The sequence below is a fragment of the Crinia signifera genome, chromosome 7, assembly GCF_055691185.1.
Source record: "Crinia signifera chromosome 7, ASM5569118v1, whole genome shotgun sequence".
Lineage (NCBI taxonomy): Eukaryota > Metazoa > Chordata > Amphibia > Anura > Myobatrachidae > Crinia > Crinia signifera.
The window spans coordinates 58,845,924-58,990,102 of record NC_139223.1 but is presented as its reverse complement, the minus strand read 5'-3'; the positions used below and the strand labels follow the sequence as shown (position 1 = coordinate 58,990,102).

General features: G+C 47.9%; 1 protein-coding gene and 1 long non-coding RNA gene across 2 annotated transcripts; one reads left to right on the top strand and one right to left on the bottom strand.

Annotated features, from left to right (window-relative positions):
• Window positions 1-36,747: 36,747 nt before the first annotated feature.
• On the bottom strand, window positions 36,748-83,652 carry TMEM130 (transmembrane protein 130). Its single transcript, XM_083153163.1, has 8 exons — window positions 83,476-83,652; window positions 80,345-80,650; window positions 70,154-70,325; window positions 61,639-61,799; window positions 57,039-57,123; window positions 53,433-53,635; window positions 50,833-50,954; window positions 36,748-39,579 (listed from the first exon to the last, which is right to left on the bottom strand). Exons 1-8 carry the CDS (start codon window positions 83,546-83,548, stop codon window positions 39,394-39,396), a joined length of 1,308 nt encoding a protein of 435 aa, XP_083009289.1. The 5' UTR covers window positions 83,549-83,652; the 3' UTR covers window positions 36,748-39,393.
• Window positions 83,653-96,778: 13,126 nt separating this feature from the next.
• Window positions 96,779-111,022, top strand: LOC146020207 (uncharacterized). Its single transcript, XR_014450734.1, has 6 exons — window positions 96,779-96,918; window positions 98,208-98,294; window positions 98,390-98,443; window positions 99,774-99,823; window positions 102,332-102,381; window positions 110,648-111,022. It is a non-coding gene; the product is annotated as an uncharacterized LOC146020207 (long non-coding RNA).
• Window positions 111,023-144,179: the final 33,157 nt, after the last annotated feature.

The window sequence follows — 144,179 nt, the reverse complement described above, 5'->3', positions numbered from 1 at the left end:
GTAATGCTGGGGCCCGGGACTGACCTTCAGCACGGGCCCCCAGCGGCACACCACCCCCCCTTGCGCGTGCCGGCGCACCCCCCCCCCCCCCCTCGCGTGCGCCGTAACACCCCCCCCCCTCGCATGCCGGCACCCCGCCCCCCATTACTAATACTTACCAGTTGTGGCGGCTTTGCGGCATCTTCTCCCTCCGGGACTCAGAGCACTCACTGCACAGTGCAGCCTGCAGAGCCCCTCTGTAACCTAGGCTCAGCACTGTGCAGGCTGCACTGGGTATTGTGCGCGCCTGGCCGCCGGTGCCGGGTGAGGGATACTGAGCGGGTGCGGGGGGGGGGAAGGGGGGTGCCATGCCACTGTGGGCAGCTGCCCGGGCCCCTGCAGAGGCCGGGTCCAGGGGCAAATGCAGGATTTTCAGAAAGGGGTTTCCAGAGGGGCGGAGCAAAGCACGGAGATGGACACTTAGGTGACCCAGTATATGCCGGGTCAGTTAAAGTATTATAGATAGACCAAATGTATATAAATAATAATAATAATAATAATAAAATAAATATATATATATATATATATACATACATACATACATATAAACATATATACACACACACACATACTGTATATATATATATATATATATATATATACATACAGGGGCATCAACAGCCGTGTAGACCCCTGGGCATAGCAATGTATTAGGACCCCTACCGATCCTCCAGTGGTAGGGGTGGGGGAAAGATTTGATGTCCCGCGGGTGTTAGGGGGTATTATATCAACCGCTCAGCATGTAGGGCCTGGATCAGTAATTTCCACTATTTACCCCTTTACTGCACAGATGGTGGGAGATGGGGTGGGAGAAGGGGGCATTGGGCTAAATGAAGGGGCCCTGATACATAACTTCCAGGGTGGTAGAGGATGTTTAATATGCAGAGGAGGGGTGAATAGTGGAGTGGGCTAATTATTCATAATTGTCTGGTGGGAGGACAGCTTGCTTGACTGCAGATATCTCCAGTTTCCAGAAATAAATTTCTTCGATTTTAATGGAATTAACAACGAGAGAATCCCACCTACCAAATAGTATTGGGGACTAGAGGATCAGAGTTCAGGGGGCAGAGCAATCTGCCAACGAGAATATAAAACTACATACCAGGTGTGTGGAGCTGGAGCAGTAACCAGCTGCTGGAAGGCTGATATCTCTGGTTCTGGGAACATTAGAGACAAGCTACTAGTGTCAAAGGGGAAGAGTCCCAGCTTTTGGAATATACCCTCAGAAAAACTCTAAGTCAGACAGAACCTGGAATATCTGACTGGGAAGAGCAATTAACAGGCTTGGATGGGGACCACTGCTTTGAAGTCAGATATCTCCAGTTTCCAAGGGTCGATTCTTAATCCTTGTACCCATGGAAAGAGGGGACCCTCAGCTTTCAGCCTACTGGGGGCCCGGGACAGCTGTACCCCTGGCACCCCCCTGTCGGCGTGCCTGGGGGCAGAGGTACTAATTACCAAGGCCCGGGCTTGCTGGAGGGGCCCGGTGGGGGCCCTGGTCTGACCACCCCCCCTTCCCTCTCCCTCCCACCCGAGCAGCAGCACACACACCTCTACAGCATGTGCTGTGAGCAGGCCCAGCATGAGCATCTCACTGACAGTGTGAGAGCTCATGCTGAGCCTGCTGTCAGCACAGCACATGCTGTAGGTTTGCTGCTGCTGAGGGGGGGGGGATATAACCCATCCCACCCTCCCACCCCCATTTGCCGTGTTTTTTCACACACCTCTAAACATTTTGGGGGCGTGGCCTAATCACCAGAGGTGGCCACGCCTCCCACGATTAGGCTACACACCCAAAATTTTACCGGGGCCCGGCATACCTCTCAGCTGCCCTGCTCATTGACACATTTTATAATATCCACAGGTGGAACTAATTATTTGACTTGTGATCAGGGGCAGATTGGTCCGCCGGGACACTGGGCCATTTCCCTGTGGGCCGGCCCAAAACTCATTAAAAATGGGCCGGCCGCGCTCCCCCCTGCGCTGCTTGGGACACGGGCAGCAGCCGCGGCACTTTGCCCAAATCCAAAATGGCCACGGGAGGGCTGGTACACATGGGCACAGCACCTCCAATGAGCCTTCAAGCTGGCTTCCAGCTCCCATTCCCCCTCCGCCCGGCTACCCAGCTAGCAGAAAGAAGAAGCTGCAGGTTACATATACATACACCGCCGCTGCCACCCCCACACACACACACTACTTACACCACTGTGTGGGGTCCTGAGGACCAAGTTTAGGAACCTGTGCTTTATACTAAATGTCTGTGATTTTTGAAGTTATTTTTCATATTTTACAAGTATCTTGCTGCATTAGGATAGGGAAGATACTGTGCTGGTATAAACATCCATTATTATTTTCTGATATGTTATTCTTTTATATGGATAAGATGTTGGAACTTTGCCGTAACGCAGGGAGGGATAGGGCACAGGAGAAGAGTTATAAGTGGGAAGTGGATGTAGTTACTAGGAGAAATATATGAGGTATCCTAGGCTGTATATACAAACAAGTGGTAGATGCCCTCATTATTTAATATGTCAAGTGTGTAGATAAATGTGAAGTGCTCTCGTGATGGAGGACTCTACTATACTTCCTAGAGAATGTCATTACTCCCCTCTACAGCTGTCCTGTTGTGAAATCATTACTGAATAAAGAAAGGTAAGACACCACAGCAGGGGTATAGTGTCATTAGGTTGACACATATTAGGTCGACATACATTGGGTCGACCAGCGAAGGTCAACATGGCTTAGGTTGACACCTGAAATAGGTCGACATGCCTAAGGTCGACATGGTTGGAAGTTCAACACAAGCATTGGGTAGACATTGAAAAGATCGACAGTCAAAAGGTTGACATGAGTTTGTTACTTTTTTTGTGCCGACAGGCGTATTTCATGCCCTACCGTCCACTACGGCATGCTGGGAGAATAATATAGTGCGCCGAGTGCAGCGAGGCATCGTGCCTGAAGCATAGAGAGCGCATCGGTAAACTTAGACGCTGACCTTGCCATTGTCGACCTAATGCTTGTGCCAACCCTCCAACCATGTCGACCTGAGGCACGTCAAACTACTTCAGGTGTCGACCTTTCACGGTCGACCCAATGTATGTTGACTTAATATGTGTTGAGCCAATGACCCATACCCGCATCAGGGTTACTAACAAAATTTACCTATATAGGGGGAGATGTATTAAACCTTAAAAAGGGGACAAGTGGAGAAGTTGCCAACCATCCCCAATCAAATCCTAGCTACAAGTTATCCATATCTCTAAACCTTTGGGGGGTGGGGAGGGGAAGTTTGTGTGTGCACCAGAGGCAGAACTCTGGGAGGCAATGGAGTCATCTGCCGCCGGGCTCCTGCTCTCAAGGGGGCACCATAGGCGAATCTAGAATTATGGTAATGGGTGGTCCCAGATCTAGACGTAACAGCAGGGGGATCTTTGTGCGGCGTAGCCGCGTGCCAAAAAGGGGCGTGGCCTCATGAGAAGGAGACGTGGCATCACAAAAAGGGGTGTGGTATTACACTTTAGACCAGGGCTGGGCAACACCGGCCCTCCAGATGTTGATGAACTACACAACCCAGCATGCCTTGCATCAGTTTCAGCATGGCCACATAGCAAAACTAATGCAAAGCATCCTGGGATGTGTAGTTCATTAACATCTGGAGGGCCTGCTTTAGACCATACACAGTAATGCCCATTACACATTTTAGCAAACTCCGTAATACCCATTACACATAAAGCCACATGCCGTAATGCCAATTACACATAAGGCCACACACCATAATGCCCATTACACATTGTGCCACACATCATGATGCCCATTACATACTATATAACAAACCGTAATGCCCATTACATATTTGCCACATAAGTGCTGCTTACCTACGTGCTCATTGCTAGGGGGTTCTTGCTTGATGGCACTATAGTACCCATTACACATGATGCCGCACACCATAGTACCCATTACACATGATGCCGCACACCATAGTACCCATTATACCTGATGACGCACACCATAGTACCCATTACACATGATGCCGCGCACAATAGTACCCATTACACATGATGCTGCACACATAATGTCCCTTACACATGATGCTGCACACCGTAATGCCCCTTACACATTAAGCCACACATTATGCGTAATTCCCCCACATAATGCCACTTGTAGCGTCCCTTAAGCAATGCCCCCAAAAGTGCCACTTACTGTAAATTTTTATATGAGCCTTCACTGCTGCTGCAGGGAGATATGGAGAGCGGTGCAGCTGCTTCTATGGGGAGAGGAGCAGAGCGCAGCGCAGAGCACGCTCCCACTCCCCTCCTGGTGTCCCCTCTAGCCGAGAGGACATTTTAAATATTGTGCGCGCTGTTGTTGTGCGTGAAGCTGCAGGGGTGACAGTCATTGACAGTTGGGCAGAGAGCACTGCAGGTCACGGCTGTTTGAAATAATACCCCTTTCACAACAGAAAATGCAGGGATTTACCTGGGAATATGGTCCCAGGATCATGCAGGGACTTTCCCACGCTGACCCCTTATACACCAGCCTAGTCCCTGCATTTTCTGGTGCGAGGGGAAGAGACAACCACTCCCCTCTCCCTACCCCCCTTTAACCAACCAGCTATATCTTCGGAACCAACTGACCCATTTACATGAGACCAGTATCATATTGAAGAACTTTTGAGTTGGCTTCGAATGATTTTGGTCCCGTGAAACTGGGCTGTTTGGTTCCAGAGAAATCTGCCCTCAAAGAACATAAACAGCCATGAAATTACATTTAAGAAATGAAAAAAAAAAAAACGGTTTAACCTCAATATCCCTGGAACCAATTAACCCATATGAATCCAGCCTGGTATCAGATTGAAGGCCCAGCGATTTGGGTTCGACTGAGATTTATCTCGAGCTTCAGTGATGCCGAAGGGGGAACAGGTAGCCGTTGAACTGGGTGGGGGTCGGAATTAGCGTGTCCCATGTTATCCTATAGGGAAAACGTTCCAGCTTTGCCTGGCCGTATCTCCGATTCCCAGGGGGCTAGATACACGGGGCTGGGCTCGTTGGAAAGCCCCATCACTCAGCTACAACATGGGCTAATGGGTGGTCCTGTGCACCCCCGGACCACCCCCTAGATTCGCCTATGGGGGGCACCTCTCCTCCCCTGCAATTTTAAATCCATTAATTTAAGGCCATTGATATCACTTCTGGAGTTCTGAAATATGTGTTCTATCTCTATCTCTCTCTCTAGATATACTGTATACATACTATATATATGCCTGTTATATTTAATAACAGACATACAGTATAAACTTTATATAAGGTTTTGTGTGTGTATGGGGGGGGGGGCAATACACATCTTGCCTCCGGGCAACTGGGACGAACTTACGCCACTGGTGTGCACAAAAGATGTATATAAAAAGGGGTGTGGCATCACAATGTGGGGCATAGACTTGCAGCATGGGGGCATGGCTGCACATCACACTGTCACAATGTGGGGCATAGACTTGCAGCATGGGGGCATGGCTGCGCATCACACTGTCACAATGTGGGGCATAGACCAGCAGCATAGAGCAAGGCTGCACATCACACTGTCACAATGTGGGGCATAGACTTGCAGCATGGGGGCATGGCTGTCCATCACACTGTCACAATGTGGGGCATAGACTTGCAGCATGGGGATATGGCTGCCCATCACACTATCACAATGTGGGGCATAGACCTGCAGCATAGAGCAAGGCTGCACATCACACTGTCACAATGTGGGGCATAGACTTGCAGCATGGGGGCATGGCTGTCCATCACACTGTCACAATGTGGGGCATAGACTTGCAGCATGGGGCATGGCTGCACATCACACTGTCACAATGTGGGGCATAGACTTGCAGCATGGGGCATGACTGCACATCACACTGTCACAATGTGGGGCACAGACTTGCAGCATGGGGCATGGCTGCACATCACACTGTCACAATGTGGGGCATAGACTTGCAGCATGGGGCATGACTGCACATCCCACTGTCACAATGTGGGGCATAGACTTGCAGCATGGGGCATGGCTGCACATCACACTGTCACAATGTGGGGCATAGACTTGCAGCATGGGGGCACATCATAATATTGTGATAATTAGAAAGGAAGCAATTTATATAGTCCGATCCCAGACAAGAAAAAAACAACAGCAAAATTTCCCCCAGCCTCCTGCACAGAGGCCTGCATCAACAAACATATGGCCTAATTCAGACTAGATTACAGGGCAAATTTGTTCTCAAAATACCATGTGCACTGCAGGTGGGGCAGATGTAACATGTGCAGAGAGAGTTAGATGTGGGTGGGGTGTGTTGGAAATGAAATCTAAATTGCAGTGTAAGAATAAAGCAGCCAGTATTTACCCTGCACAGAAACACTATAACTGCCCAAAATCTAAAGCCCCGTACACACGATGCAATTCCTTTTCTATTCAATTCCGATTCAATAGGGATCGAGTTGACTGCATAGTAAAGTTATGTACGACAGATGGAGCACCTCTCAGCCAGCGCTGGGGCTTGCCAGATTGCCCAAGCTGGCGAAATTGGCGCTCCATCTGACTGGGACACGCGAGCGTCCCACGTGCATCAGCGGACAAGTCGGACCTGATAGTCCCGGCGGCTCCCCCCGGGAGGGATCACATGCTAGTTTTGCATGTGACAAATCCATACATGCCGACTTTTTAATACTCCTCTCCGGAAGAAGCCCAGAGAGGAGTGAAAGAACGGGCGGGATGTGGCTTTGTTTTGGGGGCGGAGCAAGACTGACATACCAAGCCCCGCCCCTAGACAGACAGCTACGGGTGGGGGAGGGGCTAAAATGTGGCAAAATGACGCGATTTGCGGCATTTTAGCCACGCCCCCTCCCCGCAGACCCACGAAAATCTGCGTTTTATAACGTGGGGAATGGGGGACCATGGGGCTGTGTCATAATGCGGGAGACCCACCTTCCCGGGGGTTGGGAGGGGGACCTAAATTGCCATTCCGGGAGGGTAGGCAAGTATGGATAAATCGCATTCAATTTATCACATGCAACTCCCTGTGAGCTGCAGGTGATGGGAGCCGGCGAGGGGAATAGGGAGCGGGGACAGCAGTGGGGGGGGGGAATCCCATGACCAGAGAGCCGGACAGAGGGAGCCGGGGGGGGGGGGGGGGCGCAGGGAGCCAGGCAGGGATGAAAGTGCCAGCATGCCAGCAGGAGCAGGGGGGACGCAGGGAACCAGGGAGCCGGGCAGGGGAAGTCACAGCGCCAGCGGCGGGAGCATTTGAAAAGAAAAAAACCCATACAAATGAATGGGCAGAGAGGTTTTTAGCCAATCAATGGCTTACTATTCATTTGTATGGGCTTTTTTTTTTTTTTTTAGTGCTTAGCTCCGCCCGGCAGCGTCTTTTCCTATAAGCTCCCTGGTTCCCTGCACCACCCCCTGCTCCCTCTGGCTCTCTGGTAGCCACCATACCCCGCCCGTTGCCGTCCCCCGCCCGGTACCGGGCTGCACATAAGATTTAGCAAATCTTATGTGCAGCCCGTCCGACCTTCTGACTCCAATCCGAGCGCGCATCGGGTCGGACATGTGCGATTTGGCCCGAATAGGGTGAAATCGTGCCCAACTCCATACCTCCCAAGATGACCCCCTCAAGGAGGGACACAATGCCCTGTTTCTGGACTTCCCTGTTAATGTCTGATTGCCATCACCTGTTTTAAACAGGTTAATGGATAAGAAAGGCATTTCACCACAGGTGATGGTATTCATAAATTAAGAGGAAAGTCCAGAAACAGTGCAATGTGTCCCTCCTGGAGAGGCTCATGTTGGGAGGTATGCAAATCGCACAGTGTATGGGGGCCTTAACTCTCTAGTTTCCAACCCAGCCTGTAACTTCCCAGTTAAGAGATTGGCTGGTGCATTATCACCAGCCACTTTATCATCATTTTATCACTTCACCAGGCTTAATACATTTGCCACATTTGCCATATTATGTGGCCACTGGTACAAGAAGGGGGGTCAGAAGCAGATCAGGGTATCAGTCTGATTTTGCAGTGTAAATTATTGCGGCTTTAAAAAAACTGGAGATCTCTTACCAAATCTCCCACTTTCTCATTCTCTCATCCTATTAAATTTCACCCCAAATTCCTGATTTTTCTAGCTTAGAATTTTAAGTAGACAAATTACTAAAGTCAATTATTTATCGTTTTACAGATGGCGCCGGGCTTGTCTTTGCTGGGGATGGCGGAGGACTCGCCACCCGCCATCCCCCGCCCCGCGCCATCTGTATGTCGGAAGGGGACGCGCGTGCACGAGGTGCACGCGCGTCCCGTTCCGACGGTGCTTTTGCCTGGGTCCCCGCCGGCTTCCCCGGGTCCCCGCCGGTCCACACCGCCCCCCCGCAGCCCCCCGCAGCCCTGCCCGTCTCCCTGAAGCTGGAGACGGGCAGGACTGCACCTGCCGCGCCGCCTCGCCGCCCGGCTATTGAGACGCTCGTGCGTGGGAGACGCACGAGCGTCTCATTCAGCCAGAGCGCCAGATTGCTGGCGGATCGCCAGGGACACGGTCCTGGCGCTCCGCCAGCAATAATAAGGCCGGCGCTATCTGTATGTCAAATATCATCAGCATTTGAGGTCATGCATAAAAGTGAATCTCTATGTTCCACTGGGTGGTGTCTCCTGGTTCCAGCCAGTCATGTTGAATCAACCTGTGACTTATACATAAAACTCATATGACTGCTGATATTTATTGATATATGTACCACTGAAGGGCACGAGGCAGCCCCTCATTACAGGTCCTTCAATAATTAATAGAGTTTCAGTATTTACTTCTTACAACTTTCTTTGCTGAATCAATTATTCCTTATATTTATGAAGCCACAAAAATCACAGCATTAAACATGTATGAGAGGCAAGATAAACACTCATTAAATGGAGAAGAAAAAACTATTTAGAACACCCAATTAGGATACCAGATGGTGACTGGATTTATTTTATGCTGGTACACGGTGTTATAACATGTGCTATACAGTACAGTACATTTTATGCTTGTTTTTCTTCGTATAAATCTAGTTTACTGTGAAATAGTCCAAACTTTTCTTCGGCCCAAACATTTCCTGTAAGCTAGGACAAGGGAATCCGCACTGTTGTCATATGGAAATGAAGCCCCCTTCCCATTTGGCTATCCAACATTGCCAAATGAAATGTTATAGAGTATATGCCTGCTGTGTAAGGTTGTGAAGTTGTAAATTGTATTAAACTTACCATCGGCAATCTTTATGCCCCACACTTTCATAAACTTATCTAAACCTTATATAACTTAACACTAAAATAACGAGACAGACACAAGTGCTGGCGTTTCAATATGAATGTCAAATGTATTGATTGACAACTATATATATTGATCTATAAAAGGGGTGGCGGCCCTAAAGAACGGTCATAGAGAAAAGAGGGGTGAAATCACATCACACCGTTCACACATCGTTGGTGTTCAACTCTCCCCTCGCAACCCACCCGTGCGGATGGTGCAGCCCATCCCCTGTCCAAGGAGCATGGGCTAGCGACATATCAATGTCGGGAGAGCGCACCCCACTATCCTCATACTACTTCCATTTGAACAAGGACCGTTCTTTACCGCCGCCAAGAAGACAGAAAATAGGGAGGGAGGGTGGGGAAATCTGGACCAGAGAGGCAGATCACCTGACTTCCTGACTATTCCTAACTATAGGAACTCCTCCCCTGCTCCCTAATTGGCTGATACTTCATCATCATAGCCCCTAGCAAAACACACAACCTAAAGTGCAGGCAGCTCAGAATCCTGAATTTTGGGGCCTATTCAGACCCATTTGTTATGGCTGTGGTTTGCGCATGCGGAAAATAATAACATCAGGAGTAAATGGCTTCAGCAAGTTTTACATTCGCCAGGCCGTTCCCAGGGCCGGTGCTAGGGTGTCTGGCGCCTCCCTGCAAACTGAAATTTTGCGCCTTCCCTTCCATAGCCCATAAAAAAAAAAGCAAATTCTGCCGCTGTCCTGACCCCCGACACCCGCTAACTCTACTTCATAGTGCTACGCTACTCTGCCAGCAAACAGGGAAGAGGTACGTTAACAAAACGTTTTTTGTAGCATAAGCTGTCCCAGTGCCGGTGACACATCACGTGTCAGGGAAACCGACGCATGCGCAGAAAACACATCCGGGGAGGAGCGCACATCCATTATGGGAGACAGCGTATCCCCGTCGAGTGGGGATAATGCACTTCCATAACGAAAACCTAAGGTATGATGCATTCGGGCGAACTGGGGGTGCGCTTCACCACGAAAAAGTGGTGAAGCGAGACTAGCAGCATAACGAACGTTAGGGACATGATAATAAATCTACCCCAGAGAGAGAGAGAGAGAGAGCGAGGCAGGAAGGCAGAGATAGATATAGACAGAGAGAAAGAGAGAGAGGGGGAGAGAGAGTCACACAGAGACAGGTATAGACAGAGAGCGAGAGAGAGAGGTATAGACAGAGAGAAAGAGAGAGGGGGAGAGGGAGAGAGAGAGTCATACAGACAGGTATAGACAGAGCGAGAGGCAGGCAGGCAGATAGATAGAGAGAGAGAGAGAGACAGAGTCACACAGAGACAGGCATAGACAGAGATAGAGAGAGAGGGAGGCAGGAAGGCAGAGATAGATATAGGGGGGTATTCAATGCCGTGGGCAAGCGGCAACAGCGAGCAGGCTTCCTGCTCGCTGTCACCACTCACCCTGTCAGTATTCAACGCACCCCCCCTCATACGCCAATTCCCCCTCGCTCCGTTTTTTGAGCGAGGGGGAATATGCGTATGCGGCTGCAGAAGCAGCGAGACTCGCAGCTATATACAGCGGGTTCGCTGCATTAGCCACGGGTCTCGCTGTTTTGGGGAATTCCAACCTTCCTGTGACGGCGAGGATTTCCCCAGAACGTTGAATAGGGCGAGCGGCCGGCGAGGGGGTTAAACAGCGAAGATATGCAATCCTCGCTGTTTAACCCCCTCGCCGGCAGCATTTAATACCTGTCATAGACAGAGAGAAAGAGAGAGGGGGAGAGAGAGAGAGAGTCACACAGAGACAGGTATAGACAGAGAGAGAGAGACAGCAGAGAGGGAGAGAGTCACACAGAGACAGGTATAGACAGAGAGAGAGGGAGAGAGGCAGGCAGGCATAGAGAGAGAGTCACACAGAGACAGACAGAGAGAGAGAGACAGGAAGGCAGAGATAGATATAGACAGAGAGAAAGAGAGAGGGGGAGAGAGATTGATAGATATAGACAGACAGACAGACAGACATAAAAACAAACTCAGTCAGTCAGGCAGGCCAGGCAGGCAGCTCCTCCTCTGTAGGGTCCCGGGCCTTCTCTCTCACCACTGATAAGGCCACAGCTCTACACAGTGGGATCACATGGGGGCATCTAGTGGCTCCTAGCAGTACTACAGTGCCTTCCTTTGCAGATCACATTCCTCTGCTCTGCCTCCCCCGACCCTTGTGCAGGACATCATCGGCGCGGGTGAGAGAATCATGTCACCGGCGCCTCTGTCTGTCATGCCGTGTGACAGGCAGTGGCAGCCGGCAGGAGCAGCAGGGTGCAGAGCAGGAAAAGCGCCTCTACTGGTGGGCGCCTACCTGCTTTGCATCCCTCGCTGAGTGGGTTGCACAGGCCCTGGCCGTTCCCTCCGAGAAGGGAGGAAAGGGGGCGGGCAGTGGGCGGTGGCAGAGGAATGCCCAGCTTTTCCTGAGAACGCAGTCATGTAGATGCCTGCTCTGGGAGGGGGGGGGGGGGGGTTGAGGTGGCCATCACAGAACGGCAGCCTGGGCAGGGACAGTGCACTGAAGCAGCAGATGCAGGTGGCTTACAGACAGTAGGAACCAAATCCGACCCCTGATCTGTCACATGACATCAGTTGCCTGTCCTGCCTTCATCCTGCTGTTCGCAAAAAGCATCTCATGAAATATTTGCGAAGGCAGGAAAAATCATTTGATGGTCGGAGACCATCAAATTATTTCTCCTGCGGTGGCTACATCCGAGGAGATGTGTCTTCATAACACAGCCCCTCGCATGGTTGGTTGTGAGAGGATATGGTGGCAGGGGGGGGGGGGGTATATTTGGCGGGGCGGGCTCTCTGGGACCCAATATGCTGCGAGCTTCGCAGTTTACGAGTCTACCAGAATTAGGGCCAATGGGGCAGATGTATTAAGCTTTAACAAGAGATAAATGCAAGGGAGATAAGGAGAGATAAACGCACAATCGCTTTTTAAAACTCTGGACCATCCTGTGTTTACGCTGGACATTGAAACAGAGGTACTGGGTGTTTACTCACCGACATCTTTAAACTTATCCGGAGAGTTTTTTGGTGTTTATCTAGCGTGAGTCCTATGCAACATCTATCACCCACCTTTGGATTTATCTCCAGTGTACCCATGGTCAGATTCTTTTTTTGAACATGTTTTGGCAATAAAATAATAATTTTTTCAACATAAAGAAACCCAGATGTGTTTTGAAAATTCCTGCCAATTGTGAGTTATCGGTACGCTTGCTTTTAAAAAAGAAACCATTATATGTATTGCAACACCTTGATTTTGTGAGTGAAAACGTACGCCTAACTTAATTCTATTGGACACCAGGGTGGTTCTGGTGAAGGCTATACTATCACCAAAAAAAGATACCTTTACTAATTTGAAAAACACACTCCTTTTGTGAGTGTGGTACGTCCCTCTTCTATTCCCCCTGTATGTTTGAAAACGAAAAATACAGTTCCACACATTGTGTTTTTTCTCCTTATTTTACATATCGACCCATGAGAACGGAGAAGTGAAGAAAATACATACAGACAGCGCTTGAATATATCCTTACCCTTTTTTGTGTGAATCTATCTGTAGTCTATCTGTAGTCTCCTTATAACGGGACGCCGGTTAGATGAAAACGACTTTATTGAACAGTTTTGCCCTCTCCTTTTTGTTCACAGAAACTACCTGGATAAAATCATAAAATTGGGACAACAGCTCCACTAACTGGGATATTGTGTTCTTATATAAGTATATAAAATGCAGTATAAGTAAATAATATGCAGTAATTTATACAGAAAGTGATACTGCAATAGAAAGTATATTACAGTTTTAGGTACTTGTTTCCTAGAACGGCGCCATTCTCAACTCCACGCCGACGATAGTGGGGGAATGAAAAGGTCGGAGGACGCGTACCGCCGCCCCTCGCGGGCTCGCTGTGCTCACCACGCTTCGGGTTGGACTTGATCGTGGGGTGGCGTTAACAATTGGGGGGGCATTTCACACTTCAGGGTGGTTATTTGGGGTCTGGGGGCCATTTAACATTGTTCCCTATGTAAAATCGGGTCAATTGGGCCATTTAACATTGTTCCCTATGTAAAATCGCGGTAATCGCGTCAGTCGCATTGCATGCGATTTTTTTGGACGCATGCGATGCGACCGACACGATTTTTTTCCTTGCGATGCCTAAGATCAAAATCGTGGGCGCTGTTCTAGGAAACAAGTACCCAGTTTTAATTACATTGTTGCTTTAGTGTGTTTAATTGTCTGTGATATTTTGCATTACATATATTATTTTAAATGTAATCCTTATTAAACTACATAGATTATAAACCAGTATAAAGAGAATATCTATTTATTGAAAGAGCACGCCAATTCAAAATAAATATTCTAATTAAATTATTAGAGGATATCGTCTTCTACTCTTCTTTTTTTCCTTTTTATTGAGTATAATCCAGTCGTAGTGGGTTGGGTCGTTGGGTCTACAACAACTAAGTCGACAAGCATTTGGTCAACACCACTATGTCGACATGGGTCAATGTCGACATGGGTCTAGGTCGACAGTCAAAAGGTCGACATGGGTTTTTTCACTGTTTTTTTTTACCCGAATGTCGACACAGTCGACATGGACACAGTTTGAGGTGCACAGCATCTCCTAGCATCTCTCTCTTTGCTCGCAAGGCTTTGGGCACACTATTTTATTCTCCCGCCACGCCCTAGTGGAAGGTAGGGCATGAAATACCGCCTATCGGCACATGTCGGCTCAAAAAAGTGAAAAACCCCATGTCGACCTTTTGACTGTCGACCTAATGCCATGTCGACCTAGATCCATGTCGATCTTGACCAATGTCGACCTTAACCCATGTCGACCTTGCTACATGTCACCTCACCTTGAAAAAGCTGACACAAAATCAGCGAAACGCGTCTGTGTTTCCAGAAGGGACCTCCTGCACTATCCAAAACTGACCATCACCAAGGCGCCCCGACCATACCCGAGTGCACCATTTCAATTGTCTCCAAGGGGTGAGATTGAAGCTGTCTACTAAGATTGAAGGAAACCTCCATCCAGAATTTTCAGGGAAGGCAATCATAAAGGCTCCTACAAGCATCCTCCAGCGGCGAATTAACACCAGTGCACAGCCGCACTATAGTGAGGACTTCATTGGACCCAAAGCCGGAAACCCTACTATACATCTGATGGTGAGAGACTTCCATAACAATTACAGCCAACTATCCCCCCCCATATAAAACACTTTGAAGGGACATATCAAACCGCCCAATATTGGTGAATTGGTCTAAAACAGGAGAGTTCCAACTGCTATCAATTTTTTATTATATTGTCTTTTAAAAATTTATTTTATAATTATATATATATGTCTAATACATTTTATTAGTATACAGGCAATCCTACGTAGTTGTGTATAATTACTAGCGCTGCTTCATTTATTGTATGTTTTGTAACCCTAACTGTGGTTCACTATAGCCACATTTAAAGCAGCTGCTATCTGTAAAATAAATACAGAAACCACTGATATCAGCGCCCGGTTCACCAGTTTTCTGGTAAACAAACAAGCTTGCTGCATGTCAACCTAGTGGTGTTGTCCCAATGCTTGTCTACCTACAGTAGTTGTTGTAGACCTAATGACCATATCCCATCGCATTAACCATAATTCTCTAACACAGGGGCTGTTGGAAGGTCATCTCAACTCCATTCAGCAATCTTGCACAGATCTGAGTGAATGTCGAAAAATAGTAATAAAAAGTAAAAGTAAAAATTAATAAAAATTAATAAAAAAAACACCTTTATTGTGCCATGGTGTGACTGTGTTGCAAGTTTTGTAATGTGTTAAGGATAGCTATTTTGCACGATTCAAGGATAAGTGGGATAAGTGTAATGTGGACACTTTTTCAAAATACAAAACATCTATCTTTTTTACACAGCATCTTTAGAACAAGAAACTTGTTTTATTCAACACTTAACATAAGGGGATACATAACTGCAAAACAGTTGCACAGAAACCAACTCCTCTTGACAAGTGCCTTAATTATGAAAACAATAGCACTGGTATATAATATGATCAATAGAGCTGACACCAGTCAGTCAGTGTAAAGGTGCCCACACACTAGAAAGATCTGCGATCTTAAGATGTGCGCATAAATTAGCCTTGAAATCTTTTGTCCTTCCTGGACAAAAGATTTCAGGCAAGCGCACATCTTTACCAAAGATTTTTCTTAAGATCCCGTGTGCGTTCCTATGGATCTTTTGTTAAATCTTCTGATCTTTAATGCAGCACGTAAGATCAGAAGATTTAGCAAAAGATCCACGTGAGCGCGCATCGGCCTGATATCGGCCAATTTATTGAAAATCGTCCAATCGGCAAAAAAATCGTTCTAGTGTGTGGGCACAAATAAGATTTGTTGTGTGTGTTTGTGTGTGTGGATCTGACCCTCAGACATTGCAATAGACCAGTGGCGGTTTTTACCTATGTGCTGCAGGGCTGCAGCCCCCCAGGTAAAATCCACCACTGTACCTGCCTAAAGTGAAGCCAGATGCAGTCTGTGAGACTGCTCTGGCTTCAATGTGACTGGCAGTGACTTCCTATTGGAAGTCTGACCTGCCAGTCACTCAAGGCATCCCATCAGGAGCTGTTCCCTCCCTCCGAGATGCCTCTCTCTGCGCAAAAGCACGACAGCCCCCAAAATGGGTTCTGTGCATGCGCAGTATCGCGGACCATACTGCGCATGCGCCGGAACCCGGGAACCCAATCAAGCCTCCGGGGGCTGCTGCATAGGCAGCCCCCGGAGGCTTGGGCCAGCACATGCACATTATGTATGAAGTTACTGCGCATGCGCATGCCCCCGTGCAGGGAACCAGTGGCAGTGGAGCGCGACGGACGTGGCGATGGCAGCGGAGGGGGGACACATTGCAACAGCCCCCTCCTCCAAAACAGTAAGAGCAGCTACTGCAATAGACCAGAGAGTAGCTGCCAGGAGGAAGAGACAGGAGCCTTAACATGAGGTGGAGAATGTGAGCTTAGAAAGTGCAGCACTGGTTCTATTATATTTGTGCATTTATGTATTTATTATGGCATGTTTATCTTATTTCAATGTTTGAAACAGCCTGTACTTTAGACCATCTGTACTGTTAAATATTAATACTGTATTCCATACTGTATCCAGTGTATAAAAAGTCTAATTATCAGGGCCGTTGCCTCTCAGACTTCCGTACTTATTCCAATGCGCTGCGGAGTGGGAGAGTTTGGATTACATTTGAAAACCCCCTCTAAAAATCCTGCCTTTGCCACTGAAGGAGTATAATTTACTTTTAATGAGGGATATTTAGACCTGACCATAGGCTGCGAATTAGCAGGCCAGCCTATTATCTATAGACTGCGCATGCGTACGGATCATAGTACTCATGCGCGATGCCCTCCTGTGATGAAATCCTGCTAATTTTTCATTGCTGGCCGCATGCAAGTTGATTGACAGGAAGTTGATTGCGGGTGATGACCGGCTGTTTTCTGGGAGTGACAGGGAAATGCAGGTATGCCCAGGTGTTTGATGGGAAGTCATGTGATGTCAGCTCCACCCCTGACCTGTTCCTATCTCAGCTGCTGAGTAATTCCTGGGCTACACCCAGACTGCACACAGTGGAAAACCCATTTGCTGGGGCGCGCCTTGTGAATGGATTTGCTGCTCATCGCTGACCCAGCTTATTTTCACTGGCCATGTTTAGCAATTCGCCGGTTTGCACAGGGCAGGATTTCACTCTGTCTACATGGCCTACACATGATTGCAGGGCTCTGTAATTTAGCAGCCTTGCGATCAGGTCTGAATAAACCACATGGCTTAGAAGAAGAACACAGATCACAGTGAACCTTGTTTCCACGAAGCACCACCATGGGCCCGAGTGTAAACTCACTGCTGGAACTTTTCTATATCCGTGTTTAAACCAACTTCAATTTTCGTATCTTTGTTTTATTTTCAGATTTCCTGCTGGGAACATGGATTCCCATGGTAACCTCATATCTGTCTTTTTGCTTGGGTCTGCTTTTGTTTGCTGTGCACAAAGCACTTTCATGAGATGTGATAGAAACACATGGAAAGGTCTATGACAATATTTTGGCAGCTGCATTCTATAAAAGCTGTAGCTGTAAACACTCACACACAACCTTTGAAGCTATGTTCAATGCTTCTACAAAGATGGGCTCCGTTACCATGGCAGCAGCTCCTGTGCTAAACCTTGACAGAAGAAAACAGTTATTTGTGTTAATGGAATTCACATATTTACTGGAAGAAATGGGCCATGGAATACTGTGATTGTATGATGTGCTCAACGAAAATATTCAAAGTGAAGTGCATGGTGAGCTTGACCTCTACAGTACCTTGAATAAACTTTTGAATGGAAGAAAAACACTTTTTATACTGATTTATGCAAGTCACCCAGAACTTAATGTAACATGGTCAGAGAGAGATTGGGATCCAACCAATTATTTCCGAACTGTGTCTTTTCTCCAGTGTCATTAATGGGGTAAAGAAAATGCTTTGTAGTTCCAGCATCAACACGTGGGAAAGGTTGTGGGATCATACCCTGAAAAATGAAACATACCCATTCTGCCAGCTACAAAATGCTCTATTTCTAAACTTCCTTGCAAGTGGCATTTCTAGAGGAGGGGCTGCAGCACCAGAGGCATAACTCTGGGAGGAATTAGAGTCGTCTGCTGCTGGGCTACTGCTCCCAAGGGGGCACCTCTCCTCCCTTTCAAGTTTGAATCAGTTAAATGAAAGCCGTAGATATCACTTCTGTGGCTGACTCCCCTTCCTAACATCATATTTGCAAGTGTCACACCCTGTATTAGAACCCATGACCTGTCTGACTGGAGACAAACACCTTACTGACTGAGCTATTTGAGGGGCACCAATATTTTTCAACTGGGACAAACTTACACCACTGTGCAGTACAGTCCAAAATTCAAATAGGGGAGCCACACCAACTACCACACCAAACACCACAGGACTCATTGTCAATAGGTGTCACTGCCCTACTTAAAGTTTTGACTGTCACTGGCCAGAAGTTCAGGAATAAAGCATTTTGTACCTGGAGGAATACCTGTCTACAGTCCAAGTGTGTGTGTGGGGGGAGGGGACATTCTGCAGTCTGAGTACATGTGTACTGGAGTGAAGGGCGCAATTTACATTCCAAGTGTAAGTGTATGTGTGTGTGTGTGGGGGGGGGGGGATTATACGGTCCTAGTGGGTGAGGTTGCAATCTGCTTTTCCGAATCACCAGACATAAAGGTCAGGCTCATTAGACATTAAGTGCATGTTGTTTTCTTTGACTCTTTAAAAGGGTCTGCTTATGCCCTAGCCTGTCACTGTGTTATTAAAGTGACATAGTGCTGTACAACAGTACAGTGTTTAGCCTAGTAGAGACTGATTCTTTATCTAGCTGACTGCTGTTTATCTTCTGTCACCCGTGTTCTGTAATTTTTAATAAAATCTACTCTGGCTTGGAGTCAACACATGGACTAACCTTCTTGCTCACATCCGCTATATACCAACCAACTTGTAATCAGCTGCCAATATGTACAGTCCACCATGGGAAGGGCTGATGCCAGCATTAGCATAAAGTCACAGACGTGCCTACAACAAATCATGGTTCAGTGGTCGCAGCAGTGTTTGACTCATTACCAGGACGACTAAAGCTGGGTACACATATATACAATTGTCGGGCCATTCTTCCGTTCTGGGTCGGACGGCCGTTCAATTGTATATGTGTGTACGCTGTCCCATACGAGCGACAAATGGCAAAAAACTGTCTTGACCGTCCATACTCGGTCGGTCGACGGTTCTTTGCTGTTTAATTTTCATCCGACAGGACGGCCCCATATCGGAACAAAAGTGCAGTGTGTACGCACGTTCGACCGTTATGCTGCCGTCCTTGCGACTATACTGCCAAAGCTGGAACGCCCATGTGGGCGTTCCATAGCTGCATCATCTCTGGCAGGGTGACTAAGAAAAAAAAACGGCGTGGGGTCCCCCCCCCACAGCCGTAACCAGCACCAGGCTGAAGAGCCGGGGCTGGTATTAAAAAATCAGGAAACCCGACAAATAGGGCTTCACTGATTTTTAAAACCAGCCCCAGACTCCAGGTCCGGGGCTGGTTCCCAAAATACGGGAGACAAAATGACGAGGGGTCCCCCGTATTTTAAGAACCAGCCCCAGGCCAAACCAGCCAGCAGGGTAATGCCACAGCCGGGGGACACTTATTATATAAGGTCCCGTGGCCAAAGCATTCAGCCCTCTGACCGGTAAGCCTGGCCAGGGGTCCTGGAGAAGTGGGGAACCCCCCCCCCCCAATAAAGGGGTCCCCCCCCTCCAGGACTTACCTGACCAGGCTGAAGCCTGGTGCTGTCCCCGGTGGCTCTGTGCGGTGGCCACCGGGCTGATTCAGTGTAAAAAAAATAGATTTAAAAACTATTGTTTTAAACTGTGGAACTATGAGTCCCAGCAAGCCTCCCCCACAAGCTGGGACTTGGAGAACCACAAGCCCCAGCCTGCGGGGCATTAAAGGGCCCGCTGGCTCTTGTAGTTCCACAGTAAAAAAGATAGTTAAATAAATACACACTGACACATTAGAAAAATAAGAGTTTAATACATACATTACACAAACACACTGATACTTACCTATCTTGAGCCCGTCGGTAGGTCCCAGGTTCCGGGGCTGGTCCGGGTCCAGGGCTCTAGGGCTGAAGAGTCTGGGGTCCTGGATCCGTAGTAATCCAAAGGGGTACCTGGGGAAGGAAATCCTACTCACCTGCTCCTCTGGTGACCACCCATGCATCTTCTCTTCAAGTCGCGCTGCTCCCGGCTGCTGGGACCCGCTCCGCTGGACACTGGAGAGACGCAGAGATACTTCTTCCTCTACGTCTCTACTCAGAATGATTTCTGGCCAATCAGGAGCCGAGAAAGTCGGCTCCTGATTGGCCAGAAATCATTCTGAGTAGAGACGCAGAGGAAGAAGGACCTCTGCGTCTCTCCAGTGTCCAGCGGAGGTGGAGCGGGTACCAGCAGCCGGGAGCAGCGCAAATTGAACAGAAGATGCCGGGGTGGTCGCCAGAGGAGCAGGTGAGTAGGATTTCCTTCCCCAGGTACCCCTTTGGATTACTACGGATCCTGGACCCCGGACTCTTCAGCCCTGAGCCCCGGACCAGCCCCAGAACCAAGGCCCCGGAACCAACCCACCGGACCGAACCCTGGGACCTACCGACGGGCTCAAGATAGGTAAGTATCAGGGTGTTTGTGTAATGTATGTATTAAACTTTTATTTTTCTAATGTGTCAGTGTGTATTTATTTAACTATTTTTTTTACTGTGGAACTAGAAGACCCAGCGGGCCCTTTAATGCCCCGCAGGCTGGGACTTGTGGTACTCCAAGTCCCAGCTTGCGGGGGAGGCTTGCTGGGACTCATAGGTCCACAGTTTAAAACAATAGTTTTAAAATCTATTTTTTTTTACACTGAATCAGCCCAGTGGCCACCGCACGGGGCCACCGGGGACAGCACCATGCTTCAGCCTGGTCAGGTAAGTCCTGGAGGGGGGGGACCCCTTTATTGGGGGGGTCCCCACTTCCCCAGGACCCCTGGCCAGGTTGACCGGTCAGAGGGCTGAATGCTTTGGCCGCGGGACCTTATATAATAAGTATCCCCCGGCTGTGGCATTACCCTGCTGGCTGGTTTGGCCTGGGGCTGGTTCTTAAAATACGGGAGACCCCTAGTCATTTTGTCCATCGTATTTTGGGAACCAGCCCCGGACCTGGAGCCTGGGGCTGGTTTTAAAAAATCAGCGAAGCCCTATTTGTCGGGTTTCCTGATTTTTTAATACCAGCCCCGGCTCTTTCAGCCTGGTGCTGGTTACGGCTGTGGGGGGGACCCCACGCCTTTTTTTTTTTTTAATAAGTAAAAGGGTGACTAAAATGTTTGCTATAATTATGCCCTAACCCAGCCCATTATGATAATTTTGGTCACATGTGACATGTCAATAGCCCAAATCGAGACAGTGTGTATGGTGGTACAATCTTGTTATTGCGACTGTTTGGACGGGAGTACATCGGACGTCGCAAGTAAAATAGTACAGGTGTGTACGCGCGTGTCGGCTGTTGTTTGTGGACGGTCCGACGGGAGTACGGTCGGCCGAACGGTTGCAAGAAATAGGGATTGTATATATGTGTACCCAGCTTATGTGGTGTATTATTGTTACGGTCTCACTCCTTCAATCCCTCCAATTACAGCCATCACTCCAAACAAATTACTACATGAGTCACTGTATTACATCATTAGTCACCAGAAAGCCTAATTACAGTGACAAATGTAACAATATGGAGTAAAGCTCTACACATACAAGGTGCTCTTAAAAGATTGAATAATCAGAGGCAGACACAGATATGTCGGTTCACAGCTGGTTTATTAACAGAAAAAATGTGTAGAATGCAAAAAACGAGTCCTTGTGAAGTACTTAAAGTTTCGGTAATAGGCTCCATAGCACAAATCTTTCAGCTTCTATTCCCAGGTCCATTGTGAATTTGTCAGATGTGGCGAAGCTGCTGTAAATGTACAGTCCTGGCACAGAAATCCACATTGCCCAAAAAGAAGTTTTAGTGCGTTGGTTTCTGTGACATATTTAATGAATGCAACTTAGCGATATATGTTTGTTACATACTATCACTGGGACTGAGAAGGGGGAGAAGATAGTGGGTCCTTCCTGGGTATACTTACCTAGATCTGGGAAGCAGGTCCCCCCCTCCCACAGTGCAATAGTCTTTGTCCGGCAGTGCACATGCAACATCTTCTAAATACTGTATCATTGGGAAGATGGTGTCGGCCAAGGAGCAAGGACCTGCTTCCCAGATCAAGACCCCCCACCCCTTTTCATTTGTACTGTAGGTAATGTGGACCCATGCAGAATTAGAGACCGGTGCTGCTCTCTACAGCCCTGCATACTGTATTATGGGGCAGTTTGCGCAAATCAAAGCTGCAGTAGCACTGGTAAATCCAAATGTAGGGGTATGGATGTTAGAGCATGTACAGCTGCACCCACTCATTGTATACATTACTATAGTGCATTGTGTTTCTTAATCCTCTTCACTGGTAAGCACCTACAGAGGCCAGGGACCGGGTGATCTCTACTCACCTTCTCCCCTCCATACTCCTATAATCTGATGGATCCAGTGGCATAGCAACAGTCCCTGCAGACCCGGCAGTGGCTTAGAGGTGCTGGGGGTACTGTGGGGACAACTGTTTCGGACAACCATGCAGTACCTTGAGAGAGATGCCTTCCCAAAATGGCCGACTCACAGGATACAGTTATTAAGGATGTGATGAGGAGGCGGTGGCCATTTTGTCAGGGACATTTTTAATAGTATGAAGGGGCAGGTGAAAAGAGTGGCCCCCACCAGGACTGCAGACCTGAGGCTGCAGTGGTGAGTCACAACAAGAAATTGTAGATACATCACTGCATGGATCTCGGTCTAGCCGCAACTCTACATAGTCCTCAATCCCACATACAGGCTGACCAGAGGCCCTCACGCATTTTAACCCAGTTAAGACATAATTACAGATGCAACTGAGCTGTTCACGCCTCTGAGGGTGAGATGCATTAAGCCTTGAAAAGTGATAAAATGGAAAACGATAAACCACCAATCACTCCTAACTGTCACTTTCTAAGTTTATACTGAGAGCCCAGAGACTAGATAGTTGTTGCAGTGGTGGATCAGTCTGAGGCAATGGAGGCATTGCTCTAGGGGGGACGGAGCTTGAAAAACCAAAACACCAGCCATACATGTGCAGTAACAAATCTCGGTAGGCTTTAGATAAGGAGATCTGTTGTGCACACGTGCAGAGCAGATCTCCTCTGGCTCCCTGGAGCCCCCTGCAGTGAAGCAGTGGTTTGTGACAGCTGACATCACTGCCAGAATAGCACCCCAGAATGCAGCATGGACAGCATTCTGCAGCGCATGAATCACAATTTGGCTGAATTAGTAGAGATCAGAATCAGCAGGGAAACCGATCATCATTGCCCCCTGACACACGTTCCTCTGCACTCTGCATTTGGATGAGGGGGTATATGCCTGTGAGTGTGGGGGGATATATATTAATAGTGGAGGAGTAGAAAGTATATCAACATCATTGATATGGGGGGGAAGTAGGGTTAGAATAAAAAGTGAAATTTTGAACAAACCTAAGAAAGAGGGAGGCTTAGGCCTACCGAGCTTCTATAAATACTATCTGGCTGCACAAGCAACTAAGCTCCAAGGGTGGATAAACAGACAGGATAATTATGTAGTGAATAGGTTAATAGCACAAACGTATGGAGAGTTGACCCCAAGACAAAGTCTGGTAATAGGTAATATGAAAAAAGCCCATAACCCAATAATAAAGCAAGCCAAAAAAGTGTGGGAAGGGGTGAATAAAATATGAAGGAATAGATCTGGAAGTGCCAGTATGGGTGAAGGGAAGAACAGAGAAGAAGGGAGGAGTTAATGAGGAAGAAGTAAGAAGGACCTGGGAAAAGGTAGGGATAAGTACTGTAAGATCGGCCAAGTATATCAAGATGGGAAAGTGAGATCATATCAAAGCCTAGATCAGGAATACCAGCTTCCCAGTGGGTATACCTTTAGATACCTGCAATTAAAAGGGCAATTAAACCAAAGATACGGGACGGGATATGTGACGGTGGAAGACTCCCCACTAAAAATATTGTTAAACAAAGCGAAAAAAGTGAGGGTAGCAGAAGTGTATAAAATATTGATAGATAAAGCCCACCACCCGAGAACAGACAAAGTAAAACAGGAGTTGGAGCAAGACCTGGGACATATAAATGACCAAGCATGGAGAAGCGCACTGGCATCGCCTACGAGTGCGACAAAGGCGATAAAAACACAGCAAATACAGCTATATATATTGCATCGGGCCTATGTCACCCCAATAAAAAAGATAAAATATGATAAGAACGCAGACGATCTATGCCCTAAGTGCAAAAAAGAACAAGGCACCTTCTTCCATATGATATGGAAGTGTGAGAAGGTTAAACAGTTCTGGGACCAAATAGGCCATATAATGGTAGAACTAGGGGTAGAGGAGAGGAATTGTAACCCGAGGCAGTGCCTGTTAAGTATATGGGACCTCCAGGGAGTAGAGGAAACGAACAAACAGTTACTAGAAAAAATCACTGCACTGGCAAAAACACTGGTGGCCAAAAATTGGTGGGTAAGCAAAATACCCAGGATAGAGCAGTGGGAAAAACTAGTAAACAATACCCTAGAACACGGGTGTCAAACACAAGGCCCGCGGGCCAAATCCGGCCCGCCAGACCTCATCATGTGGTCCGTGCAGCCGCCGCCACCCACCCCCGCCTGGCGCAGATTACATTACTGCGGGAAGCCATCACAGTGTGAGTGTCACATCACATTCAGTGACACTCACATGACGACTCGAGACTGAGAGACATACCTAACAACGTGAGGAAGCCGGGTGACACAGTCACTCCGCCGCAGCGCTCGCTGGGAGGAGGAGGGAGGCAGGACAGTGGACACAGACTTGTTAGTGTCACTGTGTGACGTGCCCGACTCCTCCCCGGCTCCTCCTGCGGGCAGCGGCTATGGCGCTGCCATGTGTGACACACGCCCGCCTGACAGTGCCAGTGACACCGTGACGTGCATGCTGCTGCGGCTGCCTGTCGGACTTGGACGCTGGCCCGGCGGTGAGCTGCCTCCTGCCTGTGGTGCCGCGCTGCGCAGCAGTGGCATCAGTTGGTTCAGTATATTTACTGTAAGTTCGGCAGTGGGGTGGGCACAGTTGTGTTGTCTCTTGCTGTCCAGACCAGTCTGTCCAGTCCAGAGTCCGTGGCCGGGCAGGCAGAGAGCCAGGCCAGCAGCACACAGCCGCAGCCTGAGCCGACAAATCTGCAGTGCGGCTGCCTGTGTCCAGGGTCATTATCATTATCTGTCCCACTGTCACCACCAGTCCAGAACTCTAGCGAGAGTCCTGCGAACCCAGAGGCCCAGGTCACCTGCTAGGCGATCTGATGTCACGTCACGGTGCCCTGTCCCAGGCCCCCAGCCAATCTCCCTGCTAGTTATTACTTACATTATTACAAAAAACAGTAATAATTGAATGCAGTGACAATAATAAAGAGTGGACACATAGTCCTACAGATACAACCGGCCCTTTGAGGGTGACCAAACTGCTGATGCTGCCCCCGATGAATTTGAGTTTGACACCCCTGCCCTAGAACATGAAAAACATATAAGCATAACAAATGGAGGAAACAATAAAAGACTGGAAAAGGTATGGGATAGGTGGGTGAGATCAAAATATTATAAAGATTAGTATGTATAATATAGGATGGAGACAATGCAATCGGGGGCGGGAGGTACATGGGGAGGGGAGGGAGGGGATTAGGTTAAACAGGGCAATATTAGGCAAATGTATGATGTATGTTGTAATGTATAAAGTATGTTGATGATGCACTGTAAGAATGTAAAATTTTTATATTGAAATTGAAAATAAAGAAACACTGAACTTAAAAACAATTAATAGTGGAGGAGAGGGAAGGGTAAATGAAAGATAAATAGTTCTGGAGGAGGGTTAAAATAATAAGACAAAATACATAGGTCACAGTGTAGGGTAGTGGGTAATGTCTGGTTAGGCTGATTAGGCTGCAGCATAGGGCACCAGGACTGGCTTAATTTTATCCATGCTTGTTAGCTATTACCTATCCAAATGTTGGGGGGGGGGTTAAAGTTCATAAGGTGACTGTGCCAATGTAACTACTGATGGTACCAATACTTTGGGGTCCATCCTATTAGTGCCAAAGGGTGCTAGGTGCCATTTGGGTGTCATTTAAATGCCAACAACAGCACCCGAATTAAGCTGATCTCACACCCTTCGCTGGGCCGAATTCGCTTAAAATTACTGGAAACCCTATGGAGGTGTGGGCACTTTTAAGCAAATTTAGTCCACCATAAAGTGCGCCCCGTGCCATGATGAGTCGCGAGTGCAAATCTTCCGCACCTAATATCAAACCCATTATGCTATGGAGCCAGATCCAATTAGGTACGGATGATTTGCACTCGCGAATCATCACGGCACTGGGTGCATTTTACGGCGGACTGAATTCTCTTAAAAGTGCTCACACCTCCATAGGGTTGCAAGCAATTTTAAGCAAATTCGGCCCAGTGAAGGGTGCAAAATCGGCTTCATTCAGGAGTTGTTGCCAGCATTTGAACAGCACCCGAAACCTCACATCCTTTGGCAGGGCCAGCAACAGACATTTTGGGGCCCTGTACAATGATATTTATGGGGCCCCCCACCTAATCCTAAATCCACACAACCATTTTCTGCATGAGCCTCATTTAACCTTTCGCTGCTCCAAATCCTCCTCTCAGGTGCGGACTTCTCTCATTCTCATTCCTGCTGGCCTGGCTCCTGGTGGCCTGTCACTCTCACAAAAGAACGCCGGGCACTACGAGCAGGCAGGACAGGTCGTTCGCGCATGGGCATTAAAAGTACAGGAGCCAGAGACTGAGGCCACAGCGCGAGCGGTGGGTATGGCTGTGCGCCTGTGGCCCCAGAGTAGACATCTCTGAGTGTCAAGCGGCAGGTTGCACACATAGTAGATGGCAGTGGCACACAGTGAGTCAGTCAGACTCAGCCACACACAGATGGTGCACAGTAAACGGCCAGACCGCAAAGGTCACTGACAGGCCAGCGAGTACAGGTGGTGGCCGTGTCGGGGCATGGAAGCTCTGGGGCCCTTCAGATCGTGAGTGGGGCGTCACACTTGTCCCCTTTGGCCACCCTTGTCGCCGACCCTGCACTTTGGCACCAATAGGATCGATCCCAAAGTCTCCTTCACATGCCACAAGCATTAGATCCTGCATGCCAGTTGTACAGCTTTCATTATATGCACATAGACAATATGAGTGGCAAGTGCCAGAGTGCCCATGCATGTGTGTTTAGCAACAGTACCTGAGACCTACATGTGTATTAACCTAGGGCACCTGGAACCTTTAATCAGGCCCTGGTAGTGGGGTGCACTACCTGGACACCCCACTACTAGGGCAAGCCTATAGGAAGAGGATTGTAACTAAAACAAACATCTTTCACTAGTAAAGGGATGGGAGGAGTACTGTTACTAGGATTTAAGACCGCTGGGGGGGGGATCTTTTGCCAATGGTGGGTAGTTATTTTCTAATCTGGGCACATGCATACCTCCCAACATTGAGGAATGTGGAAGAGGGACGCTTTGAAAATTGTGGGTGTGGCCTATTGCCACAAGGCCACGCCCCCATGTTTGCCGCTGTGGGGTCATGGCTAGCGGCTCTGGGGGCTGCTGGCTATGTCCCCAGCCCGTCAGGCTGCATGAAAAGATGCTTTGCGCATGTGCACAGTGTCTATTCACAGGAGACAGGGGGACTCCCAACTGCCCCCCCCCCAGGACACTGCCGGCCCCCGGAGGGACACGGGAACATCCCAAAAAAACAGGACTTTTTGGAATGATGCCATTTTCTGTATACTATTAAATGTCTTTAAAAAAAGAAATGAGATGAATGCCTCTTTGCTTGTGTATTCCGATAACCTTAAACCGCCTTGGCTTGTTACTGTTTGTGATTCTATTTCTATCAACCAGAAATCAAGTTTATGTCTGTTAAATATTGTTATGTTGTCTAAGACTGTCAGTTACTAATGTGACATCTGCTAATGGCGGATGGTGATTAGGTTCAATTATACTGTGTCTAGACAGCATTGATGCGACAGATCTCACACTGTCACCCTCTCGGCTTAAATAGCAAAAATGAAAAATCAAAATGTAGGATGTGCACTGACAAAGCAAAGTTATATTGAATGTACAGTGTAATGCAGAATAGTAGAAGACATGTGAATGTGGAGCTCAGTGTGGACAGAATCATCAATAAGAGCAAAGAGTTATTAATGCGCATTTGGAAATTTTCCCCCTTCACTTCTTTGTCACTGCTTACACTGCGCCAGATACAAATTGGGAATTAAATACGGTCTCTAGTTATTCAGATCTGATTGCCAGCGGCAAATTTTCACGCTGGGCGATTATCAATAGACTGCTTGTGCATACTCTTAGGCCCTTATTCTGGTTCACTCCTCAAATGGACAAAACCGTGTGCACTGCAGGTGGGGCAGATGTAACTTGTGCAGAGAGAATATGATTTGGGTGGTGTTTTACTTCACAGTGAGATCTATACTGCAGTGTAAAAATAAAGCAGTCAGTATTTACCCTGCACAGAAACAAAATAACTCACCCAAATAGAACTCTCTCTATACATGTTACATCTGCCCCACCTGCGGTGCACATGGTTTGCTTTTGCGAATGAACCAGAATAACCCCTAGCACGCTACTTTTGTGATTGCTGTCCATTCCCAAGTTGTTTGGTATCCAGCTGCAAGCTGGTGCACCTAGGTGGCGCTGCTTAGCCAAAAAAAAACGATTAACCATTCAGATGCCAGAATTGTATTATCACAAATTTATTAAAAATCATATTTCATTAAACGGTGTAAAAAGGTACTTTTAGACATACATAACATACAACATAAAACATATAGCAATTGAGGCGAGGCTGAGTTTAACTTTAAATGTAAATACTGAGGCTTTAGTTATTGGGTGATTGTTCTAAATATCACAGAGGCTTTTGTATTTATAGTTACCAGTCACAGGGCCGTTTTTTTGTAAGATGGTTCTCGCAGGAATAGCTGTGATATTGTACACTGGACTTCCTCCCTTTATCTGAGCCAGGTTGTATTTGTAATCCTTTTGGATGGTCTACCTTTTTCTAAGGGACCGGCTCCAGGTGGTGTCCGTCCAATGGTTTAGATCTCCTGCTGCAAAGTATTGTAGAGGGCTGTGCGCCAGTACAGTAGCGGTGCTGGGCTGTATTTCTGGGCTATCGCGGGGCTCCCAGTGGAAAAAAAATTAATGAGAGGGAGAGAGAGGACAGGATGCTGCTGTTTTTTAAAGTGTGCGTGCCCCCTCGGCGCCGCCACCAGCTGTAGTGCTGCTGATCTTAAGACACAGCAGGGGGAACTGTCCTCGGTGGCTACCACCAACTCTAATGCACGCACCCCCTCCCCTCCCCCCATGAGAGATCCAGCTGAAACAATTTGGTGCCCCCCCTCCAGCAGCAGTGATCTTGACTCCTGGCACCACTGAGCCTGGCGGCACCGCAGCGCCAGCGTAGGATCCAGCCCCACTGGCTGCAGCGCTGATCCTCAGACCCAGCAGGGTGGATGGCTTGCCCCCCCCCCCCTCTCCCACCGTGGATCATGGAGCAGATTCAAGCAGCAGCAGGATGTGAGGAGCTGAATTGTCCCAACAGGGGGATGACTTGCCCCCCCTCCCCCACCGCAGATCATGGAGCAGATTCAACCTGCCCAGTGTCCCCCATCTCACCAACCATCCCCAGCCCAGTGCCCCCCATCTAACCAACAATCCCCCAGCCCAGTGCCCCATCTAACCAACCATACCCTGTCCCCAGCCCAGTGGCCCCCACCATCCATGCAAGAATTGCACTTACAATGCGATCAGAATATTACTACCCGAGATCGCATTGTAAGATGGGATCCCATCGGCGGGATGTATCATCCCCCCCCAGCAGTGCGATCCTTTGCCCATAGGCTACAATGGGCTACTGCCATCTCAGAATGGCGGTAGCCCAGAGATGTGAAGTGCTGCTGCCCGATGTTGATAAATCAGCCAGCTTTGCATCCCCCATAGAAAGAAACTTATGGGGGATGCAGTGGGCAGCGGTGCAGGAGGGATCACAGCAGGGATTGGAGATTACTGCTGCAGTCCCTCCTACATACATTTGAGTTTATATTTGCAGAAAATATTTTGTCATTTTAGCCGCAAATACTGAATGATAAATGGGCCCCATACAGAGGAGTGTGCAGTTTGATGCACACTATTGAGCAAATGTTGTGCAATTTAACCTGCATGAATAGGGGCACAGAGGAAACCCTATTTATTTGCTTGATGCATGGTATAAAGGGCACTATGTAACAAGTGATTAAAACGTCTCCGTAGAACCTGCTGACAGGTTTCACACTCTTGGTACAAAAACAGATATTTGTTGAGGAAGGCTGAAATTGACTAGTTCCAAGAGAGCCATCTGCTGGAAAACACTAGTATTGCATGCAACTAGAAAGATTCAATTGTGTGTTGAGTGTACAGTAGTTTATTACTACGCATCACAATGAATGTAAAAAATAACGATGATGATGATATAAGGGTACTCTTTACCTAGCACGGCGCCCATCGCGGTCATCGCGGGCATTGAATGCACTAAAAAATCGGGTGCGACGCGACCGACGCGATGCCCGCGATTTCCCATAGGGAACAATGTTAAATTTCTCAATTGACCCGATTTTACTGTTCAATGCCTCAATTGACACGATTTTTCCATAGGAAACAATGTTAAATGGCCCACAGAGGCCAAATAGCCACCCTGAAGTGTGAAATGGCCCCCACAATTGTTAACGCCACCCCACGATCAACGTGAACCCGAAGCGTGGCGAGCGCAGCGAGCCCGCGAGGGGCGGCGGTACGCGTCCTACGACCTTTTCATACCCCCACTATCCACGTCGGCGTGGAGTTGAGAATAGAATAGTGTGGCGAGCGCAGCGAGCCACCGAGCCCGAAGCATGGCGAGGGGACGCGGATACCTGTGAAGCCCGCGAAGGGACGCGTTTACCTGTGAAGGTATCCGCGTCCGCTCGCCACGCTTTGGGCTCAGTGGCTCGCCACACTATTCTATTCTCAACTCCACGCCGACGTGGATAGTGGGGGTATGAAAAGGTTGTAGGACGCGGGCTCGCTGCGCTCGCCACGCTTCGGGTTGACGTTGATCGTGGGGTGGCGTTAACAATTGTGGGGGCCATTTCACACTTCAGGGTGGCTATTTGGCCTCTGTGGGCCATTTAACATTGTTTCCTATGGAAAAATCGTGTCAATTGAGGCATTGAACAGTAAAATCGGGTCAATTGAGAAATTTAACATTGTTCCCTATGGGAAATCGCGGGCATTGCGTCGGTCGCGTCGCACCCGATTTTTAGTGCATTCAATGACCGCGATGCCCACGATTTTTTTACCTGCGATGCCCACGATCAAAATCGTGGGCGCCGTGCTAGGTAAAGAGTACCGATATAAGTTTAAGTACTAGTAATACTTTAACTTCTGTTTAACATCCTCATGTCATGTTAGTATGGAACTTGGTGCTGGACTTTTTTATCAGAACAAATACATTTTAAAATGCAAACAAACTAGAAATCAATTAGAAATGAGGATACATTGTAATTGACAGCAAGAATTGTGTCATTTTTCGTCTGCTTGTTTTGCTCGTAAAAGTGGCAACTAGTTATAGTCAGACGTTTAATATATATATATACATATATATTTATTTATTAACTAAATGGATATGGGGCCTAATTTAGATGTGATCACAGGGCAAATTTGTTCTCAAAATGGGCAAAACCATGCTGCACAACAGGTGGGGCAGATGTAACATGTGCAGAGAGAATAGATCTGGGTGAAATACTTTGTTTCTATGCAGAGTTTGCACTGCAATTTAGATTTCAGTTTGAACGGTATGCTGTCCCTGGGTTGACAATGTCTAGGTTGGCACCTAAGGATGGTCAACACACCCCTGGTCGACACTGACAGGTTGACACAAGCTTAAGGTCGACGTGGACATGTTTACTGTCTACAGATATACTTTGGCCAGATGTACTAAGCTTAAAAAGTGATAAAATGGAGAGTGATAAACCACCAGCCAATCAGGTTGTAACTGTGTCACAGGTTGTGTTTGAAAAATGACAGGTAGGAGCTGATTGGTTGGTGGTTTATCACTTTGCAAAGCTTAGTACATCTGGCCCTAACTGTGTAACAGTCTGGTATGGAAGCAGTACTGTCACAGAGCGTATTATGATACAGCGAGTGGTGAAGACTGCTCAGCATATTATAGGGACTTCCCTTCCATCCAATGAGAATGTTCAGAGGGAGCGCTGTTTGCGTCGCGCTCGCAATATTATAAATAATTCCTTTCATCCGGCACAAGAACTTTTTACATTGTTGCCTTCTGGAAGACACTTTAGGGGCCTGATTCTGGTTCAATTGCCAAAGCAAATTCTTTCTCAAATGAACAAAATCATGTGCACTGCAGGAGGGCAGATGTAACATGTGCAGAAAGAGTTGGATTTGGGTGGAGTTTTTACTTCAAACTAATATCTATATTGCAGTGTAAGAATAAAGCAGCCAGTATTTGTACAGAAACAAAATAACGCCCACAAATCTAACTCTCTCTGCACCTGTTACATCTGCCCCACCTGCAGTGCACATGGTTGTGTCCATTAGAGAATTTGCTTTGGCAAGTGAACCAGAATCAGGCCGTAGATGTCTCAGGACTAGAACTAGTAGAATGAGGAATATTTTCTTTCCTAGAGCTGTCTCGATGTTGTATTCTGCATTTTGCTCATTTTATTAGTTTTTATTCAATTTTAATTTTTATTGTATAGTAATACTATATTTATTATTGTCAAATTCTGTGCCTTGATTAGAAGAAAAACTAAATTGTGTTGCCTTGTACTTTTGATTGGGCAATGACAATAAAGTAAATCTAATCTAATGAAAATCTCAGAAACATCCCGTATCTTAATGAACTGATAAACAGGTACTTATGTAGTATCTGGGCGTCCGATTTTGTGATTGTATGCCTTACCTTAAGGCATACAATCAGATGCGATGCGATGCGATTCGATGCGATTTTGCATAGTATTCAATGTTAAGAAGGTCCTGTTCATTTCCCCACTATCCAAGTGGGCATAGAGTTGATTTTATATAGCGCGGCGAGCGCAGCGAGCCACCGAGCCCGAAGCGTGGCGAGCGGACGCATGTTTCTTAAAAAGTATTCTGTGTCCCCTCGCGGGGCTCGCTACGCTCGCCACGCTTCGGGCTCGGTGGCTCGCCACAGGTTTATATCAAACTCCATGCCCACTTGGATAGTGGGGAAAGGAAAAGGACCCCTTTTTCCCATTGAATTCTATGTTAAAATGGACTCAGACCATTTTAACATTGAATCCTATGGAAAAATCTTGACCATCGCATACGATTTGGTCGCATGCGATGCGATGCGATCCGATTTCTAAATCGGAAGCCCAGATACTACATAAGTACCGATAAACATTCTTAAGAAGTTACTGAGGAATGTCAAACCATGCTACTGACTTACAGTATTAGTCCATGGTCTTATGACTACAGGTTCGTCTCACAAAATGGCTGCCACCTCAGTGTGAAAGTGACAGGTGTGCTTTAAGCAGTGAACATTTAATACCATCAACGTACAGTACTTTAAAATCCAAAACATTTCTAAGTATTGTGAGAAATAATAAAAATAGTTTTCTTCGTATAGTATGGTAAACTTAATGTAGAGGAAAATAGAATATACGTTATTAGGAAGATTTTATCTGCATTGTTATGCTGCTCTGCTATGTCAGCGTCCAGTTTACTAAGATACAGGGAACTGTAGGAATGTATCACTTGGGTACAATATGTAAACTGCATACTAATGTAATGTGCCCCCTGTTTACGTGTGTTACGTGAAATCTGAGAAAATACTGCCAGTCTACTGTTCCTAAGACAGTACTTTGTGTCAATTTAACCAATGTTTACCTTCTATCCTAATTACTGTAGTTTCAGTATTACATTGCCAAGTACACAAAAGAGACTGTACAAGGGGTTATGGAGCAGATGTACTAAAGGTCCCTACACAGTGGGGATTTTGCCCAGCGGGTATGGACAATGATGATGGGGGGAAATCGCTGGGCTGAAAATAGCTCACTGCACACACACTGAGCGATTTTCACCCTTCTGAGCGATATTTCCAGGGGTGGACGGCTTTCCAGAGCAGGACGCTATGGAAAGCCACCCACCCCTTCGCTCATCTGCTGGTGATATGAGAGGATGAGTGCCGGCGGTCGACTATGATGTGGGAGCGCACATCAGCGCTCACCGCTGGCCCATACACACTGGGCGGCTTTTGAGCTGAAAGCAGATCAAATTACAAAACTGATCTGCTTTCAGCTCAAAATCACCCAGTGTGTATGGACCTTCAGAATGATCAAGTGATCCTAGCTGCCATATTTGAAAAATATGTGTTTGAAAAATGACAGGAGCTGGTGTGTAGTTTATCTCTCTCCACTTTATCACTCTTCAATCTCCAAGGTGACAGTCAAAAGGTTGCCACTATAATCTTGATGTCATAAGGTCATGGTTTAAATGTCAATATCCAACATGTTAACACCTGCAAAAGGTAGACACTTTCAAAATGTCAACATTTGAAAGGTTTACACACTTAAAACATCGACTTTTCAAAAGTTAGGATGTAGGATTAGGCATAAAATTGGATGTCGACCTTATGTAACTGTCAACATTTTTGGCTGCGACCATTTTGCACATGTCAGTGTGTACATTTTGCAAGTTCACACAGTGGTTGCTGACATTGTGAACCTGCCGACAATGGCCGGTATTCAATTTGCCCCAAAGCAAAATTGGGTGTGAAAAAAGAACTATTTTGCAATTTTTCCCGATGTTTTCCAGACTATCAAATTTAGCAGATTGGCAGATGAAACAAAATCCTTGATAAACTGAAGCACACAACGGCTAATAAGGGCTAACTGAATAGTCCACCGGCGAGACAATTACCCCTGATCAGTGATCAGGGGTAATTGAATACCAGACAATGGGGCAGATGTATGACGCAGTGATAAAGGAGAAGAAGTGAGCCAGAGAAGAAGTGGCCAATGGCATCCAATCATCTGCCTTGTATAATTTTATATTATGCAAATATTAGATGTAACTTCAGTGCTGATTGGTTGCCAGGAGCCACTTCTCCTCTGGTTCACTTCTCCTCCCTTATCACTGCTTCATACAGTACATCTACCCCAATGTCTATTAACATTTTGTTCCTGCCCACACAATGGTGTTTAATAATGACATAATAAAATGTAAATGTATTGTCGACCTGATTTAGGTCGACAGTCATTAGATCGACACTGTTGGGTCAACAGGCAACTAGGTCGACAGGGTTCTAGGTCAACATGGATGAAGGTCGACAGGTGTCTAGGTTGACATGGGACAAGGTCGACATGGGACAAGGTCGACATGGTTTTACTTTGACAAATGCGTTGGGTCGACATGGATTAGGTCGACAGGTCGGGAGGTCCACATGGGTTTTTTCACTGTTTTTTGACCTGACATGTGCCGACAGGCGATATTTCATGCCCTACCATCCACTTGGGCGTGGGTGGAGAATAAAATAGTGTGCCCAAAGCATGGCGAGCGATGCAAGGGGCTGCGGTTGACTTCCAACTGTGCCCATTCGGGTAAAAAAAAAACATGTCGACCTCGCGACATGTCGACCTAACCCATGTCGACCTAACGCATTTGTCGACCTAAACACATGTCGACCTTGTCCCATGTCGACCTAGACACATGTCAAACTTCACCCATGCCGACCTAGAACCCTGTCGACCTAGTTGCCTGTCGACCAAACGGTGTTGACCTAATGACTGTTGACCTAAGTTGGGTTGACAATACGATCCACACCCAGAACCAGGACTACCTATATGATAAGTGTCAGATTATAGTTATGTTAGTTGAGTACTAACAAAGGTCTCCTAACACCAAAAGTAATCCACATTTTGATTAATACAATACTTTTAATTTGGTCAAACTGTAGGCCGCAAAAACCTACCCCATGGAGAACGCCTTCAGCGAGATTTTCACTAGATTCAGTATCATTTAAAAGAAAACATTCAGCCATTACTTCAAAGTTTATAATCTTAGTCATCACATATTTACAACTTCTGTACAATATCAGATGAATGGGCCGTCGCCCAAAGGCATAATTATAATGGTTACAACAGTACAATAATTCCCATGTTAGTAACGTTGTATCACTACATTATATCATTTTGAATATATCCTAGTTTCACATTCTATGACAATGCCCCTTGATGTTGGCTTACAGTGCAAATCTTGTTTGGTTTTAATTGTGGTGGAAATCATATATGTGGCTAGAAATTGTCACCTATATTAGTGCATATTATGTTCATTGACACAAGCCAAGGGCATTATAGAACACTAGAGTGGATCTATAAGGGCCAGTCACAATTCAGCTCATAAAAGGTTCTATGATCTTTAAAAGTGACAAATATGTGCACAGGGGTGTAACTAGAACTTTATGGGCCCCATAGCAACATTCTGAAAGGACCCCCTGCACTCCATAAGGACAGGGTAGCGGAAGGGTAGGGGGATGATGGCAGCAGGGAGGGGGGGGGGGGGTTAGGGCTAGGCACTTAGGGGAGTTAGCGATTAGCAGTAGTCCGATAATCATGCAATTTGCTGATCAGGGATCCATGCTGAATTAGCCCCATAGATTGTAGGCTCCATTGGGGCAGGGGCTGATGTGAATGGCTGCAGAATACAGTATGTGTGCGCTATATAAATAACTGGTCATAATATTTAGTGGTATTAATTCTACAGGAGGTGCACTGGTCGCCGGGTGCACGCACCCAGGGCAGCGGGCGGTGGGGGCGGCCCCATTAGCATATGGGAACGCCCAGCGTTTTATGGGCGTTCCCATGAGAATGATGGGCGTGATCATGCTAATGAGGACAGACGTGGGTGCGGGCAGCTGACATCACCGGATGTGAGCTGCCCGCCCATTTCCTTCCCAGCGTGCACGCTTATGTAGTGACTTGAAAGTCACTTTTATATGCGTGCACGCACCACATCTTTCGATGGTCGGTGACCATCGAAAGATGTGGGCATTTCTCCCTGGACTGCAAATGGATGTGTAACATCCATTCGCATGCCCTGCGTGCAAATTGCGCTTGCGAATGGGTAGAGCCAGGGCAGCCTTGCAAATCAACCAGAATAACCCTCAATGTGTACGTGCGTGCGATGTGTGGTATATGTATATCCCAAATCATTCCTAATTGTTGAAAGCCTCCACCATAATCTTAGAATGTGTTTGCATTCATACTCAGCATACTTCATAGACATCAATGAAATTGGGTGTGGTGTTGTTGCTGTACCATCTGTTTCCCAGATCGTCAATCTTTTTTCCAGATCAATCAATCAAGGCAAAGAGAATTTTGGTGTTTGGTGAAATTTCCCAAAAACGGCTTCAAGGTGCACAGTACCGGGCCCAGAGGTATCTTGTTGCCGAACTTGGCGGCCCTGAGTGCCACAGACATGCACACACACTCTTCATCTTATTATATAGAATATGCTTTGTAATGCCATGTGATATGCTTTTTGAAATATATGTTTGTAACCTACAGTATACAACAGATGCAGCCATGTGAATGTTTCCTGAGACGCGGCATGCTATTCTCGGCTATTACTATTTGCAGCTGGTGATTGCTCCATTAGTTACTAATGAAGCGGTCACCGACTGTGAACAGCTCGTCTCAGGAAACATTGCATCTGTATAGGTTAGAAACATATATATATATATAAAAAAAAATCTGTAGATAAAACATTTTAAACTTATATTAATATCATCATCAGCTGCTCTTATTATACATTAGCCCCATGTTGCCCAGCTCACCAGACAGCAGCTGCAGGACTCCGTCTCTCACACTCACACCACAGTCACACTGCTGAACAATGATTCTGCACTGAGGCCAACACAGCCGTCTTCCTCTCTAGCCAGCAGCCGCCGGGTCTGACATATGCAGCGCCAGGGACGTACAGTCCTGACTCCCAGGATGATGACACCTTCATCTCGCGAGTCTATCTAACTTGCAAGCATCTTCACCACCCCGGCTTACCCATGCGCGACACTTCCCACCTGTCGAGCTACTTACCCCCGCCCAGCGTTCTACTCACCCCCATCCGGTAACTTCTCACCCCCATCCGGTAAGCTACTCACCCCCTGTCCACCGTGCTACTCATCCCCACCTGGCAAACTGCTCCCGGCGCACTAATATAATTAAAAAAAATAATACAAAGCGGTGCAGGGGATTGCCTGCTGACCTTTGGGCACCCCAAGCCAATAGGCCCCATAGCAGCTGCATTCTCTGCACCCTTTGCAACTGTCTGTGTGGTCTGATAGTATGCAGTGGGAAAAGAGACAACAGCCACTGATGTGATCCATTGTGGGTGACCTTTTGCAGGTAACTTATAGTACCCCTTTCACACCGCAAAAATTACCCGGGTTGTTGCCGGGTCGGACCCGGGTTCCTGGGCAGTGTCAATGGTTAACCAGGTCGAGTGATGGAGGAAGCAGCAGCAGCATCACCTTAGTGCTGCCTCCTCTCTGCCCCCGTATGACGTCAGCCACCCGCTCCCCAATATGATGTCAGTTGCCAGGTCGCTTTGAGCAGCATTTACAATGTGAAAGGGGTATAACATATAAGTAATTAAAATAAAAATCATTGCAAGGATCTGTGCTAGATTCTAGTGAGCTTCTTAGGTGACCACACACAGTACGTTTTGTGCTTCATGCACTTTGTACTAGATCGTATGACATCTAGTCCAAATCGCGTGCAATACACTACAGCAGCGTGCAATTTGAACTAGATGTGATGCCATCTACAGTAGTACAAAAAGTACTGTCTGCACTTTTTCAGCTCGCAAGCCCAAAAAACAAGGTGCAATGTGAACAACACGCAAACTAAAAAGTTCAAACCGCATCCGACCATGGCACCGTGTGTGGGGACCTTCACTGCCATTTCCCCTTACTAACCCTAACTGTGAGTTCAAATTTGGCAATTAGCTTCCTGCACACCGACCTGTACTGAAGCCCATGAAATGCTCTGGGTGTCCCTAATCTCATCTTGTTGTCACATTCACAGCTGTACTGAATATTTAATGCATTTACAATGTAAAGTTCCGAGTGTACAATACTGAGCTGCACGTCAATCACTGAGCTCATTAAGGCAACATTAAATAGGCAGCAGCAGCAGCATTAAACCAGTGTCACAGCATGTAACTTCTAATTGGTGTAGACAATGTATGTAAAAGAGGCTGCGTTTCTGTGTGCTGCTCTCCTTCTGGGTTACTGTCAGTAACGCAGTAACAGCACAGGTTCCCTGCAGGAAGTTCCTTGTAGTCTGGAAGTGCCTGATACTTCTCAGTAACTGGAGAGAAATCAAAATCTGCCACCTGCAAAGTAAAGGGAAATGATTATTAGATCATTCATCTGGTTTTCTATCAGCTTGTCAGTCACAGCACACTCATTAGCAATAAACATCTATCCGCAATAAAATCCACAATAAATCAGCAGCAAATCACTTACGCAGTAAGTTCCTCTATCGCTGGCCTGGATGATTAGTCTACGTTGCTCAGCATGTAGGGTGGGCAGAAATCATCCCGTGTGTATGGGGCCTAAGTATAGTACCGTACTTAGCGCCTGATTCAGCATTAGTAATTAGAGATGACACAAATCGAGCTATTATCGAACAACTATGGAATACGCCAACGCATAGCAGTTGCAGTTTGACAGACAGGAAGCCAGCATTCATGGGCAGAAAGATGGCATTTTCTGGGTGTGTTTGAAAAAACATAAGCGTGCCAAGACATTTTTGAGGTGGTTCTCTGGCGTCAGCACTGACAACTTCCAGCCTATCTCTGTTTTGCAGACTAGTTGAAGTCTCAGACTTACACAGATGGAAAACACTCTTCCAGGATTTGTGAATGGATCGGCAAATGCACCAAGATTTGCAATGCATTTGCAATGGCCATTTATTCTTACTTTCTGGGATTTCGCTCCCAGTCAACTATTTATTCTCTAATTAGAATCACCTGCAAGCTGCATCAAATCATCTGCGAAAACATTAATCATCTGAGGTAGCCTTCAGGTTACATAGGCTGGCCGGCATTTTCACGCTGCCGCAGCCAGGAAGTCTGCATAGACCCTGGCCTTGGCACACCAATATAAAATGTATACTTAGATCTAAAATCAAGGAAAACGATTATTTAATGATCATTTCATAGCTCCTGAACAATACAGCTGATAAAAAGACAGCAGTGGTAACTGGACCAAAGCTGCAATCATAAGCAGCACATAAAGGGGGTCTTCACTATTGTAAGGCAGAACTGCATAGTGCACGCCTAACTAGGGTAGCCCCCTGCCTTCGAAGCCTAGCTGTGAAAGCAGACGTAAGGCCGCCATTTTCCGTGTCACAGCGGCTGTGTGTGATGCCACAAAGTCAATGAAACCACTATGACAGCGGTCCGGACACACCTCTGTTGCCTGAACACGCCCACCCAACACTGCGCTGCCAACCACCCAATTCCGTGTTGCTGCCCCTACCATCATGGATGCTGTGGTTGCATTCTCCAGAATGCATCCACAGTTGAAGTCCTTGCGCATGTGCGCTGCAACATGCGTTAATGCGCAGGATTGCTAAAATCACCAAATTGCGATTTTAGCAATTTTATGACTGATGCTGAATAACCCCCAAAGTACTGTACATGCATCTGTATAAATTAGGATATAAAGGAAATATATTACATAAAAATATATACTTTAACTAATGGTATGTATACACGGGCACGATATAGCTTCCGATGTTGCAGATATAGTGCACATCGGAAGCTATATCGCATACCGATTGTGTACTTTACAGGGCTTGTGAGCCCGATGCGCTGCCGATGCGTGCTCCCAAGTGAGCGCAAATCGGCAGCGACATAGTGAGGGCAGGCAAAACTATATAGTGCAGATCTGCACTATATAGTCTTTGTGCCTTTACTCACATTAGCTCCGGTGGCGAGGGGGCTTCTCCTGGGGCTGCAGGGCTGAACGCTGAAGCGCAGTGACCCGGTCCCGGAAGTCCGCCGTATAGAGGAGGGCGGGGGGATGTGGCCTCTGATATACGCATGGGGGGCGGTGGGGGGAAGCTTTTGCTGTGCCAGAGCACCATGCCATCTGTGCCCCTGCACGGCACCCTATGACAGGTATCGTGTCCTCTCCTCTTCTCTCCTTCATGCCGTGCGATGCGAGTCCCGATGCGATCAGATCGCATCGGGACTCGCATCGCACGGCATGTTGACCGTGTGTACACACCTTTACTATTATTTTATTATTATTATGTGTTATTTTATTTAGATATTTAACAACATGTTTAAATTACTGTGGGTTATATTCCATTTCAAAAGAAAAACTTTATTTTATGCTTCATGCTTCTCCTACTGGGATTGAGGCAGAAAATGGAAAGCAATGTGTCAGTTTCTGCAAAAAGCCATATTTATTCCCACCCACGTAAATTGTCACCTCCAACAGTTCCAGGACCAAAAATGGGTAGAAAACAAAATCCCACCTCCCTCCAAGCCTTGATCACTCGGCAAGGCTGGAGTTTGGAACTGATTGTGCTTATTACAGAACAAGAGGTCCAAGAACACAGCTGGGATTTTTTTTATTTAGAAAAATCTGACACATTGCTTATCTCCATTTCACGCCTTCACAAATATTAACAATCCCTCTCCATGCTGCCAGCAGACGTACAGAATATCAGAGACAGAGGGTGACATTTATTAGAGATCGATGTTGGGTTTTTAGCTATTTTTATCGCAAAAACGGCAGTTTTTTCATTTTTTTTCCCAAATCGACTATTTAATGGGTGGCGATTTGCGGCATAAATCGCACTTTCTGAAAGTGCGATTTTTTTTTAACTCCGGAATTCGCATCCAGATGTTTTCCCCATTGAAAAAGATACAATTCGCATTTTTAATGAGATGCGAATTTGGAAATCGCCCAAAAAAATGGTCTAAAGTTCAAAAAAAAAATAGACCTGATCCTGACTGGTGATTTTGTCAGAAACATGGCGATTTTGTCAGAACCATGCACAGATCATTGTGATCTGTGTATGGTTCTTTGGTAAAATATGTGTAAAAGTAATAAAAAAAATTGGCGTGAGGTCCCCCCTCCTGTACATAACCAGCCCCGGGCTCATTGAGCCGGACCTGGTTCCAAAAATACGGGGGACAAAAAGCGTAGGGGTCCCCCGTATTTCTGAAACAAGCCCCGGACTCTTGGACCGGTCCTGGTTCCAAAAATACGGGGCGGGCAAGGTCCCCCGGCCATACCATGAGCACCATGGCTGGTCAGCCTTGGACGGGGTACCTGGAGGAGTGGGGACCCCCCCAATAAAGGAGTTCCCCCCCCCCCAGGCTTCACCAGTTTAGGGCTGAAGCCCGGGGCTGTCACCGGCATCCCTGGCCATTGGACGCCGCCCTGATATGGTTAAATTCACATTCCTAACATTGCTTAATACAGGAGAACTACAAGTGCCAGCAGACCTCCCCCGCATGCCGGGACTTGGAGAACCACAAGTCCCAGCATGCGGGGCATTAATGGGCCTGCTAGGACTTGTAGTCCACCTGTAAAAAGAATGTTAAAATAAAACACACACACAGAAAAGTAAAACTTTATTACATACACACATCCACACACCTCACTTTTACACCGCTATACATACCGATCCAGGATCCAGCGCTGGTCTCTCTGCAGCAGAGCCGGACAGCCCGCACTGACAGCGGGCTGAACCGGCTTCCTCCGATGCAGCTAACAGCTTCTGTCGCGCTGTCCCAGCGCGACACAGGCTGAGAGTGTGATTGGGCGATGCGTCTCCATGGAGACGCATAGCTCAGCCCTGATTGGCTGAGCTATGCGTCTCCATGGAGACACATAAGCCAGAGACGCTCTCAGCGCTGGATCCTGGATCGGTATGTATAGCGGTGTAAAAGTGAGGTGTGTGGATGTGTGTATGTAATAAAGTTTTACTTTTCTGTGTGTGTGTTTTATTGTAACATTCTTTTTACAGGTGGACTACAAGTCCCAGCGGGCCCATTAATGCCCCGCATGCTGGGACTTGTGGTTCTCCAAGTCCCAGCATGTGGGGGATGTCTGCTGGCACTTGTAGTTCTCCTGTATTAAGCAATGTTAGGAATGTGAATTTAACCATAACAGGCCGGCGTCCAATGGCCAGGGACGCCGGTGACAGCACCGGGCTTCAGCCCTGGATGGGTGAAGCCTGGGGGGGGGACCCCTTTATTGGGGGGGTCCCCACTCCTCCAGGTACCCCGTCCAAGGCTGACCATCCACGGTGCTCATGGTACGGCCGGGGGACCTTGTGTAAAAAGTGTCCCCCGGCTGTGGCATAACACTGCGGGCTGTTGGAGCCAGGTGCTGGTTTCAAAATACGGGGGACCCCCAGATTTTTTGGCCCCCCGTATTTTTGGAACCAGGACCGGTCCAAGAGTCCGGGGCTGGTTTCAGAAATACGGGGGACCCCTACGCTTTTTGTCCCCCGTATTTTTGGAACCAGGTCCGGCTCAATGAGCCCGTTGCTGGTTATGTACAGGAGGGGGGACCTCACGCCAATTTTTTTTTTAGCACAAAATCGCACATTTTAAAAAAAATCGCACCTTTTCATGACTAAAAAAATCGCACTTTTCATCCCGAAAATCGCCCTACATCGCACTTTCTCGCACTTTTCATGCCGGAATACACACCTCATTAAATATTCGATTTCTGGAAAAAAAGCGATTTAAAAAAATGGCGATACAGGGCGATTTGAGCAAAAATCGCATTTTCGGAAAAACGGTAAACACAATAAATCTCGCCCAGAATATGAACGGTAAGTTTGGACCTCTCACACACTGACAGGATCCACTTGAAATGTTCTAAGCTTACAGCTTGTGGCAGCATTGTAAGAAAAAAAGTACTTTATATGCTTAAAATTATCCAGTTTGGTGGAGCAGTACTTATGTTACTCTGGTATCTCCCATGGAAGGTCATTTGTAAAGCCTAGCCTTTAAGTAGCCAGAATCACTCTGGCAGAGTCAGAGTGTTTGGCTGCTCTACCCAATGCAATGTACATACTGTACTTACTCTGCCTACGGGAGACAGTGCTATTCCTAATACCACACCTAGGTTTGTGGCCAGGAGGAAAATTACAACTAGGTTCCATTTATAGTATACATTGTATGCAGCTTAGCGATCCTGCATTTTATGCCACTTGGTAATCCTGCACTATATGCCACTTGATGATCCTGCATTGTATGCCATTTGGAGATCCTGCATTGTAGGCCGCTTGGTGATCCCGCATTGTAGGCCACTTGGTGATCCCGCATTGTATGCCATTTGGTGATCCGGCATTGTATGCCATTTGGTGATCCGGCATTGTATGCCACTTGGTGATCCTGCATTGTAGGCCACTTGGTGATCCTGCATTGTAGGCCGCTTGGTGATCCCGCATTGTATGCTGCTTGGTGATCCTGCATTGTATGCCATTTGGTGATCCGGCATTGTATGCCACTTGGTGATCTGGCATTGTATGCCACTTGGTGATCCGGCAAGGTTGACATGCCAATGGCCGACCTTTTTAACATGTCTACCTTTTCCTGTTGACCTGTTGACCTTCAGCACTTAACCTTTCACCTTTTACATGTCAATTTATTGACCATTTTGGGTTGACCTACAGTATCTTCTAGATCAGGGCTGGGCAACACCAGCCCTCCAGATGTTAGTGAACTACACATCCCAGGATGCTTTGCATTAGTTTTGCTATGTGGCCATGCTGAAACTGATGCAAGGCATGCTGGGATGTGTAGTTCATCAACATCTGGAGGGCCGGTGTTGCCCAGCCCTGTTCTAGATACTAGATCACTCACTGTATGCATTACCTGCATTACAAAATAATTGAGCTACAGTAATTGAGCTACAGTATGTTGCAATCCAAATAATAATCCCCATCTGCAACTAATAGATTCTAGCCACCTGAGGTAAGGCCACACCTGCAAAAGTTAGGGGTTGCAGAGTTAAGGCCCGTACACACTGGGCGACTGAGCTGAAAGTCGCTCAAAACAGCAGGTTTTAGCAGCTTTCAGCTCAAAGCTGCCCAGTGTGTATGGCCCGGCGATGAGTGGTGAGCGCTGCTGCGTGCTCCCGCAACATCGCCGGGAAAGCCGTTCATCTGCTGGTTATACCAGCAGAGGAGCAGCTTTCAGCACGGCATTGTTTAGCGCTCCACTATGCAACGCCGTCCTCCTCCCCTCCGTCGGAACCGGCCTAGGGGAAAACCGCTCAGTGTGTATGCACTGAGCGGCTTCCACCCCCAGCGTTGAATGCGATCATCGCTGTCCATACACACTGGGCACAGTCGCCCAGTGTGTATGGACCTTTAAGCCTCAGGGAAAAACACTACCGTTATATTCTTTACCCTTTTTTCTAGATATATTTTTTTCTTTGTACTTTTGTGATTTGCCGAAAACTGACGTCATTACAATTTATTTTGATACCCAGCGCTTCCTCTAGGTACATACAGTACAAAAGCCCATTCTTCTAAGAATGCTAGTGTGTGATCCCAGCTATCATTGGGTCCTGTCTTATTCTGGGCATCACACGGTGAGTGTAAATTAGTTTCAGCTGCTGTGAAATATTTTTCTCATTCATCTCACAGAAACGGAAGTATCATAACTACAAACGTGTCGTGCTGTGTACACTACCAGCGTTCCCCTGCAGACAGAAAGATCAGGGCATTGTCTCATGAAACGTCAGCTGTAATTATCGGCAGAGCCAGAACGTTCTCACTCAACAAAACACATCTTAAAAACCATTAAAGCACTTCTGGGCAGTGGAGAGACAGGGACAAATAGCTGGCATTGAAATTATATATCGCTCCTGTAATTCTCTTCAAATTGTAAGTTCAGCTATTGTGGCCAATTTTGTATTATTTCCTCTGTTCAATGGTCTATTTGTTGAATCATGTTGGTACGCAGAGGAATGACGCTTTTCTGGTAAATGTGACTCACTGCTCCATACTGGAGAGGCCAAGTTAATAGCTTGTGACTATGAAGAGTAAATAAATTATGCATTAATGCAACATCTAATTTTCCAGCCTCATGGAGCTTAATTGTATTGAGTTGTGTTAGCACAAAATAAAATAAATACGCAGGAAGTGAATATTGAACATGAATAAAAAATCATTTAGGCCAGTGTTCACCTTTTAAAATTAAATAAAAAAGACTGTGAAAGGCATAAAAATAAAATGTTCCTGTATATAGTATGGGAGTAAAGATTCTCTCTTTCCAAAACACTTCACATTATTTACAAAAACATACATTATAGTGTTCCCGCTAGGCTGTTTTAGCGGTGTGCTGTGCCCTGCCCCATTTTTAAAGTGCAAAATGCGCCCTGCCCCTCTGGCAGCGCCCCGCTAAAACAGCCTGCATTGTCCCCTCTGTTGTGACCGGGAAGCCCGGTGTCGCTGTACTTAGCGATGCCCGGCACTTCCCTGGCAGTGTACAGCCGTCCGGGTGGCCAGGATGCGCCCCCTGTGCGTGACTTTACGTGGCGCCGCCGGCCGGGCCCACCCCTTTTCGTCACGACGTGGCCCAGGCAAGCCTCTTTTGTGACTTCGGCGGCCCGGGCATACCCAAAACAGTGACGTCGGCCGACCCCCTCCCGCCCTGCCCGCCCTAGTTCCTAGAAGGAACACTACCTTAACTGAACAAGTCTTTTTTTCCAATGGGGGACACTGGGGCACTGGGCTATAATTGGAACTGGAGGGGTCTGGGCACTAGGAATTTCAGTTCTGACATAGGTTCCTCCTCTCCTATACCCCGCCATCTGCAGCAAGTTTACTCTTAAACTGGATTCTTAAACTGAGTACACACTGAGTGATATGTAATCTGAGCTCGTGGATCGGACCGAAATATTGCTCAGAATGACCACCGTTTACTATTCCCTCACTGGACTACCCAGGTATATAGAATAATGGGACACTGTTGGAAAACAGCAGGTGTAAAGGAGATCTATTCCTATTCTTTCCTTTCATTCCATCCCTTGGAGCACTTCCTTACAAAGTCAGTTGTGAGATATCACTGTACTTCATCTCCAACTACTTTTACAATTATTGTATACAATATTGTATACAATATCGCATCTCGGTTTTGCCATGAGATCAGATGAGATGAGATCTAGTACAAAAAGTATGTGCTGCACATACTTTTTGTACTATATCTCATCTAATCGCAAAACCGAGATGCGATGATATGCGATATTGTATACAATAATTGTAAAGTGTATGGGCACCTTTAGAGAGATGGGGTATGTCCTTAAGGTCTTTAGCTTACTACAATACGCGGCTGTCGGGGGCAGGCAGCTGACATTACCAGGGGGGGGGGGGGGGCAGGCGGCAGTGTGAGCGGCGGGTGGCGTTAAATCCACACGCAGCGCAGCAAAATTCGCAGCTCTGCATGTGGACTAGAATAAGGGGTACTCTTTACCTAGAAGGGCGCCCATCGCGGGCATCGCATGTACCAAAAAAATCGCATGCGATGCGACCGACGCGATGACCGCGATTTCCCATAGGGAACAATGTTAAATGTCCCAATTGACCCGATTTTACATAGGGAACAATGTTAAAAGGCCCACAGAGGCCAAATAGTCACCCTGAAGTGTGAAATGCCCCCCCCCCAATTGTTAACGCCACCCCACGATCAACGTCAACCCGAAGCGTGGCGAGCGCAGCGAGCCCGCGAGGGGCGGCGGTACACGTCCTACGACCTTTTCATACCCCCACTATCCACGTCGGCGTGGAGTTGAGAATACAAAGTGTGGCGAGCGCAGCGAGGCGAGCCCCGCGAGGGGACGCGGACACCTGTGAAGCCCGCGAGGGGACGCGTATACCTGTGAAGGTGTCCGCGTCCGCTCGCCACGCTTCGGGCTCGGTGGCTCGCTGCGCTCGCCACACTTTCTATTCTCAACTCCACGCCGACGTGGATAGTGGGGGTATGAAAAGGTTGTAGGACGCGTACCGCTGCCCCTCGCGGGCTCGCTGCGCTCGCCACGCTTCGGGTTGACGTTCATCGTGGGGTGGCGTTAACAATTGGGGGGGCCATTTCACACTTCAGGGTGCCTATTTGGCCTTTGTGGGCCATTTAACATTGTTCCCTATGGGAAATCGCGGTCATCGCGTCGGTCGCATCGCATGCGATTTTTTGGTCGCATGCGATGCGACCGACACAATTTTTTTCCCTTACGATGCCCACGATCAAAATCGTGGGCGCCCTTCTAGGTAAAGAGTACCGAATAAGGTCCTATATGTGCCTCATAAATATAGTTTGCGATCTACAGTACACTATTATCATTGGTCTATAGTGCTAATTAAGAGTGTCAAGGCTTATGTTTCCTGAGGTAAAACTGTAATTTAACCAGTACTACACTTATATTGTAAAGTGACCAAACTACCTGGGTGAGTGCAGAAGATGAAGGATTGGTGGCGGGGAGACACTACTATTGTGTGGCACTACTAATGTGGCAAAACTAATGTGACAAAATGTGACTTTTCAGACACTCTAATGTCGATTCAGCTGTGAGCTGGAAGACCACCTACAGGAGGGCCTTAGGTTTGTCAGCCCACACCCTGAGTCTTCTTCAAGGTGGTTGTACATAAAGCAAAGGTTCCCATCTAACATTCCCCCTTGACAAGACGGTGTTACTGAGAGAGGGTCTTTTCTTATTAATATGGTGTTCAGATTTCATATTTATTTGTGGCTCCAACTGAATCCTCCTTTCCTAAATTATGCTTTGTGGAGATCTTGCGGACCAGTAGGTCTGTTCTTGTCTATATAGGTCCTGTTCCATATAACTAGGTAATATTGTCATATCCTCTGTGCAAGCCTTTATACATTTTCTGTTGAGTTTACACCTTTGCCTCTAGCATTGCTAGTTTTAGGTGAAGAGTCCTTTACTCAGCAGTCTAGTGTTTCCATCACTTGATGTGCAGCTTTTAGGACATTACCAATGTTCTCCAGTGTCCTCCATGGAAGTAAAGAGAAAATAGGATTTTGGTTCTTTCCTGATAAATTATTTTCTTTGATTCCCTAGGGGACACTGGGTTCCCACCCTTCCACTCCTGACTTCTACTTGTGGTTGTTGCTCTGGGTTGCCTCATTCCAGGTCCCTTTTGGTGGGTGTGTTGTGTGTTCCTGGTGCGACCCGCACCCGGCAGTATGGTCCTTATTTAGATCCTACCTGCAGCAGGTAGGATCTGAATAACGACCGACCGACCCGCGGGACCGCGCATCGGATCGGTATCGGTCCACACCAGGACAGAAAAGGGCCCAATCACCACACAATCTACATCCAATTGGTCGGAATTGGATCTAGATTGAGGGGATTGGGCCCTAGTCATCCTGGTGTGTACCAGGCATAAGTGACCAAACTCCTCAAGCACCAGTTTTACCACAGTGTTCTCCAGTGTCCCCAAGGAATCAGCTAAAAAGGGGTTTTCAGGTAAGTACCAAAATCTGTTTAATTCACAGATTTTGGTAACAGAACAAGTTATTCATTCAGATGTCAGAATAAATTGCTATAATTGAAAAAACTGCATTAAAAATGCATTCAAAATGTATGCCTAGTATAAAATGCAGAGTAATGTCTAATGACCTGAGTAATGTACAATATAGAGCCTTTCTTGTGTCTATTATACAAAAATAAATTCTTTCTGGTAGGTAGTATACCAGGAACGTGCAGTCAGAGGAGGCAGTGCCTCCCCTGTCATTAATGATTAACATAATACAATAATACAAATAAAATACTTATGACATATATTAAATGTCATAAGTGTATGGTTTGTATTATTCTAAACCAAATGCAGCAGGCTTTAAAAGCAAATAAAAAAGCTGTATAAGAGGCACCTTTAAAAGTGCCTCAGTGACAGGAACATGCTTTCTGCTCATATGAAAGACGCTCCTGTCACTGAGGCAGATGAGACCACCAGGCATCAGATCCTCTTACCCTGGGGAAGGGGATATTGCTGACCTGCCGGATCAGCTGCATGGTCCACTGCAGCCCCAAATCCGCTGCCGACGCCCTGGTCCCAGCTCTCCTCAGTCACACCTACACTAGCCCGGGCTGCACATCCTCTGGCCCCGCAGCCTGGCCTCGCAACACAGCCGGCAGGTGCCTCACCAAATCACTGTCCTCACCACACGCCACTGTAGTATACTAATCAGAATCCATTCTTTGGGGACTAATATATAATACGGAACTAATTATCTGTGATTTACTGTACTGTATTCTGTAGAAGATAAATAATATAATCTGGAGGCTATGATATCAGTACATACTCAGTTATCTGGTTACTACTGAACAAAACCATTCTGCATATTCTGTTTCCTGGTAACTAGTTTGCAGTACAGATCACACCCTCAGATGCTGTAGCTAGTGACATACCCCTTTCACACCGCAAATGCCAGGTTGCACTGTGGATTTGGATAAGGTCCCATTTACACTGCTCCTGGTGGCTTAGTTAGGGTGCATAAAATCTATTTTAAAATACAGGGGGGTACATTAAATCAAACATGGTTATATTCACAAAGTGCTAATGATTAAGTAGGGTAACTTACCTCCACCAAGGATTTCTGATGTGCGCTAATACCGCCAGCTCTGGATAAGGTGAAGAAGATGAAGCAGATAGCAATGAGAATGAAGGAAAAACAAGGGAGGACAAACCAGAGCGGGTGCACACCTGGGGGGGGAGAAGACGTGGTGTCAGGATAGTTCCCTCTTACAATACCTTAACACAGAAAAAACACTGCTTCATTCTGACAAATCACATAGATTTTATGGTTATTAAATTTTGGTCTCTAACAATTTCAAATAAAAAAGAGGTCAGAGCGATAACATTGGAAGCAATGCTGGCTGTCATTCCTAAAACGAACATCAAAATCTAGTACTGTTGACAGATGAAAATGTCCGAAATCACTACAAAGACAGGGCTAGGACACTGTATTGGCTGTCAGTTGTGGCAAAAGGGATATACAAGTGGTGGCAGTACATCTGATGGCCACATGAGGCTGCTGGCTACACCGCTGAGATCTACTGATCTGTGGCCGTTTGCTCAATTGTAAACGACTGATTCTTGAGGGCATACACACGTAGAGATGTGTGCTAAGAAATTTTGCTCAGCTATTTAGGGAAGGTGATTTCCCTGTGTCCAGATTGCCCAGTGGGGAGCACATACACATGCAGAGATTGTGCTAAGCGATTTTGCTAAGCAAAAAAGGCCGGATAGTGGTTCAGAATGAGAGATTGCGATCAGTATCTCTCATTCTGTGCACACAGAGAGATTTGCAGTCACTTGCTAAGCAATCTGACTAGATTTTGACTGCATGCACTGACTTAGTTAGCAGGAGATATTTAATCTCTCGGGACACACACACAGAGAGATCTGTGCTTACTTTCTAAACAATCTGGTCAGATTGCTTAGAAAATAGCACAAAATCGCTCCGTGTGTATGTCCCTTAAGTTGGAAGTAAAGCTAGTAAGGGCAAGTATCTCTGCATTTTACACTGCAATTAGATTTCAGTGTGAAGACACCCCACCCAAATGTAACTCTCTCTGCATGTTACATCTGCCCCACCTGAATGGTGTTGCACAGGTTCTTGCTCTCTTGCTTTACTTTCAAACATGAATGTTTGGAAAGTAGCAGTTAGGAGCTGATTGGTTAGAAATGTATTCCTCTCCACGTTGACACCCCCATAATTACAGTTCACTGGCTTATTGCAGTCTTATATAGTCTTAATATACTTAATACAGCTTCTGGAGATCTGGTCATCTTACCAGCAGTCAGGATACCGGCTGTCAGAATGCTGATGTCAGAATCCCTAATGAGTGAGTGAGTGAGTGAGTGAGTGAGTGTGTGTGTGTGTGTGTGTGTGTGGGGGTGGGTGTGTGTGTGTGGGTGGGTGGGTGTTGGGCACTAAGGGCCTAAAGGTGCCCATACATGTTATAATTATTGTATATGCTGCACATACTTTTTGTACTAGATCTCATCTCATCGCAAAACCGAGATCGGATGAGATGTGATATTGTATACAATAATTGTAACGTGTATGGGCACCTTTATTCAGATCTGAGTTTAGTACAAATTTGTTTGGAAAATGGGCAAAACCATGTGCACTGCATTGGGGGGGTCCGGGGGGGGGGGGGGGGGGGGTCAGATGTAACATGTATAGAGAGAGTTAGATTTGTGTGAGTTATTTTGTTTCTGTGCAGGGTAAATACTGGCTGCTTTATTTTTACACTGCTATTTAGATTTCAGTTTCAACACACCCCACCCAAATTTAACTCTCTGCACATGTTACATCTGCCCCACCTGCAGTGCACAAGCATTTGTCCATTTTCCAAACAAATTTGTACTGAGCTCAGATCTGAATAAAGGTGCCCACAGACGCTACAATTATCAAATGCGTTTTGTACTTTTTAAGCACAAATTGCATCTTATGTACAATTATTGGATGGTGTTTATGTTCCCTGGAGCCCGATATTGTATGTCTAAAAAAGTACGTGCTGCACGTACTTTTTAGACTACATCTGAAATTTAACATTACAAACATGGGTTCATCACATCCATCCAAGTGCACATCTCATAGCAAGCTGGAAGAAAAATTGTATAGAACCATTGCACAGTCAAAAACGCATAGCACCGTACAATTGTAGCGTCTGTGGGCACCTTAAGGCCCTATGAGGGGAGGGTTAGGATGTGGATGGGGGAGGGTTAGGGGTGGGATTAGCATACTTATCTAAAATATATTGGGATCCTGACCATCGGGCTGCCGCTGCATGTCTTCTGGCCACTGGCATCCCAGGCGCCGGGATCCCAATACCATCCCCTGCTGTTGCATGTAGCCCACAAATGATGAACAGCTTTAGGTTTACACTGCAATTCAGATTTCCATTTGAACACAGCCCACAGAAATCTAAATCTCTGCACGTTACATCTGCCCCACCTGCAGTGCTTGTGCCGACTATTTAACCCTGTTGACCTAAGCCACGTCGTCTTTCAGTGGTCAACCCAATGCATGTCGATCCAATATGTGTCGACATATACCGTTAAAAGTGTAGTGACAGGAATGCAATATACGATCCACAAGCGCTTTGTGTCCTTTCAAGTCAGTGTTGTATCAGCGCTGTAGAAATCTGCAGAATTAAACCCATGTCTTACCTGCGGAATCAACTGTAATGCTGCGATGGACTAGCTGCCGGCTGACTTCATTCTGGGCTTTTGTACTCAGGCAATAACGTCCTGCAGACTGGAATCTGTGCTTTATAATGTAGGTGGTGTGATTTGTCACCAGCGGGCGGCACTCTTCTCCATCCAAAGACACGCAGTCTGACTTTATGAGCCAGCAAACAGTGAAGGGGGGACTGAAAGAGAAAGGTAGTATAGTATAATATAGTATAGAAAGCATCACTTACAGTATTTCTCAATAAATGAATGAAACCAAACTTTGGGAGTCTGTATACACTTCCAGACAAGGCCCTGATAAGTGCCACAGAGACCACTGACAGACATGGAGACAGATGGAGGAACACAAGAGATGATGAGTCAGTCATTATCTGGATCAGACCCTTATTTATGGTAAAGGTGCGTGCAACCATTATTAGCATCTGTATAATGAATTCATTATTTTGCAGCCTAACTCTGACCCTCCCCACTAGTGCCTAACCCTCCTCACAGCCTAAACCCAACCCTTCCCGCTAGTGCCTAACCCAAACCCTTGTACATCGCAACCTAAACCTAACCCTCCCCGCAGCCTGACCCTAACCCTTACCGCTAGTGCCTAACCCAAACCCTTGTACATCGCAACCTAAACCTAACCCTCCCCGCAGCCTGACCCTAACCCTTCCCGCTAGTGCCTAACCCAAACCCCTGCACCTCGCCACCTAAACCTAACCCTCCCCGCAGCCTGACCCTAACCCTTCCCGCTAGTGCCTAACCCAAACCCCTGCACCTCGCCACCTAAACCTAACCCTCCCAGCAGCCTGACCCTAACCCTTCCCGCTAGTGCCTAAACCTTAATCCTTGCACCTCACCACCTAAACCTAACCCTCCCCGCAGTCTAACCCTCCCCATTAGTGCCTAACACAAACCCCTGCACCTCGCCACCTAAACCCTAACCCTTCCCGCTAGTGCCTAAACCTTAATCCTTGCACCTCACCTCCTAAACCTAACCCTCCCTGCAGTCTGACCCGAACCCTTCCCGCTAGTGCCTAACAAAAAACACCTGCACCTCGCCGCCTAAACCCTAACCCTCCTGGCCTGAGCCAAACCTTAGCCCTTCCGGATATTGCCTAACCATTGACCCCTACACCTCGCCACTGAAACCTAATCCCCTCCAGACAGCCTATCCCCCCGATTTTAAAGCCCCCATACACTGCTGCGAATTTTCCCATGAAGAAGTTGCACCCTATCCCCCTCGAGTCACCCGGGTGGCAGGATTTCATGCAATATATAGCATGTGGTCTTTTTGCATGTGATATATCACGTGAAATCCCATTCCCTGCTGCTGATTGGCTGTCCAAGTCAGAGTTTGAACATGCAAGCAGGTCTGATCTCTGAATGTAATGTGCACGGGACAGCGCATTGGATCAGATGTCAAGCACATGCAATTTGGCCACTTTTCACTCAATTTCTTGGCCTGGTCCGTAGAAATCGGGTGAAAAGTGGACAAATCGGATAATATGTGCCCTAAGGTCTGGCCTTCCCCGATCTAACCTTACCCTGCCCTGCATCCTTATGTTTGGCATCCTGGCACCGGTACTATATATATTGCTGAACGCAACCCTTCTGCAGTGTTCTGCACAACACAGGGTTATGTTAGTCTTTTACAGAAGCAGTCATTCGGACTGTATTCAAATGTTTTCACGTCAGTCACTAGAGGGCGCCTAAAGTTGGTTCCGACAATTTAGTTCGCACTCCCAGGGGGTGGGGGGTTTATATAGTAACAACTCGTAGGCTTGTTCATTTTTGGCTTGTCCTGAGACAGGAGAAACAAACTTTGTGCCTCATTCAGACCTGTTTGCTAGGCTGCTAATATTTGATTTCCTCCAGATGTTTAAAAATATTGGCTGATTAACCTGTTCATGGCCATTTATATGCTAACAATACATCTCCAGCCGTCAGTAACCTGCTTTAATACAGAAGACGCCAAATTGGGAAGAGGGGATTAACTATGGGAAGAAAAAAAAATTACTAATCGCATAGTTAATTGCTTTTCTATTTAACACTGCAGAATACTGCCTTGCCTTGCATAAATATTTATACACAATTCACATTTATGGCTTATTCACATTATAACCATGTGCGTTCTGCTAACGTACATGGACCCTAAAGTAACACCACATATGTGATCATCCATACAATAAACCACTGCCTTGAAGACTGGTCAATTCTGCCCCTACTGTACTCTCAGCCTGCGCTAGACTGAAGGGAGATGCCCATTACAGGGCAAGGTCCGCCCACTCACCAGGTAACCGCAATGTACCCACAAACAGCGTGCACTTTGTTCCACAGCGAAGCCCTCACACATGACCTTCAGCCCTCTGGCCGCGAGTTGTAGTAGCTACGTGTGATGTCACGCAGCCGCCACAGCCCTCCCCCATCTGCGCCCTCCGGGCCAAGGGGAACTTTACACTCCAGACGACCACCAGTGGTGGACTGATGTGCATGTAAAACTAGCATTGTGTCCCGATGTATATAGCATTGGCAAATCTGATCAGCCGCATGACATTTACCAAAGCAAATTAGCCATTGTCATTAAGCAATACTAGAATCTGTACCACAACAAGTCAGACCTTTAAAAGATCAAAAGCATAATTTCTTTACACGTTATAAATAGCAGTGATGGCGGTGCAGTTTTGGTGTCCTGAAAGGGACCTCGCAAAACAACTTAAGGTGCCCATACACTGCTGCGATGTCTCGCAGCAGGGTACGGACACCCGACAGCCTGCGAACCGCCGAGACCTTTCCGGTAGCAGGGACGCATGCGATCCCATGTGATGGATCGCATGCTTCCCTGCTTCCCGCCTGCCTCGCCGCCAGGAGGGAGGTCCCAGAATGGGTGGTTGGACGGCCTGCCGGTGCGACCACCTAGTCGGGTCTGATGCGCACGGGACCACGCATCGGACCTGATGGCATGTCAGGGAGGGACGATTTAATCCTATTGGTCGCAATCGGCCGAAATCGGACCAAATCGCCTCAGTGTATGGGCACCTTTACATTCCAGGTTTTTTCTTGCACCCTGCAGAAGGGCGCAGGGAAAAACTGCAATGTTGCAGTATTGAAATTATCAGTGATTTTCATTGCCGCACCCCCAGCCGCCCACATGAGAGACCTGATATATATATATACTGTAAATGTTTTGCACTTGGCACTTTCCTCCAGAAGACTTTCTAGGTTTTTCTAAACAACCTTTTCATGTGATGCCTTACATATTACAATTACTATTCTTGTGAGTGCATTGTCACATGTCTATGGGTTGACAGATGCCAAAAGGGGAAGGAAGAAAGGACAAGGCACAAGACAAGTAAAGTCATACTGTACTTTCAGAAGTGAGTTGTTGACTCGGGTCTCGTGCCAACCACGCACCTTGTTATAGAATGTGATTTTATATACAAGGCCTTTGTTCTTAGGGCCCAATTCAGAGGGCTGCGAATTCAGAATAGTGGTGTAAGAGACCTCGCACCTGGTGCAGGAAGACCGTGGTGTGGGACCGTTCCCCTATAGAATGATGACTACATGATATGTAATGTTATAAATTGTGCTCACCTGCCAAAGACATGCAAAGACAAACTGAAGTTCTGCCTGATGGTGGTCTCTGTAGGGCCAGTAATTGTGATATTGCTTATAGCATCTGAAAAACAGAAGAAACTACATTTGAAGACATCTGTAATGGGAAATCAGCAAGTACCAGAGGATTCATTCAGTTTTCTTTATATACATAATAGGCTTCTTTGCAAGGTCACATATATAATATAAAGACTAAAGGTAGCTCCTCCCTCTGCTTGTGATCCGCCTTTCCATAAGCTTTAAGTGCGACCTGGGTCGGAGGACCCAGGTCAACCGTGTACACCACAGGCCAACCAGATCCTTCCAGGGTTCAACACTGTTAGCTACCAGGGTCTGATTCCCAGATCACGTGACCCAAGATATTTCTCTTAGACCCTTTCCCACAAAACCTGGACCCAGGTTGCCCCGTTAATAACCTGGGATAATACAATTGGAGGAAAAGGGGTGTTAAAAGAGAGCTCCACCTCCACCTGAATAGTAAGTATTGGCTGGGGATAGGGACACTGGCTTCTGTTGTACTAATGCTGTAACCCTTACTGTCAGAGAGATTCTCCAACTTTCTGTAAAAGCAAGACAAGATATTGATAGCTGGAAATAGTAAAAATGCTTATTTTGGTTAGTTTTTCAAATTAAGCCGACAGGTGCCAACAGGCGGTATTTCATGCCCTACTAACCACTAGGGCAGTGGTTCCCAAACTTTTTTAGTCCAAGGCACCCTTTGGGTCTCCATGAATTTTTCAAGGCACCCTTGAGCCAAAATACTTACCAAACTGTTCCTTTTTCAACATGATATATCAGGGTCAGTGTTCTCCGGTGAGGACACTGGCTCTGACTGAATATCGGCGGGCAATAGTGACAGGTGTGGCTGCGCATTGCTATCACTATGGCCCCTATACACAGAGTGATGTAGGGGGGGGGGGGCGTTTTCTAAGCAGTCTAGTGAGATTGCATAAAAAATGCCTGTTTACCGCTACGTGTGTAGGCCCCATTATTCAGCAAATTACTGGGTTGAAAATTTTGAACTGGCAATTTGCTGTTCCGTGTGAAAGGGTTATAGATTTCCCTATGCAGCATCTCACATATAACACATACATTTTGTAGTCACTTTCTGAGCCAGCTCCTGTGACAGCGGCAAGGACTTCAATCAGCCATCAGGACCCTTGCCCAGCGCACTCCTTGGTAACTCCAGCCTGCTCGCACCTGCACTCAAGTAGTAGTGACACATATAACGCCCACATTAGTAATGCTTCTTAGACATAACGGCCACAGTAGTAGTGTCGCACACATAACGCCCACAGTAGTAGTGCCGCACACATAACGCCCACAGTATTAGTAACACCCATAGTAGTAATGCTGTACATACTATAAAAATAATAAAGAAACTGCTGGTACAGTACCTAGTGCCAGGGCCGGATTTGTCTCTAGGCCTGGGAGGCACTGACCCATAAATCAGGTCCAGCCTAGAGCTAGAGCAGGTTCTCCGTCCCTGTCAGCACTCATCAAAAAATAAGGGTCTGGATTTGGTGGCAGCTGCTGTCATTCAGGCTATTAGCCGGACTGCGGAGCTGTGACTGGGAGGTAAGGCATAAGGGGCAGAGCCATGAGAATGTGGACATAACAGGCTGTGCTGAGCTGCCACATCTAGTGCTTATGGCCGCTAAAGCACAGCTCAGTGCTACCACCAGGGGCGTAACTAGAAATTCATGGACCCCATAGCAAAATACAAAAAAGGCCCCCCCCAGGGACAATGTCGGGGAGCAAAAGAAGGAGATACAGCTTCAGGAAGAGAAAGAAGGAGGGATAGGGATGGGGAGAGAGGGAGGGCCAGCAATGGGGAGGGTCAGAGCGGTGGGAAGAGATAGGAGGGACAGCGATGGGGTGAGGTGACAGCAATGGGGAGATAGAGATGGGGAGATAGAATGACGGACAATGATGGGGAGAGAGGTGACAGCGATGAGGAGAGAGGAGGGCCAGGAATGTGGAAAGAGGGTGACAGCAATGGGGAGAGAGTGAGAGAGGGACAGTGATGGGGAGAGAAGGTGACAGGGACGGAGAGAGAGGAGGGACAGCGATGCAGAGAAAAAGAGAGAAAAGGAGGGACAGCACCAGGGAGAGAGAGAGAGAGTGAGAGACAGAAAGAGGGACAGCGATGGGGAGAGAAAGGAGGGACAGGGATGGGGAGAGAGACAGACAGCGAGATATAGAGACAGAGCGACATAAAATATATAATTGTGCAGCACTGTAATAATAACCCCCCTCTTCCCCCGCCATGGCTCACCTTGCCACCAATCATTCTCTGCGCTCCACGAGGAGAGTGGCTAGCCTCCATGTGCTAATCAGACCCCCTCCACAGCACACTCCTGTGTGTCACGGCGGCCGCTCTGCCCGCTCTTGTGTGACAGGGTGCAGGGAAGCAGTTGTTTGGTACCACCTTTTTTATGCTCAGCCTCAGCGCTGTGATAGGGAGACAGCGGGCCGTGACTACAAATTCATGCTCCTGGTGCCACTGCCTGTTTTACAGCTTGACAGGCAAAGCAGACATAGCAGCAGGGATGCAGAGTGGAGACAGCGCCTCTTCGCCTCTCTGCTTAGCATCCGCTAATGAGCGGGTAGCCGCACGCCAGCTCTGCCCCCTGCACCCAAGCCGACGACTGACCACCATTGTACCATCCTGGCATCGGCACGCTGACCAGCCCCCTCACACTAAAAAAAAAGACATGTAGCTGCCAGGCTGCGCTGGCGGCACCCCTGTGACAGCACCGCGGCGCAAAGTTTGGGAAACACTGCACTGGGGCGTTGTTGGAGAATAAAATAGAGTGTCCGAAGCATGACGAGTGCAGCGAGCCATGCGAGGGGACGTGGTGCACTTTATCCTGTGTCAATGTAGATTCTGTCGACATTCGCTTAAAAAAACTGTGTAAAAACCCATGTCAACCGAATGACCTGTCGACCTTGTCCCGTGTCGACCTAGTGGTGTCAACCTAATGATTGTCGACCAACATGCTGTCGGCCATATGACCCACACCTGTGTGACCACCAACATAAGTGTAACCCCTTCCCTTCTCCCCCTGAACCCGGCTGCTTTCATTGGTGAGTATCTTTTTTTTTTCTTACACCCCGCTGGGCTTTTTATCTCTAAAAACCCTGTGTCCATTTTTTCAAACTCTGGGTATTGGGAGATGGGATACCAGGGGTAAGGCAGAACTGGGTGTTAAGTAAGCAAGGTTTTTTCACCTTGCTAAACCTTGCTCCCAAATGAAATCCCCCCCTAGGACTGTGCCATGGCTATCTAATATTACCAGACAGTTGAGTATCACTCAGCTGCCCTGACAATAATTAATAAAAATTGATTCTATGGCATTAAGACAGGTGAAATAGTGCCCGCTACTATTCAATGATGCCATTTCCAACAGCACTGAAGGCAGATTCTGACAAAACAGTCCGACCAGTCGGATCTGTTTTGTCAGAAACGGCCATGGATTGTCAAATTCATGGATTGCTGGGACCTGTAATCCCACTGTAAACAACAAAATTCTGAGTGACATTTAATAGGGAGTGATTTTTTTTTGGCGATTTTTATCGCAAAAACTTCCGAAATCGGCCGTTTTTCCGAAATCGCCAACTTAATGAGATGCGAATTGCGACAAAAATCGCACATTCTGAAGTGGCGATTTCCCAATTCGCATCCAGATGTTTTCCCATTGAAAAACATACAATTCGCAAATTAAATGGGGTGCGAATTTGGAAATCACCAAAATACGGGGGACAAAATGAGTAGGGGTCCCCCGTATTTCAAGAACCAGCACCGGGCCCAACCAGCCAGCAGGGTAATGCCACAGCCGGGGGGAGACTTTTTATACAAGTCCCCGCGGCCAAAGCATTCATCCCCCTGACCGGTCAGCATGGGCAGGGGTCCTGGGGGAGTGGAGACCCCCCCCTCCAGAACTTACCTGCCCATGCTGAAGCCCGGGGCTGTCCTCGATGCCCCTGGGCAGTGGGCATCGAGCTGATAAATGGTGTAAAAAAAATAGATGATAAACTATTATCTTATACCGTGGATAAACTGAAAATTGCACATTTTCATGCCTAAAAATCGCACTATATCGCACTTTATCGCACTTTTTTGTCGCGAATTCGCATCTCTTTAAATATGCGAATTCACAGCAAAAGTGCGATTTTTAAAAACTGACTGGTTGATACTTTATCTCTCTCCACTTTATTTCTATGCAAGATTTGCTAAATGTTCCCCGCTGACTGACACTGGCTTTTTATTAAGTGTGATTTAACCCTTTGTGTGCCAAAGTTACTGTGAGATGTGGAAAATATCTGCAAACAAATGCCAGGGTTGAAGTCGAGGAATATGAATCACTTTAGTTATTGCCGGCGAATGATCTCAAGTTAATTAATTGAAGTTTTGTTTTTAAAGTTGCGCCAAAAAAAGAACAGTCGCTGTGAGCGATGCCGGCATTTTTAGTAGATATTTTGCACATCTCTCACAGCGACGTTGGCACACAAAGGGTTGATAAACATAATATAATGATAGATACAAATATATGATATAACATACAGTAATAAGTACCTTGTAGTGTTAACATGGCCGTGAAACTCCCGCTTTTTTTCTGGGAGTGTCTTTCGTATTTGGAGTCATGGAGATGAGCAGAAACCTGCAGCGATGCTTTGACGTTCCCGGCAGTGGAATAGTTGTGATAAACAGACGGCTCTGACGTTACAATGGCAGTTCTAGGGATGAAAACATATATGAATATTTATTTATTTACAGTTTCTTATATAGGGCAGTGTATTATCTTGCTCTTTACAATTGAAAACAACAGTGATAAAACAAACGGGCGTGGTATAGGGTTCCGGCAGTCATTTGCCCGACTGCCCGGACTCAGACAGCATGGTGAGCGCAACAAAGTCCCTTGCGGGCTCGCTGCACTCGCCACACTGCGGGCACGGTGGCTTGCTACGCTCACCACCTATTCTATTCTCCCTCTATGGTGGTCGTGGACTCCCGAGGGAAAATAGCGAGTGGCCGCTGGGCACCTGTCTGTCGGGTAAATGACTGTCGGGATCCCGACTGTCGGGACCACGTCCGGCACCCGGTATAACACCCCGACAGTCGGGATTGCGACAGTCATTACCCCGACGTCGGAATCCCGACTGCGGAGACTCAGACAGCGGGGGGAGCGCAACACAGTGCGCTGCACTCGCCATGCTCCAGGCACAGTTTATTTTGGGCTCTATTTGAAGGTATGACCTGGATAAATTTATATAAAGGGCGGTATTCAATGTGAATACCTGCGAGGTGCAGCGAATCCTTTTTTGGATTCGCTGCACATTCGCCACGTTCCGGAGCCGGCGGGCTCCGGTATTCAACGAGTCAGGGGCAGCGAGCCCCTGACTGGCGAATATGAGCTCCTGCGGCGATTGCCGCAGGGAGCCTGAGGACGGTGCCAGGCAGAGAGATGGAAGTCTCTCTGCCTAGCCCAGACCTTTGTGGGGGGTTAGGTGGGCTCCCCGGGTGCCAGGCAGCACAGGCTGCCCCCCCGGGGGTGCCAGCAGGGGGCGTATATTCACTACACACGATCGTAATGATCGTGCAGTGAATATATGAATATGTAATGAGCGGCTCGGCTCCGGCGCCCCCTGCTGGCTGCTGTGTAAAAAAAAAAAAAAAAAATATTATTTTTAAAATTAAATATATATTCATGTGCTTACAGCACATGAATAGAAATAGCATGCCCCTCCTCAGAATAAAATTCCTGATTTTTTGACACCAAATGTAAAAAACAAAACACTTTATTTTAAAAGTTCACATTCCACTTCGCTATAAAAAGATAGCGATTGCTACTCGGTGAATCATGGCGAAAAAAACCTTGAAATGTATTCGCCATGTGGTCATTGAATAGGGTGATTCACCGTTTTTGTCAGAAATTCGCCAAACAGCACAAATTCGCCATAAAAACCTGGTGAATCAGGCTCATTGAATACCGCCCAATGTGTTAGTATTAGAAATGTTAGGGACCCATCTAATGAAGTTCACCTGGACGCGGTGGATGGGCCGACATATTTGCGCAAATGTGTGCTAAGAACATCAATTATACTCCATGTTAATTGTAATTATCAGTTATCAAAATGATTTTTACTATCAGTGTTCTTAGCACCTAGAGTGTGCATCAGTATTGTTCTTTTTTCCTGTATGGTACTAGAAGCCTTAACTTGGTAGCACCTCTCATTATGTTTAAAAATATGGTGTGCAGTCCAGTCCCCCCCTCTATCACAGTTTATTTTGCTGCCTATGTGTCGGGCTTTAAGCAGTCGGGATTCCGACGTCGGGGTAATGACTGTAGGAATCACGACTGCCGGTGAGTCCTCCAGCACCCAAACAAACTGGGTAGTAACAAACCGACATAGAGGTAGGAGGGCCCTGCTCGCAGATTACAATGTATAGAGTAGGCATTAGTGTAGTGATTCTCACACATGGGGACTGATTCTGACCTGATCGCACGGCGTTGAATTCCCACAGAGGCCGATTATCAATGAACTGGGCATGCGTATGGGCTGCAATGCGTGTGCGCGACACTGGCCAGCGATGAAGTCCTGCTACTTTTTCTATTAGCAATTCAGATGGTCGATAGGAGGTAGGCACCTGGGGGTGGTAACCGGCCATTTAATGGAAGTGCCAAAAAACGCAGGGCGTGCCTGAAAAATTGCTGGGAAAACGCAAGCGCGCCTAAGCTTTTTAGGAGTGGGTGTCACTCAGCAACAGGCCGGACATGACTGTAGCATGCTGCAGCAACCAAGTAAGTCTCTGGCTACTCCTAGCTTGCAATAACTGGTGCCCTGTGGAAAAATCATTACATGATGAGTGAATAACGAAGGGTTTTTGACAATTTTGCTTGGCTAAAGCAGCGCTAAATAAAATTTGCTTTACCCAGTAAATCAATATATGAACAATTTTAATGGCACATAAAAAAATCAATAGTAAAATCAAGAGTCATGGACCATGTGCAATAAAGGTATTAAACCCTATAAATGAATAGATTACCTGCACTGAACCATGCGAGAGTCCCGTGTGGAGAAGTCCTTGGGCCAAATGGCAGATCCTGGATGCCACTGGAGGTACTGTCCCGATGGTTTTAAACGGTTAGTCAACCGGTCCAGGGAACCTCAATGTGCATGCAGGCAAATAAGTCCTTTGGCCCAGGTCCAAGTGGCATCAACGCGTTTTGCTGATCTCACTGACCACTTTATCAATGACCTTGATAAAGCAGTCAGTGAGATCAGTGAAACGCGTTGGAGCCACTTGGACCTGTGCCAAAGGACTTATCATCCACCTGCGTATTCTTCTGAACTGATGTCCCACCACTCTGGAAGTCATATGCCTAATTGACCTGGACATTTGCCTGCATGCACATTGAAGTTCCCTGGACCTTGTGACTAACCTTTTAAAACCATTGGGACAGTACCTCCAGTGGCATCCAGGATCTGCCATTTGGCCCAAGGACTTCACACGGGACTCTTGCATGGTTCAGTACAGTTTAACTATTCATTTATAGGGTTTAATACCTTTATTGCACATGGTCCATGACTCTTGATTTTACTATTGATTTTTTATATGCCATTAAAATTGTTCATATATTGATTCACTGGGTTAAGCAAAATTTATTTAGCGCTGCTTTCCTTTTCTTTTATTTGCTAGTTATAGGGAGCTGACTACTCCCCTTTAGGCAGCTGCTTTGCGTAAGCAACACACGACGAGCGCTCTAAATTAACGATTGTTAATTTTCCCCCTTTTTTTCTCTTGTGTTTATAAAACATGACTGCTAAGAGATGGTTGGTGCTTTCTCTTTCTCTGTCTAAGCTTTGCTACATATCCCTACAAATGTATGCAACCTTCTAAGGAGTGTGTGGAGTATAGAAATTATTTGGAGCAACAGTAGCATTTATCAAGTACATTCTGTAAAATGATTAGCAGACATGGGCAACATCCCCACTTACCACCACTGACAGGATGACACACAGAATCATTCCGTAACTAGTGCCACATCTATCTATCTATCTATCTATTAGGGAAGCCAATGCCGGGGCATTTTTTCAATCCTGGCCCGGGATTGGCTTACTTAATAAAAAGAAAAGCAGCCAGGACGTTCTGCATATCTACTTACATGTGCAGTGCGGCCGAGAGCTGGGTGGGATTGTCCGGGAGCCGGGCAGGAGTCAGGACTCAACAGAAGAGTGTGGGCGAGCAGCACGCCAGGATCGAGGTTGGCTATGCGGCTGTGCAGTGTGACCTCTGACCTTATAACGCTGCGCAAAGCCACACTGCCAGGGATGGGAGAAACCGGCAGCATCTGAGCGGGTGCTGAGACGCTGCCTGGCATTGGCCACCCTACTATCTATCTATCTATCTATCTATCTATCTATCTATCTAACTGGTGTAGGGCTGTAACAATAGATAGATAGTAATGGCACTGATAGGACATACAGAACCATTCTGTAGCTGGCCCTATATCAGTGCTACCCCATGTGTAGGACTGTGACCAGGGGTATGTACTGTAGTAGTGTCACTGACAGGAGGACACACAGAGCCATTCTAAAGCCAGCCCCAGATCAGTGCTACCCCAGTTGTGGGACTGTGACCAGGGGTATGTACTAAGGTAGTGGCACTGACAGGAGGACACACAGAACCATTCAGTAGCTGGCCACAGATCAGTGCTACCCCAGATGTGGGACTGTGACCAGGGGTATGTACTATAGTAGTGGCAGTGTTAGGAGGACACACAGAACCATTCAGTAGCTGGCCACAGATCAGTGCTACCCCAGGTGTGGGACTGTGACCAGGGGTATGTACTAAGGTAGTGGCACTGACAGGAGGACACACAGAACCATTATGTAGCTGCCCATAGATCAGTGCTACCTCAGGCGTGGGACTGTGAGCAGGGGTATGTACTATAGTAGTGGCACTGACAGGAGGACACACAGAACCATTATGTAGTTGCCCATAGATCAGTGCTACCTCAGGTGTGGGACTGTGACCAGGGGTATGTACTAAGGTAGTGGCACTGACAGGAGGACACACAGAATCATTATGTAGTTGCCCCAGATCAGTGCTACCCCAGATGTGGGACTGTGACCAGGGGTTTGTACTATAGCAGTGGCACTGACAGGAGGACACACAGAACCATTATGTAGTTGTCCATAGATCAGTGCTACCCCAGATGTGGGACTGTGATCAGGGGTATGTACTAAGGTAGTGGCACTGACAGGAGGACACACAGAACCATTCAGTAGCTGGCCACAGATCAGTGCTACCCCAGGTGTGGGACTGTGACCAGGGGTATGTACTAAGATAGTGGCACTGACATGAGGACACACAGAACCATTATGTAGTTGCCCATAGATCAGTGCTACCCCAGGTGTGGGACTGTGACCAGGGGTATGTACTAAGATAGTGGCACTGACATGAGGACACACAGAACCATTATGTAGTTGCCCATAGATCAGTGCTACCCCAGATGTGGGACTGTGACCAGGGGTATGTACTAAGGTAGTGGCACTGACAGGAGGACACACAGAGCCATTATGTAGCTGCCCATAGATCAGTGCTACCTCAGGCGTGGGACTGTGACCAGGGGTATGTACTATAGTAGTGGCACTGACAGGAGGACACACAGAACCATTATGTAGTTGCCCATAGATCAGTGCTACCTCAGGTGTGGGACTGTGACCAGGGGTATGTACTAAGGTAGTGGCACTGACAGGAGGACACACAGTAGCTGGCCACAGATCAGTGCTACCCCAGGTGTGGGACTGTGACCAGGGGTATGTACTATAGCAGTGGCACTGACAGGAGGACACACAGAACCATTATGTAGTTGTCCATAGATCAGTGCTACCCCAGATGTGGGACTGTGACCAGGGGTATGTACTAAGGTAGTGGCACTGACAGGAGGACACACAGAACCATTCAGTAGCTGGCCACAGATCAGTGCTACCCCAGGTGTGGGACTGTGACCAGGGGTATGTACTAAGATAGTGGCACTGACATGAGGACACACAGAACCATTATGTAGTTGCCCATAGATCAGTGCTACCCCAGGTGTGGGACTGTGACCAGGGGTATGTACTAAGATAGTGGCACTGACATGAGGACACACAGAACCATTATGTAGTTGCCCATAGATCAGTGCTACCCCAGATGTGGGACTGTGACCAGGGGTATGTACTAAGGTAGTGGCACTGACAGGAGGACACACAGAACCATTATGTAGCTGCCCATAGATCAGTGCTACCTCAGGCGTGGGACTGTGACCAGGGGTATGTACTATAGTAGTGGCACTGACAGGAGGACACACAGAACCATTATGTAGTTGCCCATAGATCAGTGCTACCTCAGGTGTGGGACTGTAACCAGGGGTATGTACTAAGATAGTGGCACTGACAGGAGGACATACAGAATCATTATGTAGTTGCCCCAGATCAGTGCTACCCCAGATGTGGGACTGTGACCAGGGGTATGTACTATAGCAGTGGCACTGACAGGAGGACACACAGAACCATTATGTAGTTGTCCATAGATCAGTGCTACCCCAGATGTGGGACTGTGACCAGGGGTATGTACTAAGGTAGTGGCACTGACAGGAGGACACACAGAACCATTTAATAGTTGGCCACAGATCAGTGCTACCCCAGGTGTGGGACTGTGACCAGGGGTATGTACTAAGATAGTGGCACTGACATGAGGACACACAGAACCATTATGTAGTTGCCCATAGATCAGTGCTACCCCAGATGTGGGACTGTGACCAGGGGTATGTACTATAGTAGTGGCACTGACAGCAGGACACACAGAACCATTATGTAGTTGCCCATAGATCAGTGCTACCTCAGGTGTGGGACTGTGACCAGGGGTATCTACTAAGGTAGTGGCACTGACAGGAGGACACACAGAACCATTCAATAGTTGGCCACAGATCAGTGCTACCCCAGGTGTGGGACTGTGACCAGGGGTATGTACTAAGATAGTGGCACTGACATGAGGACACACAGAACCATTATGTAGTTGCCCATAGATCAGTGCTACCCCAGGTGTGGGACTGTGACCAGGGGTATGTACTAAGATAGTGGCACTGACATGAGGACACACAGAACCATTATGTAGTTGCCCATAGATCAGTGCTACCCCAGATGTGGGACTGTGACCAGGGGTATGTACTAAGGTAGTGGCACTGACAGGAGGACACACAGAACCATTATGTAGCTGCCCATAGATCAGTGCTACCTCAGGCGTGGGACTGTGACCAGGGGTATGTACTATAGTAGTGGCACTGACAGGAGGACACACAGAACCATTATGTAGTTGCCCATAGATCAGTGCTACCTCAGGTGTGGGACTGTAACCAGGGGTATGTACTAAGATAGTGGCACTGACAGGAGGACATACAGAATCATTATGTAGTTGCCCCAGATCAGTGCTACCCCAGATGTGGGACTGTGACCAGGGGTATGTACTATAGCAGTGGCACTGACAGGAGGACACACAGAACCATTATGTAGTTGTCCATAGATCAGTGCTACCCCAGATGTGGGACTGTGACCAGGGGTATGTACTAAGGTAGTGGCACTGACAGGAGGACACACAGAACCATTCAATAGTTGGCCACAGATCAGTGCTACCCCAGGTGTGCGACTGTGACCAGGGGTATGTACTAAGATAGTGGCACTGACATGAGGACACACAGAACCATTATGTAGTTGCCCATAGATCAGTGCTACCCCAGGTGTGGGACTGTGACCAGGGGTATGTACTAAGATAGTGGCACTGACATGAGGACACACAGAACCATTATGTAGTTGCCCATAGATCAGTGCTACCCCAGATGTGGGACTGTGACCAGGGGTATGTACTATAGTAGTGGCACTGACAGCAGGACACACAGAACCATTATGTAGTTGCCCATAGATCAGTGCTACCTCAGGTGTGGGACTGTGACCAGGGGTATCTACTAAGGTAGTGGCACTGACAGGAGGACACACAGAACCATTCAATAGTTGGCCACAGATCAGTGCTACCCCAGGTGTGGAACTGTGACCAGGGGTATGTACTAAGATAGTGGCACTGACAGGAGGACACACAGAACCATTATGTAGTTGCCCATAGATCAGTGCTACCTCAGGTGTGGGACTGTGACCAGGGGTATGTACTATAGCAGTGGCACTGACAGGAGGACACACAGAACCATTATGTAGTTGCCCATAGATCAGTGCTACCTCAGGTGTGGGACTGTGACCAGGGGTATGTACTATAGTAGTGGCACTGACAGCAGGACACACAGAACCATTATGTAGTTGCCCATAGATCAGTGCTACCTCAGGTGTGGGACTGTGACCAGGGGTATGTACTATAGCAGTGGCACTGACAGGAGGACACACAGAACCATTATGTAGTTGCCCATAGATCAGTGCTACCTCAGGTGTGGGACTGTGACCAGGGGTATGTACTATAGCAGTGGCACTGACAGGAGGACACACAGAACCATTATGTAGTTGCCCATAGATCAGTGCTACCTCAGGTGTGGGACTGTGACCAGGGGTATGTACTATAGTAGTGGCACTGACAGCAGGACACACAGAACCATTATGTAGTTGCCCATAGATCAGTGCTACCTCAGGTGTGGGACTGTAACCAGGGGTATGTACTATTGTAGTGGCACTGACAGGAGGACACACAGAACCATTCAGTAGCTGGCCACAGATCAGTGCTACACCAGATGTGAGACTTTGACAAAGAACATGTATCGGAAGTATCCGGTCAGTAATGATACTGACAGGATTTACCACAAAACCATCCTGTAGCTGTCCCCAAATAATACTCCTCCCCCTCCTTGCCCCCCACCCCCGTTGTAGGATTGTGACAAGAGATAGGCAGATGTCTTGGGAAGACATTCAGGGGCAGAGACTGAATTTCCTGCAATTTGCTGCAAAGTGGCTTCCTGATAAAAGCTTTCTTTGGGTGACTTTCCACTTACTTGTTGGAGTACATAAGCACAATCACCATTATAGACATTATCACCTGTTAAGGAACATACCCATCACCAAAGCTCCATGTGTAGGTGAACTCAGCTGATTTAAAGAAGTTGCTGGGGTCATGAATGAGGAAAGATAACTTCACATTGCTGTTAGTGGCCAAGAAAAAGCCTTTTCTGAAGGATGTACCGTTGACTTCGGCCTGCGTCGCCATGAGAAATCCAACAATTTTCTCTGCAGAGTAGAAATATTTTATATTACTTCATTGGTTGTGGAAAATGGTATAAATTCAGCTACAAATGCTCAATCGCCCACTAGCGACGAGTAGGGGTGACAAGAAGTTTTCACCCCGCTACAACATCAGCAACTGAGCTTACAATATGTTGCATGCAGCCAGTCCAGCCAAGCAAACATGGTTGTAACCTGGGCATAGGCAAATCTAGGGGGAGGTCTGGGGGTGTACAGAACAAACCATTAGCCCATTTTGTAGCTAAGGGGTTGGGGCTTTCCAACGAGCCCAGCCCCGTGTCTCTAGCCCCCTGGGAACCGGAGATACTGCCAGGCAAAGCTGGAACGTTTTCCCTATAGGATAACATGGGATCCGCTAATTCCGACCCCCACCCAGTTCAACGGCTGCCAGTTCCCCCTTCGGCATCACTGAAGCTCGAGGTTGATCTTAGTCAAACTCAAATCGCTGTGCCTTCAATCTGATATCAGGCTGGATCCATATGGGTTAATTGGTTCCAGGGATATTGAGGTTAAACCGTTTTTTTCATTTCTTAAATGTAATTTCATGACTGTTTATGTTCTTTGAGGGCAGATTTATCTGGAACCAAACAGCCCAGTTTCACAGGACCAAAATCATTCAAAGCCAACTCAAAAGTTCTTCAATATGATACTGGTCTCATGTAAATGGGTCAGTTGGTTCCGAAGATATAGCTGGTTGGTTAAAGGGGGGTGGGGAGAGGGGAGTGGTTGTCTCTCCCTCTCACACCAGAAAATGCAGGGACTAGGCTGGTGTATTATACCCCATTCACACCAGAAATGTCTGGTGTGAGAAGGGGGCGGGAAGGAGGCCGGCAGGAGGTGGGGAGGAGGCAGGCAGTCGGCGGAGGTGGGGAGAATACTCACCCCGGTTGCTGGTCCTCCGCACAGGCCAGGGATCCACACAGGCGGCGGCGCAAATGACGGGACAGGCGGCGGATGAAGATGATGCAGCTCTCCGGCGCCCTCACTGCCGCCTGAGAGCTGCGTCATCATCATCCACCGGCTGTCCCGTCATTTGCGACCGCCGCCTGCATTAATTCCCGTCAGACAGGACACGGAGGACCCGGCAACCCGGGTAAGTATACCCTGTACCTTTCACACAAGCCAGGTCCCCGGGTTGAACCCGGGAACAACCCTGGTACCTAGCCGGGTTGAAATTAGCCCGGGATTTTGTCCCGGGAACCTTTCACACCAGCGCTAGTACCGGGTTGTTCCCGGACTCAACCCGGAAATTTAGGCTGGCGTGAATGGGGTATAAGGGGTCAGCCTGAGAATGTCCCTGCATGATCCTGGGACCATATTCCTGGGTAAATCCCTGCATTTTTTGTTGTGAAAGGAGTATTATTTCAAACAGCCGTGACCTGTAGTGCTCTGAATACAGCCGGGCAGCCCCCTGCTCTCTGTCCAGCTGTCAATGACTGGCACCCCTGCAGCTTCCACTCCAATTCTTCTCCCCACTTTCACCTCAGCCCGCCCCCCCCCCCCCTTTAATCATGTGGTCCCGGCGCCCGGTGTGCTCCCCCGACGTCACGCACAACAACAGTGCGCACAATATTTCAAATGTCCACTCGGCTAGAGGGGACACCAGGAGGGGAGTGGGAGCGTGCTCTGCGCTGCACTCTGCTCCTCTCCCCATACAAGCAGCTGCACCGCTCTCCATCTCTCCCTGCAGCAGCAGCGGAGACTCATATAAAAATTTACAGTAAGTGACACTTTTGGGGGCATTGCTTAAGGGACGCAAGTGGCGGTATGTTGGGGCATTACACATAATGGCCCTTATTCTGGTTGGTGCGGTCAGAGCCGCACACGGGGCTCCGACCGCACAAACCAAGGGCCGCCCACCCGACGGATCGCCACGGCCGTCCGTACACGGACGGCTGGCGATCCGCACAAAAATGGTGGAGGCGTACGCCTCCACCATGGTGGGAGCTGCCCCCTGCATTCGATGGTCGTCGACCATCGAAGGCAGGGCCGCACGCCGCGGCAGCTCCCGCAAGCTGAGACCACACGGACAATCGTCCGTGTGGTAGCTTGTATGGGGGCTGAAAGCTGACATCCGGCGACGTCAGCTTTCCGCCCCCATGTCATGGTAATGAGGGCGTCATGCCCTCATTACCATGCATACGCCCCGCGTTTGCATGGGAACGCCCATGAAACGCGGGGCGTACACATAGGGAAATGAGGGGATGAAGCCCCTCACGCCCCTATCCGCCCCCTTTGCGGCGGACGAAATCCGTCTGCGGCGAAGGGGGCTGCACATGCGCAGAATGACCTCTGCGCATGTGCAGACCACAAACATCGGCGGTACGGCCGCACGCGGGCCGTACCGTGCCGATCTGAATAAGGGCTAATGTGTGGCTTAATGTGTAAGGGGCATTAAGGTGTGCAGCATCATGTGTAAGCGGCATTATGTGTGCAGCATCATGTGTAAGTAGTAGTAGTAGTACGTTTATTTATAAGGCGCCGCAAAGTGTCCGCAGCGCCGTACATAGCAAACAAAAAAAACTAATTACAAGGTAACGTACAGGGTGTGTTGAAAAATACAGTATAAATCGGGGTATAGCTGGTAGAACTAAAATCAGCATCAGTTCAGAAGTAGGTGTGGAAATTGTCGAGGAGACTGAAGATGAAGTAGAGGAAGGGAAGGAACAGGACAGGAGCACAGGTGAGGTAATGAGGTAGGGTGAGTACGTGAGGAAGGTGGACCCTACTCATAAGAGTTAACATACTAAAAATAGGTGGGTGGACGAACGAAATACAATAGGATAAGTAGGAACGGAGGCAGGATAGGAGGATCAAAAGAGGTTAGGAGGAGGGATAGGCTAGTCGAAAAAAGTGGGTTTTGAGGGAGCGCTTGAAGGAGGTAAGGGAATCAGATAGCCTGATGGGTGGCGGGAGGTTGTTCCAGTGCAGGGGGGCAGCGCGAGAGAAGTCTTGGACACGGGAGTGGGAGGAGGTGATTAGGTGAGGTCAGTCGGCGGTCAGCGATGGAGCGAAGAGGACGGGAGGGAGTGTGGATAGAGATCAGTGAAGAGAGGTAGGGAGCTGTGGAGGATGAGAGAGCCTTGTAGGTGGTGGTGAGGAGTTTAAAGAGAACTCGGAAAGGAATGGGGAGCCAGTGAAGAGATAGACAGAGGGGGGAGGCGGAGGTAGAGCGGCGGGAGAGGAAGATGAGCCTAGCAGCAGCGTTAAGAATGGATTGGAGAGGTGCGAGGCGGGTGAGAGGTAGCCCAGAGAGAAGGATGTTGCAGTAGTCAAGGCGGGAGATGACAAGATAGTGAATGAGAATTTTGGTCGCGTCAGTGGAGAGGAATGGTCTGATGCGTGAGATGTTGCGTAGGTGAAAGCGGCAAGACTGTGAGAGAGCATGAATGTGGGGGGTGAAAGAGAGGGAGGAGTCAATGATGACACCGAGGCAGCGCGTTTGGTCGGTGGACGTGATCTCGGTTTCACCAATGCTGATGGAGATAGTGGGAGAAGAGGGGATGTTCGGGGGATGGAAGATTAGAAGTTCAGTTTTAGCCATGTTTAGTTTCAGGAAGCGTTGAGTCATCCAGGCTGAGATGTCCGTGAGGCATTCGGAGACCTTGGACAGGAGTGATGGGGATCCTTTCCAAGGGAGGAGAGATAGATTAGGGTATCATCAGCATAAAGGTGGTAATGAAAACCATAGGAGCTGATGAGGGTGCCCAGAGAGGTGGTGTAGAGGGAGAAGAGGAGAGGGCCAAGGACTGACTCTTGGGGAACACCGACTGGCTGCGGGGTAGTAGGAGAGGAGGAGCTCGGAGTGGAGACGGAGAAGGAGCGATCGGAGAGGTATGAGGTGAACCAGGAGAAGACCGTGCCAGTGATGCCAAAGGAGCGGAGGGTGTTGAGCAGGAGAGGGTGGTCAACAGTGTCAAAGGTAGCCGACAGATCAAGCTGGATGAGGATAGAGAAGAGGCCTTTGGATTTAGCCGATAGTAGATCGTTAGTGACTTTGGTCAGGGCAGTTTCAGTGGAATGTAAAGGGCGGAACCCGGATTGGAGGGGGTCTAGAATGGAGTTAGCAGTAAGGTGGCTTAGGAGACGATTATAGGTCAGACATTCTAGGAGCTTGGAGGCAAAAGGGAGGAGGGAGATGGGCCTGTAGTTGGATGGAGAGTTGGGGTCCAGATTTGTTTTTTTGAGAATTGGGGAGACAAGAGCGTGTTTGAAGGAGGAAGGGAAGATCCCAGAGGATAGGGAAAGATTAAAGAGGTGAGCCAGGTGAGAGCAGACTGACGGACTGAGACGACGGATAATATTGGAGGGGATAGGATCGAGCGGGCAGGTGGAGGGAGAAGCGGATTGAAGGATAGAGTGGACTTCAGCAGCAGTGGTGGGGTAAAATGAGGACAGGGGTTGGAAGGAGGGGAGTGGAGATGTAGGAGGGGAGGAGGGAGAGGGTGAGGTAATGGCAGCAGTGATGGCAGTCCTGAGAGATGAGATTTTGGTTGAAAAGTAGGTAACAAAATCAGCGGCTACGATGGAGGACGGAAGAGCTGGAGGAGGGGGGGGAGAGCAAGGAGTTGAAGGTGGCGAAGAGCCTGCGGGGATTGGATGATTGGGAAAGGATGAGGGACGTAAAGTAGGATTCCTTGGCCAGAGCAAGGGCAGAGCTGAAGGAGGAAAGAATGAATTTGAAATGGAGATAAGCCGCAAGGGAGCGTGATTTCTTCCAGAAGCGCTCAGCAGTGCGAGAGCACTTTTTAAGGAATCGGGTGATAGGCGAGTGCCACGGTTGGGGGTTGGAGCATCGAAGGGGGATAGAGGAGGGAGGGCAGGCAGAGTCCAATGCCGAAGATAGGGTGTCATTATAGAGGGAGGCGGCGAGGTTCGGGCAGGACATGAGGGCGATTGGGGCGAGAAGAGGACACAGCGTGTTTGAGAAGGCAGCAAGATCAAGTGTGTTGACGTTATGCCATGAGACAATGCGCTTGGGAGGGGGGTGGGAGAGGGGGAAGCAGTGAGGGAGAAGGAGATGAGGTGATGGTCAGAAAGAGGAAAAGCCGAGATAGTGTAGTCAGTAAGGGAACAAGAGCGAGAGAAGACGAGATCGAGGGAGTGTCCTTGGATGTGGGTGGGAGAGGTAGTCCACTGAGATAGGCCAAGAGAGGAGCAGAGAGAGAGGAGTTTGGAGGTGCCAGGATCAGCGGGGTTATCCAAGGGGAAGTTAAAGTCACCAAGAATGACAGATGGCAGGTCAGAGGAGAGGAAGTGTGGAAGCCAGGCGGCGAAGTTGTCAAGAAATTGGGAGATAGGGCCAGGGGGGCAGTAGATTGCAGTGACATGGAGGTGGTAGGGGTAGTATAGACGGATAGAGTGAGACTCAAAGGAGGAGAAAAGGAGAGAGGGTTCAGGGTGAATGACACTGTGGGTGCATGAGGCTGAGAGGAGAAAACCCACACCGCCACCTTGGCGACCATCAGGCCTGGGAGTGTGAGAGAAAGAGAGGCCACCGTGGGAGAGAGCAGCTGGAGAGACAGAATCAGAGGTGGAGAGCCAGGTCTCGGTGATAGCAAGGAGGTGGAATGCTCTAGAGATGAATAGGTCATGGATGGCAGGGAGTTTGTTGCAGATGGATCTGGCGTTCCATAGTGCACAGGAAAGAGGGGGGATGGGTTGTGTATTTATGTGGATAAGGTTTTTGGGATTGCAGAAGCGAGGGGGGGTCGTTGGGAGGGTGGGGGTGCGGGGGCGAGTGGTCAGGATAGGTATGGGATGGAAGGGGGAAGGAGCAATTGGAGAAAGTGAAGTTGAGAGATTAACAGCCATGAGGAACCGAAGGTGAGAGGGTAGGTTAGTGAAAGCAGACAGAGGGATTTGGGAGGACAGACAGCGTCTGTAGTAGATTTGAGAGGATGTGGTAGAAAACAGAGTGAGAGAGAAGGTAACAGGCAAGGAACTACTGTCAGAGAGGAGACAAGTGGGTAAAATCAGGTTGATTGAGTAATCCAATTAAGTATGAAACAACAACAAGTGAGAGGATGAAGGGAACTGAGAAGGTCAGGAGTGAGGCAAATGTGAGCAGGCGTAAAGAGGGAAACAGGGTGCGATAAATGTGTGGCAAAGATAAGAGAAAATAATAGTGAATGAGTAAAATGAAATACAATGTTGGAAAAAATATAGATAAAATTAATTAAATGTCAAAATTGAGCAACAGGTTACAGTAGGATAGAAAGAAGATGAATATATTACAAAAAAATAGAATATGAAAATTTAGACTGTGTTCAAACTCACCTTTTCAGTATTCTAACTCACCTCCTTCAGTTTCCAACTCACAAGTCACTTAAATAATCAAGCTTCACTTTAGTCTGCAAGCTTCCCTCTCAATGAGCAAGCTTCCCTCTCAATGAGCAAGCTCCCAAATGAGCTCTGCCCCTCCTTATATAGTATGTCAGGCTCCTGTTACACTCAGCTCCTCCCCCTAATCTTCCTTGACACCTAGATTTAGCTCCTCCTCCTAGTATCTGTTCACACCTAGTAACAATACACTATACAGATACAGGCACAACCAAAATCACACTCAGATTTCTCCCTCAAAATTACAGTCTCTATATAGAAAGACAGATAAAGAATACAAGACAGACAGAATGCAAGATAACTCACCTGCTTCAGTTTCCAACTCACAAGTCACTTAAGTAATCAAGCTTCACTTTAGTCTGCAAGCTTCCCTCTCAATGTGTAAGGGACATAATGTGTGCAGCATCATGTGTAATGGGTACTATGGTGCGCGGCATCATGTGTAATGGGTACTATGGTGTGCGGCATCATGTGTAATGGGTACTATGGTGTGTGGCATCATGTGTAATGGGTACTATGGTGCCATCAAGCAAGAACCCCCTAGCAATATGCACGTAGGTAATCAGCGCTTATGTGGCACATATGTAATGGGCATTACGGTTTGTTATATAGTATGTAATGGGCATCATGATGTGTGGCACAATGTGTAATTGGCATTACCACACCACTTTTTGTGATACCATGCCTCCTTCCCATGAGGCCACACCCCCTACGCCGTGCAAAGCTCCCCCTACTGTTGTGTCTAGATCTAGGACCATCCATTACCATAATTCTAGATTCGCCTATGAACCTGGGTGCTAGTAAATTGCTATTACTGTAAGTTATTAAAGGCTGTTATATCTTTTCAATAGTTTTGTAAATTGTAGAGTTGCATTGTAATGTAAGAGGTAATGGAGAGCCTGATTCAGAGATGGACGGAAATGTACTTCTATCCGATCTCAAGGAGGGACATGTAGGAGACATGGCAGGCTGGGATCCAACATCACAACCCTCGGTTCCACACAGATGGCCATCTGAGCAATCTCCAGCTTACTCAGCTGACTGTCGGAAACTGGGCTGCGAGGCCAGGACATGGTGACGCCTAAAAATGGGGGCGAGATACCATAAAGATACCATAAATCAAGCTACAGATGTATCACCAGATTCCCTGAGCTTGCGCAGGCTGGCAGAGAGGAGCTGCATCTGACAGGGACGTGGGAGCCCAGGGAAATGCTCAGCGTTTTCATGGGGATGCCCATTAAATGCTGTGTTCCCCTGGTCCAGCCTGATGGCCGCTCCCTCTGGAGCAAATGGCTGAGCAAGTCCGAAACTCATCAAAGCTGTTGGCTCCCGGGGTATGCACATGAACAAATACGTGCATGCCCATGCGCAGACCCTCCACTGAATGGTACTGAATCAGGCCCACAATCCGATCAATTCCAGAGATGAACAAGAAGGCAGGAACTTGCTTCTGCGCATATGCTGTATAGTAAAGCTCATTATTTGAGTCCATGAGGATAGATTAGTTTGATTCACAATCAGTCAATATAAGCGCACATCGCCACAGGCCTTATACCCAATCATACACCAGTAGCTCTACAATGGCCAATCATACACCAGTAGCTCTACAGTCATGTGATGACACCAGGTCACCTGATGGCTTCCTGCTATTCTGATTCGCCACTCTGGGTAGCTTTCTGTGAATCCAGCATGAAGAAACAATGCAGAGAACAGGGGAAGCAGTACAGCAGAATGGATCCTATTTGTAAACTTACTTGAGTCATTATATAAAAGCTTGGTTGCAAGATTGCTCATTGCTAAAGTACACATAACACAAAGGTTACTATGGCTCTATCTATCTATCTATCTATCTATCTATCTATATAATCTAATTATCTGTCAATGGGGTAGATTTACTAAGATGGGAGTTAAATTGCAGAGTGGATGTTGCCCAAATCAACCAAACTGATTCTATTATCTTCTAGAAGATGGAATCTGATTGGTTGCTATGGGCAATATCCCATATTCAATAGAACTTTACCCCTATGTATATAATTTATCTATTTTTCTATCTATCTATCTATCTATCTATCTATCTATCTATCTAGTTATCTATCTATATGTATGTATTTATATGGGATTGGTACTTAATCTCGGCGGTCGGATCCCGGCATTCAAAATCCTGACGCCAGAATCCCGACCGCCGAAATCCCGACAAGGGGGGGGACGTAGATTGCACCCCCCCTTTCCCCCGCGGGCTCGCTGTGCTCCCCATGCAGCATGCCCGGTGCCTCGCTACGCTTGGCACACTCACTTATTCTCCCTCTATGGGTGTCCTGGACTCCCATAGTGGGAGAAAGTGTCGGGATTTCGTCGGCTGGGATTCCGGCGTCGGAATTTTGAACGCCGGGATTCCGACCTCCGGGATTCTCACTGCATCCCATTTATATAATATAAGGTGTGCCCAAATGAAAAGGAGACTTTTGCTGTAGCGGCGCTGTATCTGATCGCAGTGGGTTAATGTGTTTGCCGATAGATAGCGTAGTGTTTTCCCCAGTTGCGCATGTGTAGTGAACGTCTTCGCCTCAGTTTCTTCATTCCTGGAAAGTTGTTTTTCGCGGTCAGACGCATGATGGATTCCTCCAGATCAGCGCAAGGATCTCTCATCCAATCTCTTTGCGCAGAAGGCAGGTATGCTTCAGAAATTTATCACGGGATAAAGGTGGTGTACGGAGAGCTGAGTCTCGCATGGTGCACCATATTCCGGGGGAGTCAGCGTCATGAGGCGAGATGCTAAAGCATCAAGGACTTGCCACGGCCCAAGCAGGCGTAAGTTGTCACCAACCCTGTCACCATTTCTGCTGTGGATAATCCAATGAGTCAGAATCGTTGGATCGCCAGTGAAATTGCTGCTGCTGTCGATAAGCGAGGGAACTGTGTATCACATAATCCACAACAATCCTGGATATGGCAAAGTTTGTGCACAGTGGGTGCCCAAGCATCAGACAGAGAATCAGAAGTTGGTGAGAATGGGTGTTTGCTTAACTCATCAAAAACAAGCACAGTGGCAAAAAAGGGATAACGCTGCTCTAGGACAACGCTGGACCACATGCGCCCAATAAGTCCCTCTACCTGCTGGCAAAACTTTGCCGGGAGATCTTGAAACATCCTCCATACAGCCCCGATATCTCCGCATGCGACTCCCATATCTTCAGCCCCTTCATCCCCTTAAAAAAATCACTGAAAGGTCAGCGGTTCACCTGTGACAAGGACGTGCAGGACGCCGTGGAAAACGGATCCGTCAGCGACTCAGGAGTTTCTACACTGAAGTTATCCACTCTCATCCTACGTGCTGTGATCATTGCATCAATGTCAATTATGTGGAGTTGTAATGTTACACATGACCTGTAATTACTCTTTCATTAAAATATACTTTACATACAACCGTAGTCTCCTTTTCATTTGGGCACACCTGATTTATAACCACACACAGATTACGATAATTATTGTCCAGTGTATGACATACAGAAAGGACATGGGAAGACACTTATAAGGACATAGCAATGACAGGTCCCAGTTTCCTGTTACATTATAATGTCACTGCCCCCCCCCCCTTTCCCCCCCTACACATCCACCACCCCTATAAGTGATGCGCTTCTTAGGGACCCGTGTCCTATGCTCACTTGTAACTTGGAGTTCTGTGCTGTTTTTAGCAATCATCTCACAGGTAGAGCAGTGTTTCTCAGTCACCCAGACTGACACAGAATAGGATCCTGCGCCCTTGCACCGCACTGTAATGGCAGAGCTGGACTCATTCTCCGAGTAATGCGTGAGCAGCAAGGGGGAGTAGGTCCAGTGGAAATTATAAAGTCGTGGGTCCGCTACAAGAGTCCTGCTGTTGTTTGTAACCAGTAAAGTGGCGTTCACAGTGGCCTGCGCGCCTGACGTTATCGGGCCATCTGATGTCATCTCCAGGGAGAAAAGATCATCTAAAATACAGAAATGAGCAGATAAAACAGTAGGTATGAACACATGATACTACATGATGTGACTACATGCTGTAAGGTTTACCATCCGGGACTGCATCTGGTACTCAAGGCCTGATTACCAGTTCCAGGTGCCCTAGGCTAGTACACATGTAGCTCCCCATGTCACACATGTATAGGCACTCAGGGACTCGCCAGTCACACTGCCCATGTGCATGTAACGAAGGTTGTACAACAGGCATGTATGACCTAATGTATGATCTAATACTTGTGGCCTGTGAAGGAGACTTTGTCTTTAGGCTGCCCAGCTGGCGCTGTAGCACAATGTACATAAAGTAATGGTTCCATCAGTAATACCCCGTTCTCACTGCTAGACAAATTCCCGGGTCTGGCATTCAAACTGGTAATTTGCCTTTTAACACAGGTTTTTTTCCAGTGTGAACAGTTCAACCCATGTCGAAATTCCCGGGTCTCCAACCCTGCTTTTTACCCGGGTTGCAGACACGGCAGACACAGCAACAAAAAAAAAGTTTTAAAAGGCAAATTACCGGGTAGAACTGCTTTACCCGGGAATTTCACTTAGCAGTGAGAACAAGGTCTTGCGCCGCAATACCCGGGTAAAAGCTGTGTTGTTCACACTGGCAGTGTGAACACGGCATAAGTTACCCATAGTACATCAGAACGGGTGATGGCTAACAAGCTAGGCCTTAATTGTATTCCTCTGCTGTCACCTGCAGCCTAATCTGCCTATTGGTTAATCAGGCATTGCTGGTACTGTATGTCAGCTGAGAGATCGAGGGCCTTATTCAGATCTGCGTGCATTTGCACGCAGATCCGATGTTGGCCATCTGCGCATGCGCAGACGGGTATCTGCGCATGTGCAGGCATATGGTGCGTGCACCCACGGCGACCTTTCGGGTCGCCGGGTGCATGCACCCATGGCAGCAAGGGGGGGGGGGGCGGAGATGGGTGGGGGGCGCCGGGCTGCCCCATTACCATATGGGAACGCCTAGCGTTCCATGGGCGTTCCCATGAGAACGCTGGGCGTTCTCATGGTAATGTGGCAGTGACGTGGGTGTGTGGGCCGGGTAGCTGACATCACCGGATGTCAGCTGCCCGCCCATATCACGCCAGCGTGCACGCAAATGTAAGTAACTCAAAAGTCACTTATATATGCCTGCACGCTAAACATCATTCGATGGTCGGTGACCATCGAATGATATGGGCGGACACCCCAGCAAAGCGAATGGATGTTTATGCAAAACATCCATTCGCTGCTGTGCGGGCTAAGCCGCACATTGCTGGGGCGGCGGGGGGGCGTGCGTTCGCTGGGCGGGGTTTGGTGGACTCGCAAGGCTGCGAATTCGCAGCCTTGCGAATCAACCTGAATAAACCCCCAAGAGTGTTCAACACAGGTGGGGATATTAATGAGAGCCTCAGTCTACTTTGTCTCTCTCCAATTATTAGTTTTGATAAATCTCAAACAGAAGCTATTGAACATTCAAACCTCTGTTTGTTCTCAGTTTATATCTATATTCCGCTCCCAAACATGCATGGGAAGCGTTGCTATCACTCCCCCAGCAATACTGTAAGTGAATGCACCAGTGCTCCGCCATCCAGCAGGGTGCCTGCATCTTAAGGGGCATACACACACTGTGACCCGGCTCTCTTGCTGAGCGACAGCTTAAGCACGATCGCTCAGCACACATTGAGGTACACCCATGATGCAAAGCCCCGCTATCCAGCAGGAAAGCCAGTGCAAGCACTCACTTACCCTGCGGGCGATAGCGATGCGTGGGATCGCTCATCGCCATCGATACACACAGAGCGATCAGTGCTCTATTTTGCAATCTAGACAGATCGCTTAGAAATGGGGCTAAAATCGCCTGGTGTGTATACCCCTCAACACATGCTGTACCTGGTGCTTTTACTGACAACAACACTGACAAATTACTATTATCTGACAGTCATATTACCTCCATTGAGATAGACAGCATACATTATACTGTAAATATGATGCAGACATTAATCTGCACACACTAGACACCACGGGGCTGATCTGCATCTTGTGTGACTTTATGCTAATGCCGCTAAAAAGTTGTTCCATGGTGTGTGTTCGAGTGTTCCGGGACTGAGACGCCCACGGACAGCGGCCGTAGTCTACCCGTAGACACCGAAATACCACCTGGTGCATCCTCAGACGCAACATTGGTTGCACCATGGCAACTTGCAGCAGCCCTATGGTAGGTGCAGTTTCTTCACGTGGGCAGGGCCTCCTATGTTAGTGTAATGGCTGAGCATCTGCGCATGCAGCCGCTATCACTGGCACGCCTGTGGCACTCCCATAGCTCACCCCTCTTCTCCTTGCAAGATAGAGGACCAGATGTATCAAGTGATAAAATGGAGAGTGATAAACAGCCAGCCAATCAGCTCCTGTCTGCTATGTTACAAACCCAGCTGGTAACATGACAGGTTGGAGTGATAAAGTGGAGGTTTATCACTCTCCACTTTATCACTTGTTGAAGCTTGATACATCTGGCTCAGAGACGCAGGGAGAGGAAGAGAGAGGAAGAGGGAGGAGGGGTAGAGAGGGTGAGAGAGGAGATTGCATTACTGAATACAGCTGTTAGAACTAAGGGAATCAGAATGTTGTTACTAATTAATTAGAACCCTTATGTAATGGGGTGGGGGAGCAGGGGGAGAGAAGGGGGATACAGAGAGGAAGAGACTGCATGCTGCATGGCCTGCAGTGTACAGAAGGGAGATAGACAGTTGACATGCTGCCCGGCCTGTTACACAGCCACATGTAATATAAATAGCCTACTTACTTCCAGATGCACAGGTGACAGCGGCAGTCATGAAGAGAAAGCGTTGGATCAACGGGGTGAAGCCTGGGGACATCTTAGATAACAAAAGGGGAGCAGCAGCGGAGGTCTGATGGTGTCAGCTGCTGTATAGGATGATAACACTCTGCATCTGCAACAGCAGCATCACCTTCCTTCCCTGAGGATCCGTAATGAGAGGACTAGGAGGCCATCTAGCGGGTGTCTGTAGGAACTGCAGCACAGTGAGACAGCACGTCCTGTGGATACTGTTTATGTCATGTTATTAGTCCCCAAACTGTGTGCCTAATTCAGACCTGTTCGCTAGGCTGTGTATGTTTGCAGCGTAGCAAACAGGTAAACACCACACACCGCTCGACGAACGCCTCCCGTGGTGCGAATCCCTTCTCTAACATGCGAGGGGATGTGCAATTTTGGGGCCAAATCCACGAGCTGAAATTTTGGGGACATGGTCTATATTCACAGCTGTGGGGCACGATCTCCACCATTTAACCCCCTCGCCGGTCGCATTGAATACACCCCAATCACTAATACAATATAATGATCATTCATACTTAATCCCTAATCAATAAGACCATTAACAATTTAATAATTGTATTATTAGTGTATTGCACTTTATTTTCACTTATCACATTCTCACCTTTTTCTTTTATATTTCGCTGATTTTAAAATGCAATTAAAAGTTATGTTTTAGACCTTTTTGCTGTTTTTCTTGGGACACTCCATCAATGCAATAATACCATCAAGAAACATATTGCATACCTCCCAACTGTCCCTATTTCTGCGGGAACGTCACGGTTTTCAGAGACGTTCCAGCGTCCCGCCCGTGGCCGCCGGTGTCTCGTGGCGGGGGGGGGGGGTGCAGTTGGGAGTCCCCCCAACCTGAAGAGAATAGACGCTGTGTATATGCGCACAGCGTCTATTCAGTGCTGCTGAGGGATCGAAAATGGGGCGTGGCCTTGGAAAGTGTCACCCCACGCACCCTTTTCTGAGGCCATGCCCCATTTTCCAGTGGCAAACGCAGGATTTTCAGAAGGGGGTTTCCAGAGGGGCGGAGCAAAGTACGGAGATGGACACTTAGGTGACCCAGTATATGTTTTGATGTCCCGCGGGTGGAGGGGGTATTGGGGCAGATGTATTAAGCTTCAACAAGAGATAAATGCAAGGGTGATAAGGAGAGATAAACGCCCAGCCAATCACCTGCTAACTGCCATGTTACAGGCTGTGTTTGAAAAAAGTCAGTAAGGAGCTGATTGGCTGGACATTTATCTCTCCTTATCACCCTTGCATTTATCTCTTGTTAAGGCTTAATACATCTGCCCCATTATATCAACCGCTCAGCATGTAGGGCCTGGATCAGTAATTTCCACTAATTACCCCTTTACTGCACAGATGGAGGGAGATGTGGCGGGAGAAGGGGGCATTGGGCTGAATGAAGGGCCCTGATACATAACTTCCAGGGTGGTAGGGGATGTTTAATATGCAGAGGAGGGGTGTATAGTGGAGTGGGCTCATTATTCATAATTTTCTGGTGGGAGGACAACTTGCTTGACTGCAGATATCTCCAGTTCCCGGAAATAGATTTCTTAGATTTTAATGGAATTAAAAACTAGAGAATCCCACCTACCAAATGGTATTGGGGACGAGGGGATCAGAGTTCAGGAGGCAGAGCAATCTGCCAAGGAGTATATAAAACTACATACCAGGTGTTACATAGTTACATAGTTACATAGTAGGTAAGGCTGAAAAAAGACTTGCGTCCATCTAGTTCAACCTGGTATAGATATCCATTGCTGATTTGGTAGGTTCTGGTATTTTACAGACAAATTATATTTCTTATTTGTACCCATGGATGTTTTTCTCCAGTAAATGTTTGTCCAACTTTGCCTTGAACGCATTTAATGAGCCAGCCGTTACCACCTCTCTGGGAAGAGAGTTCCAGAGTTTGACTGTTCTGACCGTAAAGAAATTCTTTCTACTAGCTGAATGAAATCTTTTTTCTTCTAATCTATACTCATGCCCTCGCGTCCTAGATTCCTTTCTAGTAGAAAATAGGGTGTGTGACAGTTCCTTATATTGGCCCTTGATATACTTGTACATGTTGAGCATGTCCCCCCTTAAACGTCTCTTTTCTAATGTAAATAGTCCCAAATTGCTTAATCTCTCCCCGTAGCTTAAATTCTCCATTCCCCTAATAAGCTTTGTTGCTCGCCTTTGGACTTTTTCTAATTCTATGATGTCCTTTTTATAGTGTGGGGCCCAGAACTGTACTCCGTACTCTAGGTGAGGTCTCACCAATGCTTTATATAGTGGCATAATTACCCTTGAGTCCCTAGTTTCCATTCCCCTCTTAATACATGCCAGAATTTTGTTGGCCTTTTTTGTAGCTACATTACAATGGGCACTACATCCTAGATTGCTGTCTATTTGGACTCCTAGATCCTTTTCAAGTATGGAATTACCCAGTTCCTCTCCGCTAAGGTTGTAACTTGCACACTGGTTGTGTCTCCCAAGGTGCATAACCTTACATTTATCTACATTGAACCTCATCTTCCATTTTTTTGCCCACTCATCTAGAATTGCAAGATAATTTTGAAGCATGGTGACATCTTCTGGTGATTTGATGACTTTGCTAAGTTTTGTATCGTCCGCAAAGATGGATACATTGCTGAGTAACCCTATCCCAATATCGTTAATAAAAATGTTAAACAAAATGGGCCCCAAAACCGAACCCTGGGGCACTCCACTTAGTACCGGTATCATATCTGATACGGCACCATTCACAACCACTCTTTGTTCTCTATTACATAGCCAATTCCCTACCCATCTGCAGATATTTTCACCCAATCCTAGGTTCTCCATTTTATTAATCAATCTCTTGTGTGGGACAGTATCAAATGCTTTAGCGAAATCTAGGAAAATCACATCTACAGCATTTCCATTATCGAGGTTTTTGCTAACCTCTTCATAGAACCCTAGTAGATTAGTTTGGCATGAACGATTTTTCACGAACCCATGTTGGTTAGTACTGAGTAGACGGTGATGATCTAAATATTCCTGGATACCATCCCTTAAAAATCCTTCAAATAGTTTACCCACAATTGATGTTAAACTAACGGGTCTGTAATTAGCGGGATCTTCCTTTTTTCCTTTTTTGAATATTGGCACTACCTCTGCTATTCTCCAATCTTTTGGTACTATACCTGACGATAGTGACTTGCTAAAGATATAATGTAGGGGGGTAGCTAGTTCATCCCTTAATTCCATTAATACCCTCGGATGAATCCCATCTGGCCCTGGTGACTTATTTGTTTTGAGTTTGCTTAGCCTCAGTATTATTTCCTTCGGCGTGAAATCCACAATGAGATCTGGCTTATTTGTCCCGTTTGTGGTAAATGTTCGTTCCACAGTCTGCTCTCCCTTAGTAAATACTGATGAGAAGAACTCATTTAACAGTTTTGCTTTTCCCTTGTCCTCAGTAACACTTTTTCCACTAGTATCAGTTAGTGGGCCTATGTTTTCCTTAATTAAACGTTTACTATTTATGTATTTAAAAAACTTCTTTGGGTTGGTTTTGCTTTCAGTGGCTATGCACTCTTCATATAATATTTTAGCTGCTTTGATTACCCCTTTACAAGTTTTGTTTGATTCTTTGTATTTTGCGAACGCCTCCTCATTCAAGTTATTTTTATAGAATTTAAAGGCTCTGGTTTTATTGTTGATAGCTGACTTTACTTCTTTGTCCAACCATGGTGGCTTTTTTTTGTTGAATTTACCTTTAGTTACTTTAGGAATGTATTCAATAGTTAGTGAGTCAAGCACCTTTTTTAGAGTATCCCACATTTCCTCTGCATTTTTTCCCTCCATAACCGTTTCCCACCCAATTCCTGTTAGGGCTTCCCTGAATAATTCAAAGTTCGCTTTTCTGAAGTTTAGTATTTTTGCAGATCCTTTTTGATGTAATTTACTGAAGTTGATTTCCAGTGAAACCATATTGTGATCACTATTCCCTAATTGTTCAATTACTTTTGTGTTTGAAACTAAGTCTGTGTTATTTGTTAATACTAAGTCCAAGAGCGCCTCATCCCGAGTTGGAGTTTCTACCGTTTGTGTAATAAACTGGTCTTTAAGTAAGCTTAAGAACCCATTGCTTCTTGCTGATTTACCTGTTTCGTTTTCCCAATCAATGTCGGGTAAATTAAAATCCCCCATAATTAATACCTGACCCTGATTTGATGCTTGTTTGATTTGGTTTAAAAGAAGAGACTCTTCCCTTTCATTTATATTTGGTGGTCTATAGCATACCCCTATTATAAATTTGTTTTTTGGTTTCTTATTATTGTCGGTTATCTCTGCCCACACTGTCTCCGAGTTGTCGTCTTCCAGGTCTGTGCTCATATTTTTCTCACATGATGTTAAGTTATTATTTACATATAGGCACACACCCCCGCCCCTTCTATTTTCCCTGTCTTTCCTGTAGAGTGTATATCCCTCCATGTTTAATGCCCAGTCATGCGACTCATTACACCATGTTTCTGTAATACCAATGATGTCGTAGTCATCCCTACAGATCACCGTTTCAAGCTCCCCGTGTGTGGAGCTGGAGCAGTAACCAGCTGCTTGAAGGCTGATATCTCTGGTTCTGGGAAAAGTAGAGACAAGCTTCTAGTGTCCTTCAAAGGGGGAGAGTCACAGATTTTGGAATATATCCTCAGAAAAACTCTATGTCAGACAGAACCTGAAATATCTGACTGGGAACAGCAATTAACAGGCTTGGATGGGGACCACTGCTTTGAAGTCAGATATCTCCGGTTCCCAAGGTCCGATTTTAAAAATTCTTGTACTCTTGGAAAGAGGGGACCCTCAGCTTTCAGATAATGGCCCTTAGACTCCTAGGGGGGTTTCTGGGTACTCGGAAACCCCCCCTGCGTGCGCTACTGTTTTCGGGCGCGCACACAGCGGCTGTCACTTTTCTGACAGGACACAAGTTGGGAGGTATGTATTGTTAATCCTGTTTTATCTTTACCCATTGAAAGATACCTTTATATGTTTCATATTCCTCACATAGAGGTGAGCGAGGTACGCTAGAAGAGATATCCATTGTATATCTGATTTAAAGAAATCGCTACATGTGTTGTTGGAAACCCATTCAATGTGAGTGGGGTACGCCATCTCAGTTGTTTCGTTGAAAAATACCGCCACCCTCTTCCCAATCCCTCATATAGAGGTGAACGAGGTATGCATAGGAATACATCATTAGCTTAACAGCTCAGAAATTTAGCTTTCTGTGATAAATTCCTTTGTACTGAATGATTTTACACATTGGTTTTTATTTTTATCTTCCCACATATTCGTTGAGCAACATTCACAGTCACAACGTCGAGATCACCAGCTAAGAATTTGGGACATCACAGGACTTAATTTTCTTTTCATCATCGGGTCGAAGGGATCCAAGCTGTTTTAATATGGATGTATTTAGGAAGTGTGTTGTGTGTGTGTAGGAAGTGTGTTGCGTGCAAAATGCACTAGCTGGTGTCCCTTTAGTGTCTCAGGTATACCGGTGATCCTGATATTATTGCACCTAATTCTGTTTTCAATATTGTTTATTTTAACTAGGAATAAAAGCAATAAGTTCTTGCATAGAGTTCTTGGAAGAAATTGGGTCTCAGTTGAAGAATGGGAATAACGTGAAGAAGGCGGTATCTGGTAGAAGAATGGGCGTGACGAGTATGATGGCGTCCTGGTAGAAGAATGGGGATGAGAAGAATAATGACTCCCATAATGACCTATAGAGATTATGTGTATAGTGATCCAGCGGAGTAAATGGAGAAGAGTTGAGAGGATCGGGTCCAGACGACCGTTGTGGAACGGTGGAGGTAGCAGGAGACCGGAAAACACAGGGTTAAACTAGACAGATATAGTCAGATTGGATCCGGGTGAAATGGACAGGGGTTGGCAGGAATAAGTAATGCAGAAAGGCGACCCTGTGTCCGTGGCGAAGGACAGGCTGACCGAAGGCACACCGTATGAGCAGAAGCCAGGAGTCTTCCAGATGTAACCAGCATGAAAGAATTTTTGCACTGACACTGATATGCCTAGGCAGATCCCCTATGTAGGTATAGGGCGGCTGCCATTGGCTGTCAGTGCAGGAGGCAGGGAAGAAGGCTACCTGGCCAAATCACCTTGCTGCCCTCACTAAAGATGGCAGCACTGGCCTCCCAGCGCCTGTCCCTCTGTCCCTCAAACAGCGCGAGAACCCGTCTCCTCTACTGCATCCCCTGCCAGCTCCCCCGCCGTGACCTGACCACAGCTGGGAACAAGCCGGGCATGAGCCGCGGCCACCTGTGACATTTCCATTCGTATTCACTAGTGATTTGTATTTGAATTCACCAATAACAAACATTAGTAAATTTGTTGGTACTATTGAATGGAACAGGCTTTTACAGCAGCATTCTATCAATGGTGTATTAATTCAGGTTTTTTAGACATTCTAAAAAATCTGAATGACAAAAATACGAATTGTACGTATTCATATGTTTGTAAATCTGTCGGGCCGTGAAAAACGGATGTATTTCACATCGAATGGGTATGAATACGACCATTTGTATTCAATCTTAGTACATTTACCCCTCAGTGTGGAAGGATAGTTGGCGTTGGCTGCACTGGTGAATTGTTGGCAGGCGGCAGTGGCTACAGTCAGAGTACACAGAGACAGGGTCTGAACACAATGCCTGTGGCTATAACCAGCTCCTGGATGCCCAAGTGGAATGGAGAGTGGGAAGACTTGTTCAGTCTCACAGACAGCAACAGGGCATCACTTTCAGGCATGAATCAGGAACCAGTTAGATGGGCAATCAATGACCATTATGCGGCAAATTACATAGTATGGGCTCCAGAAGTAGGCGGCCTGTCCGTACGCCATCACTATCTGCAGCAAAAAGGTAGAAATGCCTGCAGTTTGCTCTAGAACCCAGGAACTGGACAAGTGCATGATTGGAAGCTGCTCATAGGGTCTGACAAATCACATTTCAATTACATGTTGCAATATTGTTATTTACAGATTTGGCCAAATATGTGTGACCTGTGTCACCTGCATGCACTATTGTTGTACGCCTTATAGGGAGTCTCACAAAATAGTATGTCCTATAAAAGCCTGGAAATATGTAACTACAAGGTGTAGTAAAAGAAAATGTACAACCGGTTCCAGGTGACAGGATGAGTCAATAGTACATGGTGCTATTGTATCTAGGTATAGTAGCTACTAATGGCAAGAAAATGGAATTCTACAGGTATATTGCCCCACATGAGGTGTACATGTCACTCTCTGATTCATTAAGTAAACAGTGAATGAATTGGAGTGGTAGATATTAGCTATCCATAACAGCGCAGCTATCCCATGCAGTACCGCTATCCTGCACAGTACCTCTATTCTGCACAGTACAGCCAGCGCCGCCATCAGGGGGAGTCTAGGGTACTTCCCAGGCCCGGACAGCTGCTTTGGGGTTAGTACTGTGCTGCTAGCATAGCAGATAGTGCTCAGCAGCCATGATATAACTAGAGACGTGGACAGCAGCATTACGAATGTGGCACCAGCCGCGAGCCAATGGGAGCTTCCTGACCAGCAGCCGGGGCGTACTGGCAGCCTATTAGGAGAGAGAGCCACATTTGTAATGCCAGTGTCGATGTCCTCATCTCAGGGCTCACAGGATGAGCTGGCTGCAGTGGCGTAACTATTAACTTTTCTCCCCCCTGTCCAAAATGTTGGCAGTACCCCCCCCCCCCCCAAAAAAAAAACCTATTTTTTAGTATCGCTTCCTTCTCTCTCTCCCCCGTAAAACCAGCCCCCCCCCCATGCCTTACCCCTCCAGCGTCCGCCGTGGCTGGTCTTGTCTGTATGCGGTCCCGTCCCAGCTCTCCTGGCTCCTGCTGTTAATGAAAAGGGACACTCACAAAATGGCTGCCCCCATACAGCAGACCGTTTTTTTGCCCCCTCCTCTAGAATCCTCATATTTCATGCTGTATGGGGGCAGCCATTTTGTTTGTGTCCATTTGTATTGGCAGCAGGAACTCGGGACGGGGCCGCACTGTTGCGACAGCAGAAAGTCACGGCAGGCGGCAGCACCAAGTACCGGCAGCGGTTAACAATAGCCCCGCAGACCCCCCTGGCTCCCACACTTTCTAACTGCCTCTAAGGGTCTGCGGGGCTATTGTTACACTACTGGCTGGCTGCACACCAACAGGATCGCCAACCGCCAGCCCCCTCCAGCCGCTGGAAGGGGATGCATGCGCACGAGATATTCGCGCGTCCCCTTCCGATGGAGCCCACTGCCGCCCTCTGCCATCTCCACACCACTCCCCCATCGGTGCCCGCAGCCTCCCGCACCCCCTAACCCTGCCCATCTCCCTGAAGCAGTGACGGGCAGGGTTTCTGTCCCCCGCCAACGAAAAATTGGGGCGCTCACGCATCCCAGTAATATGGATTGCCTCTCCACTGGCGATCACCAGCGGGGGCATTCTGGCAATCCCCGGCGCTAAATGAGAGGTGCTCCATCTATACCTCCCCTTATACCCATACACCTGCCACATTTATACCCCATGTACCTGTATACCCCCAATAGACTTGCCACATGTATACCATGTACTGCTATAACCACGCACCCCTACATCCACCTGTGAAAACACCACACCCGCCCCTCCCGCACCCGCAGTATTTCCCCACCCGCTCCTCCAAACCATATTTCACGCAATAAAGGCGTTCACAGGTTAAGGGGGCGCAGTATACCACACCCGCCCCTCCCGCACAAACTATATTTCACGCAATAAAGACATTCACTGGTTAAGGGGGCGGAGCCCTTTACGACGGTGTGAAGAGCACACGTAAAGCGCAATGAATCACCTAGTATAGTAATATTTATTGTATAAACCTGTGTGTATGTGTATGTAATAAAGTTATACTTCTCTGTGTGTGTCTTTTCTTTTAACATTCTTTTTACAGGTGGACTACAAGTCCCAGCATCCAGGGGAGGTCTGCTGGCACTTGTAGTTCTCCTGTATAAAGCAATGTTACGTATGTCAGATTTAACCCTATCAGGCCGGCGTCCACTAGGCACGGACGCCGGTGACAGCCCCGGGCTTCCCAAATTTGCATCTCATTAAATATGCGAATTGTATACTTTTCAATGGGAAAACATCTGGATGCGAGTTCTGGCGCGAGTAAAAATCGCACTTTCAGAAAGTGCGATTTTCGCATCTCATTAAATATGCGAAAAACGGGATCTCGCCCGTTTTTCGCGAAAATCTCACAAAAGTCACATTTTCGCATCTCATTAAATGTCACCCAGTGTATCTTGCTGGGTCCTCCTTTGGTCCTTCGGTCCTCTTTGTGTCCCATGACGATTTTTCTTCAGTCGGCGTGGTGACCGCAGAATCAGCCCGGCTTCACAGTGCTGGCAGAGACTATACTTCCGTGTTGCGGTATTGTGAGATCCCCATACCTCCCAACACTCACGATTTCAGCGGGACAGTCCCGATTACCGGGTCCTGTCCCGCTGTCCCACCCGCGGCCGGAGGTGTCCCGCTGCGGGGGGGGGGCAGTTGAAAGCCCCCCCAATTTGACAGAATAGACGCTGTGCACATGCGCACTGCGTCTATTCCCGGCCGAAAACGGGGACGCGGTTCATTTGCATAAGCCGCGCCCAATATTTGCATAAGCCACGCCCCCTTTTGGACGCTCGTCCCTATTTCTGCAGCTACAAAGTAGGGAGGTATGGATCTGTTTCTGTGCAGAGTAAATACTGGCTGCTTTATTCTTACACTGCAATTTAGATTTCAGTTTGAACACACCCCACCCAAATCTAACTGCACATGTTACATCTACCCCACCTGCAGTGCAGGGGATACAGTTGGTTGGTCGACCGAAAGATGGTCGACAGTCATTAGGTCAACACCACTAAGTCGACATACTGCAAGGTCGACATGATTCTAGGTCAACATGGGACAAGGTCGACAGGTCATTAGGTCAACACAAGCATTAGGTTGAAATGTTCTAGGTCGACAGTCAAAAGGTCGACATGGGGTTGTTCACGGTTTTTTTCAGTCGACATGTGCCGACAGGCGGTATTTCATACGCTACCATCCACTAGAGCTTGGTGGGAGAATAAAATAGTGTGCCGAACGAGTGCGAGGGGACATGGTGTACTTAATCCTGTGTCCATGTCGACTGTGTCAACATTCGGGTAAAAAATGTCAAAACCCCCATGTCGACCTTTTGACTGTCGACCTAGACCATGTCAACCTAATGCTTGAGTCGACCTAATGACCTATCGACCTTGTCCCATGTCGACCTAGACCCAGGTCAACCTTGCAGAATGTCGATATAGTGGTGTCGATCTAATGACTGTCGACCATCTTTAGGTCGACCATACAATCCATACCCCAGTGCAGCATGGTTTTGTCCCTTAAAGAAGGAGTTTGCTTTTGCAAACCAACCAGAATCATCACCATAATATCAATGGGGATTTTTAAACAGTACCTACAGATGGAGCATCCCTTGTCCTTACTCGGTGCCTGCCAGAACGCCCCCTCTGTCGAGCGCCGGCGGACAGGGACTCCATTAAACTGGTACGCACGTGTGTCTCATGCGCACTCGCGTCCCGTTTCCTCTCCAGGGAGATGGGCAGGGTTGGGGGGGAAGCACCGGAATGGGGCGGCGGGGACCAGGGGGAGCTCCATCGCCACGAGGCACGTGGGCATCTTGTGTGCACGCGCCCCCTGGCGAGAGCTGGCGGCTGTGGGGGGCTGGCAAAAGTTTTGCCAGCCCCTGCCTGAACAAGGGACGCTCCATCTGTATAGGTGGGAGTGTCAGCAGTCTGCGCAGACATCTTTATTATGGGCTAACTGCCTTTAAGCCAATTAACATGCCAAATGAATAATGAGGCATACTGTTCCTATATATCAAATGAATGAGATGTTAATTGAATAATGGGGTATACTGTTCCTCTATCTTAATCTTTAATCTTATGTTAAAGTTATATGAAAATTTTAATCCTATGCTTTTATAAAAATAATAGGGTTGATCAAAAAGAATCACGAATGCTGAGTAAGCAGTGAGAGAGCATAAACCGCTGATGGGTTCTCCAGGTTACACTTGGAAGGTGTCATGTGATATGGTAATTAGGATGGGCACAATACCTATCAGAGCAGGGGGAGGGATGTAGACAGGGTAAGAAAAATCACATGCTAGATGTGAAGCTTCCTCTGTCCTAATAAGCCCCACCCACTTTTCCCTATTTTTCTCTCTTCTTCGGCGGCGGTAAAGAACGGTCATCCTTGTAAGATCTCTGTGTGTGTGTAGATAGGCCCTTATTCTGATCTGTGCGGATATTCCCGCATTCTTACGGTGCGGTCCGCACGCCACGGTGTTCTGCCGCGTGCGGCCATCGTCCGTAGAAACGCCCACGGGTCCTCCGCATTCGGACGGACTCACTCTTTAAGAACAGGGCGTGTTTACGGACGACATACAAACCATGCGTGTGCGGGAGAAACACTCAGATTCTGCACGGTATTACAGAGTATGCTCGGGAATACCGCATCCGAACGGGAGCCAAGCGGTGCTACCGCACGTAAGCGGAGTATTTACGCCAAACAACCCACTATTAAGTATCTTCTGCAAGACATCACATGACCCACTTATTCAATTACCTATCCTCATAAAAATTATTTATTTTGCTACATTCCTGCCATGTTGTTTATTTTTTTTATTTTGTATTTTTTGGTCATTGCATCACAGTGGCATTGACTGTGACATGTATATAAATAAATTTTTTTACTTTACCCAAAAATGTGTGGTTTCATGAGTACATGTCGAATACACATGTGTATTGCTAGTATTAATATTCTGTCATGTCCATTGTTAGCAGTTTTAAAGTGTCTGACAAGTACAGGATATGTGGGTGTTTAGGAAGGGTTCCTTGAAGCAGCAATGGTTTCAATTAAAGCACTGACAAGCGGCCTATTAGTGAGTAATGAGTAAAGGAGTCGATTCTATTGGGTTCAGGTGTTAATGCTTGTAGTCATTAGGCGTACGTTCGCCTACCGCATGAACGAGTGGTGTCCGCAAAGCAATAGTACACTTGTGGACACCGCACATTTCTTCCCCTTTTGATCGCGTGCATTCGGAGTGCTATCCGAATGTACGCCCCCCAACATAAGTGTACTCCCCCGTGTCCGCCCATGTTTCCGCCCCGTTTTGCCCACTTTGAAACTACGCCCATGTGTCATTCCGCATGACGCCCATAATACGCCCATATTTCCCGACTGATTGCGGGGAACAGTTTTGTACGGGATTTGGCCGAACTGGTACGGAGTCAAGGCGTGGCACATGCGCGTTGCGTTCTCCACGCATGCGCAGACGCCGAAAAGACGCGATCCGTAAGAATGCGGTAAAGTCCGCGTCAATCAGAATAAGGGCCTATGTGAGGTGCACTCTCCCTTGACATTGATTGTCATGGGTCCATGCTTCTGTCCGGGGGATGGCCACACCACCTGCCTGGGTGGATGACCAGGGAGAGTGATCACCAGCGATGGTGTGTATGTGTATTCATCTTTAAACCCCACTTTCCTATAGTGACCGTTCTTTAGTGCCGCCACCATTTATAGTTATAGTTAATTGTCAAAATAAATTTGACATTCATTTTGAAATGCCAGCACTTTGTGCCCGTGTCTTTTTTTTATTAGATAAGTTAGTTGATTAAGGTTAAGTTAAGGTTTAGTGTGTGATTTGTAAAGTGTGGACCTGGGGATACCCGATGGCGAGTTTATGGTCTTGTGCAATATCTGTATATCACACTGCCATCATATGTAAAGCTAGTATTGTAACTGATGATAAAAATAACTGACATTATTCTATACAGACATTGCACAGCACTCTCAGTTACAATACTAGCTTTACATTTGATGGCAGTGTGATATACAGATACTACACAAGACCATTTTGCATATATTTATACATATCGCATACTGTAATTGTCTTTCTTTTGGACATTAATGTCATCTGTCCTTCTATATTATCTGACACCTTATACCCAATGGTGGCCCCAGGGGTGGGACTGCAGTATAGTCTAAAACACACCAACTGCCACCAAACATTGGTGTCCAGGACTCACTGGCAGTTGGTGCAGATCCCTAACTGAATTTTGATCTATGCTGCATCCCCAAGGGCCACCACTGCTTATACCCTTTAATATATGAGGAGATTACATGGTTTTATGTCTTGAATAGAAATGACAATAGAACACCGATTCAATGAGAACACTTACTGGTGGCTGCTTGGTCAATGAGGCTGTTGTGATGTCATAAGAACACTTCCTGCACAGTCAAGCTTGTAGCGGCCATTTCTGCTGCACCTTCAGAGGAGAGCACAAGTGTCATGTAAGTGCTATTTACTAGGGTACCTACTTTATACCATACTTGCCTACTTTTGAAAACTACTTTCAGGGAGATTATAGTTGGTAGTAGAATTTGCACAGTGCCCCATTGAGGGGGGCGTGTCATGCTCAACCCAAAGGGCGTGTCTAGTTCCATATCTGGAGAGATTGTGAAAAGACATTGTGAACATGGCACCTAGAATTGTGGGTGTGTACTGCTACATTTGAGAGGAATCTTTTAAAATGACTTATATCCAAATGTAGATGAGCCCCAAAGCAGTTAGTAAGAGATACTATACTTGGTAAAGTGCTGGGAAATGGTGCTGATGATTCAATGTAAATGTATTTATCTCTCATTCCTTTTTTCACCAAAATGTAACAGTGTAATGTAAGCTAGGAGAAATGATGGAGATTGCTAGACTAATGAGGGAGAGAAGGAGATTGCTGCTATTTCAGGGAGTCTCCTGTAGAATGCAGCAGGGTAGGCAACTATGCTTTATACATGGTTAGTAAATGTATGCAGAAACTACAAATAGCACAACTAATAATCAGAATATAACTAATTGTATGTAGTAACAAAAGCTAAATGGTTTGGGGGAGACATAACTATAATTCCTCTCCCCCGTGCCAGCAATGTATACCATACTGCCTATTATTAATAACATTGGTGGGCAGTGGCAGCAGTAACATATACTGTATATTGCTCATATATTTGTACACGTTACCGCCTACTATTTTATTAATAAACATTGGTGGCCAGTTGTGCAAATACATACATTGCTGTCCTGTGCCAGCACTGTATACAGTATATTGCGGACAGTAATGATTCATATTGGTGGCAGTGGTTTATTTAGCTGCTTTAATATTATGGGAAGCTGGAGCTTGCTGCTGGAGGCGCTGCTTCTTCTGCTTCACGGGGTGACAAAACGGAGCGGGGCGGTCAGCCAGGCTATGTGGCCGAGCGGTGTACTGTATGCTCTGTGTGGGGCAGGGCGGGCGGGGAACAGGGGGAGGGAGTGGGGCAGTCAGCCGGGCTGAAAGTGTCTCATCCTTCAGCTCATCAGCCATAAACACACACACACAGCAATGATGGATGAAAATCACCCATCATCGCTAGACATGCTGCTAATACCAGCCAACAAATGATGCGGGAACAGGCATCATCGCTAGTTGGCCATCACTGGGGCATACACACTAGGTGATTTTCAGCTGAACATCGCCTAGTGTGTATGGGCCTTTACTTTCCACTCTCCCTTGTGGTTTCTTATATTGAATTAACTCTTTCCTTTCCAGATTACTAGCTCTACAGCAGTGTCCATCAACGCTTGTGGGTAACCTGCTATATAGTAAAACATCTATACTGCATCACCAGTTGGAAGGGTAAGTTTTTCTTTCAATTACACTATTAGATGACTTATCCTACTCCAGCAAATGTGTTCATATGTATAATATTACTGCTCTCTTCCATCCAACAGCTGTTAGAATGGATCGATCATGGATGTGGAAGGCATTTAAGGGATTCCTTGCCGGTAAGCAAAGTACTTGAAGACATGAAGCTGATCCCTTTTCTGATACATAATATTATATATCTATCATTGGAGCGGGTGAGAATGTTGACAACTAGAAGCAGGATGGTGTTTTGCCGGACCAAGAATGCCGACATGGTAGCAATGCAGTTTGAAGCACTATGGGCCTGATTCAGACTTGATCACTAATCTGAGAAGTTGCAGTTGTCTGCGAGTAGATCGCTGCCACCTAGACAAAAATAGAAAACGCCCCGTGCAAATGAATTGCGAAAGGATCACTAATTACTATCAGGAGCCTCATCCCAACAATCGTTCTGTGACTGATTCCTAGCTGCGAGCGGAGGCACCTTGTCATGTACGCGCTGCGGCTGTGATGCATGCACAATGTACCAACAATCGCTCAGTTACAACGCATCTGAATCAGGCACAATGGCCGCCCCCCACACCCACGTTATTGGCCCATTAGCGTGAGAACGCCCAGCGTTCTCATGGGAATGCCCATGAAACATCCTAATGGGCCGCCCCCCCCATGCCCTCTGCTCACAAGGAAGGGTGGGCACACCCAGTGAACAGTTTGTTTGACGTGGCCGCATGCACATTGACCCTGTGCGAATGCACATGGACCTACGAACGGACCTGAGTAAGGTCCAATGGAGATTATTCTGGCTGATTCGCTCGGATGCAAATTCGCATTCCTTGCGAATCAGCCAGATCCCGCCTTGCGAATGGTGGTACATAAACATGCAGCCTGTGGTCTCCGAGCAACCTTACATCTGCGTGCACATTCTGAGGGAAGTGGGCGGACAGCTCACATTTGGTGATGTCAGCTGCCCGCCCCCCTCACCCACGTCATGCCCATGAAATGCTGAGCGTTCCCATATGCTGTTGGATCGACCTTCCAACCCTCCCCCCGCGCGCCCTCCACTCGCAAGGATGGGTGTGTGCACCCTGCGGACAGTTTGTGCGTGTTTCTGCACATGCGCATAAATGACCCTGCGCATGGGCAGATGCAAAACATTGGACCCCTTGGGAATGAATGGGTCTGTACGAACGGACCTGAATAAGGTCCAATGTGTGGCATCTTCCCAACATGACCTGGCCCAGGAGGGGTAACTGCTCTTCCGGAATTCCCTGTAAATGTATGATCGCCCGACACAATGGTCTCATCAATTAACTAGGGAATTAAGAGGGAAATCCAGGAACAGAGCATTTGTCTCTCCTGGAATGGGTCATGATGGGAGCCATGTAATAATGTATAGCCGCACTGCCCATACACAGGCGTCTGGAGAAGCCAAGGAACCAGAATGACTCTTATTTTGCTTTTTATCTACAGAACTATTACATCTGGCAAGAAAAAGTGCTCCCAGCGTGGCAAACAAACTGGTACGTCACTATATATCTGCACATCACATTAGGAATATGCCCTCTTGTATACCCTAGATGGTAATGGTTGGTGGTGGGGTCTGTGGTACATAATTATCGATCACTACAAATCAACACCACACGATTACTGTATATCACCAACGGCAACAATACAGTAATTACGGCAGTCACGGGGACCCACCATCGGCAAGTGCATACACACTTGGCGATGCTGGCAGCGGGGAAAGCAGTGGCGGTGGTAATTGGGGTATGGGCAATATGGGCAATTATGTCGACCTTCATTATACATATGCATTAGGTCAAAAATGGGAATGTCGACATCGGTCGGCAAATGTTGGCTCCAAAAAAACATGAAAAACCTGCATCAACCTTTTGACTGTTGACCTTCCCATTGTCGACCTGATGCATGTATCAACCATATGACCCTGTCGATCTAAAGCCATGTCGACCTAATGAAGCTGTCGACCTTCAGTGGTCGACCCAATGTGTGATGACCTTAATAGTGTCGACCTAGCGACCGTATACCGGTAGTGGGGGGAGAGGGGGCAATGATGTATTCTGCATAGTGGACCCTGTTAACAGAAGACAGGAGTGTGCGTCGGCAGTCATTGCAAGCATACAGTACACACTGGACAATATAATGAACGATATCACTCAGAAGTGTCAAAATTAGCAAAAGCGCTCATTATATTGCCTAGTGTGTACAGAGCACACGATACACACATCACCATGGGCCTTATTCTTGTTCACTCTTTCTGACAAAATCCTTCTTAGATGGACAAAACCGTGTGCACTGCAGGGGGGCAGATCAAGAATTAGATTTGGGTGAGTTACTTTGTTTCTGTGCAGGGTCAATACTGGCTGCTTTAATTTTACACTGCAATATATGTCTCCATTTGAAGTAAAACCCCACCCAAATCTAACTCTCTCTGCACAAGTTACATCTGCCCCACCTGGAGTGCACATGGTTTTGTCCATCTAAGAAGGATTTTGTCAGGAAGAGTGAACTAGAATAAGGCCCCATGTTACAGACAAAGGAAAACACTGGAGATTACGTCACAGAGTTTATGGCATTTCAGTGTACAGTAATTTATAAATGAATATAGGGCTCATCTCTCAGCTTCCCAACCATAATACATTCAAGGGCACATTTATCAATGATCGCATTTCCAATGCGATCTGGGCGGAATATTACCGCCCAGGATCGCGTTGTAAAATGCGATCATTTCGGCTAAATGTATTATCTGCCAGGGCGCAGGGACAGGGCTCCGAAAAGGAGCCCGTCCCTGCGAAGCCCTGAACTGGAAGCTGGGGGGTCTGCGCATGCGCGGTTATGCGCTGACCCACCGCGACCCCGCTGACCGCACTGCCACTCGGGCAGTGTGCGATAAGTAGCCATAGGCTACAACGGGCTATCGCCACATTAGAATGGCGATAGCCCAGGGCTGCGATGCCGGGCTGCCCGATGTTGATACATCGGGCAGCTTCGCATCCCCCATAGAAACCTATGGAGGATGAGGCCGGCGGTACTGCAGGGGGGGATCGCAGCAGGGATCGGAGATTCCTGCTGCAGTCCCCTGTGATACATTTAGGTGATACTTAATATTTGCAGTTAACCCCCGAAAACATGTGTTTTCGGGGATTTAGCCGCAAATATTGCTTGATAAATGGGTCCCTCAGTCCTCACTCACCTCCATCTATCCATAACTCTCCACCGTCCCCATGCCAGCCGGCTCAGGACACCGTATAGACTCTGTGCTGCACTCCTTACTGCCTCCTGCAAGGCACATGGGGGAAAGGAATCATGGACTGCACATCCTAATTACACGCATATCATACTGGGACTTGCAGTTCTACAAAGAAAGAAAAATACAGAGATGATACACATCCACAATAACTATAATAAGCTCTGCTATCTGATACTGATCAATATCAAGGTTCTTGGTATATTATTTGGCCAAGACATAATCGCCCAACAACCAGAGTCTAGGTGACCTCTGGTGGGTTCCTAATGCTAAGTTTGAATTTGAGACCTACAAAAGGTGGGCAAAATAAGTCCTACAATCTATATTCCCTACCAAATGTACATGCACACACATTCACTCGAGGGTTCGTTACTGTTGGGAGCCAATTAACTAACTAGTATAATTTTGGGGATTGTAGGAGGAAACCGGAGTACCCGGAGTAAACCCACGGAAGCACGGGGAGAATATACAAACTCTGCACAGTTAGGGCCATGGTGGGGATCGATCCCATGACCTCAGTGCTGTGAAGTAGTATTACTAACCATTACACTGTCCGTGCTAATATATATAATAATAGAGTAATGAATGACACCAGCTGCCATTGACGCCTGCAAATATTAAAGTATATCGGGACATTGCAGAAATAAATTGCTGATGTCCTGTATGGGGGCCATTAGTGTAACAAACCTACATTATCAGCTTGTACTATTGGTTAGATGCTCTGCTCATTCTAATACATCGTATTCTCTTCCATGTACCACAGAGATCCCTCTGGAAGCAAATGCCATCTCTCTTCGAGGCACTTTTCATGCTGTAAGTGACTTTCATATCTTCTGATTGTACATGTGACATGGTGACAGGTGCAGGGGTAGGTGGTGTGACTGGGATATATGATGTAGATGCTATATAGCAATGCCATACAAACACTGGATGATTATGCAGCTGCGAGATGTTATGCTGGGTGCGATTGTGCATATACATACAGTATATAACAGTAACCCAGCTACTACTGTATGAGGCACCCAGCCCTGACACTATAACATAGGGAACACACAGGGTACAGGCCGCCAACCTCTCACCCACTCACACCAGGGCCCCGTAACCCAGCTACTACTGTATGAGGCACCCAGCCCTGACACTATAACATAGGGAACACACAGGGTGCAAGCCTCCAACCTCTCACCCACTCACAGCAGGGCCCTGTAACCCAGCTACTACTGTATGAGGCACCCAGCCCTGACACTATAACATAGGGAACACACAGAGTACAGGCCGCCAACCTCTCACCCACTCACACCAGGGCCCTGTAACCCAGCTACTACTGTATGAGGCACCCAGCCCTGACACTATAACATAGGGAATACACATGGTACAGGTCACCAACCTCTCACCCACTCATACCAGGGCCCCGTAACCCAGCTACTGCTGTATGAGGCACCCAGCCCTGACACTATAACATAGGGAACACACAGGGTACAGGCCGCCAACCTCTCACCCACTCACACCAGGGCCCTGTAACCCAGCTACTACTGTATGAGGCACCCAGCCCTGAAACTATAACATAGGGAACACACAGGGTGCAAGCCTCCAACCTCTCACCCACTCACACCAGGGCCCTGTAACCCAGCTACTACTGTATGAGGTACCCAGCCCTGACACTATAACATAGGGAACACACAGGGTACAGGTCACCAACCTCTCACCCACTCACCCCAGGGCCCCGTAACCCAGCTACTACTGTATGAGGCCCCCAGCCCTGACACTCTAACATAGGGAACACACAGGGTACAGGCCGCCAACCTCTCACCCACTCACACCAGGGCCCTGTAACCCAGCTACTGCTGTATGAGGCACCCAGCCCTGACACTATAACATAGGGAACACACAGGGTACAGGCCGCCAACCTCTCACCCACTCACACCAGGGCCCTGTAACCCAGCTACCACTGTATGAGGCACCCAGCCCTGACACTATAACATAGGGAACACACAGGGTACAGGCCGCCAACCTCTCACCCACTCACACCAGGGCCCTGTAACCCAGCTACTACTGTATGAGGCACCCAGCCCTGACACTATAACATAGGTAACACACAGGGTACAGGCCGCCAACCTCTCACCCACTCACACCAGGGCCCTGTAACCCAGCTACCACTGTATGAGGCACCCAGCCCTGACACTATAACATAGGTAACACACAGAGTACAGGCCGCCAACCTCTCACCCACTCACACCAGGGCCCTGTAACCCAGCTACTACTGTATGAGGCACCCAGCCCCAGGGGTGCAACTATGGCGGTACGGGGTGGTACGGCGTACCATTAAAACAAATGGTGCCGGTACCCCGTACCGCCATAACAAATAGGCCGAAATATTTACTGCGCATGTGCGCATATGTAAGTGGCGGGGGGCGTGGCCACTTACATATGCGCGCTAGCGCCGCTCCCCCCCGCCGGGTCTTCCCTGCTCTCGTCTCCCCCGCTGTGTACGCGGGGGAGACGTGCTGCTGCTGCTGCTGATGCTCTCATGATTTCGTTACAGCTCCTGCTGCTGGACCGCGCGCGGCTATTGGTTAGCGCGCGGTCCAGCAGCAGGAGCTGTAACTATCAGGAGCAGCAGCAGCAGCAGCAGCAGCACGTCTCCCCCGCGTACACAGCGGGGGAGACGAGAGCGTGCGGGCGGGCAGGCACAGGGGGCTGTGTATGTGCCTGCCTGCCGGGGGGGGGGGGGGGGGGGGTTCTATCCCCCTGGGCAACGAGCAAAGTGGCACAGATATATCCCCCTGGGCAACGAGCAAAGTGGCACAGATCTATCCCCCTGGGCAACGAGCAAAGTGGCACAGATCTATCCCCCTGGGCAACGAGCAAAGTGGCACAGATCTATCCCCCTGGGCAACGAGCAAAGTGGCACAGATCTATCCCCTGGGCAACGAGCAAAGTGGCACAGATCTATCACCTGGGCAACGAGCAAAGTGGCACAGATCTATCCCCCTGGGCAACGAGCAAAGTGGCACAGATATATCCCCCTTGGCAACGAGCAAAGTGGCACAGATATATCCCCCTGGGCAACGAGCAAAGTGGCACAGATCTATCCCCCTGGGCAACGAGAAAAGTGGCACAGATATATCCCCCTGGGCAATGAGCACAGTGGCACAGATCTATCCCCCTGAGCAACGAGCAAATTCAGTCCACCTTGGCATCGGCATGAAGCCCCTGGCATTGAGCATGTAGGTAAGTGGCACTTATGTGTCAAATGTGTATGGTGTGTTATACAGTATGTGTTGGGCATTGCGTAGTGTTATATAGTATGACATGGGCATTGCGTAGTGTTATATAGCATGTGATGGGCATTACACTGTGTTATATAGTATGACATGGGCATTGCGTAGTGTTATATAGTATGACATGGGTATTACAGTGTGTTATATAGTATGTAATGTGCATTATGGTGTGTTATATAGTATGTAATGGGTAGAGACAGGATTATATGCATTTGCATATTTGCATATGCATTTGCATAGTTTGCCCATTCTCACTGGTTATTGCATATTTTACCTAAAATCTAGTGATGGTGCATATTTTAAGCCCTGTCCTCTTACCACCCACGAATTACAGCACTGCTTTGCCCTGCTCCTGCTGGCCAGGTAGTGGTAGAGTGTGCAGGCTGGGGCAATATGTGCGCAGTGTGGGGAACCTTGTATGTACGATATGTCTGACACTGTTCTAGGCTGCCAATCCATTGATAAAAGTCAGTCGGGGCGGATGCCATTACGAAGCTCCTGAACCTTTGCCTGCCCCTGCCCTGGGACTTTACACCAAGAGACAGACTTCTGCAGCAGAGGAGGCGGGCGGAAGGGTTGTGACATCACGCGGCGCGGAAAAAATGCTGTGTGACAGTGAGTATGCGGCGCAGGGAGGAAGCCTTCCACTGCGCTGCCCTCACACGCTATGCTGACATTTGATGCATCGGCGCTGGAGATGAGGGTCCGTGTAGTTGATGCAAGAAGAGCTTTGGACGTTGCAGTATGATGTAGAAGCCAGGAAGAAAAAAAATCCTGTGTACAGCACTAGACAATTGTATCCTGATTTTTAAATAAATAAGTTAAAAATTATTATTTAATGTAGCATGTTTTAACACTTTTCATGCATATTGTGAGTATTTTTCATGCATATTTCAAGCTTTTTTTGTTGCATATAATCCTGTCTCTAGTAATGGGTATTACGCTGTGTTATATAGTATGTAATGGGCATTACGGTGTGTTATATAGTATGTGATGGGCATTACAGTGTGTTATATAGTATGACATGGACATCGCGGAGTGTTATATAGTATGTAATGGGCATTACGGTGTTATATAGTATGTAATGGGCATTACAGTGTTATATAGTATGTAATGGGCATTATAGTGTGTTATATAGTATGTAACGGGCATTATAGTGTGTTATATAGTATGTAATGGGCATTACAGTGTTATATAGTATGTCATGGGTATTGCGGTGTTATATAGTATGACATGGGCATTGCAGTGTTATATAGTATGTCATGGGCATTGCGGTGTTATATAGTATGTCATGGGTATTGCGGTGTTATATAGTATGACATGGGCATTGCAGTGTTATATAGTATGTCATGGGCATTGCGGTGTTATATAGTATGTCATGGGCATTGCGGTGTTATATAGTATGTCATGGGCATTGCGGTGTTATATAGTATGTAATGGACATTATGGTGTGTTATACAGTATGTCATGGACATAGCAGAGTGTTATATAGTATGTCATGGGCATCGCGGAGTGTTATATAGTATGTCATGGGCATTGTGGTGTTATATAGTATGTCAGCGGGCGTACAGACTCTGTGGGGGGGGGGGGGCGGTGGCATGTAACCCCCCCCTTGTGTCATATGACCACGCCCATGGCCACTCCCCTGACCACGCCCATTTTTCGCTGCGCGCCGGAGGCGCACAGCACAGTACCACTAAGTCGTTTTTTCTACTCGCACCACTGCCCAGCCCTGACACTATAACATAGGGAACACACAGGGTACAGGCCTCCAACCTCTCACCCACTCACACCAGGGCCCTGTAACCCAGCTACTACTGTATGAGGCACCCAGCCCTGACACCATAACATAGGGAACACACAGGGTACAGGCCGCCAACCTCTCACCCACTCACACCAGGGCCCTGTAACCCAGCTACCACTGTATGAGGCACCCAGCCCTGACACCATAACATAGGGAACACACAGGGTACAGGCCGCCAACCTCTCACCCACTCACACCAGGGCCCTGTAACCCAGCTACCACTGTATGAGGCACCCAGCCCTGACACTCTAACATAGGGAACACACCGGGTACAGGCCGCCAACCTCTCACCCACTCACACCAGGGCCCTGTAACCCAGCTACTGCTGTATGAGGCACCCAGCCCTGACACTATAACATAGGGAACACACAGGGTACATGCCCCAACCTCTCACCCACTCACACCGGGGCCTTGTAACCCAGCTACTACTGTATGAGGCACCCAGCCCTGACACTATAACATAGGGAACACACAGGGTACAGGCCTCCAACCTCTCACCCACTCACACCGGGGCCCTGTAACCCAGCTACTAACGTATGAGGCACCCAGCCCTGACACTATAACATAGGGAACATACAGGGTACAGGCTGCCAACCTCTCACCCACTCACACCAGGGCCCCGTAACCCGGCTACTACTGTAAGAGGCACCCATCCCTGACACTATAACATAGGGAACACACAGGGTACAGGCCGCCAACCTCTCACACACTCACACCGGGGCCCTGTAACCCAGCTACTACTGTATGAGGCACCCAGCCCTGACACTATAACATATTGAACATACAGGGTACAAGCTGCCAACCTCTCACCCACTCACACCAGGGCCCCGTAACACAGCTACTACCATATGAGGCACCCAGCCCTGACACTATAACATAGGAAACATACAGGGTGCAGGCTGCCAACCTCTCACCCACTCACACCAGGGCCCCGTAACCCAGCTACTACTGTATGAGGCACCCAGCCCTGACACTATAACATAGGGAACACACAGGGTACAGGCCGCCAACCTCTCACCCTCTCACACCAGGGCCCTGTAACCCAGCTACTACTGTATGAGGCACCCAGCCCTGACACTATAACATAGGGAACACACAGGGTACAGGCCTCCAACCTCTCACCCACTCACACCAGGGCCCTGTAACCCAGATACTACTGTATGAGGCACCCAGCCCTGACACTATAACATAGGGAACACATAGGGTACAGGCCTCCAACCTCTCACCCACTCACACCGGGGCCCTGTAACCCAGCTACTACTGTATGAGGCACCCAGCCCTGACACTATAACATAGGGAACACACAGGGTACAGGCCGCCAACCTCTCACCCACTCACACCAGGGCCCCGTAACCCAGCTACTGCTGTATGAGGCACCCAGCCCTGACACTATAACATAGGGAACACACAGGGTACAGGCCTCCAACCTCTCTCCCACTCACACCAGGGCCCCGTAACCCAGCTACTACTGTATGAGGCACCCAGCCCTGACACTATAACATAGGGAACACACAGGGTGCAAGCCGCCAACCTCTCACCCCTTCACACCGGGGCCCTGTAACCCAGCTACTACTGTATGAGGCACCCAGCCCTGACACTATAACATAGGAAACACACAGGGTACAGGCCTCCAACCTCTCACCCACTCACACCGGGGCCCTGTAACCCAGCTACTACTGTATGAGGCACCCATCCCTGACACTATAACATAGGCAACACACAGGGTGCAAGCCTCCAACCTCTCACCCACTCACACCGGGGCCCTGTAACCCAGCTACTACTGTATGAGGCACCCAGCCCTGACACTATAACATAGAGAACATACAGGATACAGGCCGCCAACCTCTCACCCACTCACACCGGGGCCCTGTAACCCAGCTACTACTGTATGAGGCACCCAGCCCTGACACTATAACATAGGGAACACACAGGGTGCAAGCCGCCAACCTCTCACCCACTCACACCGGGGCCCTGTAACCCAGCTACTACTGTATGAGGCACCCAGCCCTGACACTATAACATAGGGAACACACAGGGTACAGGCCTCCAACCTCTCACCCACTCACACCGGGGCCCTGTAACCCAGCTACTACTGTATGAGGCACCCAGCCCTGACACTATAACATAGAGAACATACATGGTACAGGCCGCCAACCTCTCACCCACTCACACCAGGGCCCTGTAACCCAGCTACTACTGTATGAGGCACCCAGCCCTGACACTATAACATAGGGAACACACAGGGTGCAAGCCTCCAACCTCTCACCCACTCACACCAGGGCCCTGTAACCCAGCTACTACTGTATGAGGCACCCAGCCCTGACACTATAACATAGGGAACACACAGGGTACAGGCCTCCAACCTCTCACCCACTCACACCAGGGCCCTGTAACCCAGCTAATACTGTATGAGGCACCCAGCCCTGACACTATAACATAGGGAACACACAGGGTACAGGCCGCACACCTCTCACCCACTCACACCAGGGCCCTGTAACCCAGCTACTACTGTATGAGGCACCCAGCCCTGACACTATAACATAGGGAACACACAGGCTACAGGCCGCCAACCTCTCACCCACTCACACCTAGGGCCTTGTAACCCAGCTACTACTGTATGAGGCACCCATCCCTGACACTATAACATAGGTAACACACAGGGTACAGGCTGCCAACCTCTCACCCACTCACACCAGGGCCCTGTAACCCAGCTACTACTGTATGAGGCACCCATCCCTGACACTATAACATAGGTAACACACAGGGTACAGGCTGCCAACCTCTCACCCACTCACACCGGGGCCCCGTAACCCAGATACTACTGTATGAGGCACCCAGCCCTGACACTACAGCATAGAGAACATACATGGTACAGGCCTCCAACCTCTCACCCACTCACACCAGGGCCCTGTAACCCAGCTACTACTGTATGAGGCACCAAGCCCTGACACTATAACATAGGGAACACACAGGGTGCAAGCCTCCAACCTCTCACCCACTCACACCGGGGCCCTGTAACCCAGCTACTACTGTATGAGGCACCCAGCCCTGACACTATAACATAGAGAACATACATGGTACAGGCCGCCAACCTCTCACCCACTCACACCAGGGCCCTGTAACCCAGCTACTACTGTATGAGGCACCCAGCCCTGACACTATAACATAGGGAACACACAGGGTGCAAGCCTCCAACCTCTCACCCACTCACACCGGGGCCCTGTAACCCAGCTACTACTGTATGAGGCACCCAGCCCTGACACTATAACATAGGGAACACACAGGGTACAGGCCGCCAACCTCTCACCCACTCACACCAGGGCCCTGTAACCCAGCTACTACTGTATGAGGCACCCAGCCCTGACACTATAACATAGGGAACACACAGGGTACAGGCTGCCAACCTCTCACCCACTCACACCAGGGCCCTGTAACCCAGCTACTACTGTATGAGGCACCCATCCCTGACACTATAACATAGGGAACACACAGGGTACAGGCTGCCAACCTCTCATCCATTCACACCGGGGCCCTGTAACCCAGCTACTACTGTATGAGGCACCCAGCCCTGACACTATAACATAGGGAACACACAGGGTACAGGCCGTTAACCTCTCACCCACTCACACCGGGGCCTTGTAACCCAGCTACTGCTGTATGAGGCACCCAGCCCTGACACTATAACATAGGGAACACACAGGGTACAGGCCGCCAACCTCTCACCCACTCACACCGGGGCCCTGTAACCCAGATACTACTGTATGAGGCACCCAGCCCTGACACTACAACATAAGGAACACACAGGTACATGCCCCAACCTCTCACCCACTCACACCAGGGCCCTGTAACCCAGCTACTACATAAGCTAGGAGAAGTGTAGTGTTATACCAGTGCCTCTCCCTCACAATGTAGATTTGTGTGCCCTTATATGCTGTGTGTATTGGGTACATGACTCCCATGGCCTGTCTCAGTAACCAGGATTCTCTTCTCTTTACAGGGGTGATCACTCACCACCAGTTATTGCAGTAACATCGCAAATCTCCTATGGATCCCTGCTGGCCGTGGTGGTCCCAGTCCTGTATTAGGAATGGGCTTCGGATGGGGTATAGCGAGTGACAACTGTCAAGTAACATCTATAGCGTAACCGCTGCCACAGAATTAGGGGGTTCCATCCATCATCTGGGTCACTGGGGGGGTGTTCACCATAATGGGGAGCATGTGGTGTCAGTAAGCTGTGACCCTGTGATGATCATTTGGGTTCCTTGTGATAATCATTTCTGAGTCCCACACCAAGAGAGCAGGTAATTCCCCCACAGGAAATAACCTGCCCTCTTGGTGTGGGTGTCAGGGGTAGATGTATGAAGCAGCGATAATGGAGAAGAAGTGAGGTAGAGGAGTAGTGTTGCTATGTGACAATTCTCCTCTGGCTCAATTCTCCTCCATTATCGCTGCATCATACATCTACCTATCAGACAGTTGCGTCCAACCTTTTTTGTAGGCCCTATGGATCATCACAGGGCCACAGCTTCAGACCAACGAAGACATCCCATGCAATGATCCAGGCATAACACCAGTCCCCCCCCCTCCTTCCCATCACAAGTGTCTCAGACAGAACCCCTACTCATACCATCAGGCAGCGGTTACCATAGTAACCCTCACCAACAGACAAGCTATACCCCGTCCCGGTACACCAGCAACATAACATCTGCCACCATGGGCCAAGTGTATGCGGCTTCTTACCACCTACAGAAGCATCAATAAAGCATAACCTCCATATAATATCTGTGTAACGCCTGCTTGTGCTAAAGCTACTAATAACAAGAGTAGGGTAGTGGGCTAATATTTAAGGTATTTGCATTCAGTAATAATCAGAGATTACTAAGACACATCCACGCCATGTCCCTGCATCCGGGCTCCCAGTAGGAGATGCTAACACCAGGCTTATTATATAACTTTGAGCTTTGTCATCCCTCCTATCTGGTGGTTGGAAGCCTCCCTGCATTATGTACTACACACGTTTACCATTGGCTTTTCCCTCGCTTCTGATTTCTGTAGGTAACAGAATCACAATACAAACCAATGAGTGTACACGTCCATTCAATCACATTATAGTCTGAGCTACCAGCATCAAAGCTTATGTGACAGGCCTGGATGTAAGCACTCCCGTCTACATTGGTATATACTTAAAACACAAAATAACCCCGGACCAAAACACCAGTCCTTAATCAAGGTGCAAAACCCAGAAAAAAGCACAGCCTTGGTCAGGGCTGCCACTAGGAATTTTGGGGCCTGGGACTGATTTCCAGTCCGGGTCCCACCCCCCCATCTTCCCCCTTTCCCTTCATTTACCACCCGACTCCTGCTCCCTCATCCCCTTATGCTGAACGCAGCAGGTCCCGAAGAAAAGGCTTCTTCATTGCAGGACGCCTGCAGCCAATTAAAATGCAGCACAGGCTGGTGAGCCAATCAGAGCTTGTGTACTGGCAGCCGCTCTGATTGGCTAACGGTACATGAGCTCTGATTGGCTCAAAAGCCAGTGTAGAATTTTAAATGGCCATTGGCGTCCTGCATTGAAGAAGCCTGTGCTTCGTTCAGTGCACTGCGCGCAGCACAGGCAGCACAGCGGAGGCAACCGGAGGGGGTTGCGATCGGAAAAATTAGCTGCTCGGGCCCTTTCAGAGCCCGGGGCCTGGGACAGCTGTACCCATAGCACCCTCCTATCGGCGGCCCTGGTCTAGGTAATTGGCCAGACATCGTTACACTCTGTAACTTTATATTAATTCCTTTGCCACCAAACGTATAGTAACCCTACATAGAGCAAATCCTACACTAGTAGCCGTCCTAGTACACTATTAGCCAATTAGGATCAAACATTTGGGAACAATGGGGCAGATGTATGAAGCTTTAACAAGAGATAAATGCAAGGGTGATAAGGAGAGATAAACATCCAGCCAATCACCTGCTAACTGTCATGTTACAGGCTGTGTTTGAAAAAAGTCAGTAAGGAGCTGATTGGCTGGACGTTTATCTCTCCTTATCACCCTTGCATTTATCTCTTGTTAAGGCTTAATACATCTGCCCCAATGACTCCAGTATGTGAATGGGGATGTGGTGGAGCGTCTACAAGGCACAGAGCGGTTAGCTGTATGAGGACACATCCGTACATTGGACTACAGCACTTTAAATAGTTTTGTTTCTATGCCGCCCACTTGTCAGCCAATCACATCAGACATTACTGGATCCAGATGGTAGATTACATGTCTAGGTATATAGTCACCAGGTCAGAGCCATATGGTCGTCATGCATTAGGTTGACAAAAGGCCAACATGGTTTTAGCAGCATTTTGCCTGATTTCCTCTTCATGTGTGTGGACTAGGATAAAGGCTGGTAACCCGTTGGGGGGTGCGATTGGGGGGCGTAGGGAGCTGGATTACCCAATGCATGATGAGTGCAGTGAGCTGGTTTACCTGATGCATGGGGAGTGCAGTGAGCTGGCTTACCCAATGTGTAGCGAGTGCAGTGAGCTGGCTTAACCGATGCATGGTGAGTGCAGTGACCTGGCTAAACCGATATATGGCGATTGCAGTGAGATGGTTTATTCGATGCATGGTGACTGCAGTGAGCTGGCTTACCCATGCATGGCGAGTGCAGTGAGCTGGCTTACTCATGCATGGCGAGTGCAGTGACCTAGCTTACCTAGGGCCGTCTTAACAGCAGTGTGGGCCCCTGGGCAAAGCAATGCACTGGGGCCCTTACCCATTCTCCCCTCCTAGTGGTGGGGGGTGGTATCAGCAGCAGCTTTGATGTCCCACGGGTGGCAGGGGGTGCTCTATCTTCCACTCAACATGTAGGACCTGGAGCAGTAACGTCTGCTAATTACTCCTTTACTGCACAGGTGGTGGGAGGGTGAACACTAACGTGTGGAAGGAGGCACTGAGCTGAATAAAGGGTCCCTTGTAAATGACTTCCACAGAGGTGGAGGGTGTTTTATACGCAGGGGAGGGTTGGGTAATGGAGTGGGCTTAATATTCATCATTTTCCAGTGAAAGTGGATTTGACACCATTGACCATGGGATTCTAATTGAGCGCCTGAAGAATTTCTGTGGCCTGGGTGGCACAGTCCTTAGCTGGTTCAAATCATTTCTCGCTGGCAGGTCACAGAGAGTTGCATCGGGAGTATACTCTTCACCACCAGTGCCATTGTCTTGTGGTGTCCCACAGGGCTCTATACTATCTCCCATGCTTTTTGCAGTATACATGCTTCCACTTGGTGACATAATCAGATGTCACGGCCTGGTCTACCACTGCTATGCAGATGATACCCAACTGTACCTGTCCTTTGCTCCAGGCACCGTTAACACAATAACAACCTTAAATGGCTGCCTAGCTGAGCTCCAGGAGTGGATGAGTGCCAGTTGGCTGAGACTGAACCCAGATAAAACAGAAGTCCTGATGATAAATCACAGGACAAGACGGCAGCATAGCCAACTGACAGGTCTTAAGCTGGGGGGCACAGCACTAAAAAACTCTGATCATGTGCGGAATCTTGGTGTTGTCCTGGATAATGGCCTGACACTTAAACATCAGGTGTCAGCCACAATCAAATCCTCATTCTTTCATCTGAGAAACATAGCCAGAATCAAGCATTTAATTCCCTCAGTAGACCTTCCTAAAGTCATACATGCATTTATATCATCACGACTAGACTACTGCAATGCTCTCTACCTGGGTCTTCCAGCAAAAGAATTGCACCGCTTGCAGCTGGTACAAAATGCAGCCGCCAGACTATTAACTAACCAGCCCCGCTCCTGCCACATAACTCCCATTCTCTACGCCCTTCACTGGCTACCTGTAAAATGGCGAATCGTTTTCAAGATTGGCTTACTCACTTTCAAGGCCCTACATGACCAGGGCCGAAGGTACCTGCAACAGCTGCTGATCCCTTACTGTCCTACTCGATTACTACGATCCACTGAAGAAGGACTACTAACAGTACCCAGAATCTCCCTGAATTCATCTGGGGGTCGAGCTTTAAACTTTGCTGCTCCAACTCTGTGGAACTCTCTTCCTCGCACAGTGCGAGAAGCGCCCACTATAGAATCCTTTAAAAATAGACTAAAGACATACTTATTTACTCAAGCATTTCACTGACATCTACTGTTAAGCTTGTTTTGTATTTCGAGCTGTAAAGACAATGTGTGAAGCACTTTGAGTCCTATTGGGAGAAAAGTGCTATATAAATATCATTATTATTATTATTATTAAGTGCAGCTTGTTTGACTGCAGATATCGCCATGATCTGGAAATAGATTTCTTAGCCTTCAATAGTATAAAAATCCCAACTTTCAATAGGTGCTGGGAACTTGGGGATCAGAGATCAGAAGCCAGAGCAATCCATTGACAAAAATATAAAACTGTACACCAGATGTTTGGAGCTGGAGCAGGGACCGGCTGCTGGAAGGCTGATATCTCTGGTTCTAGGCATGATAGAGACAAGACGCTAGTGTCGCCAGAAAGGGGAGAGTCCCAGCTTTTACTCAGAAAAACTCTTATGGTGTGTACAAACTTGTAAAATTTAGACTAAATTACAATTTAGACTATCTGCATACAATATATACAATTTAGACTATCTGCATACAATTTAGACTATATAGTGCAGATCTGCACTATATAGTCAATGCAGCCAGGACTTTCTGGCTGCGATACGGGAGCGCGCATCGGGATCGCATCGGGATCACAAGAGATAAAACCTGTGTGATCTGCATGAGATCCAGATGAGATTTTGACTATATAGTCAAAATCTCATGCACATTGTACAAGTGTGTACACACCATAAATCAGAGAGAACCTGAGAAATATGACTGGGAATTGCAATTAACAGGTCGGATGTGGACTGCTGCTTTGAAGTTGGATATCTCCAGTTCCCCAGGGCCGATTTTCAAAATTCTGGTATCCCTGGAAAAAGGGGATCCTCAACTATCAGCATAGGGCCCTTATACACCTGGGGCCCCTGGGCAAGTGCCCATTAAGCCCATACGAAAAGACGGCCCTGTGCTTACCCGATGCATGGGGAGTACAGTGACCTGGCTTACCCGATGCATGGCAAGTGCAGTGAGCTGGTTTACCCGATGGGTACTTGTGTAGTTTCACGGCGCCGCCACGAGCACAGTCTGTCTCAGAAACTTGGCAAAGAGAGAGTGTGTGGGGGACCCGCACCATATATTTCAATAAGGATTTACAATTAGTGGATGGCAAGGCTGTCAGTCAGGAAGGACTTTAATATATATCCCCTACTGGCTTAGGGTGCTGTCTACTGATTTAGATATAGGTACACAATAAATAAGAAGAAAATAAATCAGTTTACTTGGACGTATACCCGAAGGTACGACATAATAATTTTATTTTTAAGTCATTGAAGACCATGTGGATGAGGAGTGCGTCCAAGTAAACTGATTTCATTTATTCTTCTTTATTGTGTCTCAGAAACTTGGCAGCTTGCCAGATGCTCGCGTGCCCCTCTAGCTATAATGTAATGTAGCGTAGCGCTGCGCGATCCACTCTAGCTATAATGTAATGTAGCGTAGCGCTGCGCGTGCCACTCTGGCTATAATGTAGTGTAGCGTAGCGCTGCGCGTGCCACTCTAGCTATAATGTAATGAAATGTAGCGTATAAACAGGACACCCCGGCACACAAACGGGGCTTCTAAAGTACACACCCCGGCACACCGCTATCAAAGGGGGTGTCCCCAATGTAGACGCTAACATTTTAGACGCTTTTAGAGTCTGAATTCACACTCCTGACACTTCGCGTGCACAGTCTGTGCTTAGTACTGCGCGGACAGCGTAACGTAGTCAGTCAGGGGTGAATTTATGAAGCTTGGAGAAGTGTTATCTATCCCCATAAAGAACGTTATGAGCAAGGTGATAATGGTTCAGCCAATCAGCTCTTACCTGTCAATTTACATATTGTAGCTGATTGGCTGAACCATTATCACCTTGCTCATAACGTTCTTTATGGGGATAGATAACACTTCTCCAAGCTTCATAAATTCACCCCTCAGAGCGCTACGCAGTTAGTGTAGTCAGTCAGTAGTAGCACTGTGTGAGAGACGGAGGTGTATGATGGCAGTGGCGAACCTGACTATGGCGCTGGAGCGTCTGACTCTGTTCAGTCTGCCGCAGACAGAGGAGGAGGCGGTGGCATTCCTGCAGGCCCACCAATTCCTGCCACAGACCCAGACCTGCCCCAATGGCCACCCCATGAGGCTGAGCGTGAAGGAGCGCATGTGGCGCTGTCACATTCGCAGCTGGCGCAAGAAGTTGAGCGTGAGGTCTCATCTCAGATTCGTCACCCTGATCCGCTTCATCTACTGCTGGGCGGAAAAGCTGACCAAAATTTTGCGACCGCCAGCTGAACATCTCCCAGAAGACAGCAGTCCTCTATAACAATCTCATGAGGGAGGCCTGCACGGTGGACCTGCTAGCGCAGCCTCAGCAGAGGATTGGAGGGCCAGGTACTATCGTGGAGGCAGATGAAAGCCTCTACGTTAAGAGGAAAAGTAATGTGGGACTGATCCTGCCCCAGCAAAGGGTATTCGGGGGCATCTCGAGGGAGACCGGCCAGTGTTTCTTTACTGCAGTGGAGCGGCGGGATGCAACCACCCTAATGGCTGCCATTGAGGCCCACGTGGAACCAGGCACCACAATATTCACCGACTGCTGGAGGGCGTATAACACACAGCAGCTGGAGCAGGCCGGGTACCAGCACGGAAAGGTGAATCATAAGTATAACTTTGTGGATCCTGACACTGGGGTCCACACCCAGAACATTGAGCGCTTGTGGGGCAGTTGCAAGTGGCGCAATAAGCGCCAAAGGGGGACCACGCGCCATCACCTGGACTCGTACCTCCAGGAGTTTATGTGGAGGCAGAGTTTAGGCGCCCAGGACCCCTTCAAGCGCATCCTGTATGCACTGACCCTGCTCCCCCTACTTGAGAAGGATGATGACGACGCAGAGCCGACAGCATCCACATCTGCAGCTGATTCCTCTGCAAGTGGTGGCGGTGAGGACGCAGCAGCAGCTTCTTCTTCTGAGATTTTTACCTCAGTTTTCTCGGTTACATTTAACTAAAAACCAGTTAATAGTTACAAAAAATTTCGTCATTACTGTCTCAGGTGTATGAGTTTGCAGGTGTGAATGTGTTCCATGAAACCGCACCACTATCCACGCCAACCCGAAGCGTGGCGAGCGGCGGCGGTATGCGTCCTACGACCTTTTCATACCCCCACTATCCACGTCGGCGTGGAGTTGATTTTATAAAGTGTGGCGAGCGCAGCGAGCCCCGCGAGGGGACGCGGATTACTTCACAGGTAATCCGCGTCCCCTCGCGGGGCTCACTAAGCTCGCCACGCTTCGGGCTCGCTGCGCTCGCCACACTTTGTAAGATCAACTCAACGCCGACGTGGATAGTGGGGGTATGAAAAGGTCGTAGGACGCGTACCGCCGCCCCTCGCGGGGCTCGCCATGCTTCGGGTTGGTGTGGATAGTGGAATTTACAAGGTCGACAGCTGTTGCGTCGACTAGTGTCATTGTGGACAGGTTTAATAGTGTACCCCTAGACCCAACTAAATTTAGATGCTTTAGCGTCTAAATTTAGATGTACCCCTAGACCCAACTAAATTCAGACGCTTTAGCGTCTAATTTTAGATGCCCCACCACCTTAGCGGCTTGCAGGGAGCCTAGATTCAGATGCTTTAGCGTCTAAATCCAGAAACCCCGCTTCTTAGCGGCTTGCAGGGCGTCTGGATTCAGACGCTTTAGCGTCTAAATCCAGACTCCCCCTTCTTAGCGGCTTGCAGGCAGTCTGGATTCAGACGGTTTAGCGCCTACGTTTTAGCGTCTACATGGGGGACACCCCCTTTGATAGCGGTGTGCCGGGGTGTGTAGTTTAGAAGCCCTGGCACGTCAGCGGTGTGCCGGGGTGTCCACTTTACATGCCCCCGTTGTCAGCGGTGCGCAGGACTGCCTATTTCACTGTGGAACTACAAGTACCACAGTGACCTGTCAGCGCCTGGGCAGCGCGCTGCTGCTGCTGTCCGGCGCTACACTGATAACGTAGCTTACAATACGTAGCTTACAGCTAGAGCGGCACGCACACAGTTAAACAGAGCTAGAGCGGCACGCGCACAGTTAAACAGAGCGTCTGGCAAGCTGCCAAGTTTCTGAGACAGACTGTGTGCGTGGCGGCGCCGTGAAACTACCCAAGTACCACTCGATGCATGGCGAGTGCGATGACCTGACTTACCCGATGCATGGCGAGTGCGGTCGACAGTCATTAGGTCGACACCGTTAGGTAGACATGGGTCTAGGTCGACAGGGGAAAATGTCGACATGGTTATAGGTCAAAAGGTCATTAGTCCGACAGGTCATTAGTTTGACAATGTCTAGGTCGACATGTTTTTTTTTTTACCTGAATGTCAACACAGTCAACATGGACACAGTTTAAAGTGCACCGCATCCCCCCGCATCGCTCGCTGCACTCGTAATGCGTCGGGCACAGTGCCTTGCTATGCGCGGCACACTATTTTAGTCTCCCACCACGCCCTAGTGGAAGGTAGGGCATGAAATACCGCCTGTTGGCACATGTTGGCTCAAAACACAGCGAAAAACCCCATGTCGACCTTTTGACTGTCGATCTAGACACTGTCAAACGAATGACCTGTCGAACTAATGACCTTTCGACCTAGAACCATGTCGACCTAGACCTATGTCGACCTTTCCCCATGTCGACATAACGGTGTCGACCTAATGACTGTCGACCATCGTGCTGTAGCCCAAAAGACTGCATCCCCTTACCCAATGCATGGCGAATGCAATGAGTTGGCTTACCCGATGCATGGCGAGTACAGTGACCTGGCTTACCCGATGCATGGAGAGTGAAGTGAGTTGCCTTACCGGATGCATGGTGAGTGCAGTTTTATGGCTTACCTGATGCATGGCGAGTACAGTGAGCTGGCTTACCCAATGCATGGTGAGTGCAGTGAGCTGGGTTACCCGATGCCTGGCGAGTGCACTGAGATGGTTAACCCAATACATGGCGAGTGCAGTGAGCTGCTTACTTGATGCATGGCGAGTACAGTGAGCTGGCTTACCCAATGCATGGTGAGTGCAGTGAGCTGGGTTACCCGACGCCTGGTGAGTACAGTGAGCTGGCTTACCCAATGCATGGTGAGTACAGTGAGCTGGCTTACCCGATGCATGGCGAGTACAGTGACCTGGCTTACCCGATGCATGGAGAGTGAAGTGAGTTGCCTTACCGGATGCATGGTGAGTGCAGTTTTATGGCTTACCTGATGCATGGCGAGTACAGTGAGCTGGCTTACCCAATGCATGGTGAGTGCAGTGAGCTGGGTTACCCGATGCCTGGCGAGTGCACTGAGATGGTTAACCCAATACATGGCGAGTGCAGTGAGCTGCTTACTTGATGCATGGTGAGTACAGTGAGCTGGCTTACCCAATGCATGGTGAGTGCAGTGAGCTGGGTTACCCGACGCCTGGTGAGTACAGTGAGCTGGCTTACCCAATGCATGGTGAGTACAGTGAGCTGGCTTACCCAATGCATGGTGAGTGCAGTGAGCTGGTTTACCTAATGCATGGCGAGTGCAGTGAGCTGGTTTACCCAATGCATTGTGAGTGCAGTGAGCTGGTTTACCCGATGCATGGTGAGTGCAGTGTGCTGGGTTACCCGATGCATGGTGAGTGCAGTGTGCTGGGTTACCCGATGCATGGTGAGTGCAGTGAGCTGGGTTACCCGATGCCTGGCGAGTGCACTGAGATGGTTTACCCAATGCATGGCGAGTGCAATGAGCTGGCTTACTTGATGCATGGCAAGTGCAGTGAGCTCATAAGGCCCTGTGTTTGTACACATGGTGGTTACATAATATTAAACATACAAGATGTGACCCAAAAAGCTGTCATGTGTGTCACAATTGTCATGTCCATTTATCTGTCCGCCTAATGCATGATGGCCATACGTGTGGACCTACTGACTGACTGACTGTCTACCTATTTATTTATTAACAGTTTCTTATATAGCGCACACATATTCCGCAGCGCTGTGCAGAGTATAGTTGAACATTCACATCAGTCCCTGCCCCAGTAGAGCTTACAATCTATATTCTCTACCACATGTACACGCACACACACACAGACATTCTAGGGTTAATTAGTTGGGAGCGAATTAACCTACCAGTATATTTTTCAATTGTGGGAGGAAACCGGAGTACTTGGAGGAAACCCACGCAAGTACGGGGAGAGTATACAAACTCTGCACAGTTAGAGCCATGGTGGGAATCGAACCCATAACCTCAGCTAACCATTACACCATCCGTACTGCCCCATCATGTACCAAGACATTGTACATCTTCTATACCGCTGCAATGAGCATGGTAACCCCCGGCAAAGAGCATGTAGGTAAAAAAAGAATTAATGTAGGGGGGGAAGGGGGTGGCGCCAGAAACTTTTTTGGCAGGGGGCGCAAAATTTCTAGTTACGCCACTGGACCATGCACAATTTTAGTTGCCCTTCTTTGTACAGTCTCTAATGTATTTATATCCTTCTGGAGATATGGCCTCCAGAACTGAACACAGTACTCTATGTTCAGTTCTGGAGGCCATATCTCTAGAAGGATATAAATACATTAGAGACTGTACAAAGAAGGGCAACTAAAATGGTGCCTGGCCTACATCACAAAACGTACCAGGAAAGACTAAAGGATCTTAATATGTATAGTTTAGAGCAGAGAATGATGGAACTCTTACCCTTAGATGAATTTGCTCTTCATACCATTTGCTTGATCTGAGTGACATGAAGAACAAATTCATAAGTAGTGTGTATGATGAAAAAGTGTTTGAGGAGTCCTTAATTAAAGCAAAAAATATTGATCGGGTAGAATTATTAACTTTGAAGGAAAAACCATTAAAAACTACAGAAAAATATAAATGGTCATTTACAAACTATTCTTCACAACACCATGAAGTGAGAAAAATTCAGCAAAAACATTGGGGTCTTTTGAAAAAAAAGACCCTATTATTGGCACAGAAGTTCTTGCAAATCCAGTGGGCATTTTTAGAAGAGCACCAAACTTAGAATCTAAGCTAGTTAGAAGACTATGCCCTGCTTCTCCAAAGAAATCAATTAATAATTCGGTAGGATTTTATCGTTGTGGAGCATGCATGGGTTGCAAAAATGTAAAAAATAATTTTATTATGGCGACCAATAAACTTCTATACTGTTTTTTTTTTTGGTAGGGTGCAGTGAAACTTCACCATTTTCACTTAGGTGTCTATTCAATGCTACAGCAAGTGCGCTCGCCGTGATTCGCCAGGGTCCCCGTTTTGCCGCCAGCCCCTCTTCTACACTATTCAACTGGTCAGGGGCTCGCTGCCCCCTGACCGCGAAAATAATCCTCCCCGGCGAATGGAGGATGGCGGAATGCAGGGGGCTGGCAGCCTCCCTGTTAGCGCCGCACATACAGCAGGGGGACGGCAGGGATGAGGGGGGCTGGCGGGGAGTCTTCTGCGATTATTTTTAATAATTTTATTATTAGTGTATTGCACTTTATTTTCACTTATCACATTCTCACCTTTTTCTTTTATATTTCGCTCATTTTAAAATACAATTAAAAGTTATGTTTTAGACCTTTTTGATGTTATTCTTGGGACACTCCATCAATGCAATAATACCATCAAGAAACATATTGCATACCTCCCAACTGTCCCTATTTCTGCGGGAACGTCATGGTTTTCGGAGACGTACCAGCGTCCAGAGCCAGATTAAGGTCTAAATGGGCCTGGAGCTGAAAATGATCAAGGGCCTGTTATGCACAATAATAGCAGTAGTGGCCAGCACCTAATAATGTGGGGGCGTGACCAGTGTTCTGGTTGGGTGGTCTGCTCATGGGTGTGTCTCTATTTGTGTAAATACTTTCAACTAATTATATATGCCTGGAAAAGGCAGGAGGCTGGCATAGGAAAAATGCAGGGAGATATATTGGCGGGTGCCCTCCAAAGGTGCACCCACAGGATGCCGATGTCCTAAGATACATGCGGGGTGAGGCGGCACTCCAGTCATAAAAAAAAAATTGAAAGCCGAAAACTTGGTAGACAACATTTCAGCACCTTTTATGTGGTCACCTAAGTTCACTACACCATATACCCTCTATACAAATCATGCAACACAATAGTAACCCCATTATACTGTACTTGCCTCATACATTATGCCACATGGAATGAGCCAAAATTCACATTAGGGCACATGGATTGAGTCAAAATTCATGTTATTGCCACACAGATTAAGGCAAAATTCACATTTTGCCACATGGATTGAGCCAAAATACACCCTATACCAAACAGATTGAGCAATAATGCACAATATGCTTCATAAACAGGGACATTGCGCGAAAAAACACGCATTAAAAATTTACACCATAATGCTCATTACATGTTAAGCCACACACCATAATGTTCATTACGTATTATGCCAAACACCATAATGCTTATTAAAAATGATGCTACATAAGTGCTGCTTACCTACATGCTCATTGCCAGGGGTTCCATGCTCATTACCCGGGGTTCCATGCTCATTGCCATGTGGGATTACATGCTCATTGCCAAAGGGGAATACATGCTCATTGCCAAAGGGGAATACATGCTCATGGTAAATGGGGGACAGCAACCGCCGGGCAGAAATGACAGCCATTGACAGCCGGGCAGAGAGCAGGGGGCTGCCCGGCTGTATTCAGAGCACTGCAGGTCCCGGCTATTTGAAATAATACCCCTTTCATACCAGAAAATGCAGGCAATTATCCAGGAATTTCGTCCCAGGATCAGGTAGGGACATTCCCGGACTGGCCCCTTTTACACCAGCCTAGTCCCTGCATTTCCTGGTGTGAGGGGTAGAGAAAACCACCCCCGCCCCCCTTTAAACAACCAGCTATATCTTCAGAACCAACTGACCCATTTACAGGCTACGAATGATTTTGGTCCCGTGAAACTGGGCCATTTGGTTCCAGATAAATCTGTCCTCAAACAACAGCCATGAAATTACATTCCAGAAATGAAAAAAAAAATATCTCTAGAACCAATGAACCCATATGGACCAGGTATCAGAATGAAGGCCCAGCGATTTGGGTTCGACTGGGATCAACCTCGAGCTTCTGTGATGCCAGGGGGCCATTGGAACTGGGTGGAGGTCGGAATTAGCGGGTCCCATGTTATCCCATGGGGAAAACGTTCCAGGTTTGCCTGTCGGTATCTCCGGTTCCCGGTGGGCTAGAGATGCGGGGCTGGGCTCGATGGAAAGCCCTGGCCCTCAGCTACAAAATGGGCCTATTTGGAGAGTGGGCCTGGAGCCGTAGCTCCTTCAGGACCATTGTTAATCCGGCCCTGCCAGCGTCCCGCCCGTGGCCGCCGGTGTCTGTGGTGGGGGCAGTTGGGAGTCCCCCCAACCTGAAGAGAATAGATGCTGTGTACATGCGCACAGCATCTATTCAGCGCTGCTGAGGGATCAAAAATGGGGCGTGGCCTTGGAAAGTGTCACCCCCACGAGGCCACGCACCCTTTTCTGAGGCCATGCCCCATTTTCGGGCGCGTACGGCGACTGTCATGTTTCTGACAGGACACAAGTTGGGAGGTATATATTGTTAAATGTTTAATAGAGTGCCCCTTGTAGGAATGCTTTTCTTTGTTTTCTGGAACCGGAGACATGTAGACATTTTATTGTGAAGGCATGATAGGCTGTTTTGTTGCTTCTTTAAGATCTGCCATTAGCAGAATATAGATTTACCACTCCACTACTGCAGGCTTCACTCAACATCATTTGAAACTGGTATTAAACACAACCAGCTGGTTCATAAGCTTTTCAACAATATGGCCAGTGAGTGGTCCCTACTTCATCTTCCACTAGGATGCATGAAGTTGCTAGCTTCCCCGCTAATACTTTTGCCATGGATCTCAGTAGGAAAACCACCAAATATTGCAGTCTGCCTCTGACACCATCAGCCCAGAGACCAGCAGGCCTCCTGCCAGTGCCTCCATCGGCCACTAGAGCAGGGGAGAACAGGGGATCGTGTAGGCACCACATTTGGGCATCTTCAGGGTGGAACATCATGAGCCAGTGCCACCACTAGGCAGTGCTAGGCCTAGGGCGCCGGCCACAGGGGACAGTAGTTGGGAGCAGGGACCCCCGAATGGAGGTGAGCGGTGGTCACTAACACACACCCCCCCCCCCCCCCCCCCGGGATTTCGGAGGCACATGTTAATGCTGGGCAGCGCTGAGCACTTGGCTCACCCTCAGACGATGTTCGGCTGAGCGGCTGTACACTGCGCGGGTGGAGGAAGATCCAGCCAGCCCTTCCTCCTGCCTGGTAAGCCAGACCTCCAGCTCTCACTCCCACCCGCTGAGCTAGAACCAACTTCCCCACCCCCCGGAAGCAGCACAGTTACCATATTCCTCCCCCCCCCCCACCCATCTTTGGCATGTGAAGACAATGGGGTGTATTTAATGCCGCGGCGAGCGGCCAGCGAGGGGATTAAACAGCGAGGATTGCAGAAAACCAGCGATCCTCGATGTTTAACCCCCGCCCTGGCCGCTCGCTCTATTCAATGTTCTGGGGAAATCCTCGCCGTCAGGACAGCGAGAATTCCCCAAAACAGCGAGACCAGCGGCTAGTGCAGAAAACTCACTGTATTTAGCCGCGAGTCTCGCTGGTTCAGGAGCCGCATACGCCAATTTCCCCTTGCTCAAAAAATGGAGCGAGGGGGAATTGGCATATGAGGAGGCTGCATTGAATACTATCAGGGTGAGTGGTGACAGCGAGCAGGAAGCTCTGCTCGCTGTCACCACTCGCCCACAGCATTGAATACCTGCCAATGGCTCCTGGGAAACTGCGGAAGGAAGAGATCAGTGTCTGTTACTGACGAATGACAAAAATAGCACAGGCCAGGTAATGAAATCTGTGGGTGCCGTGGGTGCGATTGGCCGCTCATCAGTAGAAGCTCAGCTCCTGATTGGCTGATGGGCTATTTCTGCTACTCCTGGTCCCCTGGTTTTGGGTTACGTTGATTATGTTTTTAACCTGTCCCAGGAATGCTACATGGAACGAAGAGGACCGATCTTCGCCGGAGGCCTTGGTAAGTATAATTTCCTTTCACAGGTCCGCCGACTTGGATTCTACTGGACATGTAGACAGCATTGATTGTAGAATGAAATAAAGTTATATTTTACTGCTATGTGGTTTTTTTTTTTTACTATTTGCAATGTTGTAGAACTTAGGGGGAGGGGCCCTAAACTGCACACCCTAGACATGTGAGGGGCTACCTGCTGAGACTTGTGGTGCAGCCAGCAGTAGCGGGAGATTGCAGGTGCACACTAAATATAAATGCTCATTTATGCCTATTGATAACATTGCTGTATTGCATTTCAGAGGTTGTTAGCATAATGATGGCCATTATTAGGGGCTTGTCCACTGTGTCCAGGTAACCTCAATCGGTTAGGGACTACTCTGGGACAAGTCCAGGGCACGGGACCCTGTAGAACTACAAGTACCAGCGGGCCCTTTATTGTCTTGAATGCTGAGACTTGTGGTTCACAAAGTCCCTGCATGCGGTGCAGGCTTGCTGGGACTTGTAGTACCACAGCAATGCACAATAGTTTAATTCTATTTTTTACACTTAAACCATCAGCCCGGTGCCCACCGCCCTGGGGCACCGGGGACAGCCTGGGCAGGGTTAATTCTGGAGGGGGGTCCCCACTCACTCAGAGTCCCTGCCTGGGCTGATCAGTCAGGGGGTTAATGCTTTGACTGGGTAACTAGTATAAATAGTTTCCCCTGGCTGTAGCATTACCCTGCTGGCTGTTTGGGCCTGGTGCTGGTTCTCAAAATATGGAGGACCCCTATGTTCCTCCGTATTTTGGGAACCAGGACCGGCCCACAAGCTTTATGCTGGTTTTATAAATTACGGGGATACCCTGTTTTTTGGCCCCTGAATCTCTAAAACCAGGACTGGTTCAATGAGCCTGGGGCTGTTTATGCTCAGGGGCAGGCCCATGCCTTTTTTTTTTTATCAAAAACCGTACATTACCATGCAAACAAAATTGCACTTGTGTAATAATTTGCACATTTTCATGACCAAAAATCGAATTTTATGTGACCCAAATCTTGCGCCAAATAGCTTGCGAATTCCATTTCTGTCCTGAAACCGCAAAAAGTTTTATTTTTCTTATGTGTGTGTCTTATTTCACTATTTGTTTTGTTGTTGAACTACAAGTACCAGTGGGCTCTTTAATGCCCCGCATGTTGGGGCTTGTGGTTCTCCAAGTCCCTGCATGCGGGATAGGCTTGCTGGTTCCACAACACAACTCAATAGTTTATGAATTCTAATTTTACACCAAAAAATTTGCCCGGATCAATGGTGTCTCAGAAGTCCTTGAAGGAAACCGATTGGTTCTGAAGAAAAGAAACCGTTATGTGCTTGTATACAGTCTGAGTAATGGTACGCCATGTTGACTATTTAAACAGTACAAAGTAGAGAAGTTTGAATAAAGGGGTTGAGTAGAAAAGAAACCAGTACATGTGTGGACATATACTCAAATTCTGTGAGTGGGCTATGCCATCCTGTTTTATTTTTACCTATTGAAAGATACCTTTATATGTTTCATATTCCTCACATAGAGGTGAGCGAGGTACGCTAGAAAAGATATCCATTGTATATCTGATTTAAAGAAATCGCTACATGTGTTGTTTGAAACCCATTCAATGTGAGTGGGGTACGCCATCTCAGTTGTTTCGTTGAAAAATACCGCCACCCTCTTCCCAATCCCTCATATAGAGGTGAACGAGGTATGCAGAGGCATAACTACCACCTTCTGGGCCCCATAGCAAAATCTTGGTATGGGTCCCCCATAAGGCGCCTAGTGAATTATGCTGCTTGGACTATACCTTTGCTTAACTCTTAAGCCTAGAAATAACTCACACTGAAACCTTATACTAAAAATAAGACACAAACACCAAGTGCGTAAGTTTAAAGGTCATGGAAATATTTATTATAAGTGGTATGACCCTATTTGTTAAGGGATGGCAAAGAAAGCACTTGAGACCAGCAGCCCCGCGCGGATGCCACTCATGGCAGCGACCGTGTTGCTCCAATCCGCTAACATCACTCAAATGGTGGTACAGCCTGCGCTGTGACGGGTATGCCACACCCCTCCTATGGCCTGATGAGGACACCTCCAGGAAATGCCCAACGCCCCACGGCGTTGAGTCGGGACTCGCCCGCCATCCTGGCAGGGGGGTGGGCCAATACCTCACAGAGACCACCTGACACCCCACCTGAGTGCTGGTCAAGAGCGCCTTCTCGCCACTGCCTTGGTTCCAAAGACCCCGCCGGGTCACCACGCGGAACCAGGCCCGGCCACCCAAAACAAACAAACTATGCTAAACTAAACTAGAAAAAATATCCTGTAAAAACACAGCCATGCCCGAGTCTGACAGATGAACTCCGTCCGGCCTGCACAGACTAGGGGTCTCCTTCACAATAGTGGGATGCCTGACTGCCCTACCGCCCTTAGCCACCACGTACCATGACGCGGTGTGGTTCACCTTTCTCCTGGCCCTCTCAATGGCCACCATGTTCCGACCGCCCCGCCAGTGAAAGCGGGGAACGATGTCTGACCACACAATCAACAGCCCAGGCCAACGAGACTGCATGTGAAGCAAGTTCGCCTCAATCTGTATGGTAAGGGCAATGCCAGTCCGCTTGACTAAATCATTGCCCCCTAGGTGAATGATTAAAACATCAGGGCGGCCCCATTTACGGGCTTTGGCAGACAGCATTTCCCACAGGCTATCCCACTGCAAACCCTTAACCCCGAACCAATGAACAGCTCGGGCCCGAGACAGCACCGGAGCCGTGGCGGCCAATGGGTGCCTAGCAGCCCAGAATATAAATGAGTGCCCCACTAACCAAACCCTGCCCAGAGTTAGAGAGGGAGGGGGAGGGGCTGAAAAAGAAGAAACCTACTGGTTAGCATAAATCAATATACTGTAAACACAACTGCAATGCATTGACTATAGCCCGAGTGAAGGGGAAAACCTTAAAAAACCTCTGGTGAACTTTGGGGGACAGCCAAATTGTAATTAAGTCCACTGCAGAGGAAAAAGTAAAAAATTCCCTTCACACGCTAGCCATTCCAGAACCGATTGTAAACTGACGTTTTCGGGCCAGCGCAACAGGCGCTTAACTACAATCCAATCTTACATATCTCTTATAAACTGAGGACTTCCACCTCCCTACCGCTTGAATGGATGAAGGCGGAAGCCCCGCTGCAGCTGCGCAAGTTGCAGCCCCAATGCGGAACGAATGCGTTCCAAAATCACGTTCCTGCAGACCTAAAGCCCCCACACACTGCCGAAACACAGCTGCAAACTGGAATCGGGTTAGAGGCCACACCACCTTGTGTGCCAGAAACTGTATGGCGGTACCCGGTCCGCGGGACACATAATCCTCTGCCAGAGAGACTGGACAGATAGCTTTTACGCTCTGGGCTCTGCGTAGATCCATCTTGGATCTATGCAGTTTGCACATGACCTGTCCTTCCCGCAGGACTACCTCCTCCTTGAGAAGGCCAGATTGTGACTGTTTGCTAGACGCAACTAGTTCGCTTACGCGGAACGCGCCAAAAAATGCAAATGAGAAGGCCACTCTGAAAAGAGCTGCCTCAAACTCATTCACAGCCACCGTGGATAAACACTGCATAAGATTTGCTAGCATGTTTTCATCCACGGGCCGCCTTGCATCCGGGGCTACCGGTTGCACCTTGGCCCAACCTTTAATGGCCTTAGCCAACATAAAAGACTTAGTGGGGTCTGGTTCATTCAGCAGTTTGGAATAGAACGCTATCCCCGCCACAGCCGCCGCCATAGCCGACTTTGATCTACACTTTTGGTGGTGCTCCCAGACAAAGGCGAGTAAACAGTCCTCGACCAACTTACCGCCCATCTCGGGTAAGACCCGAAACATGGACCAGTCCCTCCAGGCTGCCCCATAGGCTCTACGCGTGGAAGGGGCCAAAGACAGGAGGGCAAGGGTCTTCATGCCGGCTCTATGACCTGCCATACAAAAGGGGGACAACTAAGCCCGGTGGGGGCAGCCTCAGGGGCCAATTCGCGAAACTTCGCGAACTGGAACCGCGAGAGTGCGTCCGCTATACTGTTATCTACCCCCGGGACGTGCCGAGCCCTAAAGTGAATATTGTGTCGCAGACAGTGCAGTACCAGGTACCTCAATAAGTGCAAGGCTTCGGGGGAAGCTGCCCTCTGGTTATTAATGGCGTGAACCACCCCTAAATTGTCGCACCAGAACACGATGTTTTGATCCGCCAACTGGCCTGCCCACAATTCTGCCGCCACAATGATGGGAAACAATTCCAGCAGCAACAGGTTGACCGTGTAACCACGGTCAACCCAGGACTGCGGCCATGGGGCGCTACACCATTCTCCCTGAAAATAAGCCCCAAAGCCCGTGGACCCTGCTGCGTCAGTGTACAGCCGTAGCTCGATGCTAGAGGAAGGGTCGGCTGGCCATAGCAACTCTCTATTAAAATGCTCCAGGAAACTGGACCAGACTCCCAGGTCATCCTTAATCTCCCGTCCTAACCGAACTGTGTGATGGGGGTCACGTACCCCAGCCGTGGCCCTCTCAATTTTCCTGCAGAACACCCGCCCCATAGGGATGACGCGGCAAGCGAAATTGAAAGATCCGAGCAGAGACTGAATCAGTTGCAGCCGAACCCTCCCCTTTCGCCGACATTCCTCAATGAGAGCCTGCAGCTTGGCTACTTTGTCCTCGGGCAACCTACAGCAGCCCCCTGCTGAGTCAATTTCGATGCCCAGGTATGACAGCACCGTGGTGGGCCCCTCAGTTTTATTCTCAGTTATGGGTACCCCTAAAGACCCGAGTATGCTCGTTGCCCTGGCTAAAATGTGTGCGCAGGTTTCATCCCCCCCTGGTCCTACAAAGAGAAAATCATCCAAATAATGTGCCACACAGCTGTGGCCTGTGCTTTCTTGGATGCACCAGTGTAAGAAGGTACTGAATTTCTCAAAATAGGAGCAGGAGACCGAGCATCCCATCGGCAGGCATTTAGAAACATAGAAACATAGAATTTGACGGCAGATAAGAACCACTTGGCCCATCTAGTCTGCCCCTTTTTTTAAACATGTTACCTCAAACCATATTTGATCCTTATTTTTTTGTAAGGATATCAATATGCTTATCCCAAGCATGTTTAAATTGTACTACTGTATTTGCGTCTACCACCTCTGATGGTGGGCTATTTCACTTATCTACTACTCTTTCTGTGAAAAAATTCTTCCTCACATTTCCCCTGAATCTTCCTTCCTCTAGTTTCAGTGCATGTCCTCATGTTCTGTTGCTCCTCTTCCTGTGAAGAATGTCTCCCACCAGTACCTTGTTAAAACCCTTGATATATTTGAAAGTTTCTATCATGTCCCCCCTTTCCCTTCTCTGCTCTAAAGTATACATATTAAGATCTTTTAGTCTTTCCTGGTACGTTTTGTGATGTAGGCCATGCACCATTTTAGTTGCTCTTCTTTGTACAGTCTCTAATGTATTTATATCCTTCTGGAGATATGGCCTACAGAACTGAACACAATACTCTAGGTGAGGTCGTACCAATGACCTATACAATGGTATTATTACTTATTTCTTTCTACTGCTGATACCTCTCCCTATGCAACCAAGAATCTGACTTGCCTTCTTCATTGCTTTGTTACATTGCCTACCTGCTTTTAAGTCCCCTGAAATAGTGACACCTAGAACCCTCTCTTCCTCCGTAGTTTCCATTATAGTGCCATTTATACTATATTGAGTCTTTGGATTTCTGAGACCCAAGTGCATGATTTAGCATTTTTTGCATTAAACTGTATTTGCCATTCTCTTGACCATTTCTATAATCTACCTAGATCCTCAATCATTTGTTTTACCCCTCCTGGTGTGTCTACCCTGTTGCATACCTTTGTGTCATCTGCAAAAAGGCACATTTTACCCTCAATTCCATTTGCAATATCACCAATAAAGATATTAAAAAGCACCGGTCCAAGTACAGATCCCTGGGGTACTCCACTTGTAACCTTTCCCTCCTTTGACTGTACTCCGTTTACTACAACTCTCTGTTTTCTGTCCTGCAACCACGCTCTTATCCATTCAACTATTTTAGAATCCAATCCCAAGCTTTCAAGTTTATTTAACAGTCTGCGATGTGGGACAGTGTAAGCTTTACTAAAGTCTAGATAAGCTACATCTACAGCCCCACCTTGATCTATTACTTTAGTCACCCAGTCAAAAAAGTCAATAAGATTTGTTTGACATGATCTTCCCCCAGTAAACCCATGCTGTTTTGGATCCTGTAAATTGCTGGTTTTGAGATATTCTACAACTCTTTGTTTTAAGAGTGTTTCCATCAATTTCCCTACTACTGATGTAAGGCTCACTGGTCGATAGTTGCTTACCTCTTCCTTGCTTCCACTTTTGTACAGTGGGACTACATTCGCTGTTTTCCAGTCCTCTGGGATTATTCCAGTTGCTAGTGACTGGTTGAATAATTTTGTTATTGGTTTTACCAGCTCCCCTTTAAGCTCTTTTAGTATCCTTGGATGTATCCCATTGGATGTATTTATCTATGAAAATGCCCCCGTCAAGCCTGAAACACATGAAGCGGAAAGATTCTGGGTGTAGCGGGAGGAGCCGGAAAGCGGACTCGATGTCCAGTTTCGCCATCAGGGCCCCTGGACCACAGCCCTTGACCAAACCCAGCACTTCATCAAACAGCTGATAGTGGACGCTGCATTGGTCCTCGGGGATGGCGTCATTGATGGAGTGACCGTGGGGGTAAGACAGGTGTTGTATTATACTTCCCCGGTGCTTTTTTGGGCACCACTCCCAACGGGGAAAAACACATGCGGGGTAAGGGTTCCTGCCGGAAATGGGCCCGCCATCCTGCCCAACCCTACCTCCGTCTGCACCTTCTGTCTTACCACCCACGGGAAATCCCTTGCTGACTTCAGGTTTCTATTGGATACCACTAAAACTGACTCGGGGATGGGCAAACAGAAACCAAATTGAAAACCATTAAACAAAAATTGTCAGCGCTGCCCGCTGCGGCCGTGGAGTAACTAGGCCTAACAGGCACACTACCTCCGCCGCGATCCGCCACATGCGCTAACGGGCGAGCAGCCTCCGCAAGCCAGCGGGGGGGGGGGGAGCGGATCTCTTTGGGCGGCCTGACATGCTGACAGGGTAGCTGAGACAGGCACAGTAGAAGCAATCAGGAGAAAAGGAAAGATTAGAGAAGGTATGAGGTACTTATCTCAGCTTGTCCTGTCCTGATCAAATCCAAACTCAAAGAGGAAGTCCTTCCTGGCAACTTGCCTATATATACCCCTCTTCTAAGCTCACTCCCACCTGCTACCTGATAGGCAGATCTAGCTGCCACTCACCTGTGATTTCGTTTTGGCCTCTACCCTATCTTTCAATAGCTTTATTTACAATCAGAAATTCACAGGCTCTTAGATGCACTCGGGCCTATATGGCCCTTGTTTTATATTGTCACTACAATGACCCTCGGGGTAGCAGCATACCTCCCAACAGTCACGATTTCAGCGAGACAGTCCCGATTATCAGGGCCTGTCCCAGTGGCGTAGCTACGTTTTGGGCGCCCCCCTGCCGTTAGGGGGGGGGCGCCCACCCCCCGACCGCCGCCCCGCCAATACGCCTACCCCGCCGCCCCGCCGCTCATGCAAACCCCCCCCCAATCCCCCGCAGACTTACCTATTGCGCTGGTCCCGGCGGCTCCGTTCTTCTGCTGAGGACCACCAGAAAATGGCCGCCCCCATACAACAGACAGTTTCAGAGAACTGTGTGCTATATGGGGGCGGCCATTTTCTGGTGGTCCTCAGCAGAAGAACGGAGCCGCCGGGACCAGCGCGATAGGTAAGTCTGCGGGGGATTGATGGGGGGGTTAACTATAGCACCGCAGCCCCCGGCGCCCCCACATGCACAGCGCCCCCCCACGGTGGCGGGGGCTGCGGTGCTATAGTTACGCCGCTGGCCTGTCCCGCTGTCCCTCCCGCGGCCGGCAGTGTCCCGCGGTAAGGGGGGGCTGTTGGGAGTCCCCCCCTGTCAGCTGCTAGGCAGCGGGGAATAAACGCTGTGCGCATGCGCACAGCGTCTATTCCCGCAGACAGGGGGCTGGGGGCATGGCTAGAGGCACACAGAGCCTCTGTGTCATGCCCCCATAGCGGCAAAATGGTTGCATAGGGAGAGGTATCAGCAGTAGAAAGAAAGAAGTAATAATACCACTGTATAGGCCACGCCCCCGAAATTTCCGGCGCACCTACGGCGCGCATCAGCTGGGTCCCGCCGCAGAATCATCAAAAGTTGGGAGGTATGTAGCAGAAGAGAGAAGGAATTAAGAGTCAAAGAGGGTGTCGGGGAGAGAGAGGGGTGGTTAGAGAGAGAGAGAGAGAGGAGTGAAAAAGAGAGAGGGTGTCAGAGATATAGGGGGAGGAGAAAAGAGAAATGGAGGGCTGTGAGTAGGAGTGGAGAGACAGAAATATGAGAGGTTAGATGGAGAGCAGGGGAGGGAGTGCACTTTATACATAATCTCATCCTCCCACACACCACCTCAGTACATGGCATGCTGTGTAGTGTGTTGTGTTGTCTGCCCTGTAAACAGTGCTTGCATTAGGGGAACACAGACATACCTACATACAGGGACTGAGGAAGATACAGTATGAGCAAGCTGATGCTCTCCAGCTGTTGAGGCACTACAAGTGAAAGCCAAGCTACACTGTTATGATGCTGGAACTTATAGTGCCACGACTGCAGGCCAAGTAGCAGCAGCCCCCTGGGTTAGGGAACAATAGCTACCTATGCACTATATACTTACAAAGAGGCAGCATGATGTGCACTGCTGCAGTTTACCTTCAGCATTGAGGGAAGGTCTCCTTGTTGGCGCTGGGTCTTTCAGCTAATGACAGTCCCAGTGTGGCAGTCCACCCCAGAGGTGTCCCTGTGCCCTCAAAGAAGGTCAATTGCAGCTAATGCTGCTCAGAGAAAGAACTGCATTTTTATAGAAACAGCAGGGCTGTGAGGGGTTAACAGACAGCTAGTGTACCAGCTCCCCTGCACTTGTGACAGGAAGCTGAGAGGTCAGAGGTGATCCCAGCAGCAAGGTGAGAGGGAGGAAGTGTGGAGAGAGTTAAGCTGGCCATACATCAGAAAGATCGATCTTAAGATCGATTGCGCTCATGATTGTGTACAATTTCCCTTGAAATCCCCGGCAGTCCTTGGACACACAATCTACTCACAATCGATCATACAATCGATCATACAATCAATCATACAATCAATCATACAATCCATCATACAATCCTTCTGCTGCTTGATTGGAGCTTCACTTAAACAGGGGGCTGGCCTAGGGGTTATGAACCAGGAACCATTTTACCTCAGGGCACTTCTGTTTGTTCTGTGTGACTTGCATACTATTTTCTGTGCTGATGGATTCCTATCGCTATAAAGTTCTGATGGCCTATGCTGTGGTCAGGCTGAATCTGGAGAGGGCCCAGCACAGGAGAAGAATGAGGTCCTGCTGGACCAAAGATTGGCTTTTGGAGAGGGAGAGTCGATCATATATGCCCTTACTGATGGAGATTCAAGAAAATAACCCTCAAGACTACCACAACTTCTTGCGAATGGATGCCGACACATTCCAGGAGTTGCTAAATCTGGTCACCCCTTATATCCAGAGGCTGGATACCAAGTTTCGCCGGGCCATCACGGCTGAGGAGAGGTTGGTGGCTACACTGCGGTACCTGGCAACAGGAAGGTCTATGGAAGACCTGAAATTTGGGACCCGAATCTCTGCTCAAGCATTGGGGCATATTATTCCTGAGACCTGCAAGGCTATCGTGAAGGTTTTGCAGTACCACTACTGTAAGGTAAATGGAAAAAAAAGGCAGCACTAGTTGTTGTTTTTTAAAACAGGAACCCAGTTTTATTGTTTTTGGGTATTTCATGCCCTACAATCCACTAGGGTCAATAAATAAACCAGCAAATTTCACACAGGACTGACTTGGAATATAGGTATAATAGCATATAATATGCTGTCTGCATCAATAGTATAGTTCTCTAATTAACCACATGTGTAGCAACATATGGTATGCTGTCTGCACAAATCACCTCTCACTGGGGGGAAATGGACATTGGATAGACAGCAACTAGGTTGACAGTCATTAGGTCGACACCACTAGGTCGACATGCAGGAAGGGCGACATGGGACAATGTCGACACGGGACACGGTCGACATGCACTAGGTCGACAGTCCAAAGGCTAGACAAGGGTTTTTTTCACTGTTTTTTGAGCTGCCATGTGCCGACAGGCAGTATTTCATGTCCTAAAATCAACTATGGCATGGAGGAGATTACAATTAGTGTTGCAAAGGATGCGAGCCACCAGGACCGAAGCATAGCAAGCGAAGCGACACGGTGCACCCCCCCCCCATCCTGTGTCCACGCCGACATTTAGGTAAAAAAACAGTGAAAAACCCCATGTCAAACTTTTGACTGTCGACCTAGTGGATGTCGACCTAATGCTTGCGTCGACCCAATGTCATGTCGACCTAGATCCATGATGACCTTCCATTTATGTCAACCAAATGGTGTCGGCCTTAGTGACTGTCGACCTAGTTGCTGTCTATCCAATGATACTAACCCCTCTGGGGTACACTCTTATGGTGCATATCTTTTCAGGGTGCCACAATACTGACTATCATTTGGGTTGTTGAGAACAGCACAGTATGATTTATATTTTGCTAAAATTATTCAGGCCTCCCATTTAAACATATATCATGCAGCATGTACTGTATAGTCTGCATGAATGTGAGTTCTACGTTATTTGAGTATCAATTTGTGCAGTGTTTGTCCCAGCTATATAACACTGTACTGTCTACCAATTAGAAAATAGGTGCAACAAAGTATAGTATCTAGTCGGAACATATTAAATTGCTATGGAATGGAGTGAAATAGGAGCGAGCGGCGACTAGCCGGGAGAGACCGTAAACTATTAGTCTGCGCTCCCAATGCCATGAGATGCTACCATTGTCTTGCTGGTATTAGGATGGGGGCAGGGAGATAGCAGTGAAAGGATAGGGGGTGATAAAAGGGGGGAAGGTAATGCTAGGTACACACCAGGACGACTAGGGCCCGATCAGCACAATCTAGATCCAATTCCGATCAATCGGATGTAGATTGTGTGCTGATTGGGCCCTTTTCTGACCTGGTGTGGAGCGATTCCGATCCGATGCGCGGTCCCGCGGGTCGGTCGGTCGTTATTGAGATCCTACCTGCTGCAGGTAGGATCTCAATGACGACCATAGAACCGGGTGCGGGTCGCCATCGGATCGGACCCGCTCACGGTGCACATCGTGAGCGGGTCGTGCCCTCCCGCGTCATCGTGAGCGGGTCGGACGAGACACTGACGACCCGCTCACGATGTGCATCGTGAGCGGGTCGTCCTGGTGTGTACCCCGCATAAGAGAGAAGCAGGTAGTAGGCGCCTCCCCATGGGAGTAGACTTATACTTAAGGACAGGACAGGTAGGGGGAGGATCAGAGAGAGCAAGAGGGCACACCGTAAGGATTGTGGAGACTCACCAGCAGCTTTAAAGTTAAAAAGAAGCAATGGACTGTCCTAAGAGATCCAGAGAAGTGCCAGCAAGATTGAAGGGACCGGAGCACCAGCAGAAGAAAACAAGGAGTGCTCCAGCAGCAGTAGATCTGAGATCGGCACCAGGATGCAGCATCCAGCTGTGGAACGGGCCGGCCGAGAGGAGGAAAGAGGCAGAAGACAGGACTCCAGCAGCGGGCAGCAGTGCTGAAGAGAAGCAGCAGCAGCCGGGACATACACACAGTCGGGTAGGAGCATCCCCAGGGCCGCACTCGCAGCCAGAGCGCAGCCCGTCCCCTCCTTACCCGACTCCCAGCAGCAGCGGGCACCAGCAAGAACATCCAGAAAGCACCAGAGGAATGATCCAGAAATATTATAAGTATCTTTATTTATTGGCATTTGTATCCCTTCTTATTCTTTTACTTAATTCCATATTCGGCACCCTGCTACCATCTGATGTCACAAACTCCCAATGTCTCTGTAATCTTATGAATTCAATCTTTAATGCAGATAGAATTTTACCACATGTTTTATATTATGCTGGGTAACTTTCCTCTAAGGAATAACAGCACCTAATAGAGTTTCACACCTATTACCTAACAGTACAGTTGGGATTCAGTGCTGAAGTTTTTTCAATGCAGACTTCTAGCAGTTTAAGGCCAAAAAATGAGTACTTAGGGATGTATTATTATACTCGCTGCAGCCTTTAGCAAAACAGCAAAGAATTAGGCCCAATGTTCAGGCAAGTTGCAAAAAATGTCCAATCCCCCCCTCCCCCTAATTAAATTACTGAGGGCTTGTTTACATGGCATAGCATGTAGAGATCATGATAGAGGTATCCTTTCAATACAATCCATTCATCTACTCCTCCCACTAAGCAGAGCATACAATGGAGTCAGCAGGCTGCCTAGCAATGATAAACAAATGTATAATTTGTGCAATAACACATTAATATGGTTATTATTATTATAGTTTTATTTATAAGGCGCCACAAGTTTCGCAGCGCCGTACAAACATAAAATGTATGATTACAGATCAGCGCCGAGTTGTGTTATTTCATATGTACTAGGGGAATGACATAGTTTTCAGAACATAATATAACATTGCTTAAGAGTGTTATTAGGATACGGCAAAGCATATGCTTAGATAGGCAGAATCCAAATACGGGAACGCATTGTTTTGATTTTAATGTTAAAAAATAATGTTGTTTAATGTTAAATATAATGCAAAATAAGGCAAGAAAATTAATTATATGGTGCAATTTTCAGCGTGCAAGGCATCATAGGGGTATAATAGACAGTATTATAAATATGTTGCTGAATGGGGGAATGATATATGGTAACAGGTTAGATTAAGCTGCAGTCAGTAATATAATATGGGGTCACATACAAATGAGTAAGTTCATTGTTACGTGCATGTATGTACAATAATAATAATAGTACAGGATATCAATAATTGAATTTATTACATCTGTGCATGATAAGCATTTTGCTTCATATTAGACTGTTGTTATATCTTTGGCAGATCCAAACTTACTGTTGCTTCCTGAAAAGCGCGGGGTTAATCTGCGGCTTTATAAAAAATCCTTTGCTGTTAGAATTCTGTTAAGTCAATTCATGCAATTGTATAAGAAGTAATGTATATAATTAGGGCACAGGGGTGGAACCATAGTTCTCACAGCAACTAAGTTTGTAAGTTAATTTTTTTTTTTTTTAGTTTTTTGTTTAAAGGGGTACATGCTTGGCCTTAGCAGGGAAGACCTATGCGCAGTGCACCTGCCAGCAATGTGGTGGCTATATCTTATAACCTTTATGCTAATACAAGGGATAACAGCCCCTTCTTTTGAAGCTTAGTACAAGTTATCTTTCATGGTCATTTAGAACAAAGGTAATGCACTATTTACTGAACAAGCTTAGTCCAACAATGTCCAATGCCAACGGGGCTTAATGGGACATTACAAATTTCCATGGGGGTAGCTATTCAGTCACTTGTATACGGATAGAGGCAAGGTCAGAAATGGAAAAAGGAGAATGCAGGGAAGGTGGCATTATAGGATTATTGCTCAGGTTTGGGAGACTGCATGGTGCAACGTATTTACACACAGTACAAACTAACATGTTTTATGTCACCTCGCAGTGCAACACTTCCTCTTCCACCTGCAGATGCCTAAGGATCGGAGGGGGTGGGCAGGCTGATGACCTGGACGGACGCTGATGGTTCTTGTGGTTTTGGGGTACCTCGAGGGAGAATGGGGCGCATCGCAGTGGCCGCAGAGCTGGGACGAAGCAGGACTGACCAGGAACATGCTGCTGCTAGAGCTGTTCCCGATCTTAGTAGCGGTGGAGTTGTGGGGTAACAGGTTAGCCAACAAGGAAATAACCTTCTGGTATGACAGCCTGGGGGTGGTCCAGGCGGTCTATAAGCAAAGTGCCTCCTCCCCACCAGCGATCAATCTGATCAGGCATTTGGTATTGGTTTGCCTGCGGCACTACATTAACTTTTGCGCCAAGCACATCCCAGGGGTAGATAACATAACTGATCCCTCTCAAGGGGAAAATGGGAAGCCTTTAGGGAGGCAGCACCGCAAACACAGCTGCAAAGGTTAACCTGTCCTCCTAATTTATGCAAGGTTGTCAATATGGCGTGAACAAGCTGGTGAAAGACTCATTAGTGCCTGCGGCAGGGAGAAGCTACAGCTCATGGCAGCAGCAAAGGGCGTATGCAAAGATGTCTTTAAAGCAGCGATGCTCAGCGAGGCATTCGCAACACCATTCAGGAACAGGGGTCTCCAGCGGTCTGTTTTCTTTGCAGGAGAAAAATGAGGACTCCCGGAACGGGGTCCAAGGGTGAGATACGGTGGGGAAGCATTTCAGTTCAGGAGCAGAGAAGAGCGTGCAGATGGTTACTATGTAGGTTTTAGTTTAATAGGGCGAGGGAAGGTCACGGTGAGGTGGCGGGCTATGGTTCTAGGAACCTAGCGTTGGCGGAAGTACTGCCGGCCAGCCAAAGTTTGGCGCCAGGAAACGGAGGCACCCCAGAAGAGGGGGTGCAAGATCCAAGGCCTGGCGTCGGAGGGGGCAATTGGGGACCCCGGGCGGTTACATGTTTCAGGTGCGAGAAGGGGTCCCCACCCCCGGGCGGCTTGATTCAGTTACGTTGGAGGGCTGGTGGACCGCAGTGCTATCTTTGCCACCTAAGAGAGTAGGATTATATTGGTAATCTGATTAATAAATGTGACCTTTAATTCGCCATAAATAAATGACTCAGTTTGGTTATTCCAGGTGAAGGGGAAAGGGGAGGGGGAGGGGGCGCTTTATAGGTGGGGGTGCTTGGTCTGTTTAAGGTTAAAGGAATGGCGGGAGCATCAGACGCTCAGAGGTTTAATAGGAGCGAGCGGCGACTAGCCGGGAGAGACCGTAAACTATTAGTCTGCGCTCCCAATGCCATGAGATGCTACCATTGTCTTGCTGGTATTAGGATGGGGGCAGGGAGATAGCAGTGAAAGGATAGGGGGTGATAAAAGGGGGGAAGGTAAGAGAGAAGCAGGTAGTAGGCGCCTCCCCATGGGAGTAGACTTATACTTAAGGACAGGACAGGTAGGGGGAGGATCAGAGAGAGCAAGAGGGCACACCGTAAGGATTGTCCCACCCACCCACCCTTGGACGAAGAAGGAGCAACATCCAAACAGCATCTAGGTTACAGCAGAGATTGTCTTAACAGAGGCGGAAATACTGCGGGCCAGCCAAAGTTTGGCGCCAGGAAACGGAGGCACCCCAGAAGAGGGGGTGCAAGATCCAAGGCCTGGCGTCAAAGTGGGGGTTGCAATTGGGGGACTCCGGGCGGTTCTAGTTACAGGAGAGATTGTCTTAACAGAGGCGGAAGTACTGCGGGCCAGCCAAAGTTTGGCGCCAGGAAACGGAGGCACCCCAGAAGAGGGGGTGCAAGATCCAAGGCCTGGCGTCGGAGGGGGCAATTGGGGACCCCGGGCGGTTACATGTTTCAGGTGCGAGAAGGGGTCCCCACCCCCGGGCGGCTTGATTCAGTTACGTTGGAGGGCTGGTGGACCGCAGTGCTATCTTTGCCACCTAAGAGAGTAGGATTATATTGGTAATCTGATTAATAAATGTGACCTTTAATTCGCCATAAATAAATGACTCAGTTTGGTTATTCCAGGTGAAGGGGAAAGGGGAGGGGGAGGGGGCGCTTTATAGGTGGGGGTGCTTGGTCTGTTTAAGGTTAAAGGAATGGCGGGAGCATCAGACGCTCAGAGGTTTACTCTTACCATGCTTATGCCTGTGGCATGACACAGTATTAATTACGTATACAACAGCCTATAGTCAGTGTATATTATGCTGTCTGCTTAGGTCCCAAAATTTTAAGCGTGCTTAACAATAAATCTTATCGGCAGGGACAGCACAGCAAGAGCAGTTAGGCAGAGATGCAAACATTTAACAGTGCAATATATCTAGCTTACACACGAAGGAAGTGCATTGAAGCGACAGCACACAGCTCCTCAGCTTCTCTCTTATGTCTCACTACACTGCGACAGACATTCTTTCTCTATATAATTGCTACTTTAATAACATTGAGTTCAAGTACTAATTATTAAAGAGTGCCACAATTAACGTCAGGCTTTAAGTAACATTTTGAACACAAACTGCTTTTGCGGTATAGAAACATATTACATTCTTTTTGCTGCCAACATGGCTGCTTTAAATAAATGTATTAATTTTTTCTTATTCAGTATTTGCACCTTTTCTATAAAATTACATGTATTTTTTTATAAACTTTGAAAACCCATAAAAAATGTTCACATTTTGAACGAATAACTATAGGTCAGTATGATTTATGACAGTTGTGTGATGGTTTTGGAATGAGAATCAAGGTCTTCCATCAAGTACAAACTTAATGGTCCTGCCCCAATTGTGTTGGCCTCAACATGAGTGGGCGGGGGTGCAAGCTGGTGGGAGGAGGTGGGTGATGGAGCAGGCTGGTAGGTTGAGGAGGGTGGGGGAGCAGGCTGGTAGGCAGTGGGTGAGGGAGCATGTTGGTAGGCGGAGGAGGGTGGGGGAGCAGGATGGTAGGAGGTGGGTGATGGAGCAGGCTGGTAGGTGGAGGAGGGTGGATGAGCAGGCTGGTAGGAGGTGGGGGAGGGAGCAGGTTGGTAGGTGGAGGAGGGTGAGGAAGCAGGCTGGTAGGAGGTGGAGGGTGGAGGAGCAGGCTGGAAGGAGGTGGGTGATGGAGCAGGTTGGTAGGTGGAGGAGGGTGAGGGAGCAGACTGAATGGAGGTGGAGGGTGAGAGAGCACACTGGTAGGAGGTGGAGGGTGAGGGAGCACACTGGTAGGAGGTGGAGGGTGGAGGAGCTGGGTGGTAGATGGAGGGTTGGGGAACAGGTTGAAATGAGTGGTGCGTATAGAGGGCTGGTTGAGGTTGATGAGATGTTGGTAGAGATATATTTGAAGAATTGTAGCTGGGTGGCTGGCTGTGGAGGGTAGGCGGAGGAAAAGTGGGGCTTAAGGGCAAGAGGGTTGTCTCTAAGGTGAGCAGACCGTTTTGTGCTCGAAATAGCATTTCGGATGCTATTCTCTGAAAGTTAATGAACTGGTCTGCCGGGACTTCACTTAGGGCACCACTGATATATTCTGCGAAGCGTGAGAATTTATCTGGTGCCTTTATTAAGACCTCCTTTGCTTTCTTCAAAAATGGGTCGTCTTCAATTTTTCTAATTTTTCTTGACCTTTTCAAAGGTGGACTTCCTGGCATTTGGGTTATGTTTGTTGAGTTGTCCAACTCTGTATTCTGTTGATAAATATTAAAAAACAAACAATTAATCTCATTTTTCCATTTATAGTTCCCTACAAGTACAGAGGAATGGTTAGCCATTGCTGATGAGTTTGACCGGCGTTGGCAGTTCCCGAACTGTGGCGGGGCAATAGACGGCAAGCACATTCGGATTTCCCCACCTGCAAACAGCGGCTCCTACTTTTTTAACTATAAAGGCTACTTTAGCATCGTACTATTGGCCGTGGTGAATGCAAATTACGAATTTTTGTTTGTGGATGTAGGCAAGAATGGCCGTTCCTCCGATGGTGGCTCTTTAAAGAATACCACTTTTTACGACCGCCTCACTGCAAAAGCCTTAAATTTACCAACTCGGGCGGAGACAAAGCACTGCTTAAACTTTGTGTTTGTGGCAGATGAGGCCTTCGCCCTTCATGAGAACATTATGAAGCCTTATGCCCAAAGAGGCCTAACAAGACAACAGAGAATATACAATTATCGGTTGTCTCGTGCAAGACGAGTTGTTGAAAATGCTTTTGGGATTCTGTGCAACAGATTTAGGATCTTCCACACCCCTATCAACTTAAGGGTAGATAAGATTGATTGGGTTGTCACAGCATGCTGTGTGCTGCACAACTTTCTTCGTAGAAAGTCCACGCAACCAAGAGCAGTTGCAACAGCTGCAGTAGAAGTTCACAACATTCCGCAAGAGGTTTTTCAAATACCTTCTCTTGCTCCACCAGCAGTAACACCAAGTGTAAGTACTCTGGCCAAAGAGGTCAGAGAGGAGTATTTGGCCTACTTCAGTGACGATGGTGTAGTGTTGTGGCAGGAGGACAGCATATGATGAACTTAACACTGCACAAAACCACTACTACTTTCCAACACTTTTCTAAGACCCTATCTTTCATCTTAAGTTCTTAAAAAATGAAAAGGAACTACTT

Coding starts and splice junctions, on each gene's coding strand:
- TMEM130 (XM_083153163.1), bottom strand. CDS start 83,548: ATGTCCCCAGGCTTCACCCCGTTGATCCAACGCTTTCTCTTCATGACT. Junction 80,651..83,475: donor TGTCACCTGTGCATCTGGAA/GTAAGTAGGCTA, acceptor TCTGTATTTTAG/ATGATCTTTTCTCCCTGGAG. Junction 70,326..80,344: donor CACAGAACTCCAAGTTACAA/GTGAGCATAGGA, acceptor TCTACTCTGCAG/AGAAAATTGTTGGATTTCTC.